This window comes from Oncorhynchus gorbuscha, unplaced genomic scaffold (assembly GCF_021184085.1).
Source record: "Oncorhynchus gorbuscha isolate QuinsamMale2020 ecotype Even-year unplaced genomic scaffold, OgorEven_v1.0 Un_scaffold_1126, whole genome shotgun sequence".
In the NCBI taxonomy this organism is placed as follows: Eukaryota; Metazoa; Chordata; class Actinopteri; order Salmoniformes; family Salmonidae; genus Oncorhynchus; species Oncorhynchus gorbuscha.
Window position 1 is genome coordinate 11,305 of NW_025745998.1, and position 115,078 is coordinate 126,382.

Sequence of the window (115,078 nt, forward strand, 5' to 3'; positions counted from 1 at the left end):
CCACAGGTTGACTACAATCAAGTGTAGAAACATCTTAAGGATGATCAATGGAAACAGGATGCACCTGAGCTCAATTTCGAGTCTCATAGCAAAGGGTCTGAATACTTTTTTTTAGCTAAAATAAAAATCTTAAAACTTGTTTTCACTTCATGGTTTATTGTGTTTAGATTGATGAGGAACATTTTGAATTGAATCTATTTTATAATAAGGCTGTAATTTAGGCGGTCTGAATACTTTTACGAATGCACTGTAATACTGTAGTTTTTACTGTAGTATTCTCCAGTATACTACAACATGCTATAGTAAGTATTACCCATGATTGAGGGATACTACAGTGTGTAGTATAGTATCCTATAGTATACTACAGTTTAGAATTCTGTTGTAAGTACTGTGGTATTCTATAGTAAACTGTAGTATTTTTTCATGTGGGCAACTCACTCTCACATATTCACAATCCAACGCCCTCACATCCCTTTTATCCCCCCCCACACGCAGGTCTCCTACACTCTGATGCTCGTCACCTATTCAATAACACTTACTCCCTCCTTCACATACTCACTAAACCACTCTCTCACTAACTCACCTATTCACTTCTTCATTCACCCACTCTCTAGTGTATAACCCCCTAGTCCTGTCTTCTGCTTCACTCACCTCCTCATACGCTCCTAGCTATCACACTCCCTAGGGCACATGAGAAACATTGCTTAGCGATAGGATAAAAAGATAGAGGGAATAGTCTGAGACAGAGAGTTGGAGAGAGAGACAGAGAGAGGGAGAGAGAGAGAGAGAGAGAAAGATACAACCTATATTTATGTTGATTTATTTTCCCTTTCGCACTTGAACTATTTGCACATCATTACAACACTGTATATATACATAATATGACATTTGAAATGTCTTTATTCTTTTGTAAGTGTAATGTTTCCTGTTAATGTTTTATTGTTTATTTCACTTTTATTTATAATCTATTTCACTTGGTTTGGCAATGTAAACATACGTTTCCCTTGCTAATAAAGCCTTTAAATTGAAAGAGAGATGAAGAGAGAGAGAGGGAAACACAGTTCCATGTTCTCTTGATCAGAAAACATGAAAAAGTGGGCCACAGAACAACACCTCCAATGCATACACCTAGACAGATAGATAGGACTGACAGGACTGTGCATTAAACCCAGCATAAATATAGAAGGAACCAGTCTCTCTCCACTGCACCCATATGGACATGACCTCCCTCAGTCACGGAGCACATGGTGTTACGCTGAATACCATCCCCCTCTCAACCCCTCAGCGCTTCTGTCACACTCTACAAATAACTCACACAGGGTCCCCAGACACAGCCACACCCTCTAGCATTGTTTATATGCTCTCACAACTTCTCATTGGTCGAAACAGAGATGTCAATCATTGTTTACCTGCTCTCGTGACCTTTTATTGATCGATATGGACTTGTCAATCATGTCCAAGCCCCGCCCAGTCCTGTGTTTTCTGTTTATTTGTGTGTTTGTGTGCCTCCTGACAGTGCTGTAATGTGCTGTACTGTGCTGCGCTGGCTAGGAAAATGCTTACTGCAGCCGTGACTGTGAAATACTGCACGCTTCCACGGGCGGACAAGGGCACACACTCCTCATTCAGGGGCTTTAAATCACACAGCACTGGAGGAGGTACACACACACACACACACACACACACACACACACACACACACACACACACACACACACACACACACACACACACACACACACACACACACACACACACACACACACACACACACACACACAACATACAACATGTGAGTACACACACTCCTCATTCAGGGGCTTTAAATCACACAGCACTGGAGGAGGTACACAAACACAACATAAACACGTGAGTGCACACACGAGCACGTACGCATGCACACATCCCCACTGCAGAATAGGTGAGAGGGTGATTTTTATGGTCCTGTTGTCCTCCTGTCCCCGTTAATGGTCAGCCCCTCTCTGCACCTGAACATTCTGTACACAGAAACACTTAGAGTGAGGGTCAGTAATTGAAGAGAGAGAATCAGTCACTGCTGGACTGAACTGGACATGGGTGTCCATGAATTCCTCTATGGGGCCAGAGTTCAATACATGGTTGTATGTGTGTGTTTTGTGTCTGGTCAGGCTCTGTGGAGTAGACACAGTGTTAAATGTCTGGCAGGACACATAATCATCTTTACACACATTAACAACAATAGCTGTGGCTGAACAGTTTGTGCGGAGACAAAGGTGGGAGACATTTTGTTCATGTGCTCACACAGAATTACGTAGGCATGCTTGCACACACAGGCTGCTGTACATGTACAGGAAGTTCTCTCTCTCTCCTCTTCTCCTTCCTGTCATCTGCCCAGCCACTCCCCTTTCCTATCTCCTTTAAAATCTTCCCCTCACCCAATCTATTCTCCTATTCCATCTCCCCCCTCTCATTTTCTCATCTACCCTCTCTCCTCCCCCTCTCCCACCATCTCTCTCTCTCTCTGACCTGGCTATTTGCCCTGTGACACTCCCCTCTCTGGCAGCAGGGCCAAGTCCCTCTTCTGTCACTACATATCATCACCCTCTCTATTCTCCCTTGTATCTCACTTTTCACCCCTCCCACCCTCATCTGACTCCCTCATCCTTAGGGCTCAGTTAGGGTGAGAGATAGAGTTATGCTGGTTTCTAGGCAGGGTTAGACAGCCAGATGGGATGGATGGTTGGACTAGAGAAAGGCACAGGCACCAGAGCCTATCCCACCCTCTGTCTGAGACCACTAGACAGACAGGAAGAGAGAGACAGAGATAAATGGAAAACACAGAGAGAACAGCTGGTCTGGTAATGTAATACTGCAGCCGAGTCTAACTCCATGTACTGGGAGATAGTGTAGGATAGACTGTGCTAGTCTGGGAGATAGGGGAGGATAGACTGTGCTAGTCTGGGAGATAGGGGAGGATAGACTGGGCTAGTCTGGGAGATAGGGGAGGATAGACTGGGCTAGTCTGGGAGATAGGGGAGGATAGACTTGGCTAGTCTGGGAGATAGGGGAGCATAGACTGGGCTTGTCTGGGTGATAGGGGAGGATAGACTGGGCTAGTCTGTGAGATAGGGGAGGATAGACTTGGCTAGTCTGGGAGATAGGGCAGGATAGACTGGGCTAGTCTGGGAGATATGGTAGGATAGACTGGGCTAGTCTGGGAGATAGGGGAGCATAGACTGGGCTAGTCTGGGAGATAGGGGAGCATAGACTGGGCTAGTCTACCGCTTGAGTGCTGTAACGACAGCCTACCACAGAGCACCATATTACCTAGTACACAGGATCTCTTTCTCTATCTCTGTATCTCTGCATGTCCCACCGGAACAGTCTCTTTTTCTCTCTCGCCTCCCCCCATCTCCCTCTGTGTGACGTGTGTGGGAGACGATCCGTGAGATCCACCTGATAACCAAGTCTACCGTTACCCTGCTGCTGCTGTGGAGTCATCACCTGGAGAGCAGTTGGACCTACAGGCAGGAGAAGGAGAGGAAGGAGAGGGAGGGAAAGGGGTGAGGGGGTGGAACACAAAAACACAGATGTATCTACATAAACACTAGCTATAGCTGGCATGCCAGAGGTGATCTGACTGTGTACCATAACTGTCTCTCTCTTCATAAACAGTATTAAAATGGTGCAGACCAGGCTATTGAACGTCATAGGTGTTTTTCTAACAGAGTACCATCATCCCTCTGAGGCTGAACGAATGGCAACAATAGCAGTAGCTCGCTTGGCTACATAACAGACTCAGAATCCCCTCGCTGGTTATGCGTGACATCAGACACCCAAGCACGTCAGCATGCGTGTACATATGTCCGTAGGATAGACTGGGCACAGCCCCTGCATGGCTTATGAGAGGAGTTGGGTGGAGCAGGAGGTGGGGTCAAATTACATCACAATACAATTTCATGGAAGTCGTTTTTTAAGGTGCTGTAGCCCTTGACTGTGTGCAGAATAATGTTGCCCCCTACTGGCAGAGAATGGGACATGCATGGCTCTAAGCTCTAAAAATGGTAATGCTACATTAAATGCTGCTAATGGATTTGTGCCACTCATCTATCCATTTTTACTCCACTTTTTACAACACATTTGTCTCATTGAGATAGAAGTGAGAATGTATTGTTTTTACATGTAACTTCTGTATTTGAAATAGGTTATCACTAGGTTTAAGGTCACATTATAATTCATAATATATTAAGGGAAAGGGGGATACCTAGTCAATTGTACAACTGAATGTCTTGAACTGAAATGTGTCTTCTGCATTTAACCCCTCTGAATCAGATATGTAGTATTTCTGTGTGATGTTATGCTTCCTGGCTGTCACCTGTGGAAGGCATTGACGCACAACTGCTATGTTAACTTGACTTATAAATGTCAATCAAACAATCAATCAATGAATCAATCAGCTGAATCAATAAATCAACCGTCATGAATTCCCCATGAAATTGAGTTTAATAGATTGTTAAAAATAAGGCTATGATGCTGTTTTCGCAAACATTTACCAGGAGAAACCACAGTTATGGCCATACGGCTTTAGGGGCCCAGAGAAAGGCCTGGTACATACTACAGACCATCCTCTGGAGATACACATATGCACACACACAGGCACGCACGCACGCACACACACACCCACACACTCAAATGCAAGCCACACACACATGCAGACATCTACCCACCCAAAACGGTGGCAGTTAACAAGGATTTGAACCAAACAATACATAGCAGTGTTCTTTAAAAAAAACATGCATAGCTTGGTACCATGACTGTGTAGTTGTCCTGATCAGTCCACAGACGTTACAGGACTGTTTAGCGTTGATCATTGTGTATTTTCCATTTTCTATTGACCATGGTTTCATTTTATGGCACCATTATTACTGATCACTTTGAATATTCTCCTATTATGTTTATTCATGTAGAAAGTTACATTCTGAACCACCAAGGCTCAATAAGAAAAATAAATACTGGAATGGCTACAACACGATGTGAAGGTTATTTCTTCTGAATTGGAAAATAAATAGGCCGAGGCCTAACCAATCCCAACCCAGTTTTTGTCCCTTCAAATATATCAAAATGAAACACTTGTCTATTGGTTTTTCTGCTTCGGGTAACAGACACCATCAAAATACAGATTCATTTATAGAAGTGTCTCACAGACAACAAGTACAAAGAGCACAAAATCAAAAGTAAAAACGGTTATTTGAATGCATTTGTAAAAACACAAAAACAAATGAAACACAAAGCAAACTTAGTTCTGTGTGGACAATGCTTTTTAAGGTGCAACGTAAACACTTACGTTCATTAATAAATTCCTGTGAAATATACCATTTTCAGAGATGAAACCTTTAAAAATATATATTCATCATCAAATCATTGCTATTATGACTTTACTTAAAACCCCAGAGAAGATGCAAATGGATAATGTTAGATACGAATGACATTTCATATTCTTTTCATACTTCATGTTTTTGTCCTTTGGTAACTGGTTACACCTTGACAGAAACTAATAGTCCGTCACACCCCTTTCCCCTAAAATAGTTCGCACATTTTTAGTATAAGTGAACATTACCACGGACGGGTGTTCTACTTCAAGCGGCCTACATTATGTTTAAAAGTGCCAGGGAGATCTAGCATGAGGGAAGACCCTAAATTGCAGCAGGAGCACATTTCCCCAAAATGGCGGAACAGAGAGTTTGGCCCAAAATGGCAGAGCAAGCAGACCTTTGGACGGAGATAAGGTACAATACTTCCCCATGCAGGCTGATACTAACTTCCACACCGTTACAATACTTCAAAATATATCTTTTCTCCCCAATTACTTCAAGAAAGTGAAGAGATAAGAAAGGCTTTTTAAAGTATTGGAACAGGGCCCTACATTACATCTCACAGTCCGTTCTACACACAGAGGTGCCCAAACATTGCTCACATTACCAACACCACAAAGGTAGCAAAAATAAATCTGTTTTGTTCAAAGGTTACGATCTAAAAATGCTCGGCACGGTAAAGGCGACAGTGAGCCCACACACATACAGTCCCATATCATAACTTTACAACATCAGATATCAATTCAGTGCAAAACCCCTTAACCATTCCCTTTTGTCTTCTGTTTCTAAACATACAATACTGATGTTCCCTTATTCAATGTCATCTTAAATCAATATAATGCAGTTCCTCATCTTTGTTGACTGTTATTTTCATGATTTCTTCATCCTGTGCCATTGTTGTATTGTGCAGTAAATATTATATAAGAAGTTTGCCTCACAGGAAAATGACGTTATTTGATTCTTATTGAACTATAGGAAGTACGTAGCACCGACACATGATGGTACAGTACATATGTAATAACCTGGCATAATAAGTCTGTCCCTTTAGAGTAACTGTCCAGTGTTTCCACATTTCAATGAAATATGACCTATAATTAATGACAATATGAGTGAAATAGTTATCCTAGTTTTAAAAATTAAAGTATGTAAAAAAAAACAGAATGGTGTGGACTTACCCCAACAACAGAATGGTGTGGACTTACCCCAACAACAAAATGGTGTGGACTTACCCCAACAACAGAATGGTGTGGACTTACTAACAACAGAATGGTGTGGACCAACAACAGAATGGTGTGGACTTACCCCAACAACAGAATGGTGTGGACTTACAACAACCAACAACAGAATGGTGTGGACTTACCCCAACAACAGAATGGTGTGGACTTACCCCAACAACAGAATGGTGTGGACTTACCCCAACAACAGAATGGTGTGGACTTACCCCAACAACAGAATGGTGTGGAACAACAACAGAATGGTGTGGACTTACCCCAACAACAGAATGGTGTGGACTTACCCCAACAACAGAATGGTGTGGACTTACCCCAACAACAGAAATACCCCAACAACAGAATGGTGTGGACTTACCCCAACAACAGAATGGTGTGGACTTACCCCAACAACAGAATGGTGTGGACTTACCCCAACAACAGAATGGTGTGGACTTACCCCAACAACAGAATGGTGTGGACTTACCCCAACAACAGAATGGTGTGGACTTACCCCAACAACAGAATGGTGTGGACTTACCCCAACAACAGAATGGTGTGGACTTACCCCAACAACAGAATGGTGTGGACTTACCCCAACAACAGAATGGTGTGGTGGACCAACAACAGAATGGTGTGGACTTACCCCAACAACAGAATGGTGTGGACTTACCCCAACAACAGAATGGTGTGGACTTACCCCAACAACAGAATGGTGTGGACTTACCCCAACAACAGAATGGTGTGGACTTACCCCAACAACAGAATGGTGTGGACTTACCCCAACAACAGAATGGTGTGGACTTACCCCAACAACAGAATGGTGTGGGCATATACCGGTCATTAAAAATATTTATGTGAGTAGATCGCTGATTGGCCAGCTCATTTTTGAAACAGTCTGTTTGAGATACAAGTTTGAGGAGGGGATTTAAAGTGTCAACAATATTATTTGAGTATGAGTTAATTAACAGAATACAAACTTCTAACAGTCAGATTTTCACTGGACAGTTACTTTAAAACACTGAGCTGCCTTTATACCGCAGTCGACTTCTAGAATGTGCTATCTGGAGCAAGTGAAAACAACGGTTTGAAAAGGGCCCGGTGAAGTGCACTGCACTTAAAATGAGTGCACTTATCTATCCCATGTGCACTTATCAGGATTTGACTTCACTGCTTCACTTTAACCTTTTGCCTGGCAAACATTAGGCCCCAAATTCATGGATACATTTAAAACAGACACTAAAAGAATCCTTAGCAACAATGTAGTCATCCACAGTAGTAATAATAATATCAATAATAACAACTTAAAACCTAAGGGAGGGGCATGCGGGGGGGTTGTGTGACCGAGTAGTGATGTGGCAGTCTGTGATTGGCTCACTCCTGGCAGGAAGTGACTTGCCAAACGATGATGTGGCTGCGTTCTGGTTTGGCGGGGGTGGCCTGCTTCATGGTGGGTTCCGATAGGCTGCCATCCACCTCTCCTACATCATCACCTGTTGAGGAGAGATACGTCATATAATGTTACACACACACACACACACACACACACACACACACACACACACACACACACACACACACACACACACACACACACACACACACACACACACACACACACACACACACACACACACACACACACACACACACACACACACACACACACACACACACCCATTCTGAAGTCAATGTAGCCTTCTCCTCCACTCATGACCAGGAAGGTTTTGGCAGGTTCAGAGGTCGCCATGTCAGACGACTCAGAGGCGGGGTCATCTGACCCAGAATCCCCTCCGGGTCCGGGGGACGGGATCACCTGACCTGGAACAGGAAGTTAAGTATTGAGTACTTCCTCGGTCAAGTTCAGGAAGAAAACTGAATGAAACAGGTAGGAAGGGACTGCCTGCGCAGAATAATTTACATTTTCTGTTGCAAAATGTTTCTCGTTGCACACCCTAATAAACACTACCCCTTGCTGCTTACCTGGGACGGCTGCAAAGAACTTGACTGCATCTCTGTGTCCGTGGAAACACAGCTGTGCCTGTGCCATGGAACAGTAGGGCACGTAGCTGCCTGGCAAAGTGCTCTCTGTGCCCTCCTCACTGAACACCCGCACGGCACCGCCAGGGCGATTTGGCACTGCACCCGCTGTCTTGTTGGCTATAACGTCACAACAACAACAAGACAACTATAGAGTTAAAAACAAAACCTATAGAGTAATGATGTCAGGAAAAACTCCTGGCCTTAAATTAAGAATTTCTTAACTGTAATGTTTTGCGAAGTGAATCCATTTAGCTTGTTATCCATCCATAGCAAGCGGCACACTGCAAAGACTCCATTATAAACTGGATGTTCGATCCCTGAATGCTGATTGACTGACAGCCATGGTATATCAGATCGTATACCACGAGTATGAAATTTTTAAAATTTGTACTACTCTAATTACGTTGGTAACCAGTTTATAATAGCAAAAAGGCACCTTGGGTGTTTGTGGTATAAGTCCAATATACCACGGCTAAGGGCTGTGCCTAAGAACAGCAAGGCCATCCTGAAAACACATACAGTAGACCCAAAGCCAAGGTCACGCTGTAAACATGCTACACTTGGAAAGGAAGGAGTCATTATGAAATGAATGAATGGAGTGAAACATTTAGAAACAATACAGACAAGTTCAAACTAAAAGACATCAGAGCGACAATGACTGTGACTGCCCTGCACAGACAATGAAGCAGTCAGTTGGGTCTGTTTGTTTGTCTATCCGCATAGAGAGAAGCAGAAAACTAACTTAAGGAGAGACCAGAGACCCACTACTAGGATCAGAAACAACAAGCAGGGAGAGACCAGAGACCCACTACTAGGATCAGAAACAACAGGCAGGGAGAGACCAGAGACCCACTACTAGGATCAGAAACAACAGGCAGGGAGAGACCAGAGACCCACTACTAGGATCAGAAACAACAAGCAAGGAGAGACCAGAGACCCACTACTAGGATCAGAAACAACAAGCAGAGAGAGACCAGAGACCCACTACTAGGATCAGAAACAACAAGCAAGGAGAGACCAGAGACCCACTACTAGGATCAGAAACAACAAGCAAGGAGAGACCAGAGACCCACTACTAGGATCAGAAACAACAAGCAGGGAGAGACCAGAGAGGATCAGAAACAACAAGCAAGGAGAGACCAGAGACCCACTACTAGGATCAGAAACAACAAGCAGGAGAGACCAGAGACCCACTACTAGACCCACTACTAGATCAGATCAGAAACAACAAGCAGGGAGAGACCAGAGACCCACTACTAGGATCAGAAACAACAAGCAGGGAGAGACCAGAGACCCACTACTAGGATCAAAAAACAAGCAGGGAGAGACCAGAGACCCACTACTAGGATCAGAAACAACAAGCAGGGAGAGACAGAGACCCACTACTAGGATCAGAAACAACAGGCAGGGAGAGACCAGAGACCCACTACTAGGATCAGAAACAACAAGCAGGGAGAGACCAGAGACCCACTACTAGGATCAGAAACAACAAGCAGGGAGAGACCAGAGACCCACTACTAGGATCAGAAACAACAAGCAGGGAGAGACCAGAGACCCACTACTAGGATCAGAAACAACAAGCAGGGAGAGACCAGAGACCCACTACTAGGATCAGAAACAACAAGCAGGGAGAGACCAGAGACCCACTACTAGGATCAGAAACAACAGGCAGGGAGAGACCAGAGACCCACTACTAGGATCAGAAACAACAAGCAGGGAGAGACCAGAGACCCACTACTAGGATCAGAAACAACAGAAACAACAGGCAGAGACCAGAGACCCACTACTAGGATCAGAAACAACAAGCAGGGAGAGACCAGAGACCCACTACTAGGATCAGAAACAACAGGCAGGGAGAGACCAGAGACCCACTACTAGGATCAGAAACAACAGGCAGGGAGAGACCAGAGACCCACTACTAGGATCAGAAACAACAAGCAGGGAGAGACCAGAGACCCACTACTAGGATCAGAAACAACAAGCAGGGAGAGACCAGAGACCCACTACTAGGATCAGAAACAACAGGCAGGGAGAGACCAGAGACCCACTACTAGGATCAGAAACAACAGGCAGGGAGAGACCAGAGACCCACTACTAGGATCAGAAACAACAAGCAGGGAGAGACCAGAGACCCACTACTAGGATCAGAAACAACAAGCAGGGAGAGACCAGAGACCCACTACTAGGATCAGAAACAACAGGCAGGGAGAGACCAGAGACCCACTACTAGGATCAGAAACAACAAGCAGGGAGAGACCAGAGACCCACTACTAGGATCAGAAACAACAAGCAGGGAGAGACCAGAGACCCACTACTAGGATCAGAAACAACAGGCAGGGAGAGACCAGAGACCCACTACTAGGATCAGAAACAACAGGCAGGGAGAGACCAGAGACCCACTACTAGGATCAGAAACAACAGGCAGGGAGAGACCAGAGACCCACTACTAGGATCAGAAACAACAGGCAGGGAGAGACCAGAGACCCACTACTAGGATCAGAAACAACAGGCAGGGAGAGACCAGAGACCCACTACTAGGATCAGAAACAACAAGCAGGGAGGAGAGACCTAGGATCAGAAACAACCAGGAGAGACCAGAGACCCTACTAGGATCAGAAACAACAGGCAGGGAGAGACCAGAGACCCACTACTAGGATCAGAAACAACAAGCAGGGAGAGACCAGAGACCCACTACTAGGATCAGAAACAACAGGCAGGGAGAGACCAGAGACCCACTACTAGGATCAGAAACAACAGGCAGGGAGAGACCAGAGACCCACTACTAGGATCAGAAACACTAGGACAAGCAGGGAGAGACCAGAGACCCACTACTAGGATCAGAAACAACAGGCAGGGAGAGACCAGAGACCCACTACTAGGATCAGAAACAACAGGCAGGGAGAGACCAGAGACCCACTACTAGGATCAGAAACAACAGGCAGGGAGAGACCAGAGACCCACTACTAGGATCAGAAACAACAAGCAGGGAGAGACCAGAGACCCACTACTAGGATCAGAAACAACAAGCAGGGAGAGGAGAGACCAGAGACCCACTACTAGGATCAGAAACAACAGGCAGGGAGAGACCAGAGACCCACTACTAGGATCAGAAACAACAGGCAGGGAGAGACCAGAGACCCACTACTAGGATCAGAAACAACATCAGAAACAACAGGCAGGGAGAGACCAGAGACCCACTACTAGGATCAGAAACAACAAGCAGAGAGAGACCAGAGACCCACTACTAGGATCAGAAACAACAAGCAGGGAGAGACCAGAGACCCACTACTAGGATCAGAAACAACAAGCAAGGAGAGACCAGAGACCCACTACTAGGATCAGAAACAACAAGCAGGGAGAGACCAGAGACCCACTACTAGGATCAGAAACAACAAGCAGGGAGAGACCAGAGACCCACTACTAGGATCAGAAACAACAAGCAAGGAGAGACCAGAGACCCACTACTAGGATCAGAAACAACAAGCAGGGAGAGACCAGAGACCCACTACTAGGATCAGAAAAAACAAGCAGGGAGAGACCAGAGACCCACTACTAGGATCAGAAACAACAAGCAGGGAGAGATCAGAGACCCACTTCTAGGATCAGAAACAACATGCAGGGAGAGACCAGAGACCCACTACTAGGATCAGAAACAACAAGCAGGGAGAGACCAGAGACCCACTACTAGGATCAGAAACAACAGGCAGGGAGAGACCAGAGACCCACTACTAGGATCAGAAACAACAAGCAGGGAGAGACCAGAGACCCACTACTAGGATCAGAAACAACAAGCAGGGAGAGACCAGAGACCCACTACTAGGATCAGAAACAACAGGCAGGGAGAGACCAGAGACCCACTACTAGGATCAGAAACAACAGGCAGGGAGAGACCAGAGACCCACTACTAGGATCAGAAACAACAAGCAGGAGAGACCAGAGACCCACTACTAGGTTCAGAAACAACAGGCAGGGAGAGACCAGAGACCCACTACTAGGATCAGAAACAACAAGCAGGGAGAGACCAGAGACCCACTACTAGGATCAGAAACCCAACAAGCAGGGAGAGACCAGAGACCCACTACTAGGATCAGAAACAACAGGCAGGGAGAGACCAGAGACCCACTACTAGGATCAGAAACAACAAGCAGGGAGAGACCAGAGACCCACTACTAGGATCAGAAACAACAAGCAGGAGGAGAGACCAGAGAGACCAGAGACCCACTACTAGGATCAGAAACAACAGGCAGGGAGAGACCAGAGACCCACTACTAGGATCAGAAACAACAAGCAGGGAGAGACCAGAGACCCACTACTAGGATCAGAAACAACAGGCAGGGAGAGACCAGAGACCCACTACTAGGATCAGAAACAACAGGCAGGGAGAGACCAGAGACCCACTACTAGGATCAGAAACAACAGGCAGGGAGAGACCAGAGACCCACTACTAGGATCAGAAACAACAAGCAGGGAGAGACCAGAGACCCACTACTAGGATCAGAAACAACAAGCAGGGAGAGACCAGAGACCCACTACTAGGATCAGAAACAACAGGCAGGGAGAGACCAGAGACCCACTACTAGGATCAGAAACAACAGGCAGGGAGAGACCAGAGACCCACTACTAGGATCAGAAACAACAGGCAGGGAGACCAGAGACCCACTACTAGGATCAGAAACAACAAGCAGGGAGAGACCAGAGACCCACTACTAGGATCAGAAACAACAAGCAGGGAGAGACCAGAGACCCACTACTAGGATCAGAAACAACAAGCAGGGAGAGACCAGAGACCCACTACTAGGATCAGAAACAACAAGCAGGGAGAGACCAGAGACCCACTACTAGGATCAGAAACAACAAGCAGGGAGAGACCAGAGACCCACTACTAGGATCAGAAACAACAGGCAGGGAGAGACCAGAGACCCACTACTAGGATCAGAAACAACAGGCAGGGAGAGACCAGAGACCAGGATCAGAAACAACCAGGAGAGACCAGAGACTACTAGGATCAGAAACAACAGGCAGGGAGAGACCAGAGACCCACTACTAGGATCAGAAACAACAGGGAGGAGAGACCAGAGACCCACTACTAGGATCAGAAACAACAGGCAGGGAGAGACCAGAGACCCACTACTAGGATCAGAAACAACAGGCAGGGAGAGACCAGAGACCCACTACTAGGATCAGAAACAACAAGCAGGGGAGAGGAGAGACCAGAGACCCACTACTAGGATCAGAAACAACAGGCAGGGAGAGACCAGAGACCCACTACTAGGATCAGAAACAACAGGCAGGGAGAGACCAGAGACCCACTACTAGGATCAGAAACAACAGGCAGGGAGAGACCAGAGACCCACTACTAGGATCAGAAACAACAGGCAGGGAGAGACCAGAGACCCACTACTAGGATCAGAAACAACAAGCAGGGAGAGACCAGAGACCCACTACTAGGATCAGAACAACAGGCAGGGAGAGACCAGAGACCCACTACTAGGATCAGAAACAACAGGCAGGGAGAGACCAGAGACCCACTACTAGGATCAGAAACAACAGGCAGGGAGAGACCAGAGACCCACTACTAGGATCAGAAACAACAAGCAGGGAGAGACCAGAGACCCACTACTAGGATCAGAAACAACAAGCAGGGAGAGACCAGAGAGACAGGGAGAGACCAGAGACCCACTACTAGGATCAGAAACAACAGGCAGGGGAGAGACCAGAGACCCACTACTAGGATCAGAAACAACAAGCAGGGAGAGACCAGAGACCCACTACTAGGATCAGAAACAACAGGCAGGGAGAGACCAGAGACCCACTACTAGGATCAGAAACAACAGGCAGGGAGAGACCAGAGACCCACTAGGATACAAGCAGGAGGATCAGAAACTAAGGATCAGAAACAACAAGCAGGGAGAGACCAGAGACCCACTACTAGGATCAGAAACAACAGGCAGGGAGAGACCAGAGACCCACTACTAGGATCAGAAACAACAAGCAGGAGAGACCAGAGACCCACTACTAGGATCAGAAACAACAAGCAGGGAGAGACCAGAGACCCACTACTAGGATCAGAAACAACAGGCAGGGAGAGACCAGAGACCCACTACTAGGATCAGAAACAACAGGAGAGACCAGAGGAGAGACCAGAGACCCACTACTAGGATCAGCAACAACAAGCAGGGAGAGACCAGAGACCCACTACTAGGATCAGAAACAACAAGCAGGGAGAGACCAGAGACCCACTACTAGGATCAGAAACAACAAGCAGGGAGAGACCAGAGACCCACTACTAGGATCAGAAACAACAGGCAGGGAGAGACCAGAGACCCACTACTAGGATCAGAAACAACAAGCAGGGAGAGACCAGAGACCCACTACTAGGATCAGAAACAACAGGCAGGGAGAGACCAGAGACCCACTACTAGGATCAGAAACAACAAGCAGGGGAGAGACCAGAGACCCACTACTAGGATCAGAAACAACAGGCAGGGAGAGACCAGAGACCCACTACTAGGATCAGAAACAACAAGCAGGGAGAGACCAGAGACCCACTACTAGGATCAGAAAAACAACAGAGACCCACTACTAGGATCAGGAGAGACCAGAGACCCACTACTAGGATCAGAAACAACAAGCAGGGAGAGACCAGAGACCCACTACTAGGATCAGAAACAACAAGCAGGGAGAGACCAGAGACCCACTACTAGGATCAGCAACAACAGGCAGAGGGAGAGACCAGAGACCCACTACTAGGTTCAGAAACAACAGGCAGGGAGAGACCAGAGACCCACTACTAGGATCAGAAACAACAAGCAGGGAGAGACCAGAGACCCACTACTAGGATCAGAAACAACAGGCAGGGAGAGACCAGAGACCCACTACTAGGATCAGAAACAACAAGCAGGGAGAGACCAGAGACCCACTACTAGGATCAGAAACAACAAGCAGGGAGAGACCAGAGACCACTACTAGGACTAGATCAGAGAACAACAGGCAGGGAGAGACCAGAGACCCACTACTAGGATCAGAAACAACAAGCAGGGAGAGACCAGAGACCCACTACTAGGATCAGAAACAACAAGCAGGGAGAGACCAGAGAGGATCAGAAACAACCAGGGAGAGACCAGAGACCCACTACTAGGATCAGAAACAACAGGCAGGGAGAGACCAGAGACCCACTACTAGGATCAGAAACAACAAGCAGGGAGAGACCAGAGACCCACTACTAGGATCAGAAACAACAGGCAGGGAGAGACCAGAGACCCACTACTAGGATCAGAAACAACAGGCAGGGAGAGACCAGAGACCCACTACTAGGATCAGAAACAACAGGCAGGGAGAGACCAGAGACCCACTACTAGGATCAGAAACAACAAGCAGGGAGAGACCAGAGACCCACTACTAGGATCAGAAACAACAAGCAGGGAGAGACCAGAGACCCACTACTAGGATCAGAAACAACAGGCAGGGAGAGACCAGAGACCCACTACTAGGATCAGAAACAACAAGCAGGGAGAGACCAGAGACTACTAGGATCAGAAAGACCAGAGACCCACTACTAGGATCAGAAACAACAGGCAGGGAGAGACCAGAGACCCACTACTAGGATCAGAAACAACAAGCAGGGAGAGACCAGAGACCCACTACTAGGATCAGAAACAACAGGCAGGGAGAGACCAGAGACCCACTACTAGGATCAGAAACAACAGGCAGGGAGAGACCAGAGACCCACTACTAGGATCAGAAACAACAGGCAGGGAGAGACCAGAGACCCACTACTAGGATCAGAAACAACAAGCAGGGAGAGACCAGAGACCCACTACTAGGATCAGAAACAACAGGCAGGGAGAGACCAGAGAGACCAGAGACCCACTACTAGGATCAGAAACAACAGGCAGGGAGAGACCAGAGACCCACTACTAGGATCAGAAACAACAGGCAGGGAGAGACCAGAGACCCACTACTAGGATCAGAAACAACAGGCAGGGAGAGACCAGAGACCCACTACTAGGATCAGAAACAACAAGCAGGGAGAGACCAGAGACCCACTACTAGGATCAGAAACAACAGGCAGGAGAGACCAGAGACCCACTACTAGGATCAGAAACAACAAGCAGGGAGAGACCAGAGACCCACTACTAGGATCAGAAACAACAAGCAGGGGAGAGACCAGAGACCCACTACTAGGATCAGAAACAACAGGCAGGGAGAGACCAGAGACCCACTACTAGGATCAGAAACAACAGGCAGGGAGAGACCAGAGACCCACTACTAGGATCAGAAACAACAAGCAGGGAGAGACCAGAGACCCACTACTAGGATCAGAAACAACAGGGAGAGGAGATCAGAAACAACCAGGGAGAGACCCACTACTAGGATCAGAAACAACAGGCAGGGAGAGACCAGAGACCCACTACTAGGATCAGAAACAACAGGCAGGGAGAGACCAGAGACCCACTACTAGGATCAGAAACAACAAGCAGGGAGAGACCAGAGACCCACTACTAGGATCAGAAACAACAAGCTAGGAGACCAGAGACCAGAGACCCACTACTAGGATCAGAAACAACAGGCAGGAGAGACCAGAGACCCACTACTAGGATCAGAAACAACAGGCAGGGAGAGACCAGAGACCCACTACTAGGATCAGAAACAACAAGCAGGGAGAGACCAGAGACCCACTACTAGGATCAGAAACAACAGGCAGGGAGAGACCAGAGACCCACTACTAGGATCAGAAACAACAGGCAGGGAGAGACCAGAGACCCACTACTAGGATCAGAAACAACAGGCAGGGAGAGACCAGAGACCCACTACTAGGATCAGAAACAACAGGCAGGGAGAGACCAGAGACCCACTACTAGGATCAGAAACAACAAGCAGGGAGAGACCAGAGACCCACTACTAGGATCAGAAACAACAAGCAGGGAGAGACCAGAGACCCACTACTAGGATCAGAAACAACAGGCAGGGAGAGACCAGAGACCCACTACTAGGATCAGAAACAACAGGCAGGGAGAGACCAGAGACCCACTACTAGGATCAGAAACAACAAGCAGGGAGAGACCAGAGACCCACTACTAGGATCAGAAACAACAAGCAGGGAGAGACCAGAGACCCACTACTAGGATCAGAAACAGAAACAAAGCAGGGAGAGACCAGAGACCCACTACTAGGATCAGAAACAACAGGCAGGGAGAGACCAGAGACCCACTACTAGGATCAGAAACAACAAGCAGGGAGAGACCAGAGACCCACTACTAGGATCAGAAACAACAGGGAGAGACCAGAGACCCACTACTAGGATCAGAAACAACAAGCAGGGAGAGACCAGAGACCCACTACTAGGATCAGAAACAACAGGCAGGGAGAGACCAGAGACCCACTACTAGGATCAGAAACAACAGGCAGGGAGAGACCAGAGACCCACTACAGGATCAGAAACAACAAGCAGGGAGAGACCAGAGACCCACTACTAGGATCCAGAAACAACAGGCAGGAGAGACCAGAGACCCACTACTAGGATCAGAAACAACAGGCAGGGAGAGACCAGAGACCCACTACTAGGATCAGAAACAACAAGCAGGGAGAGACCAGAGACCCACTACTAGGATCAGAAACAACAGGCAGGAGAGACCAGAGACCCACTACTAGGATCAGAAACAACAGGCAGGGAGAGACCAGAGACCCACTACTAGGATCAGAAACAACAAGCAGGGAGAGACCAGAGACCCACTACTAGGATCAGAAACAACAGGCAGGGAGAGACCAGAGACCCACTACTAGGATCAGAAACAACAGGCAGGAGAGACCAGGAGAGACCAGAGACCCACTACTAGGATCAGAAACAACAGGCAGGGAGAGACCAGAGACCCACTACTAGGATCAGAAACAACAAGACCAGGAGAGACCAGGGAGAGACCAGAGACCCACTACTAGGATCAGAAACAACAGGCAGGGAGAGACCAGAGACCCACTACTAGGATCAGAAACAACAAGCAGGGAGAGACCAGAGACCCACTACTAGGATCAGAAACAACAGGCAGGGAGAGACCAGAGACCCACTACTAGGATCAGAAACAACAGGCAGGGAGAGACCAGAGACCCACTACTAGGATCAGAAACAACAAGCAGGGAGAGACCAGAGACCCACTACTAGGATCAGAAACAACAGGCAGGGAGAGACCAGAGACCCACTACTAGGATCAGAAACAACAGGCAGGGAGAGACCAGAGACCCACTACTAGGATCAGAAACAACAGGCAGGGAGAGACCAGAGACCCACTACTAGGATCAGAAACAACAAGCAGGGAGAGACCAGAGACCCACTACTAGGATCAGAAACAACAGGCAGAGGGAGAGACCAGAGACCCACTACTAGGATCAGAAACAACAGGCAGAGAGACCAGAGACCCACTACTAGGATCAGAAACAACAGGCAGGGAGAGACCAGAGACCCACTACTAGGATCAGAAACAACAGGCAGGGAGAGACCAGAGACCCACTACTAGGATCAGAAACAACAGGCAGACCAGAGACCCACTACTAGGATCAGAAACAACAGGCAGGGGGAGGAGAGACCAGAGACCCACTACTAGGATCAGAAACAACAAGCAGGGAGAGACCAGAGACCCACTACTAGGATCAGAAACAACAAGCAGAGGAGAGACCAGAGACCCACTACTAGGATCAGAAACAACAGGCAGGGAGAGACCAGAGACCCACTACTAGGATCAGAAACAACAAGCAGGGAGAGACCAGAGACCCACTACTAGGATCAGAAACAACAAGCAGGGAGAGACCAGAGACCCACTACTAGGATCAGAAACAACAAGCAGGGAGAGACCAGAGACCCACTACTAGGATCAGAAACAACAAGCAGGGAGAGACCAGAGACCCACTACTAGGATCAGAAACAACAGGCAGGGAGAGACCAGAGACCCACTACTAGGATCAGAAACAACAAGCAGGGAGAGACCAGAGACCCACTACTAGGATCAGAAACAACAGGCAGGGAGAGACCAGAGACCCACTACTAGGATCAGAAACAACAGGCAGGGAGAGACCAGAGACCCACTACTAGGATCAGAAACAACAAGCAGGGAGAGACCAGAGACCCACTACTAGGATCAGAAACAACAGGCAGGGAGAGACCAGAGACCCACTACTAGGATCAGAAACAACAAGCAAGGAGAGACCAGAGACCCACTACTAGGATCAGAAACAACAAGCAGGAGAGACCAGAGACCCACTACTAGGATCAGAAACAACAGGCAGGGAGAGACCAGAGACCCACTACTAGGATCAGAAACAACAAGCAGGGAGAGACCAGAGACCCACTACTAGGATCAGAAACAACAAGCAGGGAGAGACCAGAGAGACCAGATCAGAAACAACAAGCAGGGAGAGACCAGAGAGACCAGAGACCCACTAGGATCAGAAACAACAAGCAGGGAGAGACCAGAGACCCACTACTAGGATCAGAAACAACAGGCAGGGAGAGACCAGAGACCCACTACTAGGATCAGAAACAACAAGCAGGGAGAGACCAGAGACCCACTACTAGGATCAGAAACAACAGGCAGGGAGAGACCAGAGACCCACTACTAGGATCAGAAACAACAGGCAGGGAGAGACCAGAGACCCACTACTAGGATCAGAAACAACAGGCAGGGAGAGACCAGAGACCCACTACTAGGATCAGAAACAACAAGCAGGGAGAGACCAGAGACCCACTACTAGGATCAGAAACAACAAGCAGGGAGAGACCAGAGACCCACTACTAGGATCAGAAACAACAGGCAGGGAGAGACCAGAGACCCACTACTAGGATCAGAAACAACAGGCAGGGAGAGACCAGAGACCCACTACTAGGATCAGAAACAACAAGCAGGGAGAGACCAGAGACCCACTACTAGGATCAGAAACAACAAGCAGGGAGAGACCAGAGACCCACTACTAGGATCAGAAACAACAAGCAGGGAGAGACCAGGGAGAGACCAGAGACCACTAGGATCAGAAACAACAGGCAGGGAGAGACCAGAGACCCACTACTAGGATCAGAAACAACAAGCAGAGGGAGAGACCAGAGACCCACTACTAGGATCAGAAACAACAGGCAGGGAGAGACCAGAGACCCACTACTAGGATCAGAAACAACAGGCAGGGAGAGACCAGAGACCCACTACTAGGATCAGAAACAACAGGCAGGGAGAGACCAGAGACCCACTACTAGGATCAGAAACAACAGGCAGGGAGAGACCAGAGACCCACTACTAGGATCAGAAACAACAGGCAGGGAGAGACCAGAGACCCACTACTAGGATCAGAAACAACAGAGACCAGAGGGAGAGACCAGAGAGACCAGAGACCCACTACTAGGATCAGAAACAACAGGCAGGGAGAGACCAGAGACCCACTACTAGGATCAGAAACAACAAGCAGGGAGAGACCAGAGACCCACTACTAGGATCAGAAACAACAGGCAGGGAGAGACCAGAGACCCACTACTAGGATCAGAAACAACAGGCAGGGGAGAGACCAGAGACCCACTACTAGGATCAGAAACAACAAGCAGGGAGAGACCAGAGACCCACTACTAGGATCAGAAACAACAGGCAGGGGAGAGACCAGAGACCCACTACTAGGATCAGAAACAACAGGCAGGGAGAGACCAGAGACCCACTACTAGGATCAGAAACAACAGGCAGGGAGAGACCAGAGACCCACTACTAGGATCAGAAACAACAGGCAGGAGAGACCAGAGACCCACTACTAGGATCAGAAACAACAAGCAGGGAGAGACCAGAGAGACCAGAGACCCACTACTAGGATCAGAAACAACAGGCAGGGAGAGACCAGAGACCCACTACTAGGATCAGAAACAACAAGCAGGGAGAGACCAGAGACCCACTACTAGGATCAGAAACAACAGGCAGGGAGAGACCAGAGACCCACTACTAGGATCAGAAACAACAGGCAGGGAGAGACCAGAGACCCACTACTAGGATCAGAAACAACAGGCAGGGAGAGACCAGAGACCCACTACTAGGATCAGAAACAACAGGCAGAGAGAGACCAGAGACCCACTACTAGGATCAGAAACAACAAGCAGGGAGAGACCAGAGACCCACTACTAGGATCAGAAACAACAGGCAGGGAGAGACCAGAGACCCACTACTAGGATCAGAAACAACAGGCAGGGAGAGACCAGAGACCCACTACTAGGATCAGAAACAACAGGCAGGGAGAGACCAGAGACCCACTACTAGGATCAGAAACAACAAGCAGGGAGAGACCAGAGACCCACTACTAGGATCAGAAACAACAAGCAGGGAGAGACCAGAGACCCACTACTAGGATCAGAAACAACAAGCAGGGAGAGACCAGAGACCCACTACTAGGATCAGAAACAACAGGCAGGGAGAGACCAGAGACCCACTACTAGGATCAGAAACAACAAGCAGGGAGAGACCAGAGACCCACTACTAGGATCAGAAACAACAGGCAGGGAGAGACCAGAGACCCACTACTAGGATCAGAAACAACAAGCAGGGAGAGATCAGAGACCCACTTCTAGGATCAGAAACAACATGCAGGGAGAGACCAGAGACCCACTACTAGGATCAGAAACAACAAGCAGGGAGAGACCAGAGACCCACTACTAGGATCAGAAACAACAGGCAGGGAGAGTCCAGAGACCCACTACTAGGATCAGAAACAACAAGCAGGGAGAGACCAGAGACCCACTACTAGGATCAGAAACAACAAGCAGGGAGAGACCAGAGACCCACTACTAGGATCAGCAACAACAGGCAGGGAGAGACCAGAGACCCACTACTAGGTTCAGAAACAACAGGCAGGGAGAGACCAGAGACCCACTACTAGGATCAGAAACAACAGGCAGGGAGAGACCAGAGACCCACTACTAGGATCAGAAACAACAGGCAGGGAGAGACCAGAGACCCACTACTAGGATCAGAAACAACAGGCAGGGAGAGACCAGAGACCCACTACTAGGATCAGAAACAACAGGCAGGGAGAGACCAGAGACCCACTACTAGGATCAGAAACAACAGGCAGGGAGAGACCAGAGACCCACTACTAGGATCAGAAACAACAAGCAGGGAGAGACCAGAGAGACCAGAGACCCACTACTAGGATCAGAAACAACAGGCAGGGAGAGACCAGAGACCCACTACTAGGATCAGAAACAACAGGCAGGGAGAGACCAGAGACCCACTACTAGGATCAGAAACAACAGGCAGGGAGAGACCAGAGACCCACTACTAGGATCAGAAACAACAGGCAGGGAGAGACCAGAGACCCACTACTAGGATCAGAAACAACAAGCAAGGAGAGACCAGAGACCCACTACTAGGATCAGAAACAACAAGCAGGGAGAGACCAGAGACCCACTACTAGGATCAGAAAAAACAAGCAGGGAGAGACCAGAGACCCACTACTAGGATCAGAAACAACAAGCAGGGAGAGATCAGAGACCCACTTCTAGGATCAGAAACAACATGCAGGGAGAGACCAGAGACCCACTACTAGGATCAGAAACAACAAGCAGGGAGAGACCAGAGACCCACTACTAGGATCAGAAACAACAGGCAGGGAGAGTCCAGAGACCCACTACTAGGATCAGAAACAACAAGCAGGGAGAGACCAGAGACCCACTACTAGGATCAGAAACAACAAGCAGGGAGAGACCAGAGACCCACTACTAGGATCAGCAACAACAGGCAGGGAGAGACCAGAGACCCACTACTAGGTTCAGAAACAACAGGCAGGGAGAGACCAGAGACCCACTACTAGGATCAGAAACAACAAGCAGGGAGAGACCAGAGACCCACTACTAGGTTCAGAAACAACAGGCAGGGAGAGACCAGAGACCCACTACTAGGATCAGAAACAACAAGCAGGGAGAGACCAGAGACCCACTACTAGGATCAGAAACAACAAGCAGGGAGAGACCAGAGACCCACTACTAGGATCAGAAACAACAGGCAGGGAGAGACCAGAGACCCACTACTAGGATCAGAAACAACAAGCAGGGAGAGACCAGAGACCCACTACTAGGATCAGAAACAACAAGCAGGGAGAGACCAGAGAGACCAGAGACCCACTACTAGGATCAGAAACAACAGGCAGGGAGAGACCAGAGACCCACTACTAGGATCAGAAACAACAAGCAGGGAGAGACCAGAGACCCACTACTAGGATCAGAAACAACAGGCAGGGAGAGACCAGAGACCCACTACTAGGATCAGAAACAACAGGCAGGGAGAGACCAGAGACCCACTACTAGGTTCAGAAACAACAGGCAGGGAGAGACCAGAGACCCACTACTAGGATCAGAAACAACAGGCAGGAGAGACCAGAGACCCACTACTAGGATCAGAAACAACAGGCAGGGAGAGACCAGAGACCCACTACTAGGATCAGAAACAACAGGCAGGAGAGACCAGAGACCCACTACTAGGATCAGAAACAACAGGCAGGGAGAGACCAGAGACCCACTACTAGGATCAGAAACAACAGGCAGGGAGAGACCAGAGACCCACTACTAGGATCAGAAACAACAAGCAGGGAGAGACCAGAGACCCACTACTAGGATCAGAAACAACAGGCAGGGAGAGACCAGAGACCCACTACTAGGATCAGAAACAACAGGCAGGGAGAGACCAGAGACCCACTACTAGGATCAGAAACAACAGGCAGGGAGAGACCAGAGACCCACTACTAGGATCAGAAACAACAAGCAGGGAGGGAGAGACCAGAGACCCACTACTAGGATCAGAAACAACAAGCAGGGAGAGACCAGAGAGACCAGAGACCCACTACTAGGATCAGAAACAACAGGCAGGGAGAGACCAGAGACCCACTACTAGGATCAGAAACAACAAGCAGGGAGAGACCAGAGACCCACTACTAGGATCAGAAACAACAGGCAGGGAGAGACCAGAGACCCACTACTAGGATCAGAAACAACAGGCAGGGAGAGACCAGAGACCCACTACTAGGATCAGAAACAACAGGCAGGGAGAGACCAGAGACCCACTACTAGGATCAGAAACAACAGGCAGAGAGAGACCAGAGACCCACTACTAGGATCAGAAACAACAAGCAGGGAGAGACCAGAGACCCACTACTAGGATCAGAAACAACAAGCAGGGAGAGACCAGAGACCCACTACTAGGATCAGAAACAACAGGCAGGGAGAGACCAGAGACCCACTACTAGGATCAGAAACAACAGGCAGGGAGAGACCAGAGACCCACTACTAGGATCAGCAACAACAAGCAGGGAGAGACCAGAGACCCACTACTAGGATCAGAAACAACAAGCAGGGAGAGCAGAGACCCACTACTAGGATCAGAAACAACAAGCAGGGAGAGACCAGAGACCCACTACTAGGATCAGAAACAACAGGCAGGGAGAGACCAGAGACCCACTACTAGGATCAGAAACAACAAGCAGGGAGAGACCAGAGACCCACTACTAGGATCAGAAACAACAGGCAGGGAGAGACCAGAGACCCACTACTAGGATCAGAAACAACAGGCAGGGAGAGACCAGAGACCCACTACTAGGATCAGAAACAACAGGCAGGGAGAGACCAGAGACCCACTACTAGGATCAGAAACAACAGGCAGGGAGAGACCAGAGACCCACTACTAGGATCAGAAACAACAGGCAGGGAGAGACCAGAGACCCACTACTAGGATCAGAAACAACAAGCAGGGAGAGACCAGAGAGACCAGAGACCCACTACTAGGATCAGAAACAACAGGCAGGGAGAGACCAGAGACCCACTACTAGGATCAGAAACAACAAGCAGGGAGAGACCAGAGACCCACTACTAGGATCAGAAACAACAGGCAGGGAGAGACCAGAGACCCACTACTAGGATCAGCAACAACAGGGAGGAGAGACCAGAACTGACCAAAGAGCACAAACCAGGACTAGGACTAGGAATAGAAATAGAATCACTAGAGATAGAAAGGGCAAGACAGCAGGAAAGAGGGATAGAGGGACAGAAACAGAGTAGTAAAGAAAGTCTGGTTAAGCTTTGCTGTGTGATGGAGACTCACCCCCGAGGCCCCTCAGTAAGACTCCATGCTGAGGAGGACCTATAGCTTCAGTGATAGAGGGAGGAGAGGAGGAGGGATATATGGGGCAGCGGAGGAGTAGAGAGTCTATAAATACCCACTCTCTCCTTTACAGACAGCTAATTGGAGCTGTTTCATTCACTGTATGAGTGTTAATTAAGCAGGTTGGTATTTATTGGGATGACTCATGTACTGAGGCAGCTCAGCAGGATAGCCACTAGCTGGTACAGCCACAGACATTAAACCCTAACTGTAACCACACTGCTAACCATATGCCTAACTTTCAATTAAGACCAAAAAGCTCATTTCTGATGTCTTTGTACAATATAGCCAAATTTGACTTTGCAGCTGGCTCATCAAGTGGAAATCGCTCAATAAACATCAACCTGCGTGAATGAATGGGCCAAGTTAAAGTAGATAAACCTTTTCACCATCCAACAACTTTATACAGTGGCTTGAAAAATATTTGTTGATCATTACGTTGTTATAAAACATGGTCTTTTGAGGGACATGAACATTTTCAAGGGGCAAGGAACAATGATTGAGGAAGGTGAGGAGAGGAGGCCATCTTAGATGACTGAGATGGAGCTGGTATGGACGTACCTTCTGACAGCGGGATGGAGATGATGACACCATTTCCTGTTCCGACCCACAGACGGCTACAGGATATCATGAGGGCTGTGATCCTGACGAAGGAGAAGCCCAGTTTACCCGTACCTAGAGAAGGGGAGAGAAGAGAGGACAGGGTCATAACACTGATTAAACTCATGCTAAATTGACAGTGTTACAGGGTAACAATGTACACTGAGTGTACAAAACACTTCCCATGACAGACTGACCAGGTGAATCCAGGTGAAATCTATGATCCATTATTCATGTTAAATCCACTTCAATCAGCGTAGACGAAGTGGAAGAGACAGGTTAAGGAAGGATTTTTAAGCCTTGAGACAATTGAGACATGGATTGTGTTTGTGTGCCATTCAGAGGGTGAATGGGCAAGACAACATATATAAGCATGGTACTGTTTTGATGATGTGTTTGATGTGTTTTTCGATTTCATTTGCATTGATGGCAGAGTGGTTAGAGGGACAATAGAGCCCTGAGTACCGGACCATTAGCGACCGGATGGTCGTTAGCGAGTTGGGTGCTACTGTACCAACGCATGTCCAGAGTGCATGAGAGAAGATTACTGTGAATCAACGGTCATGTGGAATTTGACTGAGGTCATGACTCATGACGCCGGTGTGGTGGTAATACAGTAACCGCAACAGTCCTAAGCACAATCATTCACGTATTCCCCATGCATTCTATTGAAACAAAGTCATTTTTCATCTATCATCCTAAAACACCTCTGCTTTGTCAATGTCAATACTTCATGCCAATAAAGTTGTATTGATTTAAACAGTGAGTCAATGTACAGTACCCAGCATCTTGGAGACGTAGGGCTCTATGTCGACGTCCTGGAGGTGCTGGTAGGTGTGGGCGTGGAACAGTCTGAGGGTGGAGTCCAGGCGGATGGATACCCAGATCCCATCTCCCACCCAGGCCAGCTGACGCACCTGACTCTCCTTCCGGGGGTGGGCGTCAAACAACTTCTACACAGGAGGAAATAGAGAAGGTAGCATTATGACCATGTTAAACCACACTATATCACTATCAGATATTGCACAGACATCATGGGCCGATATACAGTGTATATTCTATTTGATTGTGGTTGTACTGTTGAGAGAATACACAAGTGTTAGATCACAAGAAACACAAGACAATGAGATCTCAAAGGACAAAGTGGGCTGGAGTTATTCTAACCTATGTGGAATAAAAAGGACAAAGTGGGCTGGAGTTATTTTAACCTATGTGGAATAAAAAGGACAAGTGGGCAAAGTGGGCTGGAGTTATTCTAACCTATGTGGAATAAAAAGGACAAAGTGGGCTGGAGTTATTCTAACCTATGTGGAATAAAAAGGACAAAGTGGGCTGGAGTTATTCTAACCTATGTGGAATAAAAAGGACAAAGTGGGCTGGAGTTATTCTAACCTATGTGGAATAAAAGGACAAAGTGGGCTGGAGTTATTCTAACCTATGTGGAATAAAAAGGACAAAGTGGGCTGGAGTTATTCTAACCTATGTGGAATAAGTCACCAAAGGGCCTTTATCAATTTCATGGATGAAAGTCTTAAAAGTAGAACTACGACAATTAGAACAACAAAACATCTTCAAACCAAAAGGGAGATTATACAATAACTTTAGTGTCATTTTGTGAAACTTCCTTTTGGGTGTTTTGAAAAGACTTCTAACAGCTGTGGGGAAAGTCATAAGGATTCCCATTTATCTAGCACTTTTCTGAAACACAAATCACTTTACACTGTCCCCCCTTCTACCATCAGAAGGTTTCCAGTATAAACCACGTCAGATGATGTACCTCTATCCTCATGGCCTTGGGTTGGATGACGTAGATCTTGTTCCTGTAGCCACACCACACCTTGTCATGCACCACTGTCATACAGCGGATGGAGTGGTGCGGCCGGCCCAGGTCTAGTAGGTGGTAGTTGGTCAGATCCCACTGTCCCTCTGCATAGGGAGAAACACACACAAATGATATGCTTGTGACACAAAATGGCTGCCAAGCCGTTTTACTCCAGGGAACATCACAAAAGCAGGTTAACGTTTATTAGAGTCTGGTCCTGGAGGCAGAACTGTGTGATTTCCGCTAGATAAGCCAGCTGTAAAGTCACAATTGTCTATATTGTAAAAATTCATATAAACACACATTTGCTTTTGAGTCTTAATTTAAGGTTAGGGTTAGGCATTAGGGTTAGCAGTGTGGTTATGGTGAGGTTAAATTAATTTTGTATTACTTTGTGGCTGGGCCAGCTAGAAGATTCATTACAAAAACGCGAACCTGCATCACAATATGGCTTGAATCAATGCATCCTTACCCAGGCCTCTGTGGAATATAGCCAACGTGCCATCAGCCAAGGCAACCAGGACTCTTCCTCTCACATGCCTGCAGACAGAGACATGGCCTGAACACATAGACATGTCTACAAGACATGGATATACATGGAGATATACATGGCCTGAATACATCACTACAAGACATGTCTGGTGAGATATACATGGCCTGAATACTCACTACAAGACATGTCTGGTGAGATATATATGGCCTGAATACTCACTACAAGACATGTCTGGTGAGATATACATGGCCTGAATACTCACTACAAGACATGTCTGGTGAGATATACATGGCCTGAATACTCACTACAAGACATGTCTGGTGAGATATACATGGCCTGAATACTCAGTACAAGTACTGTCTGTCTCTCTTTGGGAACCTTTGTGTGTGAAATAATCAATAAATCATATCAATCATGTACAGTATCAGTCAAAAGTTTGGACACACCTACTCATTCTTTAATTGTACCATTTTCTACGTAGAATAATAGTTAAGACATCAAAACTAACTAAACAGTCTCAACAAACACCAAGCACTATGATGAAATGGCTCTTATGAGGACCGCCACAGGAAAGGAAGACCCAGAGTTACCTCTGCTGCAGATGACAAGTTCATTATAGTAAAATGCATTATCGTAAAATGACTGTGTGAATTGGCCGAATTGCTGCAAAGAAACCACTACTCAAAGACACCAATAAGAAGAAGAGACTTGTTTGAGCCAAGAAACAAGTGCCAAGGACATTAGACCGGTGGAAATCTGTCCTTTGGTCTGATGAGTCCAAATTTCAGATTTTTGGTTCCAACTGCTGTGTTTTTGTGAGACGCAGAGTAGGTGAACGGATGATCACCGCGTGTGTAGTTCCGTGAAGCATGGAGGAGGAACCCATGGCTACCACAGAAGATACTCCATCCCATCTGGTTTGTTCTTAGTGGGACTATCATTTGTTTTTCAGCAGGACAATGACCCTAAACACACCTCCAGACTGTGTAAGGGCTACTTGACCAAGAAGGAGAGTGATGGAGTGCTGTATCAGATGACCTGGCCTCCACAATCACCTGACCTCAACCCAATTGAGATGGTTTCTGATGAGTTGGACTGCAGTGAAGGAAAAGCAGCCAACAAGTGTTCAGCATTTGTGGGAACTCCTTCAAGACTGTTGGAAAAGAGTCCTCAGAGTACTCACACTATGTTGAGGATGGAGTCCTTTAGCTTGATGGCGTGGAGACACTTCCTCCACCGAGCCACAGACGAGTGCACATACAAACTAGAGAGGGAGGAGACAAGAGAGGAGACAAAGATTAAAAAACACAATCCCCAAATAAATGGTGATGATTTTCTAAAGATAATTATATGGATCAGGGTGCATAAACAGAGAAATTACAAAAAATGTATAATGCATTTTTATTTTCTTGACCAAAGAGATTCTACTATATATTCCATACTCATTTATTTCTGTGTGGCCCTAGTGGCCCCTTGTCCTCACCATCCGTTCTGGGCCCCCAGCCACATGGTGGGCAGGGCGCTGCTCATCCTCTGGATGTCCTCCCCAGCAGGGAGCATGTCGTCGGGAAGAGACGCCTCACCCACCCCTCCTGGTCCCTGGGAGACAGAGGGAAAGAACAGGGCTGGTGAGCTTTAGTGTATCAAACACACATTAATCACTCATGTATAAAACCCAGTGCCTTAAACAAGGGATCAGAGTTCTCCCTGGTCAGGTCACTACTAACTAGTACTAGGTCAGAAAGTCTCACCTCTGTGTGTCTGCAGTGGAGGACTCATGGTGGCCGGCTCCCAGAGGGTCTGTGAACACGTGTTCTGTGTAGATGCCTGGCTGACTGACAACCAGCCCCTGGTTCTCCTCCCCCTCCTCTGTAGCCTCTGTGGCCTCTTCCGCCGTGGGGACCCCATCCTCTGCAGGACTGGGCTCTCTGGACAGATCCACTGTTGGGTGGAGGTAGGGGGAATATGTAGAGAGAAAATATTACAGTAAGTATGCATTAGATACAAAATGGATCATTCAGGGTAGAACCCAGGGCATACCCCGTTTTAATGTGTGTGAAAGTGTGAAAATGCCAACACTAAAACCCCTCATTCAACTACTCCTGGTTGAATGAAATGGTATAGTTCTGGGCAGGAACTAATGCCTTCAAACCCTGTATCTCTCCAGGACTAGTGATGGAGGTGACCACTGCTATAATGTCCTGAACCGCGGTCAGTTCCTGTGTCTGTGTTACCTGAGCTGTGCTGGGCCGGGAGGTCATTGAGCCCTGCCCCGGCCATCTGGAGGACGGCGGTGGTCCCTTCCGTTGCCAAGGCGCCGTCGCTGCCCGCGGAGCCCAGACTGGCCACGCTGCCTGTCAATGACACGCCATCAACTGGCCCGGACTCCAGGTCCTGGGGTACAGGTAGCTCCTCCCCTGCAGGGTAGTCTGTCTCCAACACACCTAAGAAACAGACATGTGAAAACACACTCAGTAGCGCTTTATTCATTCCATTCAGACATTACAATGACCCCTTCATCTGATTGAATGTAACACCAGCCAACACTGACATATACAGACCCATCTTGAGACATTATGAGGAATTTTAATACTATAAATTCCTCATAAACTGTACACAAACATACACACACAAACTACACACAAACATCACACACACACCTGGTATGCTGGCGATGCAGAGGACGTGTGAGTTGCAGGCGTAGAAGCTGTCCAGCAGGTCAGAGGGCTGGTTGGCCTCCAGCACCATGACTTTAGTAGAGGAGTGGGTACTGGTACAGATCCACACCCTGCAGGACATCTCATCCTGCAGGCGCAGCTCCTTCTCCTTCTCCTGGTCACCTTTCTCCTGCTCCTGAAGCAAGGACAGGACAGGCTGATCATGAGCAAGGACAGGACAGGCTGATCATGAGCAAGGACAGGATAGACTGATCATGAGCAAGGACAGGATAGACTGATCATGAGCAAGGACAGGACAGGCTGATCATGAGCAAGGACAGGACAGGCTGATCATGAGCAAGGACAGGATAGACTGATCATGAGCAAGGACAGGACAGGACAGGCTGATCATGAGAGGACAGGATAGACTGATCATGAGCAAGGACAGGATAGACTGATCATGAGCAAGGACAGGACAGGGATCATGAGCAAGGACAGGACAGGCTGATCATGAGCAAGGACAGGATAGACTGATCATGAGCAAGGACAGGACAGGCTGATCATGAGCAAGGACAGGACAGGCTGATCATGAGTAAGGACAGGACAGACTGATCATGAGCAAGGACAGGACAGACTGATCATGAGCAAGGACAGGACAGGCTGATCATGATCAGGACAGACTGATCAAGGACAGGACAGACTGATCATGAGCAAGGACAGGACAGACTGATCATGAGCAAGGACAGGACAGACTGATCATGAGCAAGGACAGGACAGACTGATCATAAGCAAGGACAGGACAGGCTAGTCATGAGCAAGGACAGGACAGACTGCTCATGAGCTCCATTATACCAGGACTAGTATGTATAAGGGCTAACCATGTTGACTTGACTGAGGCCTGTCATGATGGCTTGAGGCCAGTAAATATGAGAGCTTTAACTTGTGTCTGTATGTATTACCATCCAGTCTTCTTTCTCCAGTCATTTACAGTACAAGCTCTCAAAAACAGTATTAAACTGTTTTAAACACACTTATATTGTATAAAGTTCCAGCATACAGTACTTTTGTTGACTGATATACAAGCTCTCTAAAACAGTCAGAAGTTTCCATAAACTGTCCTGTGATCCTGATAAGACACCCTCCTTACGTCAAGGTGCTTAAGATACGGGTACACCCCCCTTGACCAACATGCTCAAAACACCTCCCCTTACCTTGTTCTCTGTCTCTAAATGGTCCAGGCTGCTCACAGAGCCCTTCCTGCTCTGTCCTTCCAACATGGACCCTCCCTCTCTGATCTTCCCTCCTGACAGGTTCACACCCGCAGCACACCACAGCTGCAGACATATCAATCAATCAATCAATCAATCAATCCAACTACGTCAAATGTATAGAAATTTCATTTAAAAAAGCTCAATACACCACAGGAGGTTAGTGGCACCTTAATTAGGGAGGACGGGAACGTGGTAAAGGCTGGAGCGGAATGAGTGGAAAGGTATCAACAACATCAAACACAAAGTTTCCATGTGTTTGATGCCATTCCATTTGCTCCATTCCAGCCATTATTATGAGCCATCCTCCCCTCAGCAGCCTCCATTGCAAAACATGTATTATACTTGTGTATCACAACTTGGTATTCAAATGTTGCATTGTGCACAATTGTAATGTATGTTTTCACAGATCAAAATGAAGTTAACTTAATCACAGTGTGTGCTGTGCTCACCTTCATAGAAGCATCTTTCTGGTCCAGGGGCCTCAGGTAGACTGGCACAGGTAGATTCTTCTCTTTGTTCTCTGTTGGGCCCCCGTTCACTACCTGAAAGGACACACAAGATGTCATATAAAAAATAAAAACTTGGATATGGTTATTATTGCAAACTCTCTCCCTCTCTCTCTCCCTCCCATCCCCTCATCTCCTACCTTAGATTTGCTGGGTAGACTCCATCCGTGGGCCTGTACCTGTCCATCCTCCTTCTGCATGTGAGCTTTGACCTGTCTGTACTGGGCCCTCTTTTGCTCCCTACGGGACGGAGAGGCGCACGGGTCCATTCTGACAGGGAGACAGGACAAAAAGGGAATTTCATTACAAAAAATTACATTATGGGCTGGTTTGCTGAATCCTGGACTAGAAAGCACTGTCAAATGAGATTCTCCAATGAAAAAGCTTTGAGGTCCAGAAATATGCCCAATATGGGTCATGAGAAACAAGCCCTAGGAGTATATGAACGTTTGTGTAGCATGGTTATGAAGAGTTCTAAAATAGAACAGGTTATGAAGAGTTCTAAAATAGAACAGGTTGTGAACAGTTCTAAAATAGAACAGGTTGTGAACAGTTCTAAAATAGAACATGTTATGAAGAGTTCTAAAATAGAACAGGTTATGAAGAGTTCTAAAATAGAACAGGTTGTGAACAGTTCTAAAATAGAACAGGTTGTGAACAGTTCTAAAACAGAACAGGTTATGAAGAGTTCTAAAATAGAACAGGTTATGATCAGTTCTTAAATAGAACAGGTTATGAAGAGTTCTAAAATAGAACAGGTTATGAAGAGTTCTAAAATAGAACAGGTTATGAAGAGTTCTAAAATAGAACAGGTTGTGAACAGTTCTAAAATAGAACAGGTTGTGAACAGTTCTAAAATAGAACAGGTTATGAAGAGTTCTAAAATAGAACAGGTTATGAAGAGTTCTAAAATAGAACAGGTTGTGAACAGTTCTAAAATAGAACAGGTTGTGAACAGTTCTAAAATAGAACAGGTTATGAAGAGTTCTAAAATAGAACAGGTTATGAAGAGTTCTAAAATAGAACAGGTTATGAAGAGTTCTAAAATAGAACAGGTCATGAACAGTTCTAACCATCATAAGTAGTTGACCACATATCCATGATTCTATTATAAGTGCTGTGTAATACATGGAGTGAATGACCATAGCTCATCATGGCAGAGGTCAAGAGAGGAATAAGGAGAGCTACAACAGTACTAACACATGACAGAATGAGTGCTGTGTCACTACTCACTCCTCGTTGAGGAAGTCGAAGGTCTTGGACTTCTCGGTGGGGAACTGGGAGAAGGTGCTGCTCCTCTTCTTCATTCCCCCTCCTGCAGGGGGCGTGTACTTCACCTCCCTCCCCTGGGACTCCGCCTTCTTCATCACTGCCGTGCTGGAGGAGGAGGGGCTAAAGAGGCGGCTGAAACTGCGGGGGAGAGAGAAACAATAGGGATGCGAAGGGGGAGGGGGTTTGGTATAGGGAGGAGCAAGGCCGGGGGTCAACCACCAACCAACAGTAAACTGTCACCCACCACCACCACCATCATCTCAAGTATAGTGAAGTGAAGCATGCTGGGGATTTGGGAACGTTGATTAACAAAGCCAAGGCCCACACATCACAATACCACTCGTGGCCCCTTAACTCATACATATTATACATATTAATATATAGAATTATAAGCTTACATACAGTACACTAGTACTGTATATTAGGACACCTACACCTGTGTATTTCTGTGTTTGTATATACGTTTTGGCATATGTTATCTGAATGTCGATAGCAGATAGCAATCTGATAGTGTGGGACAGATGGTAATCAAGCAGATAGATTTCAATAGACTGCATAACGTGTTTACAATGAGTTCCACAGTAAGAGGAAAGAGCCCCATGTTAAGACAGTTAATCACAGTAAAACTCACAGGGATGAAGGAGGACATCTCTGTCAGTTGATCAAAAGAAGCATGCAATTATATTGTTCATTATTTTCTTCATATGTCTACACATCATACTGTAATGGACAGTAGATCTTACAAGAATGCGCATTAATAAAGAGTTGGACATATGTAAATCTCTGCACTACAACAGGTTATAGGCCTATTGCAGAACGAAGCACTTGTCCATACATTTTCCTGTAAACAAATACAACTTCTGAGAGGACATGAAGGAGGTATAATCAGCTGACATAGACCTCTCCCTCTCAGCAGTCTTTAAGCAGACTAGCAGGACAACATAAGGCAACAGGGGCAGGCGGGGGGGGGGGGGGGCAAGAGAATCACATTGGACTGATTTGTTTGTGGATTGGATGGAAAACATGAAGAGTAGTACACATCCAGGATATGTCTATTGTTCAGGGGACTGTAGCAGACCTGGGTTCAAATACTATTTAAAATCCTTCAAATACTTTGAACGTTTTCTTTAGCCTGCATGGACTGCCGGGTGGGTGAGATATACGCAGTTGGGAATTTTCTATTGGTTCCGTTGCAATAGGCAAGCTCAATCAAGCAAAGCTAAAGTATTTGAAAGGATTTGAAATAGTATTTAAACCCATGGCTAGACTGTAGTTACTGTACCAAGGGGAAAGAGAGGGATGGCTATGATGTTTAAAACATTTACCTAAGACTGAACATTTAATAGCACATCCAAAAAGAAAGAAAACAGGGATGGAATTTCCAGAATGTTAGCATATGACATCATGTTGATAGTGTTGAATACATCATATCAGAAATGTATATAATTCCTATGAGTTATTTCGTACAGGTAGTCATTGAAGGAGACTGCTTACAATTGCCAGATGCTGGATTTCTTCTTCTCAGTAAGGGAAGGGTTTTCTCTGGAGGCTCTGGTAAGACAACACAACATGGCATCATGTTAAAGGGACTGTTCAGCACAATTACTTACGACATTGGTTAGTTTAACCAAACCAAAGTGTTGATTGCAGTCACTCCTTGTCCATAAAAAGCCTTCTTCAGTAAAGAGATATTTAGATAACTATGTCATTTCCCTGAACTATCCCTTCAACTCATTCATTTCAATTGGTAGAGCAAGGATAGAGCAGACGGATGCTTTCAGAGTGGAGTCTCAGAGTGCAGCTTAAAGAGTGTGTATGAAAGGGGTTGTGGAGAACGAAACCCTTCACTAGGCAACATAGTATTATGTTTCATTCTATGTATTAACATTTGATCTCCAAAAATGTTTATTTACTTTTGAACATTCTGGAAGTTTGGTGTTCTGAAACAATGAACTTTGACGTCACTCTGGGAACCAGTTATAAAGCAACTGCTGCATATTACTATAGCAGAGGCCATGGAAATAACTGGAGAAAAGATTCATATGTTGTATCCATAGTCCTTTGCCTATTCCTTCATGTAGGTATCTGATTCTAGAACAACAAAAATATATATATATATATATTGAGCCTCTCTCTCTCGTTAGCTGGCAGGCTATGGCTATCCAACATTGGAACTCTTTCATGTCAAGGTAAGCTTTTGTATTAATAAATGTATTGCCACGGGGCTCACCAGTGTAACTGCTAAACTGCTTACTGGCTGTACACCGTAATGCATGATTGTAGCAGGTTTACTAACACATTAGTTCTGGTAGATATGTTGACTATGACATTAGCTAACATGGTGACAACAATGTAGGCTTGGTGTAGTGGTTAGCGATAATTTGCGCCTGGGCACAGACAGCTGTTGTGTTGTGCAATGAAGTCCACAAGCGAAGGGAAAAGGTGAGACGAGGAGAGAACGTGGATGTGAGAAGGAATCATACAACAAGCAAAGTGATTATGCTGTTTGTATGTGGCTTCTATGAAAGCAAACTGTGTTGGCAGGTGATCAGGGGTGTATTCATTCTGCCGATTCTGTTGAAAAACAAATCTTAAACGGAAGCAAGCGGGAAAAAATGGGGAATGTGAATGACATTTATCCAATATGCTGTAATAGAAATAAGGCCATGCTCATTAAAAATTGTCCTCCCTGATCTTAAATGGCACCGACCGCCACTGACTCAAGTGTATGGCAGTGGCCTAGTTTCAAGTCTAGCATTCAGATTAAGAGGAAAGTCCTCTTAAAATGTGGAGATATAATTGACCAAATTGTTTAATTGGAAATATTGTTTAAAAATACATGATTAGCTGAGGGATTGCATTGTATACTGGCTCAATTCGATTCCCTTCAATCCTACTCTCTCCTCTCCTCCTCCTCACCTGATCATCTCTGTCCACCTAACAGCCTCCTGTAATTCCATCAGTCTCTCCTTGTACTGGTTCCTCTCCATGAGGACTCTAGCCATCTCTACCCTGGTGAACCTCTTCCTCTGGGCTGTAGGAACGTCACTCTGGAACACCAGAGAGAGAGGGTGTTTTGAATTGGTCGGACATACAACGCACCAATCACAGTAACAAGCTGAATTTTAAGGAAGGTACATTTTGCAGCAATATCATAAAAATATACATTTAACAGTGATTACAATATAGAAAAGGGCACCACTATAGGACATGAAGAGGTACAGTCACATTATACAGGACAATGTTATACATATGGTAAGAGGCACTCACATCCTCTTCCTCGTTTGGCTTCCCTTTCACCTCCTCCATCTCCACACGCACTCTGGAAAAACAGAAGAATTGGTTCAATCAGGTTCATCAACAATATGCTATGCCATGTGTTCATGTTGACAGTTTACTCTTGGTGACTTCCCTAAAAACAGTCTTATAATTGGGGTGGCCATATTAATATGGTGTGTTGCTGTTGTCAAATCAAATCTGATTTGTCACATGCCCTGAATACAACAGGGTGTAGAACTTACATGATCAGTTGTGTGTAGTGTGTGTTGTTGTTGTTATTCACCCACTTCTTGAGCTCGTCCTCCAGCTCTCTGTTCTTCTCCTCCAGGTTTTTCCTGGTCTGTGTCACAGCGTCTAGTTCCCCCTGCAACACATCCTTCTCACACGACAGCTCATCCACCCGCGCTATCAGGTCATTCTTCACCACATTCAGAGCGTTCCTACAGGAAACAAGGGGGGAAAGGAATGAATGTGACACCTTACAACACTGCATGCAAGCTGTTTGTGTTATGTTGTGCTTCCAGTATATAGTCCGGTATAGTGGGATCTACAAAGCTAAATACATCTAAATAGGGAATAGACTTTAGACCAGTTTAAAAGACTAATAACATTTTAATAACTTTGGGGGGTATACATTAAACAAAAATATAAATGCAACATGTAAAGTGTTAGTCCCATGTTTCATGAGCTGAAATAAAAGATCCCAGAAACAAAAAGCTTCCTTCTCTAAAATGTTTGTGCTGAAATTTGTTTACATCCCTGTTAGTGAGCATTTCTCCTTTGCCAAGATTATCCATCCACCTGACAGGTGTGGCATTTCAATAAGCTGATTACACACCTTGTGGTGGGGACAATAAAAGGCCACTCTAAAATGTAATTTTTTGTCACACAACACAATGCCATAGATGTCTCAAATTGAGGGAGCGTGCAATTGCCACGCTGACTACAGGAATGTCCACCAGAGCTGTTGCCAGAGAATTTCATGTTCATTTCTCTACCATAAGCCACCTCCAGCGTTGTTTTAGAGAATTTTGCAGTACAGCCAACTGGCCTCACAGCCGCAGACCATGTGTATGGCGTCGCGTGGGCGAGCGGTTTGCTGATGTCGACGTTGTGAACAGAGTGCTCCACGGTGGCGGTGGGGTTATGGTATGGGCAGATAACATGATGAGATATTGAGTCCCATTGTCGTGCCATTCATCTGCCGCCATCACCTCACGTTCCAGCATGATAATGCACGGCCCCGTGTCTCAAGGATCTGTACACAATTCCTGGAAGCTGAAAACGTCCCAGTTCTTCTATGGCCTGCATACTCACCAGACCCCTTGAGCATGTTTGGGATGCTCTAGATCGATGTGTAGGACAGCATGTTCCAGTTCGCCAATATCCAGAAACTTCGCAGATACATATAGATATAATAAAGAATCAGATTGAAGAGTGGGACAACATTCCCCAGGCCACAATCAACAGCCTGATCAGCTTTATGTGAAGGAGATGTGTCACGCTGCATGAGGCAAATGGTGGTCACACCAGATCCTGACTGGTTTTCTGATCTACAACCCTACATTTCCTTTAAGGTATCTGTGACCAACGGATGCATTTCTGTAGTCCCAGTCATGTGAAATCCATAGATTAGGACCTAATGAATTTATGGAACTGTAAATCAAATCCTTGAAATTGTTGCATGTTGCGTTTATATTTTTGTTGAGTATAAACGTCAAATAAATCTAAAACTACACCCATCTCAGTGTGTTTTTCTTACTTTGTCTCCATTAGTTGTGTGTTCTCCGTGATCAGGTTCTCAACCTCACGACCCATACCTGTAAACAAGGAGCAACACCAGCCAGGGGAGAAATGACCTCGTTTTCTGCTTTGTGTTCATACAACTGGAGTTTATAGAACAGCATGTGTAGAAGGCCTGGATAGATTCTATTATGTATCAAATAGTTCTTAATCAACTATGTTTTTAAAATCTTCATCCAAAATAAATCAATATTTATGGAGGTGCATTTACTTCAATGGATGAACACATCGTCACATTGACTGACTTTAATATTCATATAGATATAATAAAGAATCAGTCCATTCAGGGTGTTAAATACCTCATAGTGAGATATTTCTAAGAAGAACAAAACAGGGACAACCCCAACAGCCACCACACAGAACATGTTACATGTCGCAACAGAGTAGGATGGAGCGAGCAGGTGAGGTCTTACCGAGCAAGCTAAGGTCTGAGAAAACCATGCAATCCAAGTCAGGCAAGAAAACGAGAGAGAGGTGGAGAGAGTGAGACATGAGGTATGTATGAGAAACACAACGGAGGAATGAGAGCTAGGGTACTCCTAACAGGCTAGTGGGGAAAGGAATGAGAGCTAGGGTACTCCTAACAGGCTAGTGGGGAAAGGAATGAGAGCTAGGGTACTCTAACAGCTAGTAGGAAAGGGAAAGGAATGAGAGCTAGGTACTCCTAACAGGCTAGTGGGGAAAGGAATGAGAGCTAGGGTACTCTAACAGGCTAGTGGGGAAAGGAATGAGAGCTAGGGTACTCCTAACAGGCTAGTGGGGAAAGGAATGAGAGCTAGTGGGGGTACTCCTAACAGGCTAGTGGGGAAAGGAATGAGAGCTAGGGTACTCCTAACAGGCTAGTGGGGAAAGGAATGAGAGCTAGGGTACTCCTAACAGGCTAGTCCTAACAGGGGAAAGGAATGAGAGCTAGGGTAGAGCTCCTAACAGGCTAGTGGGGAAAGGAATGAGAGCTAGGGTACTCCTAACAGGCTAGTGGGGAAAGGAATGAGAGCTAGGGTACTCCTAAACAGGCTAGTGGGGAAAGGAATGAGAGCTAGGGTACTAACAGGCTAGTGGGGAAAGGAATAACAGGCTAGTGGGGAAAGGAATGAGAGCTAGGGTACTCCTAACAGGCTAGTGGGGAAAGGAATGAGAGCTAGGGTACTCCTAACAGGCTAGTGGGGAAAGGAATGAGAGCTAGGGTAGGGTACTCCTAACAGGCTAGTGGGGAAAGGAATGAGAGCTAGTGTACTCTAACAGGCTAGGGGAAAGGAATGAGAGCTAGGGTACTCCTAACAGACTAGTGGGGAAAGGAATGAGAGCTAGGGTACTCCTAACAGACTAGTGGGGAAAGGAATGAGAGCTAGGGTACTCCTAACAGGCTAGTGGGGAAAGGAATGAGAGCTAGGGTACTCCTAACAGGCTAGTGGGGAAAGGAATGAGAGCTAGGGTACTCCTAACAGGCTAGTGGGGAAAGGAATGAGAGCTAGGGTACTCCTAACAGGCTAGTGGGGAAAGGAATGAGTTACAGTTCTAGGGTAGAGAGACAGTTGGGAAAGCTAGAGAAGCTATAAAAACAAACACACAGACTAAAACTATTTCAGCTGTATAGTAAAAACTGTGTTATTAAAGCTGTACGATGAGTTATTCTTCATGCTTATGGTGCATGTTAGACAGAAATCAGTATAACCAAAGCAGTTATATGAAGAACAAACATTTTCCAAATGCATTTAGCCCTTCTAACAGTTTTCATATGTCTGGTTTCATCTTGTGATCAACTTTTGTTTCCACTGTAATGCTAGCGAGGAGCGGGGGTCAAATGCAGGTCAAGGCAGTAGTAGTAGAGCAATGAGCTGTAGATATGAGGTGGTGAGAGGCCGAATGTAGAGCAGGCCAAATGTAGAGCAGGGATGGGCAACTGGTCCTGAAGGGCCACAGTGTATACAGGCAGGCTTTTGTTCCAGCCCAGCATTGAAACACACCAGATTCACAAAGCCTGAAAAACTAGCCATGGTTTTCCAATATAGACCATGTTTGCTTTAATTAAGTCAGGTGTGTTAGGGTGGAGCAAAATCCTGCACCCACAACTGCAGATACCCATCCCTGGAATAGAGTTTTTCTCTGAGGGCATAGAGAGAGATATCAGAGGAGAAATAACAACGGAGAGGTTTTGAGGTCATAATACACACCAGAGTACTCCACTGGGGTTAGGGACAAGAGCCAGATGAGAGGACACAACGAGGAGAGAGAGAGGCGGGTTAGACACTGATGGAGCTAACAGCAGAGAATGACTTTCAACTTATACAAGCAGAATTTCTAAATCCACTTTAGCTTTGTTTTTACCTAACAGCAATGGTTATTTCACTTCAGTACAACAGCCAGTGTGTATTAGTGAGTTGAATGTAGTAAAATAGTGTCAGTTTATTGTCTAACTCAGTGGCCTGCTACTATAGTAATTCACGAGTTAGCATGCATTGAACACAGAAGCAGGAACCACGTAGGGAGGTCACCTGGGTAAACAACACACTCAGACACTCACAAGGGGTTAATACAAGTCATCCCAAAACTAGTTCAACTCCATCTGTCAAAAGACATTCCAAAACTAGTTTAACTTCATCTGTCAAGAGACATATTCTAAAGATACACTTTTAAATGAATCCAATTGTTGAACTTTGTAGTTGACAGTGTCACACAGTTTGTTCGTCCATTTTTTAAAATAGATAAATCTTCCCAAAAGTTGCTGTAATGCTGGGGGAAAATGAATACTATTTCTTGAAGGTGTCAGGCTTAATTTAGTTCTTACAGAATAGCTTATTTAGAAACAGATCCTTGTGTTGTAATTCATTATCATAACGTTACTACAATGTTACTACAACATTACTAAAATAGCCACATATCGTTAAAGGTGTTATATTTCATTACCATAGAGTCACTAGTGTTATAACAATGTTACTACAATCCTAAACACTACACATCCTTGGAGGTGTTTTGCTGCTATAGGAAAGAGGTCCTTCCCTCGCTTACCCAGCAGGTCGGCCCCCTCGTCCACGTCTCCGATGGCGTCCCCTATGCCTGCAGACGACAGCTCCGCAAACAGAGAGTCTGTGTTGCGGTCAAACGCCATGTTCTCAATGCCAATGCCTCCTTTGGTCGGGGTGCTACATAGTGGAGGGATTAGCAGTTAGCATTTAGCACATTGTACAGGAGTAAAACCCAATGTATTTCAAGGTCTAAATTGTCGTCTCAATTTGTCAATGAAAGAGAGGATTTATCCCAAGTTGACTATATGGTCATGGTTTTGTAGGGGTTACCTGGATGCTTTGTATCCACTGAGGTCCATGTCCAGTTCAGGGGTGGACTCAATGATGTCATGCACCTCTGAGCTATCATCATTCTCTGGCAAACCTACAGGACACATATAATATGGAATAGAATCAAATCTAAGAGACCTTCATTATGTGCTATTAGATCATCAAGAATGGATACAAAGACACATCTCTCTGTCATCTACCATTATAATACTTGTCGTGAGGACTTGTAGTATCGTGAGTAACATTTCATACCCACTGATATTGAGCTGTTCCCCAGTGCCGCCAGCAACTCCATGCTCTTACTGCTTGGCCCCTCCCCCTCCAAGGCGACGTCCGAGGCCGTGGTGGACATGGGAGTGACCGACTTTGGGCCAAGGTCCGACAGCTCGTCCTGCAACCACAACCGATAGGGTCATCATAGAGGTCACAGAGAGGTCAAGAGTCAAAGGTTAACCCTAACCCTGACCTTGACCCATTTTCCTGAACTAGGGCCCAGAGTTTTTCATGGTACGGTCATGTGCGGAGGAAAAACTCCTGCCTCTAGTGCTAGGTACAGTAGAGACAGAACAGGAACTAAGGAACACAGGGATGTCACCATGGTAACAGGTCTGACAGGGAGACACCACAACACCACAGCTCAGCCTGGCTTAAAGCAATCACACTGGAGCTGGAGACAAAACTAAACAAGCACTAGTTACAGACATTGAGGATACAAGTAGTACAGACAGAAACCCATCTCCTGTGATCCATCAACTTCCATTAAAAATGTATTCTATGGGTCAGTTAAGAACAAATTCTTATTTACAATGACGGCCTACACCGGCCAAACCCGGACAATGCTGGGACAATTGGGACTCCCAAACACAGCTGGATGTAATTCAGCCTGGATTCAAACCAAGAGCTGTAGTGACGCCTCTTTCACTGAGATGCAGTGCCTTAGACCACTGTGCGACTCGGGAGTAAAGATGTTTCATTTTAATATATAACATTTCTTAAAGGTATTTATTTGAAGTGATGGCTTTTTCATTGGGCTCTAAAAAACTGAAATTGGTATCCATTATTCTGTACAATAATCAAATATGAATTTGATGGTAGATCATCTATTTTGTGTAGTTTGAGCTCAGGACCAGGAACATGTTGACTGGGACAAGGAAGGGTAGAACACAGTCAACAGCGAATACACACTAATTCACACTTCATATCAGATCACAGGGTTCACATGGACTTCACAAGAGGTCAGAGGTCAACACAGAACATAAACCAATCATGGGCCCAGTGGGGAGTGCCATTCCTTCACTGAGAGACAACAACACAGAACACAAACACAACTCAAAGGTCAGCTCATAACAGAAACAAACACAAGATTCACTATGAATGACAACACAATAATAAGTGAACTAATCTCCAATGTTAAGTCTACATAGAGTACAATAAGATAGAAAAGTACAGAGTGGAGTTCTACTGTGTAAAACTACAAAGAGTGTTATAACTACGAAGACTGTTATTTAACTACGGAGAGTGTTATGCTAAAACTGTGAGATAACAACATACTGTGAGACAATTTGCTTCCAAGTTCACGTGAAAACAATGAGACGGAGCTAGGACAGCAACAGCTTGTGTAAGAAGTACAGCTAGTACCATGCAGCTTGGCAAAATGAAACACGACAACATAGAAGCTGAATGGAACCACGCCTTCCCCACTCTACAGACCACTGACTGATCAAAACAGCTCATTTTAGGAGGGAAACTAAATGGAGGTGATCATGGACTGTTCCTTTAGCTCACTGAGGAGGATCTATCTAGGATTTGAAGGGAAACCTGACATGGTTGCATTGGGCTCAGGTGGTCTGTGAAGTGAGGGACTTTGAATGATGCGCATAGAGATGCTGCTTGCTCTGAGAAAATGAATCAGCACAATGAAGACAACTACTAAAGCCCCAACACACACACAACATGGGGTCTCCATGGCGATGTACAAGCGGGTTGCAGTGACGCTTTCTTCTCCACCACCACAGAGACAACTACCTTGCAGTGGTCTGGGAGAGAATTCCCCCAAGAGATCTGCAGCGTACTGTAGCCATCCCTTTTCTCTGGGGGCTCGTCTGCATCCAACTGCTTGGGAAGAGAGATACAATGAAGAGGCGCATTTCTGCAGAAGCACTGAGGCAACACACACTGCCAAGCGTGCGTGTGTGTGTGTGTGAGTGTGTGTGAGTGTCGGTCTACATTGCTCACAGCTGGTGATGGCTGGCTGAAAGTCAAGGTTATTAGATTCAACATGTGGGAGGTGTTGAGGCGACCCACTAGCCCAGTGACTACCATCTCACCACAGCTGACTGAAGCCTATGAAGTCCAGTCAGTGAACCATACAGAAGAACCCTACTTACATAGTCAGAGTATTATTGTGTCAATGAAATGTAGGGTTTGAGTTACTCACATACTGACTCTTTGGGTTGAACGCTTATGAGGTCGCCCTTATTTATGGGAGAACCCAAAACCCTGAACACACTCGAATTACAAACTAAATCTGAAAATACATATGTTCCCATCCTTCATTGGTGGCTGCAATCTCCCTTTTCTATGTTCTTCTGTATGGGTAAGAGACGGGTTATTGCAATGAATGATTCCGTTACCATTCTAAAAGTCCAGGCATCAGAAGCAGTGGTAATCTGGTTGAAATGGCCCACAGCATTTGGTTCATGGCTGCGAGACATATGTTTGCTGTATGAATTGACAGCTGGACGAGAGCAGTGCTTAATCAATAGTAGTGAGTGACCGATGGCATTTGTTAATGAACTCAGAGCAGTTCATCTGAAGAGAATACATGTCAGAAAACTATGGTCATGTCAACATGGGGTTTGCACATAACCCCCAACTTGTTCTTATGACATCATTTCAACCGGCTTTGAATGCTGGGACTGAGTATTTCTAGCCTATATAAAGAAAACCAATACAGTCTAAGAGATACCACTCTCACTACACTTACAGATCAACAATAGACGATTCCAAAAGAAAAAGCTATTTCTAGGTAGGCCACGCCATAAAATGTTGTGTAATAGAACATTTTGACAATCAATACAACTACTCATTCACAAAGAGTCAAAACATCCAATCACGTGCCGGCCTGCGCTCTCTCTCCCCAGGGATTGGGTGCCTGCCAGCAGCCTCTATCCCAGAATGTACCACGGCACAGACCGTCTACCCCTCGTCACGGAGACCATGCCCCACTTCTGAACGAAGCGGAGTAGCAGCCGAAATAACACAGGCACCCTTAGGGTATCATTTACATTTACATTTAAGTATCATCATCACTGAAGAGAAAAACAGATATGTATACAGACTCCATGCAGTAATCTTCAAAGTGGTGATGCTTATTGCTACCGCTTATGTAAAGGACCTGCAAAGCCCCGTTCAGGACGGTACAATAACACACTGTAAGTCTTTGTGACTGTGGGTCTGTGGGGAGAGTGACGGCATTTGGTAGACTACTGAGAATCTCATCCAACGCCAGAGAGCGATGATGTCATTATGTTACCATCTGACAGACATCTAACAGCATGAGGACAAATGACTAAATAAGGAGCATTCTATCCTGCTAAGTTATGCATATTCATGAAGTTGGCCCTCTCTGAAACATGCAGGAGGGGAGGGCGGTTGTATGAATACACAGAAACCCCTGCCAGATCCTTCTAGAAGACATCACAGAGGGGTGCCGACTCTCTCCCCTCTAAGACCCCTTTCCAAAGGCCTCTTCATTAGACATGCTAAGCGTGCCTAGTCCAAAGCCCTGTACTCTAAGCACATGAGGGGAGGAAACAATAGGAGGCAGCCACTTTAGACTATTGAGGTGCACCCTTGCTCTCTCACACTGTGCATGATTAGTCCAAACCCCCTTCTTGCAGAAAAAAGGCATTTCAAATGTATTTCAACAGGGCCCTATAGCCTCACCCAGGCAGAAATAAACAGACTCAGGTTTATTCAAATGTATCTGATCATTAAAATAGACAGTTTAATTCGCCCCCTTTTTTTCTAGGCTGTGTCAATCACATCTCTGTGTATCTATTATCGAGCCATCCCCATTTCCCACCTTGAGGCTGGCATTGGAGCGCGGATGTTCCAGGTCGTTGAACCTCCAGGCCTCTGCGCCCGGCGTCTCAGACCTGGCCTGGAGGTCAGGGGTCAGAACTGCCCCCCCTCCTGACATGGGGAAGACACCCAGAGACATGGGACGCTCTTTCCTAGAGAGACAGAAGAGGAAGAGGGTCAGGCAGTATCAAAAGGTTGGCTGGTCCTCATTAAAGTCCCATAGATTACTTCACTATTCCCTTTCTGTTTACAAAGCTCTACTAAACAAATGAGGTGAATCCGCCTTCAGTTTAGATTTTTGGAATAATATGCAGAACTCCCAGTGTCCTGAATCCCTCGTTCCGCTAAGGCAGTTTAGGAGTCTAATGTTGAATTTGTGAAATAGGAATTGCATTTGTCTTGATTAAATGTCAACATTTACTCAGATGTTGAAGTTGTAGTTTTTTAAATTGTAATCTGTAGTTTTTATAAATGTTTTATTGGAATGTTAATGTTTGGTCTCAATGAGCTCCCTGGTTAAATAAAACATTTAAAAATATATACTTTTAGAATGTTCCAAGTCATTAAATTCCACCTGCTAACAGATGATCACAATGATCTACAGGTAACTGACAAAATAAAGGAAACACCAACATAAAGTGTCTTAATAGGGTGTTGGGCCACAACGAGAACAGCTTCACTGTGCCGTGACATAGATTCTACAAGTGTCTGGAACTCTATTGGAAGGATGTGACACCATTCTACCACAAGAAATTCCATCATTTGTTGTCTTGTTGATGGTGGAGGAAATGCTGTCTCAGGCGCCGCTTCAGAATCTCCCATAAGCAGTGGTGGAAAAAGTAGTCAATTCTCATACTTGAGGAAAAGTAAAGATACTTTAATAGAAAACCACTCAAGTAAAACTGAAAGTCACCCAGTAAAATACTACTTGAGTAAAAGACTAAAAGTATTTGGTTTTAAATATACTTAAGTATCAAAAGTAAATGTAGTTGCTAAAATCTACTTAAGTGTCAAAAGTAAAAGTACAAATAATTTAAAAAAATCCTTATATTAAGCAAATCAAACAGCACAATTGTCTTGTTTTTTTATTCCCAGATATCCAGGGTCACACTCCAACACTCTGACATCATTACAAACAAAGCATGTGTGTTTAGTGAGTCCGCCAGATCAGAGGCAGTAGGGATGACCAGGGATGTTCTCTTGATAAGTGTGCGAATTGGACCATTTTCTGTCCTACTAAGCATTCAAAATGTAAGGAGTACTTTGAGTGTCAGGGAAAATGTTTGGAGTAAAAAGAACATAATATTCTTTAGGAATGTAGTGAAGTAAAAGTACATCACCGGGGACAAGCTTCCTGCCGTCCAGGACCTCTATACCAGTAGGTGTCAGAGAAAGGCCCTAAAAATGACCAAAGACTCCAGCCACCCCAGTCATAGACTGTTCTCTCTGCTACCACACGGCAAGCGGTACCGGAGTGCCAAGTCTAGGACCAAGAGGCTTCTAAACAGCTTCTACCCCCAAGCCATAAGACTCCTGAACATCTAATCAAATGGCTCCCCAGACTCTTTGCATTGTCCCCCCCCTTCTACTCTGCTGCTACTCTGTTATTATATATGTATAGTCACTTTAATAACTCTACCTACATGTACATATTACCTCAATTACCTCGACACTGGTGCCCCCGCACATTGACTCTGTACTGGTACCCCCTGTATATAGCCCTGCTATTGTTATTTACTGCTGCTCTTAGCTTTTACTTTTGGGGGGGGGTATTTTCTGAAAACTTCATTGTTGATTAAGGGCTTGTAAGAAAGCATTTCACTGTGAGGTCTACTACACCTGTTGTATTCTGCATTTCACTGTAAGGTCTACTACACCTGTTGTATTCTGCGCATGTGACTAATACAATTTTATTTTATTTGAAAAGTTGTCAAAAATATTAATAGTAAAGCACAGATACCAAAAAATGACTTAAGTAGCACTTTATTGTATTTTTACTTAAGTACTTTTTCATGCTCATCAACTCTGTCTCTCGAGTTGCGCAGCAGTCTAAGGAACTGCATCTCAGTGTAATAGGTATCACTACAGTCCCTGGTTTGAATCCAGGCTGTATCACATCAGGCCGTGATTGGGTGTCCCATATGGCAGTGCACAATTGGCCCAGTGTTGCCCGGGGTAGGCCGTCATTATAAATAACAATTTGATCTTAACTGACTTGCCTAGTTAAATAAAGGTTACATTTTTTTAAAGTTAAATAATCAAACCACTCATCCCCTGTGGATGGGGACATTGTCATCCAATGGGGGCATAGCCATGGCAGCCAAAATAATGGCCTGCCCAGAATATTTACCATGATGGGATGTTAATTCCCGTGTGGAAGTACCTGTTTTCAATAGACTTTGTACCCTCATTTAACAGACCAATTATTTTGGAAGTTACCTGTATTTCAATAGACTTTGTACCCTCATTTAATCAAGTGTTTCAATTATTTTGGCAGTTACCTGTATAATGCTCCATGTAGTTAGCCTTATCATCTGTAATGCCCACAGTTTTCAGAGCTCTGAGTTAGTATCATCTGTAATGGACAGAACAGACAGGTTACACTCATGCTATGGTGTATCATCTGTAATGGACAGAACAGACAGGTTAGTTCTATGCTCCATGTATCATCTGGACAGAACCATGTCCAGTTATGGATCATCTGTAATGGACAGAACAGACAGGTTAGTTCTACATGCTCCATGTAGTTATGGATCATCTGTAATGGACAGAACAGACAGGTTAGTTCTACATGCTCTGTGTTGTTATGGATCATCATCTGTTCTACAATGTTATGGATCATCTGTAATGGACAGAACAGACAGGTTAGTTCTACATGCTCTGTGTTGTTATGGATCATCTGTAATGGACAGAACAGACAGGTTAGTTCTACATGCTCCATGTAGTTATGTATCATCTGTAATGGACAGAACAGACAGGTTAGTTCTACATGCTCCATGTTGTTATGGATCATCTGTAATGGACAGAACAGACAGGTTAGTTCTACATGCTCTGTGTTGTTATGGATCATCTGTAATGGACAGAACCGAGAGGTTAGTTCTACATGCTCCATGTAGTTATGGATCATCTGTAATGGACAGAACAGACAGGTTAGTTCTACATGCTTTGTGTTGTTGTGGATCATCTGTGTTGGACAGAACAGACAGGTTAGTTCTACATGCTCCATGTAGTTATGGATCATCTGTAATGGACAGAACAGACAGGTTAGTTCTACATGCTCCATGTAGTTATGGATCATCTGTAATGGACAGAACAGACAGGTTAGTTCTACATGCTCTGTGTTGTTATGGATCATCTGTAATGGACAGAACCGAGAGGTTAGTTCTACATGCTCCATGTAGTTATGGATCATCTGTAATGGACAGAACAGACAGGTTAGTTCTACATGCTTTGTGTTGTTGTGGATCATCTGTGTTGGACAGAACAGAGAGGTTAGTTTTACTTTTGGTACTTGAAATCTTATTCTTAGAAAAACAATACAGATAGGAAGAGTTCCCTATTTTCTCCCTTCTCTCTCTCTCTCTCTCTCTCTCTCTCTCTCTCTCTCTCTATCTCTCTCTTTACCTCTGTGTGTCTTTGATGGAGTGAGTTGAACTCCTTCTTCAGCTCAGACTCTCGCTCTTCCATCCTGCCGACTGAAGGAGAAGAGAAGAAAGAACATCAGTCAGACAGTCAGTCAGATTATTAATTTGTCAGACACAGTCAGTCAGATTATCAATTTGTCTGACAGACAAGACTGTCAGTCAGTCAGTCAGATTATCAATTTGTTAGACAGTCAGTCAGTCAGATTATTAATTTGTCAGACACAGTCAGTCAGATTATCAGTTTGTCAGACAGACAGTCAGTCAGATTATCAATTTGTCAGACAGACAAGACTGTCAGTCAGTCAGATTATCAATTTGTCAGACAGTCAGTCAGTCAGATGATCAGTTTGTCAGGCAGTCAGTCAGTCAGATGATCAATTTGTCAGACAGACAAGACAGTCAGTCAGTCAGATTACAAGTTTTCAGACAGTCAGTCAGTCAGATTATCATTTGTCAGACAGTCAGTCAGTCAGATGATCAATTTGTCAGACAGACAAGACAGTCAGTCAGTCAGATTATAAGTTTGTCAGACAGTCAGTCAGTCAGATTATCAATTTGTCAGACACAGTCAGTCAGATTATCAGTTTGTCAGACAGACAGTCAGTCAGATTATCAATTTGTCAGACAGACAAGACAGTCAGTCAGTCAGATGATCAATTTGTCAGACAGACAAGACAGTCAGTCAGTCAGATTATCAGTTTGTCAGACAGTCAGTCAGTCAGATGATCAATTTGTCAGACAGTCTGTCAGTCAGATGATCCGTTTTTCAGACAGACAGTCAATCAGATTATCCGTTTGTCAGACAGACAAGACAGTCAGTCAGTTCGTCTTTTCCAACGCCAGTCTAGTCAGCTGTTAAATGAGTAGCTGTTCTTATAAGGAAACACACAGACACAGAGGCTAACCAATGAGTCATTAGTAACACCATATTGTGACAAAAGGTAAAGCTTCAATGACCACACAAATAGAACTGCTTTGAACTGAGATAAAATACTTTCACATTCTTGTGTTTCCAGAGAGACGACTGTGTCTGTTATCAACGCTGTTATAGCCACTACAGCCAGCCCACATTATCAACATCTATTGAAAGTAGCACAACAAGGAAAGATGTGGGTGGGACAAGCTATACTCTACTCCCTGTAATGACAATGATCTGCCACTAGGTGTCCTCGGTTCAACGGTAATAAGACATCAGACACTAGACTGTTGTGTGACGCCAATGGGGCGGGGAACTCACAGCACAGAGGAAGTGATCTCTCTCAAATGATTTTAAATAGGCCCGATTTAAGAGGTGACAAAAAACCCTAATCCTCCCATTAGTCTGTCTGGTTTAGCCTAAACCTGGCGTAGAGCAGCACAACAGCCGGAGAACAGCACAGGGATACTATCAATTACACTGGCATTAACACTCTTCAAACGCTGCTGGGACACTGGGATAATGTTTGAATTGAAAATACTGCTGTGAGGTTATGGTAAAGTTTGAATTGAAAATGCCATGACTATTCTAGAGGGATTCTGTGTCTGTTTCTGATGTGAAAGGAAAATAAGGGCGGGGTAACTTCATGTGATGAATTGATATGTGCTGTTGATGTGTACTGATCAAACAGAGCATCTCCACTCTGTGTCTAGGAGCATCTCCACTCTGTGTCTAGATGAAACAGAGCATCTCCAAGATCAAACAGAGCATCTCCACTCTGTGTCTAGATGAAACAGAGCATCTCCACTCTGTGTCTAGATGAAACAGAGCATCTCCACTCTGTGTCTAGATGAAACAGAGCATCTCCACTCTGTGTCTAGATGAAACAGAGCATCTCCACTCTGTGTCTAGATGAAACAGAGCATCTCCACTCTGTGTCTAGATGAAACAGAGCATCTCCACTCTGTGTCTAGATGAAACAGAGCATCTCCACTCTGTGTCTAGATGAAACAGAGCATCTCCACACTGTGTCTAGATGAAACAGAGCATCTCCACACTGTGTCTAGATGAAACAGAGCATCTCCACTCTGTGTCTAGATGAAACAGAGCATCTCCACTGTGTCTAGATGAAACAGAGCATCTCCACTCTGTGTCTAGATGAAACAGAGCATCTCCACTCTGTGTCTAGATGAAACAGAGCATCTCCACTCTGTGTCTAGATGAAACAGACATCTCCACTCTGTGTCTAGATGAAACAAATAAAATAAAATTGTATTTGTCACATACACATGGTTAGCAGATGTTAGTGCAAGTGTAGCGAAATGCTTGTGCTTCTAGTTCCGACAATGCAGTAATAACCAACAAGTAATCTAGCTAACAATTCCAAAACTACTACCTTATAGACACAAGTGTAAGGGGATAAAGAATATGTACATAAAGATATATGAATGAGTGATGGTACAGAGCGGCATAGGCAAGATACAGTAGATGGTATTGAGTGCAGTATATACATATGAGATGAGTATGTAAACAAAGTGGCATAGTTAAAGTGGCTAGTGATACATGTATTACATAAGGATGCAGTAGATGATATAGAGTACAGTATATACGTATACATATGAGATGAATAATGTAGGGTATGTAAACATTATATTAGGTAGCATTGTTTAAAGTGGCTAGTGATATATTTACATCATTTCCCATCAATTCCCATTATTAAAGTGGCTGGAGTTGAGTCAGTGTGTTGGCAGCAGCCACTCAATGTTAGTGGTGGCTGTTTAACAGTCTGATGGCCTTGAGATAGAAGCTGTTTTTCAGTCTCTCGGTCCCAGCTTTGATGCACCTGTACTGACCTCGCCTTCTGGATGATAGCGGGGTGAACAGGCAGTGGCTCGGGTGGTTGTTGTCCTTGATGATCTTTATGGCCTTCCTGTGACATCGGGTGGTGTAGGTGTCCTGGAGGGCAGGTAGTTTGCCCCCGGTGATGCGTTGTGCAGACCTCACTACCCTCTGGAGAGCCTTACGGTTGTGGGCGGAGCAGTTGCCGTACCAGGCGGTGATACAGCCCGACAGGATGCTCTCGATTGTGCATCTGTAGAAGTTTGTGAGTGCTTTTGGTGACAAGCCAAATTTCTTCAGCCTCCTGAGGTTGAAGAGGCGCTGCTGCGCCTTCTTCACGATGCTGTCTGTGTGGGTGGACCAATTCAGTTTGTCTGTGATGTGTACGCCGAGGAACTTAAAACTTACTACCCTCTCCACTACTGTTCCATCGATGTGGATAGGGGGGGTGTTCCCTTTGCTGTTTCCTGAAGTCCACAATCATCTCCTTTGTTTTTGTTGACGTTGAGTGTGAGGTTATTTTCCTGACACCACACTCCGAGGGCCCTCACTTCCTCCCTGTAGGCCGTCTCGTCGTTGTTGGTAATCAAGCCTACAACTGTTGTGTCGTCCGCAAACTTGATGATTGAGTTGGAGGCGTGCGTGGCCACGCAGTCGTGGGTGAACAGGGAGTACAGGAGAGGGCTCAGAACGCACCCTTGTCGGGCCCCAGTGTTGAGGATCAGCGGGGTGGAGATGTTGTTGCCTACCCTCACCACCTGGGGGCGGCCCGTCAGGAAGTCCAGTACCCAGTTGCACAGGGCGGGGTCGAGACCCAGGGTCTCGAGCTTGATGACGAGCTTGGAGGGCACTATGGTGTTAAATGCCAAGCTGTAGTCGATGAACAGCATTCTCACATAGGTATTCCTCTTGTCCAGATGGGTTAGGGCAGTGTGCAGTGTGGTTGAGATTGCATCGTCTGTGGACCTATTTGGGCGGTAAGCAAATTGGAGTGGGTCTAGGGTGTCAGGTAGGGTGGAGGTGATATGGTCCTTGACTAGTCTCTCAAAGCACTTCATGATGACGGAAGTGAGTGCTACGGGGGCGGTAGTCATTTAGCTCAGTTACCGTAGCTTTCTTGGGAACAGGAACAATGGTGGCCCTCTTGAAGCATGTGGGAACAACAGACTGGGATAGGGATTGATTGAATATGTCCGTAAACACACCAGCCAGCTGGTCTGCGCATGCTCTGTGGGCGCGGCTGGGGATGTCTGGGCGCAGCCTTGGGTTGACACGTTTAAATGTTTTCCTCACGTCGGTTGCAGTGAAGGAGAGTCCGCATGTTTTAGTTGCGGGCAGTGTCAGTGGCACTGTATTGTCCTCAAAGGTATTTAGTCTGCCTGGGAGCAAGACATCCTGGTCCGTGACGGTGCTGGTTTTCTTTTTGTAATCCGTGATTGACTGTAGACCCTGCCACATACCTTGTGTCTGAGCCGTTGAATTGAGATTCTACTTTGTCTCTATACTGACGCTTAGCTTGTTTGATTGCCTTGCGGAGGGAATAGCTACACTGTTTGTATTCGGTCATGTTTCCAGTCACCTTGCCCTGATTAAAAGCAGTGGTTCACGCTTTCAGTTTCATGCGAATGCTGCCATCAATCCACGGTTTCTGGTTTGGGAATGTTTTAATCGTTGCTATGGGTTGCTAACAGAGCATCTCCACTCTGTGTCTAGATGAAACAGAGTTGAAGAGGCTAGAGGTTTTCATGGTGATGTTCTGGTACAGGGATAACCCTAGAATAATCTGGAAAGTCAGATAATTGCATACTGGGAGAATGATATAACATTGGAACATGGCACCACTACAACAAGGTCAACGGTACCATTTCCATGATGTAGCCGACTGGCACTAGGAACGCATGTCACACAAGGCTGTGGTGGTGGGCCATTTATGATGATGTCATCGGACTGGCAGTGCAGTCCAGTAGTGGGTGCAGCGTGTCGTTATTCATGGGTCTTCATTACAGTATGATCAGTTCCTCTTTGGTGGATGAATTCTCTTTGATCAGCATAGCAGGGACCAATGAGTTCATTCTATCTGACTGTAGATTACAGGATAAGGGCCCCATCCCCATCTCCCTAATTAACATCATCTCACTGTGGTGTTATTGATATTATATCAAGCCATTACACATCTCCTGAATGAGGGACCACTACTCCACATCACATAGAGGAGGACAGATTGTTCTGACTCCAGATTAGTTAGTTAGTTAGGTGGGTAGGTCTCCCTGTCTTAGGGCTAATTAGCCAGAGCCATATACTGCATGTGCTATACAACTGCACCCATATACCATGTATACTGTACATGTCTAGCCTGGTGTCTGACTGTTCCCACATATGGATGGATTGATTCATCACGGTTTTTAAGCATCAGTGCAGTGTATTACATTAACATGCACATTGTGGTGGAAATACTTCCCAGCCATTCATACGAACCACAGTGACTGTGGCCAGCTATGGGAGGAGCCATTCTCAACAGGCATCCGCAGGACAGCTATGTGGTCCTTCTCTGAGGAGTGGCGAGAGTGGGTAGGATGTAGACCGAGTTAGTGTGTTTAGAACGTTGGCTCACTCTGTTGGGTGGACTGGGTGAGAGGAAGAACTGCATCTACACAATATTCTGTTTCTTTTTGACAAAAGACAATGAAAGCCATTGTCAAAGAAACCAAGAGTTGTGTCTGCAGATCAGGGTTGGGGTCAATTCCATCTTAATTCCAGGCAATTCAGAAGGTAAACCAAATTCCAATTTTCCTAACTGAAAAGCATTGAAGATAATTGGAATTTCAGTGTACTTCCAGAATTGACTGGAATTTAAATGGAATTGACCACAACCTGCAGCAGATACACACCATGTCTAAACAGCATTCTAGTGTACTACTGTCCTGCAAAGTAACCACGGATCTGGAAGTCCACTCCTCTTCTCCTTCATACAAGCTTCCCAATTGAAGTAAGAGGGCAAGTAAGAGATGATGCCTGCAGTCTAAGACTATCCACACATAGTAGCTTGTGGGCAACTCTACACATAGAGTAGCTGTGGACTCTGCCCTGGTTGGAGAACGCCTGTCTGGAACAGCATAATGGCCCATGAATTATTCACCACAGACTGGGAGTGGCAGCAGCCAGGACAGCGTGCTCTACAAATGGTTAACTACATGAATAGGACTCGTAACTGTTTATACACACAGGGCGTGTGCCGTTACGATCTGCATTTCCCAGGCCTGGGTTGCCAGTCTGTTTCTGCTTTAGCAATTGTTTAGCATGACAACAATAAAGGAAATGGCTGAAGCAGGAACTGGCAGTCAGATTGTAATTTTCCTAAGACTGAAGAACAACAGCAGTATGTCAATTTATGAAGCTATGGTTCTCTCCTCCTCAATAAGTCATTGCTAACAGAGGTTTGAGCTATCACATCACACTGTGGATGCATGTGTTCCCTAAAGGCACCGAATCAGACTCCCCTCCTAAATCCACCAATGGGATGTGGTGCCTGGCTGCCACTTAAAGAGGATGGGAGTAACAGTAATCCTGTAATCCCATTACTGTCACCCAAAAAGAGTGTGAATGAATGCGTATGTGTTTGTGCATGCGTGAGTGCGTGTGTGTGTGCGTGCGTGTGTGCGTGTGTCTAATTAATTGTCCGAGGGATTAATGGGAGACGAGAAAGGCAGAGGCAGAGAATATGATGGAAATACATTTGCACTGGGCTCCATGGAGATGCTATTTATGGACTGCTGTGTGCAAAATGGTAGGCATACCAATGATGTGAAATGCATGTATGTGGCTGTGTGGGTGGGTGGGTGGGTAATGTATGCGTGGATTCAGTGTGAGAGGGAGAGAGGAGAAACAGGAGTGAGATGGTGAATCTAAAACCACCTCCTCGCCCCTACCAAATCACTCCGTTGTCACGTGTTGCTCATGAAACTCTGAGAGTGACTTCCAGAGAGCGGCGAGGGGATCAATAAGCCCATCAACGCCAGGACAAACTCCTGACTTGAATGATGCAGTTCTTGTTACCCTTTTAAATAATAAAACAAGCATGAAATTCAAATGAACAAATCCACCCTGTCGTTTTACAAAATCTGAACCTCAGCAACAGTTAAACATTTAATTTGGGTGTTATTTCTTCTTTTACATGTATCAAGTTTCGACATTAGACAAACAAATGCATTGGGCACGTCTCTCCATTCCTTTATGTGAAATTGCGAGAACTCAAAAATAACGCAGTGCTTTACGGGATTGCACATTGCTATGGATCAGGCAGTGTTGCAGACTCAGTGGAAGTGCCTACCGGAGCCCCTACACACCCTCAATAGCTTTCACTCACTCAGCTTTGGGACACTAGTGCAAATGGCGGAGGTGCATGTGAACGCGAAGTGGAGGGTAAGAGGTCGATTTGGGATTCAGCCTGTGTGTCACGCCCTGGTCGAAGTATTTTGTGTTTATCTTTATGTATTGGGGCAGGCCAGGGTGTGGCATGGGGTTTTTGTAGTGTGGTGTGTTTTGTCTTGGGGTTTTGGTATGTAGTGGGATTGTAGCTAGTGGGGTGATCTAGCAGAGTCTATGGCTGTCTGGAGTGGTTCTCAATCAGAGTCAGGTGTTTATCGTTGTCCATATTTAGGCAGCCATATTCTTTGGTTGTTTTGTGGGTGATTGTCCTTAGTGTCTTTTTTCCTGTCGCTGTGTTAGTTGACACAAGTATAGGCTGTTTTCGGTTTTCATCACGTTTATTGTTTTGTAGTGTTTTTTTGTATTGATTCGTGTTACGTTTGTTTTGATTAAACATGGATCGCAATCTACACGCTGCAGTTTGGTCCGACTCTCCTTCACCACACCTAAAAAACCGTTACAGTGTGTGTGTGTGTGTGTGTGTGTGTGTGTGTGTGTGTGTGTGTGTGTGTGTGTGTGTGTGTGTGTGTGTGTGTGTGTGTGTGTGTGTGTGTGTGTGTGTGTGTGTGTGTGTGTGTGTGTGTGTGTGTGTGTGTGTGTGTGTGTGTGTAAACTTACTTTGGTCTGCATAGTTCTTGATCTTGAGCTCAAGCTGGCGGGAGTGGGACTCCATTCTGCCCACATAGTTCTGAAGGTCCTTCTTCTCCTGCTCCTGACTGTCCTCAAACTCCATGAACTTCTGCTCAGAGACACACAGAGAGAACCCTCAGTAACTCTCTCTCATCAGTAACATATACAGTCGTGGCCAAAAGTTTTGAGAATGACACAAATGTTCATTTTCACATAGTCTGCTGCCTCAGTTTGTATGATGGCAATTTGCATATACTCCAGAATGTTATGAAGAGTAATCAGATTAATTTCAATTAATTGCAAAGACCCTCTTTGCCATGCAAAGGAACTGAATCCCCAAAAACATGTCCACTGCATTTCAGTCCTGCCACAAAATTACCAGCTGACATCATGTCAGTGATTCTCTCATTAATACAGGTGTGAGTGTTGGCGAGGACAAGGCTGGAGATCACTGCTCATTGCTGGAGATCATGCTGATTGAGTTTGAATAACAGACTTGAAGCTTCAAAAGGAGGGTGGTGCTTGGAATCATTGATCTTCCTCTGTCAACCATGGTTACCTGCAAGGAAGCACGTGGCGTCATCATTGCTTTGCACAAAAAGGGCTTCACAGGCAAGGATATTGCTGCCAGTAAGATTGCAACTAAATCAACCATTTATCGGAAGCGCCAGGACCGTCTCCTAAAGTTGATTCAGCTGTGGGATCGGGGCACCACCAGTACAGAGCTTGCTCAGGAATGGCAACAGGCAGGTGTCTGTGAATCTGCACGCACAGTGAGGCAAAGACTTTTGGAGGATTACCTGGTGTCAAGAAGGGCAGCAAAGAAGCCACTTCTCTCCAGGAAAAACATTGGGGAAAGACTGATATTCTGCAAAAGGTACAGGGATTGGACTGCTGAGGACTGGGGAAAAGTCATTTTCTCTGATGAATCCACTTTCCAATTGTTTGGGGCATCCGAAAAAAAAGCTTGTCCGGAGAAGACAAGGTGAGTGCTACCATCAGTCCTGTGTCATGCCAACAGTAAAGTATCCTGAAACCATTCATGTGTGGGGTTGCTTCTCAGCCAAGGGAGTGGGCTCACTCACAATTTTGCCTAAGAACACGGCCATGAATAAAGAATGGTACCAACACATCCTCCGAGAGCAACTTCTCCCAACCATCCAGGAACAGTTTGGTGACAAACAATGCCTTTTCCAGCATGATGGAGCACCTTGCCATAAGACAAAAGTGATAACTAAGTGGCTCGGGGAACAAAACATCAATATTTTGGATCCATGGCCAGGAAACTCCCCAGACCTTAATCCCATTGAGAACTTGTGGTCAATCCTCAAGAGGCGGGTGGACAAACAAAAAATAAAAAATCTGACAAACTCCAGGCATTGATTATGCAAGAATGGGCTGCCATCAGTCAGAATGTGGCCCAGAAGTTAATTGACAGCATGCCAGGGCGTATTGCAGAGGTCTTGAAAAAGAAGGGTCAACATTGCAAATATTGACTCCTTGAATCAACTTCATGTAATTGTCAATAAAAGCCTTTGACACTTATGAAATGCTTGTAATTATACTTCAGTATTCCATAGTAACATCTGACAAAAATATCTAGACACTGAAGCAGCAAACTTCGTGGAAATTAATATTTGTGTCATTGGCCACAACTGTACACACACCACTCTCTCACACACACACACACACACACACACACACACACACACACACACACACACACACACACACACACACACACACACACACACACACACACACACACACACACACACACACACACACACACACACACACACACACACACACATTACATAATACAGTTTAAAAGAGACACTGCGAATATAGAGAGCAGAATTATTATTTGACCAAATACAGGACCACCCTGTACGTTATACAGAGGGGTACATGTGTAGCTCCTGCCACAACATAGTCTAGACTACACTCTAAGAAGCAGGGGTGTCTACTACTATGTTACATAGACAGACCAGGAAGTCTTCTGTTCACCCGGAAATGCAGGTCCCCTCCACTCCTACATCCTCCTGGTGTGTCAGAGGAGTGTGTCCTGGACAGAAATCCAGTGTGTGTGTGTGTGTGTGTGTGTGTGTGTGTGTGTGTGTGTGTGTGTGTGTGTGTGTGTGTGTGTGTGTGTGTGTGTGTGTGTGTGTGTGTGTGTGTGTGTGTGTGTGTGTGTGTGTGTGTGTGTGTGTGTGCTTTCACATCCTGCCAGCTGTAATACTTTACTCTAGCCTGCTCTTCAGTCCTCTCCTTTCTTCTTTTCTGTTTTCACATTTATAGATGCATTGAAATTAGAGCTGCCTTCAGTACATCAGATAATGATCTTTTTTCATCATTAAACAAAGCCATAACATTCTATAGAATACATTTCTACCTGTAACGTTCAAAACAGCTAGAAAAGCTGCAGCTAATCATCTGGCCACCATACTGTATTACCCAGGCCTTCTGTGCTCCTCTCCCCTAGAAGAAAAAACCAGGGAGCACAGAGCCGCTGGAAAACGTGTGGCAAGACTGCATTTGCCCCAGTACTTCAATCTGGTGTGAATGCAACGCCACTGAACACGTTTACCAGACAAATTCAATAGTTCACGTCATAGAAAAACATGTTGCAACAGAAAAGAAAGCAGGCATTTCTTATTGGGCAAGTTGACATAGTACCTCCCCCAATTTCAGCCTGTTTGCATGTTTAGTGAATAAAACCCTGTCCCTGGGATTTCATGTGATAACCCCCATGCTCGCTGTGACAGGTGGATTCACTTGTCAGTCACAGTGGTCTTCTAGCTACAGCCTACAGAGCCTAATTAACCACACCTCTCAACAACTATGTTTGGTTGCACCAGCATATCGTTTTTTGACTCTGCACTTGGTTTATTTCTTCGCTCACACTCCTCTCCAGTGTGGAATCCTGGAGAAATCTGACTTTGTGGTCGTGTTATCTAGTGGAAACTAGAGCTCGGCCGATTAATCGGAATGGCCGATTAATTAGGGCCGATTTCGGGTTTTCATAACAATCAATCATCCGCTTTTTTGGACACCGATCATGGCCGATTACATTGCACGAGGAGACCGTGTGGCAGGCTGACTACCTGTTATGCGAGTGCAGCAAGGAGCCAAGGTAAGGTGCTAGCTAGCATTAAACGTATCTTATAAAAAACAATCAATCTTAACATAATCACTAGTTAACTACACATAGTTGATAATATTACTAGTTTATCTAGCTTGTCCTGCGTTGCATATAATCGATGTGGTGCCTGTTAATTTATCATTGAATCACAGCCTACTTCGCCAAACGGGTGATTTAACAAGCGCATTTGCGAAAAAAGCTCTGTTGTTGCACCAATGTGTACCTAACCATAAACATCAACACCTTTCTTAAAATCAATACACAAGTATATATTTTTAAACCTGCAAATGAACACGCATTTTCATGGAAAACAAGGCATGTGTGAATAAAAGCAGTTAATAAAAGCAGTTTAGTCATCTAAAACTATCTAGAATGATTCAATCTATAGCTAGCTAGCTAACAAAACTACTAATGTTAGCTTTAGAGTAGCCTTGCTAGATAGCTAGCTAGCTAACATTAGCTAGCTAGGTTGATGCAATCATGTAGCCAGCAGCTAACATTATGATTTAGACTCACTGAATAAATGTGTTTGGCACAGGATAAAGAAGATGAAACAATCTGCTGCTGCTACCCAAGGACAATGGATACGGAAGTTCCTGGAAAGTTTGTTAGTCCAGTAATGTTCATTGGCATATTATTTTATTTGCACTGCTGGTGATTATTCACAAAGGTTTGTGTTGCAAATTTCACTGTCTTAAAAGTAAAAAACCTACAAATTCCGCCACAGAGCAGTCTTCAGACAATATGAACACACATTTGTCCAACCATAAAGAGTGAATTTATGGATTCTAGCACCACCATAACTTTCACAAATACAGAGACAGGCAGCCATCTTTTCGACGAGCTAGTGCATAGTGACACCTGGTAATGCAGGTTTGGTTAGAATAGAGTGCAACAGAATGAGTAACATTCAATAAAATCTACTTCATGAAAAGGGGTACATTATTTTCAATTAAAAGTAGTTTATTTAATAATTGAATATATGGATTTGACTGGCAATCAGTTCCTACAGTGAGCACTAGGGAACCAACCTATGCTGCGAAGGATGGACACAATAAAGAGGAAAGGAGAGAGGAGAGGATACATCTGAGGAATCACAGCATTGAACATTCCATACCCCCATGCTTCATAACACCCCTCATCGGGACTCTGGTTAATGCGGTTCAACAGTTAGGTTGCATCCCAAATGGCAACCTATTCCCTATGTAGTGCACCAAATGGGCCCTTAGGGCTCTGGTCAAAACTTGTGTACTATATAGGGAATAGGGTGCCATTTGGGACACGGACTGCCCTGTCATCATCTCCACTCTCCACTGCAGCACTTTAGTTATCTAATGTTGTTCTTCTGAACGAGGCCCCTTGGCCTACCCAGAGATACTTCTTGAACCGATGGTTAAAATTTCAAAATATGTTTTGGAGTACTACCAGTGTCAATTTGTGTCATCTGAAACATTGGTGTTTCATCGACCGTCTCATGTCCCAACAATGTGTTGCTGGAAGCAGTGCAGTGAGTCTAGGCAAGCAGAGTCTTGAAGGGTGAAATATGTTTTCACTGTCCATGGTCAAGAACATCTCAACTCAGGAAAAAAAAGAAACATCCTCTTACTGTCAACTGTGTTTATTTTCAGCAAACTTAACATGTGTAAATATTTGTATGAACATAACAAGACTCAACAACTGAGACATGAACTGAACACGTTCCACAGACATGTGACTAACAGAAATTGAATAACATGTCCCTGAACAAAGGGGGGGTCAAAATCAAAAGTAACAGTCAGTATCTGGTGTGGCCACTAGATGCATTAAGTACTGCAGTGCATCTCCTCCTCATGGACTGCACCAGATTTGCCAGTTCTTGCTGTGAGATGTTACCCCACTCTTCCACCAATGCACCTGCAAGTTCCCGGACATTTCTGGGGAGAATGGCCCTAGCCCTCACCCTCCGATCCAACAGGTCCCAGACGTGCTCAGTAGGATTGAGATCTGGGCTCTTCACTGGCCATGGCAGAACACTGACATTCCTGTCTTGCAGGAAATCACGCACAGTGGATGAGCAGTATGGCTGGTGGCATTGTCATGCTGGAGGGTCATGTTAGGATGAGCCTGCAGGAAGGGTACCACATGAGGGAGGATGTCTTTCCTGTAACGCACAGCGTTGAGATTGCCTGCAATGACAACAAGCTCAGTCCGATGATGCTGTGACACACCGCCCCAGACCATGACGGACCCTCCAACTCCAAATCGATCCCGCTCCAGAGTACAGGCCTCGGTGTAACGCTCTTTCCTTCAACGATAAATGCGAATCCAACCATCACCCCTGGTGAGACAAAACCGCGACTCGTCAGTGAAGAGCACTTTTTGCCAGTCCTGTCTGGTCCAGCGATGGTGGGTTTGTGCCCATAGTCGACACTGTTGCCGGTGATGTCTGGTGAGGACCTGCCTTACAACAGGACTACAAGACCTGTCCAGCCTCTCTCAGCCTATTGCGGACAGTCTGAGCACTGATGGAGGGATTGTGCGTTCCTGGTGTAACTCGGGCAGTTGTTGTTGCCATCCTGTACCTGTCCCGCAGGTGTGATGTTCGGATGTACCGATCCTGTGCAGGTGTTGTTACACGTGGTCTGCCACTGCGAGGACAATCAGCTGTCCATCCTGTCTCAGGCGTCTCACAGTACGGACATTGCAATTTATTGCCCTGGCCACATCTGCAGTCCTCATGCCTCCTTGCAGCATGCCTTAGGCACGTTCACGCAGATGAGCAGGGACCCTGGGCATCTTTCTTTTGGTGTTTTTCAGAGTCAGTAGAAAGGCATCTGTAGTGTCCTAAGTTTTCTTAACTGTGACCTTAATTGCCTACCGTCCGTAAGCTGGTAGTGTCTTAACGACCGTTCCAAGTATGGGAAACAGTGTTAAACCCTTAAAAATTAAGATCTGTGAAGTTATTTAGATTTTTATGAATTATCTTTGAAGGACAGGGTCCTGAAAAAGGGAAGATAATTTTTTTGCTGGGTTTATATGTGATGCATTGTGGGTAAATGGTGACTGACTAATTTACAAATAATAATGAGTAGGCCCAGTTACATACACTGCTCAAAAAAATTAAGGGAACACTTAAACAACATAATGTAACTCCAAGTCAATCACACTTCTGTGAAATAAAACTGTCCACTTAGGAAGCAACACTGATTGACAATAAATTGCACATGCTGTTGTGCAAATGGAATAGACAACAGGTGGAAATTATAGGCATTTAGCAAGACACCCCCAATAAAGGAGTGGTTCTGCAGGTGGAGACCACAGACCACTTCTCAGTTCCTATGCTTCCTGGCAGATGTTTTGGTCACTTTTGAATGCTGGCGGTGCTTTCACTCTAGTGGTAGCATGAGACGGAGTCTACAACCCACACAAGTGGCTCAGGTAGTGCAGCTCATCCAGGATGGAACATCAATGCGAGCTGTGGCAAGAAGGTTTGCTGTGTCTGTCAGCGTAGTGTCCAGAGCATGGAGGCGGCCAGTACCAGGAGACAGGCCAGTACATCAGGAGATGTGGAGAAGGCCGTAGGAGGGCAACAACCCAGCAGCAGGACCGCTACCTCCGCCTTTGTGCAAGGAGGAGCAGGAGGAGCACTGCCAGAGCCCTGCAAAATGACCTCCAGCTGGCCACAAATGTGCATGTGTCTGCTCAAACGGTCAGAAACAGACTCCATGAGGGTGGTATGAGGGCCCGGCGTCCACAGGTGGGGGTTGTGCTTACAGCCCAACACCGTGCAGGACGTTTGGCATTTGCCAGAGAACACCAAGATTGGCAAATTCGCCACGGGCGCCCTATGCTCTTCACAGATGAAAGCAGGTTCACACTGAGCACATGTGACAGACGTGACAGTCTGGAGACGCCGTGGAGAACGTTCTGCTGTCTGCAACATCTTCCAGCATGACCGGTTTGGCGGTGGGTCAGTCATGGTGTGGGGTGGCATTTCTTTGGGGGGCCGCACAGCCCTCCATGTGCTCGCCAGAGGTAGCCTGACTGCTATTAGGTACCGAGATGAGATCCTCAGACCCCTTGTGAGACCATATGCTGGTGCGGTTGGCCCTGGGTTCCTCCTAATGCAAGACAATGCTAGACCTCATGTGGCTGGAGTGTGTCAGCAGTTCCTGCAAGAGGAAGGCATTGATACTATGGACTGGCCCGCCCGTTCCCCAGACCTGAATCCAACTGAGCACATCTGTGACATCATGTCTCGCTCCATCCACCAATGCCACGTTGCACCACAGACTGTCCAGGAGTTGGCGGCTGCTTTAGTTTAGGTCTGGGAGGAGATCCCTCAGGAGACCATCCACCACCTCATCAGGAACATGCCCAGGCGTTGTAGGGAGGTCATACAGGCACGTGGAGGCCACACACACTACTGAGCCCCATTTTGAGTTGTTTTAAGGACATTACATCAAAGTTGGATCAGCCTGTAGTGTGGTTTTCCACTTTAATTTTGAGTGTGACTCCAAATCCAGACCTCCATGGGTTGATACATTTCATTTCCATTGATAATTTTTGTGTGATTTTGTTGTCAGCACATTCAAACTATGTAAAGAAAAAAGTATTTAATAAGAATATTTCATTCATTCAGATCCTGGATGTGTTATTTTAGTGTTCCCTTTATTGTTTTGAGCAGTGTATGTTGATTTGTAGATGAGTCAGCCTTGGCTGTGTCTTTGCTTCACTAGGCTGGACAACCATGATAATAACAACATTGTCAGACAACAACAGAAGGTTAGTGGTTTTATAAGTTACACATAAAAAACTGTTACAAAGTCTACTGTGTATAGTGTTAAATGTAACCCTGCCTTACATAAAGCTTACAGAATTAATAGCAGAAGAGCATCATTAATCAGATGACATAAAATATATACTTTCTACATTGAAACCTGTCTGTATTTTTTTTTTAAGTCCACTGCTTAACATTGTGTGTGTATGTGTGTGTGTAGAGTGTAATTCATATTTAAAGTCATTGTAACCATTCTTTGCATAACGCTCAGCCCTGCTATAGTAGTCCACTAAACTACAGAGTATGTTGTCCATCGAAGTGGTTGTCTCTGGCTGTTTTGATATTATATTCAGAATGAATAACAACAAGGTTTGTGATAGTTTGAGTCACCTCAGGTCAAGATGGTTTTCAATTCAAATGAGCAGACAATTAAAAGCACAGGTCTATAGTCATAACACAGATGAAAAGGGAAGCTATGTATAATAAGAATATGTTGTCATAGCCTATGAATAGGACCCAGAGTTTTACCTGACCAGGTCATGGTCAGGAAAAACTCCATGCCCCAGAAAAGACACCACTTTTGAACCAATGGTGCCACCTCTGAGGGGGCGGCCATTGTTTGCATCCATGTAGATTCATCATGATTCAAAACATTGGTTAAGGATGAGGTATTACCTGCCACATGTCTGTAAAGTGCCAGTTTATAACCACACCTTAGGGATGAATGTCGAACTGGAGTGAAATATACTTACGCTCACTCACATTTCTATAAACAGTCAAACAGTGTATGATTTGTACAAAGGGAACTGTGTGATAAACTACTATATCATGGAGACTTTACTCCTCATAGTGGTGAGAAGATGCACACAGCTGAACACCCTTCTTTATTTTTCCAGGTTTGTGTTTCCGATTTGAGCGATCTGTTAAATAACGACAACAGATTCAATGCGTGGCAAAGGGGCCTATAAAAGCTGAAGAACACACATCTCAGCCTGATGAAAACCTAAGGGTGGAAACGTTGTGATAATAACATCACTTAGGAACATGAGCAGCAATGTGGCGTTTTCCTTTTTATATTTCAGAGTGGCCCTATAAGACATTAGGGGAACAGATGTTGCTCTTTATTTTCTCTTGGATAAAATTCAAGAGGGTTTGACAAACCATTCCCTTGGAATTTCCGGCGCCGACAGAGATGGCCGCCTCGCTTCGCGTTCCTAGGAAACTATGCAGTTTTTTGTTTTTTTACGTGTTATTTCTTACATTAGTACTCCAGGTCATCTTAGGTTTCATTACATACAGTCGAGAAGAACTACTGAATATAAGATCAGCGTCAACTCACCATCAGTGCGACCAAGAATATGTTTTCCGCGACGCGGATCCTGTGTTCTGCCTTACAAACAGGACAACGGAATGGATCGCATGCAGCGACCCAAGAAAACGACTCCAAAAAGAGGGAAACGTAGCGGTCTTCTGGTCAGACTCCGAACAAGGGCACATTGCGCACCACTCCCCAGCATTCTTCTTGCAAATGTCCAGTCTCTTGACAACAAGGTTGACGAAATCCGAGCAAGGGTAGCATTCCAGAGGGACATCAGAGACTGCAACGTTCTCTGCTTCACGGAAACATGGCTCACTGGGAAGACGCTATCCGATGCGGTGCAGCCAACGGGTTTCTCCACGCATCGCGCCGACAGAAACAAACATCTTTCTGGTAAGAAGAGTGGCGGGGGCGTATGCCACATGACTAACGAGACATGGTGTGATGAAGGAAACACACAGGAACTCAAATCCTTCTGTTCACCTGATTTAGAATTCCTCACAATCAAATGTAGACCGCATTATCTTCCAAGAGAATTCTCTTCGGTTATAATCACAGCCGTATATATCCCCCCCAAGCAGACACATCGATGGCTCTGAACGAACTTTATTTAACTCTTTGCAAACTGGAAACCATTTATCCGGAGGCTGCATTCATTGTAGCTGGGGATTTTAACAAAGCTAATCTGAAAACAAGACTCCCTAAATTTTATCAGCATATCGATTGCGCAACCAGGGGTGGTAAAACCCTGGATCATTGTTACTCTAACTTCCGCGACGCATATAAGGCCCTGCCCCGCCCCCCTTTCGGAAAAGCTGACCACGACTCCATTTTGTTGATCCCTGCCTACAGGCAGAAACTAAAACAAGAGGCTCCCACGCTGAGGTCTGTCCAACGCTCGTCAGACCAAGCTGACTCCACACTCCAAGACTGCTTCCATCACGTGGACTGGGATATGTTTCGTATTGCGTCAGATAAAAATATTGACGAATACGCTGATTCGGTGTGCGAGTTCATTAGAACGTGCGTCGAAGATGTCGTTCCCATAGCAACGATAAAAACATTCCCTAACCAGAAACCGTGGATTGATGGCAGCGTGAAACTGAAAGCGCGAACCACTGCTTTTAATCAGGGCAAGGTGTCTGGCAACATGACTGAATACAAACAGTGCAGCTATTCCCTCCGCAAGGCTATTAAACAAGCTAAGCGTCAGTACAGAGACAAAGTGGAATCTCAATTCAACGGCTCAGACACAAGAGGCATGTGGCAGGGTCTACAGTCAATCACGGACTACAAGAAGAAACCCAGCCCAGTCACGGACCAGGATGTCTTGCTCCCAGGCAGACTAAATAACTTTTTTGCCCGCTTTGAGGAAAATACAGTGCCACAGTGCCACTGACACGGCCTGCAATGAAAACATGCGGTCTCTCCTTCACTGCAGCCGAGGTGAGTAAGACATTTAAACGTGTTAACCCTCGCAAGGCTGCAGGCCCAGACGGCATCCCCAGCCGCGCCCTCAGAGCATGCGCAGACCAATCAATCCCTATACCAGTTTGCTGTTCCCACATGCTTCAAGAGGCCACCATTGTTCCTGTTCCCAAGAAAGCTAAGGTAACTGAGCTAAACGACTACCGCCCCGTAGCACTCACTTCCGTCATCATGAAGTGCTTTGAGAGACTAGTCAAGGACCATATCACCTCCACCCTACCTGACACCCTAGACCCACTCCAATTTGCTTACCGCCCAAATAGGTCCACAGACGATGCAATCTCAACCACACTGCACACTGCCCTAACCCACCTGGACAAGAGGAATACCTATGTGAGAATGCTGTTCATCGACTACAGCTCGGCATTCAACACCATAGTACCCTCCAAGCTCGTCATCAAGCTCGAGACCCTGGGTCTCGACCCAGCCCTGTGCATCCGGGTACTGGACTTCCTGACGGGCCGCTCCCAGGTGGTGAGGGTAGGCAACAACATCTCCTCCCCGCTGATCCTCAACACGGGGGCCCTACAAGGGTGCGTTCTGAGCCCTCTCCTGTACTCCCTGTTCACCCACGACTGCGTGGCCATGCACGCCTCCAACTCAATCATCAAGTTTGCGGACGACACAACAGTGGTAGGCTTGATTACCAACAACGACGAGACGGCCTACAGGGAGGAGGTGAGGGCCCTCGGAGTGTGGTGTCAGGAAAATAACCTCACACTCAATGTCAACAAAACTAAGGAGATGATTGTGGACTTCAGGAAACAGCAGAGGGAACACCCCCCTATCCACATCGATGGAACAGTAGTGGAGAGGGTAGCAAGTTTTAAGTTCCTCGGCATACACATCACAGACAAACTGAATTGGTCCACTCACACTGACAGCGTCGTGAAGAAGGCGCAGCAGCGCCTCTTCAACCTCAGGAGGCTGAAGAAATTCGGCTTGTCACCAAAAGCACTCACAAACTTCTACAGATGCACAATCAAGAGCATCCTGTCGGGCTGTATCACCGCCTGGTACGGCAACTGCTCCGCCCTCAACCGTAAGGCTCTACAGAGGGTAGTGAGGTCTGCACAACGCACTACCGGGGGCAAACTACCTGCCCTCCAGGACACCTACACCACCCGATGTTACAGGAAGGCCATAAAGATCATCAAGGACAACAACCACCCGAACCACTGCCTGTTCACCCCGCTATCATCCAGAAGGCGAGGTCAGTACAGGTGCATCAAAGCTGGGACCGAGAGACTGAAAAACAGCTTCTATCTCAAGGCCATCAGACTGTTAAACAGCCATCACTAACATTGAGTGGCTGCTGCCAACACACTGTCATTGACACTGACCCAACTCCAGCCACTCTAATAATGGGAATTGATGGGAAATGATGTAAATATATCACTAGCCACTTTAAACAATGCTATATATAATGTTACTTACCCTACATTATTCATCTCATATGCATACGTATATACTGTACTCTACATCATCGACTGCATCCTTATGTAATACATGTATCACTAGCCACTTTAACTATGCCACTTTGTTTACTTTGTCTACATACTCATCTCATATGTATATACTGTACTCGATACCATCTACTGTATGCTGCTCTGTACCATCACTCATTCATATATCCTTATGTACATATTCTTTATCCCCTTACACTGTGTATAAGACAGTAGTTTTGCAATTGTTAGTTAGATTACTTGTTGGTTATCACTGCATTGTCGGAACTAGAAGCACAAGCATTTCGCTACACTCACATTAACATCTGCTAACCATGTGTATGTGACAAATAAAATTTGATTTGATTTGAGGTCAATATTGAGTAAAATGTGGAAGGTTTATGGTGCAACACCAGGCCCAAGAGTACTAATAGAAGCCAAGGCACAGGGAAGTTTCTCCCTCTCAGTGAGCCCTGGCCATCACAAAGGATCACATGACCTGGAAATTATAACCCACACAGCCAACAATACGAAAACCTCGGTCCCCACCCCCCTCCTCATCTGCATCTTTTCTGGGGAACACAAGGCTTCCTGGGATGAAGAAACCCAAGGCGGGCTGGAGGAGTGTGTCTCACTGTTTCTGTGTCACAGCCTGGACAGAGCGGAGAAGCCTAAAACAGCACTACATGCTGAGTTTGCTCCAATGGGACAACAGAAAGACAAACGGTCCGAGTCACATCCAACTCTCCCTCACTAAGACTCACGGCCAGGCAGCAAGAGGTTCAACAAACACACACATGGACACAAACCAAAACACACACAGAAATAGGTCAAACCAGACTGGGCAGTGCTGCAAGTGAAGCCCCGCAGTCTTGAAGTTGTCTGTAACCACTGATCAAAGCTCAGTTCAGTCATTTTGACCCCAAATGGCTGTGGTAAAAGGCTGAGCTGATCCTAGGTCTGCTGTAGGGGCAAGGCAACCTTTAGTTCTATGGTGATCGTTCTCCCCACTGAGGTAGGGTCATGACTCTGTGTATGGGCCTGGACAGATGCTAAGTTCCTCTTCTATTCCTGATGCCTATTTTTTTAACCTTTACTAGAGGGAGGAGCTTAATATGTTACCTTTACTAGAAGAGCTTAATATGTTACCTTTACTAGAAGAGCTTAATATGTTACCTTTACTAGAGGGAGGAGCTTAATATGTTACCTTTACTAGAGGAGCTTAATATGTTACCTTTACTAGAGGAGCTTAATATGTTACATTTACTAGAGGGAGGAGCTTAATATGTTACCTTTACTAGAGGAGCTTAATATGTTACATTTACTAGAGGGAGGAGCTTAATATGTTACCTTTACTAGAGGAGCTTAATATGTTACCTTTACTAGAGGAGCTTAATATGATACCTTTCCTAGAGGGAGGAGCTTAATATGTTACCTTTACTAGAGGGAGGAGCTTAATATGTTACATTTACTAGAGGGAGGAGCTTAATATGTTACCTTTCCTAGAGGGAGGAGCTTCATATGTTACCTTTACTAGAGGAGCTTAATATGTTACCTTTACTAGAGGAGCTTAATATGATACCTTTCCTAGAGGGAGGAGCTTAATATGTTACCTTTACTAGAAGAGCTTAATATGTTACCTTTACTAGAGAAGCTTAATATGTTACCTTTACTAGAGGAGCTTAATATGTTACATTTACTAGAGGGAAGAGCTTAATATGTTACCTTTACTAGAGAAGCTTAATATGTTACCTTTACTAGAGGAGCTTAATATGTTACATTTACTAGAGGGAGGAGCTTAATATGTTACCTTTACTAGAGGAGCTTAATATGTTACCTTTACTAGAGGAGCTTAATATGTTACCTTTACTAGAGGAGCTTAATATGTTACATTTACTAGAGGGAGGAGCTTAATATGTTACCTTTACTAGAGGAGCTTAATATGTTACCTTTACTAGAGGAGCTTAATATGTTACCTTTACTAGAGGAGCTTAATATGATACCTTTACTAGAGGGAGGAGCAAAATATGTTACCTTTACTAGAGGAGCTTAATATGATACCTTTACTAGAGGAGCTTAATATGTTACATTTACTAGAGGGAGGAGCTTAATATGTTACCTTTACTAGAGGAGCTTAATATGTTACCTTTACTAGAGGAGCTTAATATGTTACATTTACTAGAGGGAGGAGCTTAATATGTTACCTTTACTAGAGGAGCTTAATATGTTACATTTACTAGAGGGAGGAGCTTAATATGTTACCTTTACTAGAGGAGCTTAATATGTTACCTTTACTAGAGGAGCTTAATATGATACCTTTACTAGAGGAGCTTAATATGATACCTTTACTAGAGGAGCTTAATATGATACCTTTACTAGAGGAGCTTAATATGTTACCTTTACTAGAGGAGATTAATATGATACCTTTACTAGAGGAGCTTAATATGTTACATTTACTAGAGGGAGGAGCTTAATATGTTACCTTTACTAGAGGAGCTTAATATGTTACATTTACTAGAGGGAGGAGCTTAATATGTTACATTTACTAGAGAGGAGCTTAATATGTTACCTTTACTAGAGGAGCTTAATATGTTACATTTACTAGAGGAGCTTAATATGTTACATTTACTAGAGGGAGGAGCTTAATATGTTACCTTTACTAGAGGAGCTTAATATGTTACCTTTACTAGAGGAGCTTAATATGTTACATTTACTAGAGGAGCTTAATATGTTACATTTACTTAATATGATACCTTTACTAGAGGAGCTTAATATGTTACCTTTACTAGAGGAGCTTAATATGATACCTTTACTAGAGGAGCTTAATATGTTACCTTTACTAGAGGAGCTTAATATGATACCTTTACTAGAGGGAGGAGCTTAATATGTTACCTTTACTAGAGGAGCTTAATATGTTACCTTTACTAGAGGAGCTTAATATGTTACCTTTACTAGAGGAGCTTAATATGTTACATTTACTAGAGGGAGGAGCTTAATATGTTACCTTTACTAGAGGAGCTTAATATGTTACCTTTACTAGAGGAGCTTAATATGTTACCTTTACTAGAGGAGCTTAATATGTTACATTTACTAGAGGGAGGAGCTTAATATGTTACCTTTACTAGAGGAGCTTAATATGTTACCTTTACTAGAGGAGCTTAATATGTTACCTTTACTAGAGGAGCTTAATATGATACCTTTACTAGAGGGAGGAGCTTAATATGTTACCTTTACTAGAGGAGCTTAATATGATACCTTTACTAGAGGAGCTTAATATGTTACATTTACTAGAGGGAGGAGCTTAATATGTTACCTTTACTAGAGGAGCTTAATATGTTACCTTTACTAGAGGAGCTTAATATGATACCTTTACTAGAGGAGCTTAATATGTTACATTTACTAGAGGGAGGAGCTTAATATGTTACCTTTACTAGAGGAGCTTAATATGTTACCTTTACTAGAGGAGCTTAATATGTTACATTTACTAGAGGGAGGAGCTTAATATGTTACCTTTACTAGAGGAGCTTAATATGTTACATTTACTAGAGGAGCTTAATATGATACCTTTACTAGAGGAGCTTAATATGTTACATTTACTAGAGGAGCTTAATATGATACCTTTACTAGAGGAGCTTAATATGTTACCTTTACTAGAGGAGCTTAATATGATACCTTTACTAGAGGAGCTTAATATGTTACCTTTACTAGAGGAGCTTAATATGATACCTTTACTAGAGGGAGGAGCTTAATATGTTACCTTTACTAGAGGAGCTTAATATGTTACCTTTACTAGAGGAGCTTAATATGTTACCTTTACTAGAGGAGCTTAATATGTTACATTTACTAGAGGGAGGAGCTTAATATGTTACCTTTACTAGAGGAGCTTAATATGTTACCTTTACTAGAGGAGCTTAATATGTTACCTTTACTAGAGGAGCTTAATATGTTACATTTACTAGAGGGAGGAGCTTAATATGTTACCTTTACTAGAGGAGCTTAATATGTTACCTTTACTAGAGGAGCTTAATATGTTACCTTTACTAGAGGAGCTTAATATGATACCTTTACTAGAGGGAGGAGCTTAATATGTTACCTTTACTAGAGGAGCTTAATATGATACCTTTACTAGAGGAGCTTAATATGTTACATTTACTAGAGGGAGGAGCTTAATATGTTACCTTTACTAGAGGAGCTTAATATGTTACCTTTACTAGAGGAGCTTAATATGATACCTTTACTAGAGGAGCTTAATATGATACCTTTACTAGAGGAGCTTAATATGATACCTTTACTAGAGGAGCTTAATATGTTACCTTTACTAGAGGAGCTTAATATGATACATTTACTAGAGGGAGGAGCTTAATATGTTACCTTTACTAGAGGAGCTTAATATGTTACCTTTAGAGGAGCTTAATATGTTACCTTTACTAGAGGAGCTTAATATGTTACATTTACTAGAGGGAGGAGCTTAATATGTTACCTTTACTAGAGGAGCTTAATATGTTACCTTTACTAGAGGAGCTTAATATGTTACCTTTACTAGAGGAGCTTAATATGATACCTTTACTAGAGGGAGGAGCTTAATATGTTACCTTTACTAGAGGAGCTTAATATGATACCTTTACTAGAGGAGCTTAATATGTTACATTTACTAGAGGGAGGAGCTTAATATGTTACCTTTACTAGAGGAGCTTAATATGTTACCTTTACTAGAGGAGCTTAATATGATACCTTTACTAGAGGAGCTTAATATGTTACATTTACTAGAGGGAGGAGCTTAATATGTTACCTTTACTAGAGGAGCTTAATATGTTACCTTTACTAGAGGAGCTTAATATGTTACATTTACTAGAGGGAGGAGCTTAATATGTTACCTTTACTAGAGGAGCTTAATATGTTACATTTACTAGAGGAGCTTAATATGATACCTTTACTAGAGGAGCTTAATATGTTACATTTACTAGAGGAGCTTAATATGATACCTTTACTAGAGGAGCTTAATATGTTACCTTTACTAGAGGAGCTTAATATGATACCTTTACTAGAGGAGCTTAATATGTTACCTTTACTAGAGGAGCTTAATATGATACCTTTACTAGAGGGAGGAGCTTAATATGTTACCTTTACTAGAGGAGCTTAATATGTTACCTTTACTAGAGGAGCTTAATATGTTACCTTTACTAGAGGAGCTTAATATGTTACATTTACTAGAGGGAGGAGCTTAATATGTTACCTTTACTAGAGGAGCTTAATATGTTACCTTTACTAGAGGAGCTTAATATGTTACCTTTACTAGAGGAGCTTAATATGTTACATTTACTAGAGGGAGGAGCTTAATATGTTACCTTTACTAGAGGAGCTTAATATGTTACCTTTACTAGAGGAGCTTAATATGTTACCTTTACTAGAGGAGCTTAATATGATACCTTTACTAGAGGGAGGAGCTTAATATGTTACCTTTACTAGAGGAGCTTAATATGATACCTTTACTAGAGGAGCTTAATATGTTACATTTACTAGAGGGAGGAGCTTAATATGTTACCTTTACTAGAGGAGCTTAATATGTTACCTTTACTAGAGGAGCTTAATATGATACCTTTACTAGAGGAGCTTAATATGATACCTTTACTAGAGGAGCTTAATATGATACCTTTACTAGAGGAGCTTAATATGTTACCTTTACTAGAGGAGCTTAATATGATACCTTTACTAGAGGAGCTTAATATGTTACATTTACTAGAGGGAGGAGCTTAATATGTTACCTTTACTAGAGGAGCTTAATATGTTACCTTTACTAGAGGAGCTTAATATGTTACATTTACTAGAGGGAGGAGCTTAATATGTTACCTTTACTAGAGGAGCTTAATATGTTACATTTACTAGAGGAGCTTAATATGATACCTTTACTAGAGGAGCTTAATATGTTACATTTACTAGAGGAGCTTAATATGATACCTTTACTAGAGGAGCTTAATATGTTACCTTTACTAGAGGAGCTTAATATGTTACATTTACTAGAGGGAGGAGCTTAATATGTTACCTTTACTAGAGGAGCTTAATATGTTACCTTTACTAGAGGAGCTTAATATGTTACCTTTACTAGAGGAGCTTAATATGATACCTTTACTAGAGGGAGGAGCTTAATATGTTACCTTTACTAGAGGAGCTTAATATGATACCTTTCCTAGAGGGAGGAGCTTAATATGTTACCTTTACTAGAGGAGCTTAATATGTTACATTTACTAGAGGGAGGAGCTTAATATGTTACCTTTACTAGAGGAGCTTAATATGTTACCTTTACTAGAGGAGCTTAATATGATACCTTTACTAGAGGAGCTTAATATGATACCTTTACTAGAGGACCTTAATATGATACCTTTACTAGAGGAGCTTAATATGTTACATTTACTAGAGGGAGGAGCTTAATATGTTACCTTTACTAGAGGAGCTTAATATGTTACATTTACTAGAGGAGCTTAATATGATACCTTTACTAGAGGAGCTTAATATGTTACATTTACTAGAGGAGCTTAATATGATACCTTTACTAGAGGAGCTTAATATGTTACCTTTACTAGAGGAGCTTAATATGTTACATTTACTAGAGGGAGGAGCTTAATATGTTACCTTTACTAGAGGAGCTTAATATGTTACCTTTACTAGAGGAGCTTAATATGTTACCTTTACTAGAGGAGCTTAATATGATACCTTTACTAGAGGGAGGAGCTTAATATGTTACCTTTACTAGAGGAGCTTAATATGATACCTTTCCTAGAGGGAGGAGCTTAATATGTTACCTTTACTAGAGGAGCTTAATATGTTACATTTACTAGAGGGAGGAGCTTAATATGTTACCTTTACTAGAAGAGCTTAATATGTTACATTTACTAGAGGAGCTTAATATGATACCTTTACTAGAGGAGCTTAATATGTTACCTTTACTAGAGGAGCTTAATATGATACCTTTACTAGAGGAGCTTAATATGTTACCTTTACTAGAGGAGCTTAATATGATACCTTTACTAGAGGAGGAGCTTAATATGTTACCTTTACTAGAGGAGCTTAATATGTTACATTTACTAGAGGAGCTTAATATGTTACCTTTACTAGAGGAGCTTAATATGTTACATTTACTAGAGGGAGGAGCTTAATATGTTACCTTTACTAGAGGAGCTTAATATGTTACCTTTACTAGAGGAGCTTAATATGTTACCTTTACTAGAGGAGCTTAATATGTTACCTTTACTAGAGGAGCTTAATATGATACCTTTACTAGAGGGAGGAGCTTAATATGTTACCTTTACTAGAGGAGCTTAATATGATACCTTTACTAGAGGAGCTTAATATGTTACATTTACTAGAGGGAGGAGCTTAATATGTTACCTTTACTAGAGGAGCTTAATATGTTACCTTTACTAGAGGAGCTTAATATGTTACATTTACTAGAGGGAGGAGCTTAATATGTTACCTTTACTAGAGGAGCTTAATATGTTACATTTACTAGAGGGAGGAGCTTAATATGTTACCTTTACTAGAGGAGCTTAATATGTTACCTTTACTAGAGGAGCTTAATATGATACCTTTACTAGAGGAGCTTAATATGATACCTTTACTAGAGGAGCTTAATATGATACCTTTACTAGAGGAGCTTAATATGTTACCTTTACTAGAGGAGCTTAATATGATACCTTTACTAGAGGAGCTTAATATGTTACATTTACTAGAGGGAGGAGCTTAATATGTTACCTTTACTAGAGGAGCTTAATATGTTACCTTTACTAGAGGAGCTTAATATGTTACATTTACTAGAGGGAGGAGCTTAATATGTTACCTTTACTAGAGGAGCTTAATATGTTACATTTACTAGAGGAGCTTAATATGATACCTTTACTAGAGGAGCTTAATATGTTACATTTACTAGAGGAGCTTAATATGATACCTTTACTAGAGGAGCTTAATATGTTACCTTTACTAGAGGAGCTTAATATGTTACATTTACTAGAGGGAGGAGCTTAATATGTTACCTTTACTAGAGGAGCTTAATATGTTACCTTTACTAGAGGAGCATAATATGTTACCTTTACTAGAGGAGCTTAATATGATACCTTTACTAGAGGGAGGAGCTTAATATGTTACCTTTACTAGAGGAGCTTAATATGATACCTTTCCTAGAGGGAGGAGCTTAATATGTTACCTTTACTAGAGGAGCTTAATATGATACCTTTCCTAGAGGGAGGAGCTTAATATGTTACCTTTACTAGAAGAGCTTAATATGTTACCTTTACTAGAGGAGCTTAATATGTTACCTTTACTAGAGGAGCTTAATATGTTACCTTTACTAGAGGAGCTTAATATGTTACATTTACTAGAGGGAGGAGCTTAATATGTTACCTTTACTAGAGGAGCTTAATATGTTACCTTTACTAGAGGAGCTTAATATGTTACATTTACTAGAGGGAGGAGCTTAATATGTTACCTTTACTAGAGGAGCTTAATATGTTACCTTTACTAGAGGAGCTTAATATGTTACCTTTACTAGAGGAGCTTAATATGTTACCTTTACTAGAGGGAGGAGCTTAATATGTTACCTTTACTAGAGGAGCTTAATATGTTACATTTACTAGAGGGAGGAGCTTAATATGTTACCTTTACTAGAGGAGCTTAATATGTTACCTTTACTAGAGGAGCTTAATATGTTACCTTTACTAGAGGAGCTTAATATGTTACCTTTACTAGAGGGAGGAGCTTAATATGTTACCTTTACTAGAGGAGCTTAATATGTTACATTTACTAGAGGGAGGAGCTTAATATGTTACCTTTACTAGAGGAGCTTAATATGTTACCTTTACTAGAGGAGCTTAATATGTTACCTTTACTAGAGGAGCTTAATATGTTACCTTTACTAGAGGAGCTTAATATGTTACCTTTACTAGAGGAGCTTAATATGTTACCTTTACTAGAGGGAGGAGCTTAATATGTTACCTTTACTAGAGCGAGGAGCTTAATATGTTACCTTTACTAGAGCGAGGAGCTTAATATGTTACCTTTACTAGAGCGAGGAGCTTAATATGTTACCTTTACTAGAGCGAGGAGCTTAATATGTTACCTTTACTAGAGGGAGGAGCTTAATATGTTACCTTTACTAGAGGGAGGAGCTTAATATGTTACATTTACTAGAGGGAGGAGCTTAATATGTTACCTTTACTAGAGGGAGGAGCTTAATATGTTACATTTACTAGAGGGAGGAGCTTAATATGTTACCTTTACTAGAGGGAGGAGCTTAATATGTTACATTTACAAGAGGGAGGAGCTTAATATGTTACCTTTACTAGAGGGAGGAGCTTAATATGTTACATTTACTAGAGGGAGGAGCTTAATATGTTACCTTTACTAGAGGGAGGAGCTTAATATGTTACCTTTACTAGAGGGAGGAGCTTAATATGTTACCTTTACTAGAGGGAGGAGCTTAATATGTTACCTTTACTAGAGGGAGGAGCTTAATATGTTACCTTTACTAGAGGGAGGAGCTTAATATGTTACCTTTACTAGAGGAACTTAAGATGCATATCCAAAGCAGTTGAAACATTGCAGACTGATGGATGGAACTTTATTCTCACAGTATTATACACTCCAAATTATTTTTATTTATTTACATATTTGAGTAGTAATGTCATGATTACTCAAGTAACAACTCATTCAGGATGATACAGTGAGAAAAGGTGTAACTACAGAAATAGCATGAAAGCCCTTCATACTGCAAGTGCCAGTAAAACCCAGTTCTGTTTTATCTCCCCTCTTCTCCTCTTCTTCACTCTTGTCCTGTCCTCTTAATTCTGTTCTGTCCTTTCTCACCTCATCCTCTCCTCCTCTCTCCATCCGATGAGCAGTCTTGATAAATTGCTGAGTCACTAAACCTGCTGCTTCTGAAGCAGAATACAGCATCTTCTCTATGTGTGTGTGTGTGTGTGTGTGTGTGTGTGTGTGTGTGTGTGTGTGTGTGTGTGTGTGTGTGTGTGTGTGTGTGTGTGTGTGTGTGTGTGTGTGTGTGTGTGTGTGTGTGTGTGTGTGTGTGTGTGTGTGTCCAATGTACCTTGCCCGATTAGGAATGTTTGTCTCTATAATATGAGGCCTAATTCACTTCTCATAAATGTAAATGTGTAACTACTCATTCATAAACAGTTTCAAGGGCTTTTCCTAGACTACAATAGGTAATTGCGGCCCACTTATGGACGCTGTATAATAGCCTGACTGTATTTGTCTATACTCTTGTCTGATTACTGATGCTTTAGTTTAGAGCAGTGGTCACCAACGGATTCAAAATCACTTTGAGTCAAAATGCAATCCGAGATCTACCGCTCAGATTTTTTTGTTAATGTTAAGCAATTAAAAACAGTTCTGTAACAATGAGGTTTGTGAGGTGGCCTATAGACCCAATACATCATCACTGCATGTTGACTATGCTTGACTATGCAAACTTGTCCTACGCAAGAGGGATCATCAGTTATAAGCAAACAATGTGAAAGAAATGACAGGAAGAAGTAGCCTTCACTATTCAGTGGGGTTTTATGTGGCTGTATGACAGACCCACTTGTATTATGATTCAGTGTAGGATAATGACTCTGGATAATGTATGCATCCCTCAGTTATCTTCAGTGTTGTAGTAGCCTACTCAAGTCCGGCCTAGGAGTGTCTTGGTCTTGTCTTGGTGTCAGATACATTTTTACTCGTCATTTCTTGCCGAGACCAACCAATACCAGGGGAGTGAAAAACTCATAAATATCAGATCCCATAAAACCGCTTTGCCAGCGCAAATAGCCCCACTCCTTTCATGACACATTAATATCTTATCATTACTTTTGTTAAATCATTAGTATACATTTTAAATAGCTTTTACAGACTGGATGTTTTACAAGAAAAAGTAATTTTATTCATGGTTGTTTCTATTGTTTTTAACAACATGTAGTTTTTAACAAATGTAAATATAATATTCAAATGCTGTTTTTATGTGTATAAATGTTGTACAAATATAAATGCGCTGTTTTTAAAGTAAATATAATAATACAATTATTTTTACAAATAATAATTATAATAATTTATTATCGACTATTTTCTGGTCTTCCTATTGCACTTTACTTTCATTGAGAAATATCCTAAAACTTTGTAGTGCTCCAGTTCATCATTTCCTTGATATGCTGGTAGGGAAAAGTGGGGATCATTGTTTGAAAGTTGCTCGCTCACTATTAGTAAGGTGTGACTGGGGGAAGTTGGAACATATTTGATATTTTTATCTGTTATAGACCTGTTTGAGTTAGTGGACATTTGTAGAGTGGCTCTCTATTTGCCCTCTGCGTGCATTTGTCACCATTCTGAATGTCTAAAGAATTCATATGTTCTCCTGAAATACTGTATGAACACAGTGGGCATTCTGAACTCTTATTATGGTGACAACGTGGGGTGTGCCGACATAATCGGATTTACTCTTGATTACCCTTGTTTTTCTCAGACCCTTTTCAAATTATGTTAAAACATTTTAGGTCCATGATCACACGGGTAATAGAACATTTTAGGTCCATGATCACACGGGTAATAGAACATTTTAGGTCCATGATCACACAGGTAATAGAACATTTTAGGTCCATGATCACACGGGTAATAGAACATTTTAGGTCCATGATCACACGGGTAATAGAACATTTTAGGTCCATGATCACACGGGTAATAGAACATTTTAGGTCCATGATCACACGGGTAATAGAACATTTTAGGTCCATGATCACACGGGTAATAGAACATTTTAGGTCCATGATCACACGGGTAATAGAACATTTTAGGTCCATGATCACACGGGTAATAGAACATTTTAGGTCCATGATCACAAGGGTAATAGAACATTTTAGGTCCATGATCACAAGGGTAATAGAACATTTTTTGTATTACTTGCGGGGCACTGCTGAGTGAGCATAATATACAGCCTTTATTTACTGGGACTGATGGTCTGCATCTGATGGTCACTGAGAGGAGGGAGGGAGCAGCCGTGACTAATATCCCTGCTCTCCCTCCCACACTGAGTCTTCCAGCTGATGGTCACTGAGAGGAGGGAGGGAGCAGCCGGAAGCTGCCTCTCACCTTACCTCCCTCCCTTCACTGAAAAAAAGAGGACAGTCTTCCAGCTGATGGTCACTGAGAGGAGGGAGGGAGCAGCAGGGAAGCTGCCTCTCACCTGACTTACCGTCCCTCCTCTCTCCCTCCCTTCACTGAAAAAAGAGGACAGTCTTCCAGCTGATGGGAAACTTAAGTTGCACTGCATTATTTCTGCACCAATTCATGTTGTTACTCCTATGACCAGAGAAAGTGAAATATCCCTTCATATTAAAAAAGACACAAGCCTCTAATAATAACGGAATAATAATATGTCAATCATTATTATTATGTTGGTAACCCATTGTATAAAAGTGATTCAAAGCCTTCGAAGACAGTGTTTTGAGGATATATTGGCACGGTAACAACACCCGTTCCAAAATATTCTCCAAACACCGGCTTCTCGAGCATTATCACTTAATTGAGAGGCTTTGAAGCAACACTGACACTCCCCAGTAGGAGCAGTCCTCCATAGGAATGAATGGAATTCTACAGTATTTACATTAAATGTTTTGAGAACAAAATTACATGGAATTAAGTAGGGGTCAGTAACATGTGTAGTCTCTTTTACAAGTGACAAGTACCAAGAAGACTGCTAGGTGGTTTAAATACACCACCCCCTGCCAGTCATCCAGGGTTAATACACATCACTGGTCTAGACAGGAGCTAATGGTGTGTGAGAGCAGAACACAGGTGGGATGTTTCTGATGACAGGAAGACAGTTCTCCCAGTGGCTCTGTTTATCTTCGGAGAAAAAACAATATACTAAAGATATTTTCATGCAAAGTGTAAGAGGCTGACAGCTGTTTTTGAAGGCTACTGTAGCCAAGCAGGCAAACAGTCTAACAAAAAAAGGATGGATGGTTGACTAACTGGGGGCTACGTCCTCTCATGGCAACATCAAACGCGCACCTATATACTTAGAGGAGAAAAACATATCTGTCGCAGGCATTCTGTGTGTTAGTGCGTGATGAAATTGAGGCTACTGTGAATCAATCCACCATGGATGGGTCGGCTACTGTTAGCATGATGCTAAACTAATCACACAGTTACTCATCTAACTGGGAAGCAGATATTACGAACGTGGCTCTCCTTCCACAATATAAGATTATTAGCCTCGTGGGTATCCCTTGTTGACAACGTTGCACCACGTGCATGTTCTACACTACACATAGACATCGGTAGGGATGCTTTGGTGATGAAAAACACTGGCTTGGGTGGCCTTGCAGCTAGAAGCTGCGTTTAAAATCCGCTGTCAATTGTCCTCCATCTCACTCCCTCTCTCCGCCGTTCGCTGCCCGGACTCACCTCCTCTGCGTGTTTCCTCAGCGCTTTCTCCCGTTCATACTGCGTGATGAGCTGTTCGTTGTCCTCCTTTAACAGTTCTAGCTCCACTTCATGCTCCTGGTTTTCCGCGAACACCGAATCCAGGTTCTCCAGCACAGCCACGACGAGCGGCATCAGTTCTTTCACCACATCTTCGTCGTATTTTCCTATCAGTTTCTCAAACTCGCGGTAGATGGAGTTGGCCAGGCCCGATACCCGCTCCGACATCATAGCCGATGTCCCCGGGTCGTCCTGGTACACTACTCCGTCCTCCAACTCCATTTTCTTCCCTTGCTTGAACAAATAGGTCCTGTAAATAGGATTTACACTTACCCCGCCACTATGAATTCCGTTATTTTCTTTAAGAAATTGGAATGTGTATTCCCTTTAAAAGCTTCAATTGAAATGGCAATATCCTGTAATTGTCCCTCACTGGAAGCGTTCGATAGACGTGGATAATTTTTTCCCTCCGGTTCCGTCCTCTCACAACAGAGGTGCGTTCAGTTCACTTGAACGTTTGCTACGTTGCAGAACTGTTTGTACTGAACGACACGTTAAAAAACGTTTTCGTACGTTCTTGGACAGACTGAGGCACGTTTGCTCCCGTTTGGTAGGTGTGGTGAGGTGTGACATGAAGCAACGAGTGACGTATTTAAAGGGCAGTGGCCATGCTGACAGCGTTCCCGCAACCGTTATTATTATACATCAGTTTTCCCCAACCCACAACCTCCAAGTTATTCAACTGGTCGTTCAGTACCATTTCCGTTCAATTGAACGTTCCAGAACGTAAAAACTTACTGAATGCAGCCCAGCTGAGTATCACGTGATGACGTCATATTTTAACGTGGACAATGTCGTTTTACCGAATATTTGTGGCCTACAATGTTACGCCTAGGGCTAGTCATATGATATAGTCAAACACATTATAGTAATAACATAGTAATACGAAAGTATACTGTTAATAAAGGCATCTTTATTTAAATTCCATTGTCCTCAAAATACTTTAAGATCCTGCTCTAATAACTATTACATTTGAGTTATTTAGCAGATGCTCTTATCCAGAGCGGTTTACAGTTCGTGCATTGATCTTAAGATAGCTATCAGTCATGGTAAGTAAAGTTTTCCTCAATATAGTAGCTAAATAATAAATAAATAAAATATACAAATAATATATGCAATAAATAACATATTTCTTCAATAAATTGTACATTGTATTTGTAACCCACTATCTCACAAACCCAAAGACCTAAACAACAGACAAAAACAAACCAACAGAAAAAACAAGTGGCAAACTTGTCCTACTCAAGAGGGATCATCAGTTATAAGCAAACAATGTGAAAGAAATGACAGGAAGAAGTAGCCTTCACTATTCAGTGGGGTTTTATGTGGCTGTATGACAGACCCACTTGTATTATGATTCAGTGTAGGATAATGACTCTGGATAATGTATGCATCCCTCAGTTATCTTCAGTGTTGTAGTAGCTTACTCAAGTCCGGCCTAGGAGTGTCTTGGTCTTGTCTTGGTGTCAGATACATTTTTACCAGGGGAGTGAAAAACTCATAATTATCAGATCCCATAAAACCGCTTTGCCAGCGCAAATAGCCACACTCCTTTCATGACACATTAATATCGTATGGATTATTTTCTGGCCTTCCTACTTTACTCTTAACATTACTGTCCTTTACTTTCATTGAAAAATATCCTAAAACTTTGTAGTGCTCCTCATCATCAGAGCAAACTGATTTAATCCATCAGTCCTTTTTCTCTCCAGGCAATGCGATGACGCTCCTACTCAAAGACATAGTACACCTACAATACTATTAGTTTGTGTAGCCATCAAAATAATAGCAATGTACAGTCATTTTCAGACCTGGGTTGAAATATATGTGTATTTTATCATTTTATATTTAAATAAATATTTTCTGTGTATTTGAGTATTTTCAAATAATGTGGCCCAAATCAACTACTTCTATTGGAAGTATTTGAATGTTTTTTCAAATGACAGTGTGATTGCTGTAATAAGGACTTATTATAGTGTAATTCATTACAAGTATTGTAATGAATTGTGATAATTCATAGTTCCACTGTAATAACAACATGTGGTGGTAATTACAGAGGAGTAACAACTGATGCTTGTTCCCATGTTTGTTTCAAATATAAAAGTTTTCGATAGCATCCCAACGCACCATTTTCGTCAGTGCTATCCAGGATTCCTTGGGACATCCTTACCCTAAACCTAACCTTTACCCATACACTTACCCGTACCTTATAATTTGAAAAATGTTTCAAATACTTATTTCCAAATAGATTATTTCAAATACCAACCGGACCTGGTTCCAATGCATGGGAGTATCGAAGTATATTTATATTTTTTCAAATACATGCCAATACTTTCCAAGTGTATTTCCACATATATTGCAATATTCAACTACTTTCAAATAAAATATATCAAAATACTGACTTCCAAATTACTTTTGACATATCCTAAATACTATTTGAACACAGGTCTGACACTAAAATTTGCAATCTCACCCATATCAGCGGCTCCTACTCCAATGTTCCTCATCTTCTGGATGACACCAATCAAGACAGCCATTTTATCAGCTGGTATGACACTGACCAGACAATGAACTCTGTCCTCCGAACTGTGGGTATTTATGTAGCCAGTATCCTCTTCTGATAATGGTGATATGGGATTAAACTAGCCAAGAGTGAAAATTAAAAAATGTGTTTTAATCAATACTGACTAACTGACTGTATCAGAGATTCCTTGTTGGTGATAGTTTTTCGCATTGTTTACTTTACCTTGTGGCCATCTTTTATATGGCTCTTTAGGGCCTTGATGATGTCAGCCTTACGCACACCTTTGACACTTTTCTCCAGACCCATGACATCATTGAACACCAATGGGAAATAGATTCCATGTTTTTCTTTTTTAGATTTTGTGGGTTTCGTACTGTAAAATAGGATGTGCATTTCTAATGAATTTTACAATTTGATGAGTATGCACTGATAATTAAAATAAAATGGTTGACATCCATTTGCTTTAATATGTTATGGTTTTACTCAATGGGTTTCATATAACACTTGCTTATAACTTACTTAACTAACTTGCTTTTCTGGTAATGCTTTGACCTGCAGCAGCGAAGTTGGCCAAGGTGATACTCGTAATGTGACCCTGAAACACACAATTGATGGAGTTGATGAAGCTGTATTTTCCTTCTCCAGCTGTTCCGTGGAGGAGGATTCTGATAGTCTTTCAGTTCCTTAAGCATTTCCACTTCCTGACTGTCAGAGGGCAGTAGAGGACAGATTTAGAGAGGTAGACTCAGCGATACAATTTCATGTCACAGCAGGTTTACAGAAAACAAAAACAAAATTCCAATCTTCCAAGACTGCCACATAATTTGGGTGATTTGTAATCTGTTGTTTTGACTTGTTTGTCGCCACTTTGCATGATGCTGTCACATCACGGAGTGTACCTTTAAGTGAATAAAAAAGCAATGGACTTGGAATGATGCCATTTGCTTTATTGCATAATTTTCACAGGAGGTGGTCCTTGTACACAGCATTTTCAACTGAAAATGATTTTAAAATGTATTTTTCTCCCATTCATTTTCAAACGTACCCCCAGGGTGTGATCCTTCATTCCTTATCAAAAACTATTAAACAAACACACTACTGGTCAAAAGTTTCAGAACACCTACTCATTCAAGGGTTTTTCTTTATTTTTAAGACATCAAAACTATGAAATAACACATATGGAATCATGTAGTAACCAAAAAAGTGTTAAACAAATCAAAATATATTTTATATTTGAGATTCTTCAAATAGCCACCCTTTGCCTTGATGACATCTTTGCACACTCTTGGCATTCTCTCAACCAGCTTAACCTGGAACGCCTTTCCAACAATCTTGAAGAAGTTCCTACATATGCTGAGCACTTGTTGGCTGCTTTTCCTTCCGACTCATCCCAAACCATCTTAATTTGGTTGAGGTCAGGGGATTATGGAGGCCAGGTCATCTGATGCAGCACTCCATCCCTCTCCTTCTTGGTAAAATTGCACTTACACAGCCTAGAGGTGTGTTGAAAAAACGAATTATAGTCCCACTAAGCCCAAACCAGATGGGATGGCGTATCGCTGCAGAATGCTGTGGTAGCCATGCTGGTTAAGTGTGCCTTGAATTCTAAATAAATCACAAGACAGTATCACCAGAAAAGCACCCCTTCACAATAACACCTCCTCCTCCATGCTTTACGGTGGGAAATACACATGCGGAGATCATCCATTCACCCACAAAGACACAGGGGTTGGAACCAAAAATCTCAAATTTGGACTCCAAAGGACAAAGATACACCGGTCTAATGTCCATTGCTCGTGTTTCTTGGCCCAAGCAAGTCTCTTCTTCTTATTGGTGTCCTTGAGTAATGGTTTCTTTGCAGCAATTCGACCATGAAGGCCTGATTCACACCGTCTCTTCTGAACAGTTGAGGTTGAAATGTGTCTGTTACTTGAAACTCTGTGAAGCATTTATTTGGGCTGCAATTTCTGAGGCTGGCAACTCAAATTGACTTTCCATCTGCAGCAGAGGTACCCCCCCCTTACAACACAACTGATTGGCTCAAAAGCATTCAGGGAAGAAATTCCACAAATGAACTTAAGAATACACACCTGTTAATTGAGGTGCATTCCAGGTGACTATTTCATGAGGCTGGTTGAGAGAATGCCAAGAGTGTGAAAAGCTGTCATCAAGGCAAAGGGTGGCTATTTGAAGAATATCAAATATAAAATATATTTTGATTTGTTTAGCACTTTTTGGGTTACTTCATGATTCCAAGTGTTCTTTCATAGTAAAAATAAAGAGAAACCCTTGAATGAGTAGGTGTTCTAAAACCTTTGACCGGTCGAGTATGTTGAAATAAATGCAATCAACATACTATGATTAAGTACTATGATCTTAGATCATATAGCTCTTCCTTATGTGTCATTAAACAATTTCTGTTTATTTGTTAGTTTCTTATTTTTATACTGCTCCAAATAAGTATTGTGTGTGCGCTAATAAGGGGGGCATAAAATCCTGTGCCGAGCTGCTATGATGCACACGACACATAAGACTGAGTTTAACCGAGACAGTAGAGACACCAGAGTGATTAGGTATCTATCAAAAACAAGTCCATCACATACTGTAGGTACAAACACACTACAACTTGTAATGAATAGTCAGGGAGAAATAAGGTATAGATTCATACACAGAGCGTGGCAGGTGTTTATTCCAGGAATTATGGTCACAGGTAGGCAATGGTCATACACAGGTAGGCAATGGTCATACACAGGTAGGCAATGGTCATACACAGGTAGGCAATGGTCATACACAGGTAGGCAATGGTCATACACAGGTAGGCAATGGTCATACACAAGTAGGCAATGGTCATACACAGGTAGGCAATGGTCATACACAGGTAGGCAATGGTCATACACAGGTAGGCAATGGTCATACACAAGTAGGCAATGGTCATACACAGGTAGGCAATGGTCATACACAAGTAGGCAATGGTCATACACAAGTAGGCAATGGTCATACACAGGTAGGCAATGGTCATACACAAGTAGGCAATGGTCATACACAGGTAGGCAATGGTCATACACAAGTAGGCAATGGTCATACACAGGTAGGCAATGGTCATACACAGGTAGGCAATGGTCATACACAGGTAGGCAATGGTCATACACAAGTAGGCAATGGTCATACACAGGTAGGCAATGGTCATACACAAGTAAGCAATGGTCATACACAAGTAGGCAATGGTCATACACAGGTAGGCAATGGTCATACACAAGTAGGCAATGGTCATACACAGGTAGGCAATGGTCATACACAGGTAGGCAATGGTCATACACAAGTAGGCAATGGTCATACACAAGTAGGCAGGTGAATCAAAACTAGGACTGACCGCTAGAACTGGTTCTCACAAACGAGCCAGGAAAAGGCTTAGTAGAGTCAAAATGCCTCACAAAGGCACAAACAGAATGAACTGAACTAAATAAGGAGCTGATGAGACCAGGTGAGTAACTAACACAGGTGAAATCAATGAATAGAATGAAAGACAGGGCTACGTTCGGGAACACAAAGAAACAGGGATACATTCAAGAACACAACAAAACAGAATACAAGGTTCACTAAGAAAACAGAACCTTACACAACTAACCTATACAAGGCAAAGGTTGTGCAGGTGATATAAACAGCAACATCTCTTCAAAGACAAAGTCCAATGTAATTACTGTACATAACACAGACTACCCACCCACACACTGACAAGTCTCTTACTTATACTTATACTTATGATATTGGTGCATTTTATTTAGCTGAGATTTTTTACCCAGGTCTTCTCAGACTATGTGAGTGTGGTGTACAAAATGCTTCAAATGATGCAAAACATATTATAATCACACTTTTAGATTTTTACTATAAGTGCTCTATCTTGAAAACTACTGCTGATGCACAATTTTTTGGATGCATATCAACAGTAGACTAATAAAAACAACACTAAAATGACCCTTAAAAATATGTGGTTAAACACCCAAATGTATAAAAAATAAGTAACTCAATTATATTATGGTATGCCTAATGTCTGAATGTAATATAAAAAAAAATTAAAGGAAAGAAATTGTCTGTAGCCTACCTCAAGTCTCCCACTGATAAAATGCCCAAAGAATTAAATGTTTTTAACCTTCATTTAACTAGGCAAGGATAAGAACAAATTATTTTTACAATGACAGCCTACCCCGGACAACACTGGGCCAATTGGGCACCGCCCTATGGAACTCCCAATCACAGCCGGATGTGATGCAGCCTGAATATGAACTAGGTGCTGCAGTGATACCTCTTGCAAAGAGATGCAGTGTCTTAGACCACCCCGCCACTCTGGATGAGGTCCTAAAGAAGTGTCACGTTAAGACTGACATTCCTTTTTATACCTCTCTGACCAATGATATACACTGACAAAAATATAAAAGCAACATGCAACAAGTTCAAATATTTTACTGAGTCAACATATACAAATTAATTAGGCCCTAATCTATGGATTTCACATGACTGGGAATACAGATATTCATATGTTGGTCACACATACCTTAAAAAAAAGGTAGGAGCTTGGATCAGAAAACCAGTCAGTATCTGGTGTGACCACTATTTGCCTTACGCAGCGCGACACATCTCCTTCACATAGAGTTGATCAGGCTGTTTATTGTGGCCTGTGGAATGTTGTTCCACTCTTCTTCAATGGCTGTGCAAACTTGCTGGATTTTGACGGGAACTGAAACATGCTGTCATGCTGTCATTAAATGTATTTGATTTAATCTGGGTGCTTGTGTCACCTACTAACACCCTGGTACTACTCGTAGCTCCCGTTCTCCTCAGTCCAAGCCAGATGTGGAGGTCCTGTGCTGGCGTGGTTGCACATGGTCTGCGGTTGTGCCTAATTCTCTAAAACGACGTTGGAAGCAACTTTGCCCACTGGTTGAGAAATGAACATAAAATGATGTGGCAACAGCTCTGTTGGAAATTCATGCAGTCAGCATGCCAATAGCACGCTCCCTGAAAACTTGAAACATATCTGTTGCACTGTGTTGTGTGACAAAACTGCACATTTTAGAGTGGTCTTTTATTGTACCCAGTGCAAGCTTCTTGATATGCCATACCTGTCAGGCGGATGGATTATCTTGGCAAAGGAAAAATGCTGACTAACAGGGATGTAAACAAATTTGTGTGCAAAATGTGAGAGCGTACAAGTACTGTACTTGGGAGTATGGTTAGACGGTACCCTGTCCTCTCAACACATATCCAAGCTGCAGGGTAAGGCTATACCTAGACTTGGTTTCCTCTTTCACCCCATCTGCCAAACTAACCCTGATTCAGATGACCATCTACCCATCTACCCATTTATAGATTGGCAGTTAAGGGTGCTCTCGAGCGGCTAGATGTTCTTTACCATTTAGCCATCAGATTTGCCACCGATTTATCACTGCACTCTGGAAACTGGCCATCACTGTATACCCGGTGCAAGACCTACTGGTTTATGCTTGTTTATAAAACCCTCTTAGGCCTCACTCCCCCCTATCTGAGATACCTACTGCAACCCCCATCCTCCACATACAACACCTGTTCTGCCAGTCACATTATCTTAACCTTTTACTGCAGTGGGCTAAATCAGGGTCACACAGTGTTTCTTGGTAGTCTTAAACAAATCTATTTTGAAATAAAAGTATACACCTCACACACATAAACTCAGCAAAAAAGGAACGTCCTCTCACTGTCAACTGCGTTTATTTTCAGCAAACTTAACATGTGTAAATATTTGTATGACACACAGCCCCAGACCATGATGGACCCTCCACCTCAAAATCGATCCCGCTCCAGGCCGCACAGGCCTCGGTGTAACGCTCATTCCTTCGAAGATAAACGCCAATCCGACCATCACCCCTGGTGAGACAAAACCACGACTCGTCAGTGAAGAGCCAGTCCTGCCAGTCCTGTCTGGTCCTGCGATGGTGAGTTTGTGCCCTTAGGCAACGTTGTTGCCGGTGTTGTCTGGTGAGGACCTGCCTTACAACAGGCCTACAAGCCCTCAGTCCAGCCCCTCTCAGCCTATTGCGGACAGTTTGAGCACTGATGGAAGGATTGTGTGTTCCTGGTGTAACTCTGGCAGTTGTTGTTGCCATCCTGTACCTGTCCCGCAGGTGTGATGTTCGGATGTACTGATCCTGTGCAGGTGTTGTTACACGTGGTCTGCCACTGCGAGGACAATCAGCTGTCCGTCCTGTCTCCCTGTAGCGCTGTCTTAGGCGTCTCACAGTACGGACATTGCAATGTATTACCCTGGCCACATCTGCAGTCCTCATTCCTCCTTGCAGCATGCCTAAGGCACGTTCACACAGATGAGCAGGGACCCTGGGCATCTTTCTTTTGGTGTCTTTCAGAGTCAGTAGAAATGCCTCTTTAGTGTCCTAAGTTTTCATAACTGTGACCTTAATTGCCTACCATCTGTAAGCTGGTGCATGTTCATTAATTGTTTATGGTTCATTGAACAATCATGGGAAACAGTGTTTAAACCCTTTATAATGAAGATCTGTGAAGTTATTTGGATTTTTACGAATTATCTTTGATAGACAGGGTCCTGAAAAAGGGACGTTTCTTTTTTTGCTGAGTTTAGTTATGGGTTTATAAAAGAAGACCTATACCAGGTTAGATACATTTTTTGAGTTTGCACATTAGTATTACACTTTATATACATCACAGAAGATTGAAATAACAAAACTGTTTGACATAGAAATACCAGATTTTCTGAAGTTTAAAAAAAATTATGTTTTTTAATAAAGAAATGATGAGAAATATGAAATAACATCCCAGCCATTAGTCCACTAGGTCATTTGACTGCAGGAAAGGGCTCTCCATCTCTACATTCAAAACTCAATCATGGACTCTTACTGATGCTGATACGTGATGTATTGTTGTCTCTACCTGTTGCCCTTTGTGCTGTTGCATGTGCCTACCATTGTTTGCACCATGTTTGTGCTGCTACCATGTTCTGCTTCTGCCATGTTGTGTTGCTACCTTGTTGTTGTCATGCTGTGTTGCTACCATGCTGTGTTGTTATGTGTTGCTGCCATGCTGTGTTGTCTTAGGTCTCTCTTTATGTAGTGTTGTGATGTTTCTCTTGTAGTGGTGTGTGTTTTATCCGAAATTTTTATTTTTAATCCCAGCCCCTGTCCCCGCCTTTTGCCTCTTGGTAGGCTGTCATTGTAAATACAAATTTGCTCTTAATTGACTTGCTTAGTTACATTAAAATATATATATATATATTGTCCTGCTGAAAGGTAGATTCCTCTCCCAGTGTCTGGTGTAAAGCAGACTGAACCAGATTTTTTCCTCTAGGATGTTGCCCCATCCCGTTTCTTTTTATCCTTAAAAACTCCCCAGTATTTGCTGATGTCAAGCATAGCCATAGCATGATGCAGCCACCAATATGCTTGAAAATAAGGAGGCAATTACTCAGTGAGATGTGGTGTTGGATTTGCCCCAAACATAAGAATTTGCATTAGGCTAAAAAGTGCATTCTTAAAATCTTTTTGCATACAAGATTCATGTTTTTAACATATTTATTCTGTATATTTCGATTTTTTTTCTCTTCACTTTGTCATTTAAGTCATTATTGTGGAGTCACTACAAAGTGGAGTCACTACAATGTTGTTGATCCATCCTCCATCCATTTTTCCACATTACAGTCATTGAACTCTGTAACCGTTTTAAAATCACCAATGGCCTCATGGGAACATGTCTGAGCAGTTTCATTCCTGTCCTGTAGCTCAGTTCAAAAGGTCTGGGTGAGGTGTCTGGGTGGTTTAATACATAATCCACAGCATAAGTATTAACTTACTTATGTAAGTTATTGTTACGCACCTACCAATCACTGCTCTTCTTTATGAGGATAAACAAAACTTCTAATAGACCTGTACAGTGTGCAGTGTTTGTTATAACCTCTCCAGCTTGCTGATAATAAAGAGTGATTCATTTTAATATTGGCTTCAGGTGTCCCTGGTGTGAATTTCCACCACAGTACCAAATAATTTCTGCAGCATTGAAGGTCACCAAGAACACAGTGGTCTCCATCATTATTAAATGGAAGAGGTTTGGAACCACCAAGACTCTTCCTAAAGCTGGCCGCCCAGCCAAACTAAGAAAGGGGAGAAAGGCCTTGGTCAGGGAGGTGACCAAGAACGCGATGGTCACTCTGGCAGAGCACTAGAGTTCCTCTGTGGAGGTGGGAGAACCTTCCAGAAGATAAACCATCAATGCAGCACTCCACCAATCAGGCCTTTATGGTAGAGTGGCAGATGGAAGCCACTCCTTAGTAAAAAGGACATGACAGCCCGTTTGGATTTTTCCGAAAAGCACAAACCGAAACAAGATGATCTGGTCTGATGAAACCAAGGTTGAACTCTTTGGCCTGAATGCCAAGCGTCACGTCTGGAGGAAACCTGGCACTATCCCTACAGAGAAGAATGGTGGTGGCAGAATCATGCTGAGGGGATGTTTTTTTAGTGGCAGGGACTGGGAGACTAGTCAGGATCAAGGCAAAGATGAACAGACCAAAGTACAGAGAGATCCTTGATAAAAACCTGCTCCAGAGCTCCCAGGACCTCAGACTGGGGCAAAGGTTCACCTTCCAACAGGACAACGACCCTAAGCACACAGCCAAGACAACACAGGAGTGGCTTAGGGACAAGTCTCTGAATGTTCTTGAGTGGCCTAGCCAGAGGCAGGACTTAAACCTGATCCAACATCGCTGGAGAGACCTGAAAATTGCTGTGCAGCAACGCTCCCCATCCAACCTGACAGAGCTTGAGAGGATCTGCAGAGAAAAATGGAAGAAACTCCCCAAATACAGAAGGGAGGCTTTAATCACTGCCAAATGTGCTTCAACAAATTACTGAGTAAAAAGTCTGAATACTTATGTAAATGTTATATTCCACTTCCAATATATATATTAGCAAAAATGTCAATAAAACTGTTTTTGCTTTGTCATTATGGGGTGTGTAGATTGATGAGGGGGAAAAAAAACATTTAATCAATTTTAGAATAATGCTGTAACATAACAAAATGTGGAAAAAGTCAAGGGGTCTGAAAACTTTCCGCGGGCACTGTATGTGATTTGTTAAGGCAAATGTTAATCCTGAATGAATTTATTTTTAAAAGGTTTCTTCCACTTTGACATTAGAGTATTTTGAGTAGATTGATGACATTTTTTTTTACAATTAAATCAATTAGTCCTATCTATTTAATCCACCTTCCAGTCTAATGACATTTATCAGGATGTATATCTTCTAACATTTCTTTCTGTTACTTGATTCCATGTTTATGGGAACAGGAAGCACATATTAGAGGTGTCTGAGGTTAGAGGTCTCTAACTGAGAAGGATGATTTCGTCATGTAATTTACTAGAAGAGCATAGTACAACCAACCAAAACCAACCAAAAAACAAGAATCTGAGACAGTGATTTATATACCGTGCCTTGCAAAAGTGATCATACCCCTTGGATTTCTTCACGTTGTATTGTGTTACAAAGCGGGATTGACCCTGATTGGTTCCACTTTATATTACGTTCATCTTATAAATGCTTGATAAATCCTTCATAAACACTACAGAAATGTTTTACAAAAGGTCTTATAAATCATATTAAATTGATTCACGCATGACTGTAAGTCACTTTCGGTAAAAGCGGCTGCTAAATTTGATATATAATATATAATCACTAAAACAATATATCAACCTCTTCCCCTCCTGGGTGCGTAGTCAGTGTTGGACCTGACCTCAACTTCCACAAAATGCTGTGCTGCAGGATGACACACGCTCTAAAGTGCAGTCATGCACAGCAAAACACATTGGTAGGGCTTTTGAGATCTGGGGGAAAAAATCAAAGAAACTATTTTTGAGTGTAATTCAGTGCGCATGCCCTGCACTGTGGTTTGGTTAGCAGGTTTTTTGTAGTGATGTAAGCTCACTTGATGTGATTCGGCCGCCTATGGAATGGGAGGAGTGGAGTAAAAGGACAAATCAAATCACATTTTATTGGTCACGTACACATATTAACAGATGTTTTTGGTCACATACACATATTTAGCAGATGTTTTTGCGGGTGTAGCGAAATGTTTGTATTCCTAGCTCGAACAGTGCAGTAGCATCTAACAATTCACAACAACACACACTAATCTAAAAGTAAAAGAATGGAATTAAGAAATATATAAATATTAGGACGAGCAATGTTGACTAAAATATAATACAATAGAATGCAGTATATACATATGAGATGAGTAAAGCATGTAAACATTAGCCTCTAAAGTATGTAAACATTAGCCTCTAATGTGCTAGTGATGACTGACTGTTTAACAGTCTGATGGCCTTGAGATAGAAGCTGCTTTTCAGTCTCTCGGCCCCAGCTTTGATGCATCTGTACTGACCTCGCCTTCTGGATGATAAAGGGATGAACAGGCAGTGGCTCGGGTGGTTGTTGTCCTGGATCCTTTTGGCCTTCCTGTGACAATGGGTGCTTTAGTTGTCCAGGAGGGTTCACTTTGTGCCCCCGGTGATGCGTTGGGCAGACCGCACTACCCTCTGGAGAGCCCTGCAGTTTCTGCACCAGGCGGTGATACAGCCCAACAGGATGCTCTCAATTGTGCATATGTAAAAGTTTGTGAAGGTCTTAGGGGCCAAACCAAATTTCTTCAGCCTCCTGAGGTTGAAGAGGGGCTCTTGTCACCATTTCAGATTGTCAGTGATGTGTATGGAGAGGAACTTGAAGCTTTTCACCTTCTCAACTGCGGTCCCGTTGATGTGGTTAGGGGAGTGCTCCCTCTGAAGTTTCCTGAAGTCGACATCTCCTTTGTTTTGTTGACATTGAGGGAGAGGTTATTTTCCTGGCACCGCTTCGCCAGAGCTCTCACCTCCTCCCTGTAGGCTGTTTCATCATTGTTGGTAATCAGGCCTACGACTGTTGTGTTGTCTGCAAACTTGTGGGGCCCCTGTGTTGAGGATCAGCGAATTGGAGGTGTTGTTTCCTACCTTCACCACCTGGGGGCGGCAAGTAAGAAAGTCCAGAATCCAGTTGTACAGGGTGGGGTTCAGACCCAGGGCCTGAGCTTAATGATGAGCTTGTAGGGTACTTTGGTGTTGAATGCTGAGCTATAGTCAATGAACAGCATTCTTACATACTGTAGGAATTCCTCTTGTCCAGATGGGATGGTGCAGTGTGCAGTGCGATGGCGATTGCATTGTCTGTGGATCTATTGGGGCGGTAATCCGTGATTGTCTTTAAACCCTGCCACATACAGTACATCGTGTGTCTGAGCAGTTGAATTGCGACTCTACTTTGTCTCTGTACTGACATTTTGCCTGTTTGATTGCCTTACGGAGGGAATAACTACACTGTTTGTATTCAACCATATTCCCAGTCACCTTGCGTGAAATCTGTCATCTATCCATGGTTACTGGTTTGGGTAGGTTTTAATAGTCACAGTGGGAACAACATCCCCTATACACTTTCTGATGAACTCAGTCACCATGTCCGTGTATACGTCAATGTTATTATCTGAGGCTACCCAGAACATATCCCAGTCCGTGTGATCAAAACAATCATGAAGCATAGATTCCGATTAGTCAGACCAGCGTTGAATAGACCTTAGCACGGTTACTTCCTATTTGAGTTTCTGCCTATAGGAAGGGAGGTGTGATATAATTTGCCAAAGGCAGGGCGGGGAGGGCCTTTAAAACATCCCGGAAGGGGGAGTAGCAGTGATCGATTGTTTTACAAGAGCAAGTACTACAGTCAGTGGGTTGATAGAAATTCAGTAGCATTTTCATAAAATTTGCTTTGTTAAAATCCCCAGCTACAATAAATGTTGCCTCGGGATATGTGGTTTCCAGTTTGCATAACGTCCAATGTAGTTCGTTGAGGGCCGTTGTGGTATCAGCTTGAGGGGGAATATACACAGCTTAACCGAAGAGAATTCTCTTGGGAGGTAATACGGTCGGCATTTAATTGTGAGGTATTCTAGGTCGGGTGAACAAAAGGACTTGAGTTTCTGTATGTTATCGCAATCACACCATGAGTAGTTAATCATGAAACATACACCACCGCCTTTCTTCTTCCCAGAGAGTTCTTTATTCATGTCTGTGCAATGTACTGAGAACCCAGCTGGCTGTATGGACGGGGACAGTATTTCTCGAGAGAGCCATGATTCCATGAAACAGAGTATGTTACAGTCCATGATGTCTCTTTGGAAGGAGATCCTCACCTGTCTACTTTATTGCCCAGAGACTGGCCATTAGTGAGTAATATACTCAGAAGCTGCGGATGGTGTGCACGTCTCCTTAGTCGGACTAGAAGTCCACTCTGTATACCTCTTCTCCGCCGGTGGTGTCTTGGAGCAGCCTCTGGGAAAAGTTCAATTGCCATAGGGGGTATGAACAATTCGGGAAATTCGTATTGCTGGTCGTAATGCTGGGGATTCACTTCCGCTCTGATATGCAAAAGTTGTTTCCAGCTGTAAGTAATAGCACAAAAACAATTCTGGGATAATAATGTAAGAAATAACACATCCCAAAAAATACTGCAAAGTTGCTTCGGCGCTAGAAGCAGAGCTGCTATATCTGCCAGCAACAATACATATTATTCCGAGCACCATGAAATGACACCATATATCTATTCTACAAACCCTACTGAGTATTCCTTCCTTACACACAGAATAGTTATTTCTCTAAGCCAATCTATTTTTGTCATTGTTGGTCTTAAAATATGTTTTTAAAACCATATTTTGTATTTGTTTTCATAAAATGACTTTTTTCCTTTTCTTGTTGGCACAATAAAAGTGGCCCTTGATTAAAATGTATTATGTCTTATCAGCTAATGATATTACAATGTGTTGAAATGTGGGATTGTATTTTGAAGGTTTCCTCGTTACCATATGAAGATGATGTCATCAATTGTGCTGCTGGCAGAATAGAACTGAGTGGGACATTCTTTATGCAGATGAAACCAAAACAGAAACTAAAAACCAAACAAAGATGACTATCCTTCGAGGGGTATAATAAGAAGTGTCAGACTTAACCTTGACACTTATTTGGGACTTCATCGAATTCTTGACACATCTTATCACTGGAAGACTTGAGGTGGTCTGTAGACAATTTTGGTCCATTTGTTTATTGTTTTACCGTTGATGTTATGTTCAGAAATTAGGCATAAATAATATATATATATATATATATATATAATATATATATAAATACAGTTTATATAGATATTTTGTGACACAATTGTTGAAATTGCTGTTATTTGTAGTCCTGGATAATTTTCTGTACATTTACAGACTGTAAATAAGACATGTTTACACTAAGACAATATGCTCATGTGGAAAACCAAAACATGTATGGATTTTGGGCTATTATTTGCTATTGTTTGTTCAACAGTTGCCTTGTTTACACCTTGACCTCACATGTTTGTTTTGTGATCTGATTGATTTGATCATATGATCACGGTTTGTCATCTTTATACATGGTTTTAAAATATGTCTCTTATCAATCCCCTATGTTGCATTGGGACCAGATTTCCTGGTGCCAGCCTGTATGCAAATTTGTTGAACGATATTATTTATTTCAAAATAATATTTTTATTTTACACCAACTATTGATGCCATAAGTCAGTGGTGCTACCTGTCAATTATTTTAGAAGCCGGTATAATTATGATTTGAATTGTTTGACCATCCAGATCTGTTTACACTTGGTTGATATCCAGATGCAATTGGTCCCTGATTACCTCCGGAAGTGGTCTGGAAGATCAGATAACAATCATATCACAATGCGTCTTTAATTGTCTACCCTGTAAAAAAATGTGGGAACAATTATAATGTGGACAAGATGAAGACAAAGGATGCATGTAAGCACTGGGTATAAACGAGGCTAGTGAATAAGAAAATCAAATGTATTATTTTTATATTGTGTGTGTGTGTGTGTGTGTGTGTGTGTGTGTGTGTGTGTGTGTGTGTGTGTGTGTGTGTGTGTGTGTGTGTGTGTGTGTGTGTGTGTGTGTGTGTGTGTGTGTGTGTGTGTGTGTGTGTGTGTGTGTGTGTGTGTGTGTGTGTGTGTGTGTAGAGGATTTATTTTATATTTCAGTTGAAACAAACTGAAGAATAATTTGAGGAGAAAGGCATGGGGTTGTTTAAATCCAAACCTAGCCCTCCAACTCCACCTCCATCACCAGGTAATTAGTATGTTTATATGTATGCAGGGGTTTAATCACCATTTTGTACTTGATGGTGATGTTCCCAAAATGTTTACTTTTTCGTAAAAAATTGTTCCAGAAATGTATTAAAACTTCCATTGAAATACATTTTAAAAATCAAATCAGTGATTAAAGGGTTGACACTTCTTACCTTACCTGGGCTGCTTTCAACTGACCCAGAAAGAGCCCCCAAAAACATCAGCTACGATATTGTTTCATACTGTATATAGGCATAAAACTTCTTAAAGGTAAAAAAGGTTTTACTTTGAGTTTGAGGACATTGTAATGCTTTACAGAGCCTCAAGGAGGCTAAATGGTTTTGTAACATAGCTAAGGGAACTTTCAGAATCTATAGAACGGGTACATGGAGTAATTTTGGGGAGTATCATGCCTTTTGAATTTCAGTTCTGAGGAGAGTTTTGCATTTAAATATTTAGTCCAAGGGAGGGTCATGTCATTTGAAATTGATGATTTCAATATTTTCATGAAAAATATTTAGTGAGAAGTTCTTTATCAGAATATGTACTGACTCTCTTGTTTAACAGCTTTTAGCAACGAATGGAGACGCACACCTTGGGGGTAAGTTCAGCATACACTAACCTTTTCAGATGCACAAAAATACATGCAAATCTGAGAAGTGTAAGATTGATCACAAGTCTAATTTGTTTGGTCTCAGGTCACTATAACTCCAATGTGGATGTTTATGTTGTAATCTACCCTACTACACCTACTTATATTTTATGATGAACCAGAGAGAGACATATTTTTAAGTAGGGGTGGTGTGTTGTTGAATTAAGTGCTTCATAACTTAATCAGGATTTAGCCTAACCCTTTCTTTAACCCTTTCTCTGGTTTATACTGCCATCTGACAGTCAGAAAGAGGAAATGCTTCAGAAACTGAAAGACTATGTGCCTGGAAACCCTCAGGTGAAGACTATCAGAATCCTCCTCCATGGACCAGCTGGAGCTGGCAAGTCCAGCTTCATCAACTCCATCAACAATATCTTTCAGGACAAATGTATGAACATTGCCTTAGCTGATAATTCCTTTGCAGGTGCAAGCTTCACAAAAAAGGTACATTCTTAGATATTATGTGACACATTCAAAGTAGCACAACAATATATATATATATATATATATATATATATTGACTGCAACTAAGCCCCAAAAGAGATCATTATTTTCAAATACTATCATTTCATACATTGATTACATTGAGACACGATCACGTCTTTTATTTTTATTTGTGGGAGTACTTGGGAACAAATATTTTAAAATATTTGTTAAAAGAAAAATCACTTGCAGGCTGGTTTTGAACCCTGGGCCGCCTGTTGTCGACCCCTGGTCTAGAAGGTAGACAACTGACATGAGTATTGAATTAATGCCGTATGGTTTTTACACAGTACGTAGTAGTAATTCTGCAATGTATTTCTACAGTATGAAACCCACAAAATTGTGAAAGAAAAACCTGGAACCTACTACCCCTTCCTCTTCTATGATGTCATGGGGCTGGAGAATGGTATTAACAAAGGAGTTGATGAGGCGGACATTATCAAGGCCCTGAAAGGGCATGTAAAAGAGGGTTACACGGTAAGAACTGAACACAGAAACTTCTCAGTCTGTAAATATGTTTGCTGTATATAATAAACATTGTTTCCCCCTCTTTTTTCACCAGTTTAATCCTGCATCACCTTTAGAAGAGGGGAATGAGTACTATGTCAAGGCCCCCACTCCATCTGACACAGTTCACTGCCTAGTTAGTGCAATACCAGCTGATAAACTACCTATGATGAATGCCAACAAGAATGACGAGAGGAATGATATCGTCAAGAAGATGAGAGCCATCAGACTAGCTGCAAGTTACATGGGTAACAAGGTTTTATGGAACATTGTTTATAATATATAATGTTGTGGCGGGGCCTCATCATACATGTGACTAGTCGGTGCTTATCAGCTCATATCAGCGCAGAGTTTGAACCCTGGGGCGCGTTCAGCAGGACGCAACGTTTTGGATCGTTCAGATAGAAATATTTAGTGTAGAACAAACATGCCTCTCTGACTTATAGACCAAGGAATCATGTCCTCTCTGGTCATGGCATTTCTATCTGCAACATTCAACAACATTTGGAAAATGAATGTTGACATGGTCGTGAACCCAGTTTTAAATATTTGTTTTTTCACTAATAATACAGTATATTTTCATGTAAAATAAACAAATCATTTAATACATACACAAACTGATGTGATACTTTAGACGTTTAGTAGTAATAAGATGGAAGAGACACAAGATTCAATTGGTTTCCATGTATTTGGCAGGGATTCCCCAAATGGTTATTCTCACCAAAGTGGATTTAGCCTGTCCATTGGTGAGGGAAGACCTGAAAAAGGTCTATCGGAGCAAGTATATAAAGGAGAAGGTAAGTGAATGATATTTTGAAAGTTTTGCTAGAAATGCAAGTATTTGCAGATTTGGAGCTCCATAATCTCTCTTGATGAGGAAAACATTTACATGTTATGTCTGAGACTGTGTCATATGACTGATAACGAGGAACAATTATTTTGGTGCGCTGGTTTTGTGTTACTTGCTATTTGGATTAATTATACGATTTCGCAGTTTTCATGAGTTTCATATCTCGGACTGGTTCCGGGTTGCCAAGATAAGCACTCCTGGACCATAGGCCCTGGCCTACTGTATGAAATAAATGGTTTGAGGGAGCACTTTAATTTATGCTTTTTCGTCTTCCTGGGAGATACATGTCCAAATGTCTTATTCTACTCATCTGATTGAATTGCAACCATATTCTTTCTGGCAGATGGAGCAGTGTAGTAATGGACTGGGGGTACCAGTGAACTGCATCCTGCCTGTGAAGAACTACCACGAGGAAATCGACTTGGATGATGACATGGATGTGCTGCTATTGAGAGCACTGAGGCAGATGGTGGACTTTGCAGAGGGCTTCAAGCTATCACAAGCTGACTGATGGATGTACAGTTCTCGATCTACAGCATGTCACTGTATAATACCTCCATCTAAAGAAGCCCTGTTCACACCTGGTATTTACACCTGACTTCTGTGATCCAATCACCATGATCAGATTACTCTCCAACTATGGTCCAGTGCGTCCACATCATTTCTGATTTCTAACTGAAAATACATTTTGAATTTCATTCAAATCTTGAGATTGAATTATAATTGTCTGTACTGTACTCTATGGGAATGGTCTGTCAAAGTCTGTAAGTGTTGGTAGGACATTCATTAAACCATAGTTTCAGTCCTCCTTTACTTATCATAAGGTTCAAAGTGAACTTGTTACTGTATGAAATGGCTGAGTAGCTATGTCTATGCTCATATTTTATAAAGTGAGTGTCATAATTGTTTAAGTTTACAGACTATATATTAAGATCCGTTTATTGGTCAATTGCACCAGAAATGTTACCTCAGCTTTTAACCCAACCCCTCCGAAAGACACACATACATACATACACATACAGGTTTTGCAGAGGTGCGGGGGGCTGCCTCACTGGGTGCCCTGTGACCTGTTGTTGTGTCACTTAATTGGGGTTGAGTGACTTGCTCAAGGGCACAACAGCAGGCAACGGCATCTGGGATTTTATACCAGCAACCCTCCGGTTGCCAGCTCACTTCCCCACAGAATTTCCCCATCGGACCCGTGATTCGAACTGGCAACCTTTTGGTTGCTGGCTCGCCACTAACCTGACATCATTGAAAATTAGCATTCAAGTGGTATGAGTCCTATATATGTATTTCATAAATTAAGTGTCAACTAACTCTATCGGAAATATGGTACTGTGCAACGTCAACACACCTCTGAGGACACAGAAACAGACCAGTTTGAAATAGTGTCTCTAGAATTTGTGTTGTCAAATAATGATTTAAAATAAGTGAATAAACTAAGACAACATGCTCATGTGGAACACCAAAATGGGATTGATTGTTTGGTATTGTTTGTTCAAGTCTACTTTCAAAAAGGACATAACCTGCTCTTACTAATCCGTTTTCTCTCCCAGCTTCAGCCATGACAGAAGGGAAAGTAAAAGTAAGAGGCCCCTCTTACATAAGTGAAGTCTAGCAGTATCAAGGTCACTGTTGTTAGGCAAGCATTTACTGGTTAATCTAGTGCCATTGTAGACATATATTTCAGAGAATACACTGTATCAGGTATGCTCTGATAGCATAATTTATGGTTTTATTAATCTGTTTATTCCACGTTTCAGTCTATTGACCTTAATCTGGATGTATCTTTAAAAAAATATATGATGTTACTAGCTTGATCACATGTTCATGGGAACAGGAAGAACAGGTTAGACGTTTCTGTCTGAGGTTAGAGATGTCCTTCTAAGGAGTGTGAGTTCTGAAGAAGTCATGTGATTTACTATAAGAGCACAGTGCAATTAGGGGTAGTCAGTAACAAGTTTTCCGTCCACCTTTTTATGTAAATGTCACGCCCTGACCTTAGAGTGCCGTTTTATTTCTCTATTTGGTTAGGTCAGGGTGTGATTTGGGGTGGGCATTCTGTTTTCTATTTCTTTGTTTTTGGCCACGTGTGGTTCCCAATCAGAGGCAGCTGTCTATCGTTGTCTCTGATTGGGAATCATACTTAGGCAGCCTTTTTCCCACCTAATGTTGTGGGTAATTATTTATTTTCTGTGTGTGTCACGTTCGGTTTCTGTTTACCTGTTTTGTTGTGAAGGTTTCACTTGATTAAAGATGTGGAATTACATGCACGCTGCTCCTTGGCTCATCTATGACAGGGAGTTTGAAGACAGTGAACGTGACAGTAAAGTACATGTGGGATAAAAAATGTTACGACAGGCCTGATGGAAACAGGAAACTGTTTCACAGCATTGCAACCACCTTTGAAAAAATGTATGGATAATCTGACATATTTTACTTTAAATATTATACTATTTATACCAGCATTTCTTTTGAAAGTTTACACAAATGTTGAAGCTACTGTGTAGGCTATATTTTAAGAAATGCACTAAATAAAGTACAAATAGATGTTATTGGAATTACTCAATAGAATCTGGAAAACTTGAATTTGTCTCGTGTGCTGGGCAACAGGTTTAATCTTAGGGAGGCTGCGAATTTTCACAGCTTTTTGTTAAAAATCGCGCAACATTTCAGTGCCCTGCTACTCATGCCAGGAATATAGTATATGCATATGATTAGTATGTGTGGATAGAAAACACTCAGACGTTTCTAAAACTGGTTACATCACGGCTGTGACTATAACAGAACGTGCGTTTCATCGAAAAGTGCAGGAAAATCTGATCACTAAAAATGGGAAAATATATCCATGCGCCACTTCAACCAATTGTTAATAGACTGCTCAGAGAGTGCTCAGTCCTGGCTTTTCACTCTGCCCAATCCATAGCCTTCAATGCAATACACTGTAAATGGTATACATATTTGGTTGTAGAGAGAACTTTACCCCCTGTCACAATCTGGGGTGGGAAATACTCAATCGGGGTCTCTACTAAACAAATATGGTTTGTTTTTGAGGGGGACTGTGTTGCACGGCCTGCTGCTGGCTTTTCACTCCGCCCCCTCCATAGGCACGAATGTAATACCCTGTAACACACTGTATTGCATTGGGGGCTATGGAGGGCTATGGAGGGCTACAGAGGGCTATGGAGGGCTACGGAGGGCTATGGAGGGCTACGGAGGGGGTGGAGAACGAACTGCTGCTGGATATGTACGACACAGCCCCCAATGGTTAGTAGAGACCCTACTGAGCATTTCCCATGAGAGAAAATCTGTTCCTGAAGTTCCTGAAAGTGGGGTGAAGGAATTCCTTCTTACAGCGCTTCAGATTCCACGCAAAGCTGTCGACAAAATCCAACTCGAACCTGTACACCCTTTCAGACAGAGACATGAGCGCCCAGTCATTGATAAAATAATGGTTCAAAGCCTGGGTAAAAGACACGCTGGCACAAAAATAGGCATGAATGGTCAGTTCCCAAAGGAAATTGCAGAACGGCGCAAAGTTCTGTACCCAATCTTCAAGGAGAATAGATTAAAAGGGAAACGTGTAGCTCTTGTAGTTGATAAACTGTATATTGATAAACAAATGTTCCCGAGACACAAAGACTACTCTGTAGGTAACAACATCTCCACCCCGCTGATCCTCAACACTGGGGCTCCACAAGGGTGCGTTCTGAGCCCTCTCCTGTACTCCCTGTTCACCCACGACTGCATGGCCAAGCACGCCTCCAACTCAATCATCAAGTTTGCGGATGACACTACAGTGGTAGGCTTGATTACCAACAACGACGAGACAGCCTACAGGGAGAAGGTGAGGGCCCTCGGAGTGTGGTGTCAGGAAAATAACACTCAACGTCAACAAAACAAAGGAGATGATTGTGGACTTTAGGAAACAGCAGAGGGAGCACCCCCCTATCCACATCTACGGGACAGTAGTGGAGAGGGTAGTAAGTAATTAAGTTCCTCGGCGTACACATCACGGACAAACTGAATTGGTCCACCCACACAGACAGCTTTGTGAAGAAGGCGCAGCAGCGCCTCTTCAACCTCAGGAGGCTAAAGAAATTCGGCTTGTCACCAAAAGCACTCACAAACTTCTACAGATGCACAATCGAGAGCATCCTGGCGGGCTGTATCACCGCCTGGTACGGCAACTGCTCCGCCCTCAACCGTAAGGCTCTCCAGAGGGTAGTGAGGACTGCACAACGCATCACCGGGGGCAAACTACCTGCCCTCCAGGACACCTACACCACCCGTTGTTACAGGAAGGCCATAAAGATCATCAAGGACATCAACCACCCGAACCACTGCCTGTTCACCCCGCTATCATCCAGAAGGTGAGGTCAGTACAGGTGCATCAAAGCTGGGACCGAGAGACTGAAAAACAGCTTCTATCTCAAGGCCATCAGACTGCTAAACAGCCACCGCTAACATTGAGTGGCTGCTGCCAACACACTGTCATTGACACTGACCCAACTCCAGCCATTTTAATAATGGGAATTGATGGGAAATGATGTATATATATCACTAGCCACTTTAAACAATGCTACCTTATATAATGTTACTTACCCTACATTATTCATCTCATATGCATATGTATATACTGTACTCTACATCATCGACTGCATCCTTATGTAACACATGTATCACTAGCCACTTTAACTATGCCACTTTGTTTACTTTGTCTACACACTCATCTCATATGTATATACTGTACTCGATACCATCTACTGTATGCTGCTCTGTACCATCACTCATTCATATATCCTTATGTACATGTTCCTTATCCCCTTACACTGTGTATAAGACAGTAGTTTTGGAATTGTTAGTTAGATTACTTGTTGGTTATCACTGCATTGTCGGAACTAGAAGCACAAGCATTTCGCTACACTCGCATTAACATCTGCTAACCATGTGTATGTGACAAATAAAATTTGATTTGATTTGATTTGAACCCCCCTTGTGTACCAGCCTGGATTGCCTGAGGACCCGAGTGTGAGGATTTCCCCAGGAAAATGGACCGGACAATGAGAACAGCTAGTGAACTGTTAGGTGATTGGTGAATTCCCTCTTCATTCCCCGTGTACCGAAATCCCTACAACTCCCCACTTGCATTCTATTTGTGCTACTGGTGCATGTTTTGGTATTGAATTTAGTGACGTTGAAATCCCACACCCTTGAGCCTGCTACAGCACCTCATGATAAGCTGTAGACCACACTATCTACCAAGAGAATTCTCATCTATATTATTCATAGCCTTCTGTTTACCATCACAGAAAGAAGCTGAAATTAAGACCGCTTTCAACCAGCTCTAAGGCCATAAGCAAAGAAGATATTGCTCACCCAGAACCGGTGCTCTTAGTGGCTGGGGACTTTAATGCAGGCAAACTTAAATCAGTTTTACCAAATTTTTACCAGCATGTCACATGTGCAACCATGGGATAAAAGAATCCTAGACCACCTTTACTCCACAAACAGAGATGCATACAAAGCCCTCCTCCGCCCTCCATTTGGCAAATCTGACCAAATGGATTACAAGCAAAAACTAAAGCAGGAAAAAACTGTGATTCGCTTAATTCGGAAGTGGTCAGATGAAGCGGATGCTACACTACAGGACTGTTTTGCTAGCACAGACTGGGATATGTTCCGGGATTCATGCAATTTCGAGGCAAGCAACACTGAAGCATGCACGAGAGCACCAGCTGTTCTGAATGACTGTGTGATAACGCTCTCGGTAGCCGATGTGAACAAGACCTTTAAACAGGTCAACATTCACAAAGCTGCTGGGCCAGACGGATTACCGGGACATGTACTCAAAGCAGGCGCGGACCAACTGTCAATTGTCTTCACTGACATTTCCAACCTCTCCCTGACCGAGTCTGTAATACCTACATGTTTCAAGCAGACCACTATAGTCGCCATGCCCAAGGAAGCAAAGGTAACCTGCCTAAATGATTACCGCCCCGTGGCACTCACGTCGGTAGACATGAAGTGTTTTAAAAGGTTGGTCATGGCTCATATCAACATCATCCTCCATGACACCCTAGACCCACTCCAATTCTCATACCGTCCCAACAGATCCACAGATGACTCAATCACACTCCACACTGCCCTTTCTCACCTGGACAAAAGGAACACCTATGTGAGAATGCTGCTTATTGACTACAGCTCAGCGTTCAACACCATAGTGCCTACGAAGCTCATCACTAAGTTAAGGACTCTGGGACTAAACACCTCACTCTGCAACTAGATCCTGAATTTCCTGACTGCCGACCCCAGGTGGTAAGAGTAGGCAACAACACGTATGCCATCTAGGACCTATATAATAGGCTTTTCAGAGAAAAGCCCTAAAAATTGTCAGAGACTCCAGTCACCCAAGTTATAGACTGTTTTCTCTGCTACCGCACGGCAAGCGGTACCAGAGTGCCAAGTGAAGGTCCAAAATACTTTTAAACAGCTTCTACCCCCAAGCCATAAGACTGCTGAACAGCTAATCAAACGGCAACCTGGACAATTTGCCTTGACCCTCCCCCCTTTCTTTTACGCTGCTGCTACTCGCTGTTTATTATTTCTGCAAAGTACCTTTACCCCTACCTACATGTACAAATGACCTCGACTAACCTGTACCACCGCACATTGACTCGGTACCGGTATGCCCTGTATATAGCCTTGTTATTGTTACTTTTCTTAAAACTGCATTGTTAGTAAAGGGCTTGCAGTAAGCATTTCACGGTAAGGTCTTCAGCTGATGTATTCGGCGCATGTGACAAATAAAATAAGATTTGAACCCTGTACATGTGACTATTAAACCCTCTAAATCTCTGAATCTGAATAGAGCACATAGACGGTAATATCAACATTTCATTCGCAGGTATAACCAATCATATTCAGATCAAATGGACATCAATATAGCATAGCACCCAGATCATATTTTCAACATTCAAATAAATGAACAGCATATCGCTTACCTGTACACATTATGATGCTGTACTACTTCGGCATTATTAAGGCACATTTCATTCTATCACACACTCCCCTAAAAACGTGTTATTATCCCGATAACATCACCTTTGACCTTCTATGCATGTGCCTCCTGACTGTTCACTGTTGTTGACAATTTTCTCAATCACATTAAAGTCAAAAATGGAATGAGATAGATGTCTGCCCTTCATCACGAGCACTGGGATGACTAGTTCATCAATGTCAGTTGCCTCTTGAGGCCAGTTTGAAAGTCACTTCTATCCAACCTACATAAGGCATGTTCATTCCATTGGCAGATACTATCTTTAGTGAGTCAGGTGAGTCAATTATATCTGAAACATTTCTCAGCCTAACACCAGGTAAGTTTTCCACAGTTCATCAATGATACACACCTGAGAGCCAGTGTCCCACAAGGCCTGAGTTCTCTGATCCTGCAAATAGCAAATAGCAACAAGATCTGTATCACGGAGGCGCTCCGCACTGCTAAAGCTAACTCTCTCTCCTCTGCTCTCATCCTTCTAGATCTATCGGCTGCCTTCGATACTGTGAACCATCAGATCCTCCTCTACACCCTCTCCGAGTTGGGCATCTCCGGCGCGGCCCACGCGCGGCCCACGCTTGGATTGCGTCCTACCTGACAGGTCGCTCCTACCAGGTGGCGTGGCGAGAATCTGTCTCCTCACCACGCGCTCTCACCACTGGTGTCCCCCAGGGCTCTGTTCTTGGCCCTCTCCTATTCTCGCTATACACCAAGTCACTTGGCTCTGTCATAACCTCACATGGTCTCTCTTATCATTGCTATGCAGACGACACACAATTAATCTTCTCCTTTCCCCCTTCTGATGACCAGGTGGCGAATCGCATCTCTGCATGTCTGGCAGACATATCAGTGTGGATGACGGATCACCACCTCAAGCTGAACCTCGGCAAGACGGAGCTGCTCTTCCTCCCGGGGAAGGACTGCCCGTTCCATGATCTCGCCATCACGGTTGACAACTCCATTGTGTCCTCCTCCCAGAGCGCCAAGAACCTTGGCGTGATCCTGGACAACACCCTGTCGTTCTCAACTAACATCAAGGCGGTGGCCCGTTCCTGTAGGTTCATGCTCTACAACATCCGCAGAGTACGACCCTGCCTCACACAGGAAGCGGCGCAGGTCCTAATCCAGGCACTTGTCATCTCCCGTCTGGATTACTGCAACTCGCTGTTGGCTGGGCTCCCTGCCTGTGCCATTAAACCCCTTCAACTCATCCAGAACGCCGCAGCCCGTCTGGTGTTCAACCTTCCCAAGTTCTCTCACGTCACCCCGCTCCTCCGTTCTCTCCACTGGCTTCCAGTTGAAGCTCGCATCCGCTACAAGACCATGGTGCTTGCCTACGGAGCTGTGAGGGGAACGGCACCTCAGTACCTCCAGGCTCTGATCAGGCCCTACACCCAAACAAGGGCACTGCGTTCATCCACCTCTGGCCTGCTCGCCTCCCTACCACTGAGGAAGTACAGCTCCCGCTCAGCCCAGTCAAAACTGTTCGCTGCCCTGGCCCCCCAATGGTGGAACAAACTCCCTCACGACGCCAGGACAGCGGAGTCAATCACCACCTTCCGGAGACACCTGAAACCCCACCTCTTTAAGGAATACCTAGGATAGGTTAAGTAATCCCTCTCACCCCACCCCCCTAAGTTTTAGATGCACTATTGTTAAGTGACTGTCCCACTGGATGTCATAAGGTGAATGCACCAATTTGTAAGTCGCTCTGGATAAGAGCGTCTGCTAAATGACTTAAATGTAATGTAAAGATATTATTTTCCTATTAAGGCAGTTACAGTAGAAGGCTGGTTTACCTTAGTGCAGTGGTCTCCAACCCTGTTCCTGGAGAGTTACTATCTGGTAGGTTTTTTTCTCCAACCGTAATGTAGCATACCTGATTCTAATAATTGGTTGGTTGATAAGCTGAATCAGGTTAGTTACAACTGGGGTTTGATTGAAAATCGACAGGAGGGTAGCTCTCCAGTAACAAGGTTGGAGAGCACTGACTTAGAGTTCTTCTTCGTTACATTCCTCTTCATGCCGGAGTACTGTCTCTGTGTGCAGTATTTTCTGTGTTCAGCAGTGTTCATTTTGATATTCTCTTTAACAGAGAGTGTTTTCTTACAAGAAAAGCACTATTTTATTTTTATTGCTGCGTTATGAACACAGGTTGTTAAATGGATTCTCAGATTTGTGAGAATCCAACTTCCAGGTTCTTTAACACCATCATATCAGACCTCAGTCATTTTAGCTCTGATACCAGCTCAGTGGGGAGTTTTGGTGTGTTCTGCTGGTGACGAGCCGCTGTGGCATAGTCATTTTCCTTTTGTTCTGTTTCTTTGTCTCATTAGCACATGCAGTGTTCAGTTTCTCTAGAAGCAGCATCTGTAGTTTTTGTGTCTAGGAGATATGGCTGCATGTATGTTCTTATGTTGTCATTTTGTTGACCAGTCAGGACAGTATGCATGAACATGCTCTGGACCACTGCTGGGACATACGTGAGGACAGACTGCTTTCTGTAAGGCAAATAGGATTTTCTGTCTCATATCTAAGGAATGGATTAGAACATTTTGTGGGGCCTCTTTGCTGCTCTGGACTTCTGATGTGAGTTGGCTATACAGTTCTGTTGCAGTTTAGAGTGAGATTGCAGTTTAGAGCCCCACAGTGGAGGTGTAATAATACCCATAAAACCTAGTGGTCAAACAGGGAAATGGTTCCAATAATTTTTCCACCATAAATTTTTCCAATACACCGTGACAATAAGGTCTGTGTTTCGTGTAGGTGTACCCTGCCGTGAGGTTTTGATAATAATTTAAATCTCTGTAAGTCTAGTGCAAGGTGACTTATCTATATATTCCGCTCTATCTACTCAGATTTGAAATTGTTGATTAGCAAGTAGACATAATACAAAACAACAAATCCCTGCAAGCTCCTGCACGTCATCTCTAGCTGACACCTTCGCTAACAAGTATTGTGTCAATTTAAAACTTGCACAAGGCAGTTCACAAAATTAGCCATTTAGTCAATTCATTTCAATACTGCCTTTAGCTAACATTAGGTCGTTAATCCAGAGATTGTATCCTTTCCCTCAATTTAGCAGTCTCGTCCAGATTATCATGGCATTTGTAGTTTCTTTACAATAGTCACATTAGCAGCTAATTAGCATTTCATATTTGTAAATACAAGCGAATATATTGTTAAAAGTCACCTTGTTCCAGAGAGATTTACACGGTTATCAAAACTTCACGCTAGGCTAAGCCTCCACAAAACACAGTCCTTATTTTATGTGTTTCTAAAATGAATGGTGGAAAAAAGGATTGGAACCATTTCCCTGTTTGACTTCTAGGTTTTATGGGTATTATGACTCATACTGTGGCACTCTATTCTCCTCAGTGTGTGGAGAGTAATTTCTGACTTTCCTTCCAGATAGCTCCACATGTCATGCAGGTGAAAGAGGACCCAAAAGCGACTTAACAGAAACAGAGTTTATTCAAGTCCAAACAGAAAACGACAAATCCTGAATCCTTAACAGGAAATGTCCAAACAGGGAATAACAGAAATCCTCTAGTCTGTAGAGGGGAATAACAGGAGAAGCGGCCACAGACTGCAGGTCGCTTTTCGGGTAGGCGCAGGCCGTAGCTGACAGAGACACCTGCTCACACGCAGCATCTGATGAAGGCAAAAACACGACAGGACAGGGCGATACACAATCACAGCACGGTGAATTCTAAACAAGGAACCGACGGGACAGGAACGGAACACAAAGGAAGAAATAGGGACTCTAATCAGGGGAAAGGATCGGGAACAGGTGTGGGAAGACTAAATGATGATTAGGGGAATAGGAACAGCTGGGAGCAGGAACGGAACGATAGAGAGAAGAGAGAGCGAGAGAGTGAGAGAGGGAGGGGGAGAGAGAGGGATAGAAAGAGGGAAAGAACCTAATAAGACCAGCAGAGGGAAACGAATAGAATGGGGAGCACAGGGACAAGACATGATAATAAATGACAAACATGACAGTACCCCCCACTCACCGAGCGCCTCCTGGCGCACTCGAGGAGGAATCCTGGCGGCAACGGAGGAAATCATCGATGAGTGAACGGTCCAGCACGTCCCGAGACGGAACCCAACTCCTCTCCTCAGGACCGTAACCCTCCCAATCCACTAAGTATTGGTGACCCCGTCCCCGAGAACGCATGTCCATGATCTTATGTACCTTGTAAATAGGTGCGCTCTCGACAAGGACGGGAGGGGGAGGGAAGACGAACGGGGGTGCGAAGAAAGGGCTTAACACAGGAGACATGGAAGACAGGATGGACGCGACGAAGATGTCGCGGAAGAAGCAGTCGCACAGCGACAGGATTGACGACCTGGGAGACACGGAACGGACCAATGAACCGCGGAGTCAACTTACGAGAAGCTGTCGTAAGAGGAAGGTTGCGAGTGGAAAGCCACACTCTCTGGCCGCAACAATACCTTGGACTCTTAATCCTGCGTTTATTGGCGGCTCTCACAGTCTTCCCCGCAGACAAAGGCAGACCGGTAATGAAGTCTAAGGCGATGTGAGACCATGGTCGAGAAGGAATGGGGAGCGGTCTGAGACGACCGGCAGGAGGAGAGTTACCCGACTTAGTCTGCGCGCAGTCCGAACAAGCAGCCACGAAACGGCGCGTGTCACGCTCCTGAGTCGGCCACCAAAAGCGCTGGCGAATAGACGCAAGAGTGCCTCGAACACCGGGATGACCAGCTAACTTGGCAGAGTGAGCCCACTGAAGAACAGCCAGACGAGTGGAAACAGGAACGAAAAGGAGGTTACTAG

General features: G+C 43.6%; 1 protein-coding gene and 1 pseudogene across 2 annotated transcripts; one reads left to right on the top strand and one right to left on the bottom strand.

The window, feature by feature from the left end:
• Positions 1-7,266: 7,266 nt before the first annotated feature.
• On the bottom strand, positions 7,267-84,430 carry LOC124021472 (annotated as a pseudogene).
• Positions 84,431-99,491: 15,061 nt separating this feature from the next.
• Positions 99,492-105,489, top strand: LOC124021471 (interferon-induced protein 44-like). 2 transcript variants are annotated; one of them, XM_046336667.1, is made up of 8 exons: positions 99,492-99,641; positions 100,618-100,726; positions 101,293-101,326; positions 101,620-101,821; positions 102,185-102,337; positions 102,423-102,615; positions 103,064-103,164; positions 103,561-105,489. In XM_046336667.1, the coding sequence occupies exons 2-8, from the start codon at positions 100,675-100,677 to the stop codon at positions 103,726-103,728; spliced, it is 903 nt and encodes a 300-aa protein (XP_046192623.1). In that variant the 5' UTR covers positions 99,492-99,641; positions 100,618-100,674; the 3' UTR covers positions 103,729-105,489. The 2 variants fall into 2 exon arrangements, with proteins under 2 accessions (XP_046192623.1, XP_046192624.1); XM_046336668.1 differs by having other exon boundaries at positions 99,512-99,638.
• Positions 105,490-115,078: the final 9,589 nt, after the last annotated feature.

Excerpts from the sequence above, each read along its gene's own strand:
- LOC124021471 (XM_046336667.1), top strand. The coding sequence starts at position 100,675 with ATGGGGTTGTTTAAATCCAAACCTAGCCCTCCAACTCCACCTCCATCA. Across the intron at positions 101,327-101,619 it reads TGGAGACGCACACCTTGGGG|TCAGAAAGAGGAAATGCTTC; the intron begins GTAAGTTCAGCA and ends GCCATCTGACAG. Across the intron at positions 102,616-103,063 it reads ACTAGCTGCAAGTTACATGG|GGATTCCCCAAATGGTTATT; the intron begins GTAACAAGGTTT and ends TGTATTTGGCAG.